The sequence below is a fragment of the Phyllobates terribilis genome, unplaced genomic scaffold (assembly GCF_046119375.1).
Source record: "Phyllobates terribilis strain yellow unplaced genomic scaffold, ASM4611937v1 Scaffold_1__5_contigs__length_1240528914, whole genome shotgun sequence".
Classification (NCBI taxonomy): domain Eukaryota; kingdom Metazoa; phylum Chordata; class Amphibia; order Anura; family Dendrobatidae; genus Phyllobates; species Phyllobates terribilis.
In genome coordinates this window covers 1,232,546,719-1,232,690,017 of record NW_027362761.1, presented here as the reverse complement: position 1 = coordinate 1,232,690,017, position 143,299 = coordinate 1,232,546,719, and the positions used below count along the sequence as shown (strand labels likewise).

At 54.8% G+C, this 143,299-nt stretch overlaps 4 protein-coding genes across 9 annotated transcripts in view; 2 read left to right on the top strand and 2 right to left on the bottom strand.

Moving 5' to 3' along the window:
• MOGS (mannosyl-oligosaccharide glucosidase) overlaps positions 1 to 18,248 on the bottom strand; it is a 19,343-nt gene extending 1,095 nt beyond the window's left edge. Inside the window, exons 1-5 of one of the 2 annotated variants that reach the window (XM_073650153.1) lie at positions 18,100 to 18,248; positions 17,537 to 17,856; positions 10,686 to 10,903; positions 10,390 to 10,574; positions 1 to 968 (exon numbers count right to left, since the gene is read on the bottom strand). The exon at positions 1 to 968 is cut by the window's left edge and continues 1,095 nt beyond it. In XM_073650153.1, the coding sequence (XP_073506254.1) occupies positions 1 to 968; positions 10,390 to 10,574; positions 10,686 to 10,903; positions 17,537 to 17,856; positions 18,100 to 18,146 (1,738 nt within the window). In that variant the 5' untranslated portion in view covers positions 18,147 to 18,248. Of the gene's footprint in view, positions 969 to 10,389; positions 10,575 to 10,685; positions 10,904 to 17,536; positions 17,857 to 17,972 lie in introns of both variants that reach the window. The other variant, XM_073650160.1, reaches the window with a different exon arrangement.
• Positions 18,249 to 25,195: 6,947 nt separating this feature from the next.
• Positions 25,196 to 51,758, bottom strand: LOC141164648 (programmed cell death protein 4-like). Of its 2 annotated transcripts, none has more exons than XM_073650140.1 (11): positions 51,684 to 51,758; positions 31,647 to 31,944; positions 29,318 to 29,415; positions 28,734 to 28,847; positions 28,434 to 28,652; positions 28,199 to 28,296; positions 26,052 to 26,166; positions 25,874 to 25,981; positions 25,660 to 25,770; positions 25,447 to 25,586; positions 25,196 to 25,347 (listed from the first exon to the last, which is right to left on the bottom strand). In XM_073650140.1, the coding sequence occupies exons 2-11, from the start codon at positions 31,906 to 31,908 to the stop codon at positions 25,296 to 25,298; spliced, it is 1,317 nt and encodes a 438-aa protein (XP_073506241.1). In that variant the 5' UTR covers positions 31,909 to 31,944; positions 51,684 to 51,758; the 3' UTR covers positions 25,196 to 25,295. The 2 variants fall into 2 exon arrangements, with proteins under 2 accessions (XP_073506241.1, XP_073506234.1); XM_073650133.1 differs by lacking the exon at positions 51,684 to 51,758 and adding an exon at positions 35,569 to 35,726.
• A 39,283-nt stretch (positions 51,759 to 91,041) lies between these two features.
• Positions 91,042 to 108,816, top strand: CCDC142 (coiled-coil domain containing 142). 4 transcript variants are annotated; one of them, XM_073650107.1, is made up of 11 exons: positions 91,046 to 91,328; positions 96,618 to 96,727; positions 99,928 to 100,860; positions 101,079 to 101,225; positions 105,293 to 105,433; positions 105,505 to 105,650; positions 106,139 to 106,252; positions 106,976 to 107,090; positions 107,172 to 107,349; positions 107,624 to 107,829; positions 108,539 to 108,816. In XM_073650107.1, exons 2-11 carry the CDS (start codon positions 96,676 to 96,678, stop codon positions 108,730 to 108,732), a joined length of 2,226 nt encoding a protein of 741 aa, XP_073506208.1. In that variant the 5' UTR covers positions 91,046 to 91,328; positions 96,618 to 96,675; the 3' UTR covers positions 108,733 to 108,816. The 4 variants fall into 4 exon arrangements, with proteins under 4 accessions (XP_073506216.1, XP_073506208.1, XP_073506200.1 ...); XM_073650099.1 differs by having other exon boundaries at positions 91,047 to 91,298; XM_073650122.1 differs by lacking the exon at positions 108,539 to 108,816 and adding an exon at positions 107,965 to 108,474 and having other exon boundaries at positions 91,048 to 91,298.
• A 5,263-nt stretch (positions 108,817 to 114,079) lies between these two features.
• TTC31 (tetratricopeptide repeat domain 31) lies at positions 114,080 to 130,956 on the top strand. The gene is made up of 15 exons (XM_073650084.1): positions 114,080 to 114,231; positions 123,228 to 123,403; positions 125,364 to 125,447; positions 126,411 to 126,476; positions 126,926 to 127,000; positions 127,076 to 127,273; positions 128,265 to 128,313; positions 128,395 to 128,485; positions 129,684 to 129,825; positions 129,911 to 130,012; positions 130,085 to 130,154; positions 130,236 to 130,371; positions 130,447 to 130,521; positions 130,596 to 130,698; positions 130,787 to 130,956. The coding sequence occupies exons 1-15, from the start codon at positions 114,222 to 114,224 to the stop codon at positions 130,886 to 130,888; spliced, it is 1,479 nt and encodes a 492-aa protein (XP_073506185.1). The 5' UTR covers positions 114,080 to 114,221; the 3' UTR covers positions 130,889 to 130,956.
• The last annotated feature ends 12,343 nt before the right edge of the window (positions 130,957 to 143,299 follow it).

Sequence of the window (143,299 nt, the reverse complement as noted above, 5' to 3'; positions counted from 1 at the left end):
CTGATGGGTGTGATGATCGAGGGTAGTCGTCCAAGCCGGATGTCAGCGTCTTTGGGTTCAAGAAGCGTAGCGTGTCCCTGTCTCGTCCGCGCCAGCGATATGTATATGGGAGAGGGCCGCTTTGCGTGCCATTGAACCATTCGTACCATGTCTGCAAGCGAGGAAAGGCCCTGCGAAGAAACTGCAGACCCTCAGTCGACACCGACCTATCCGCCAGCAGCTGTCGCAAGGCCAGGAACAGAGTAGGAGGGTTGGCGTTCACGTCCCACTGAACTACAAACTCAGCAGGCACTTTACTGCGAGCCTCAGCTCCCAGGATCTGCTCGCGGGGGATCCAGCCATCTGCATTCATCAAGTCCAGCCAGTGTGCCAGGGACTGCCAGGCCAACGTAGGGCTCCACCGGGCAATGAGCAGTAAATGGAAGCCCTCATCCCACAGGAAGCCTCGGGGAAAGAAGGAGCGGGATGGGACGGCGGTATAGAGAGGAGCCGGAGGGTAGGACACAGGTTCTGGATTGTACTGTGACTGCACTAGGGAGCTTCCATAGAAGTAGCCCATGCCCCCCAGCATGTTGGAAAGTGCAGCATGAGCAAAGGACACCTGCTCCGGGATGAAGCCTTTTTCCTCTAGATGGAAGAGTTCCCGGAAGCGATACTCCATACGTCTCCTGTGCATCTCCAGCTCCATAGAGAAAGGTGTGCCAGAAAGAGATCCTGGCCGCTGGGTGAAGCTGTCCGACTCGAACAGGATCTCCACCTTAGCGGGAAGATACAAAGTGACCTGGTGAATGATGACGTGGGAGTGATCCGAGCCGGGATGAGGTGGTGGGTGATAGGTATCGAGGCCGAAGTAACGCCGCTTATTGCTGGGATCGGCACCAGGGTGAGTGAAGCCATCTCTCATACTACTCCGCACAACGTCCGTGAGGTGGTGGAGTCCAGGGCAAACCGTCACCAGGTGGTTATAACTGTGAAGAAAGGAGAGCGGGTCATCCCGGGAGCAAGAGGGAGAAGAGAGGAGCAGGGGATCACACCTGTGATGCTGCACATATATAGTGCTGTGAAAAAGGCTTTGCCTCCGTCCTGATTTGTTTGTCACACTTAAATGTTTCAGATCACAAAACAAATTTACACATTATTCAAAGATCATGTTTTTAAATGAAGCTTTTTATTATTAAGGAAAAAAAGAAATCCAAACCTACAGGGCCCTGTGTGAGAAGGAGATTGCACCCTAAACCTAATAACTGGTTGGGCCCTTAGCAGCAACAATTGCAATCAAGCGTTTGCGATAACTGGCAATGAGTCTTTACAATGCCCTGGAGGAATTTTGGCCACTTATCTTTGCAGAATTGTTGTAATTCTGCCACATTGGAGGGATTCCGAGCATGAACCGCCTTCTTAAGGTCCGGCCACAGCATCTCAATCGGATAAAGGTCAGGACTGTGACTAGGCTACTCCAAAGTCTTCATTTTGTTTTTCTTAAGCCTTCAGAGTTGGACTTGCTGGTGTGTTTTGGATCATTGTCCTGTTGCATAACCCAAGTGCACTTCAGCTTGAGGTCATGAACAGATGTCCGGACATTCTCCTTCAGGATTTTTTGGTAGACAGCAGAGTTCATGGTTCCATTTACCACAGCAAGTCTTCCAGGTCCTGAAGCTGCAAAACAGCCCCAGACCATCACACTACCACCATATTTTACTGTTGGTATGATGTTCCTTTTCTGAAATGCTGTGTTACATCTACGCCAGATGTAATGGGACATACACCTTCCAGAAAGTTCAACTTTTGTCTCATCAGTCCACCGAGTAGTCTCCCAAAAGTCTTGGTAATCATCAAGATGTTTTCTGGCAAAACAGACAAATCTTTTTATTCTTTTTGCTCAGCAGTGGTTTTTGTCTTTTAACTGCCATGCGTGCCATTTTTGCCTAGTCTCTTTCTTCTGGTGGAGTCATGAACACTGACCATAAAGGGGTTGTCCACTACTAGGACAACCACTTCTTGAACTAACTATTTGGCAACAATAAAATAAAAATCTATACTTACCTCCGATGCTGGCGCTGCTCCAGCGCTGTCAGCAATCGTGGTCACAGTGTTGTGATGCGGTGGAATGACGTGATTCTCATCGCGCCCAATCAGCACTGGTGTCACGGTTCCCGCCTTCGTACAAACTGAACAGGACGTGGAATTTCCGGGCCGCAGCTGATCTCCGATTTTCTTTTCATGTTTACTTCGACAGGATGCGGGGAAAGTGACGCCAGCACTGATTGGGGGCCGGGCACCACATATAGTTTCACCACATCACAGCACTGGGTCTGCGAGTGCTGACGCCGCTGGAATGGCGCCAGCACCGGAGGCGAGTATAGTTTTTTTTTATTTTATTGGGGCCGAACATTTAGTTTAAGAAGGGTTTGTCCTAGTAATGGACAACCCCTTTAACTGAGGCAAGTGCGGCCTGCAGTTCTTTGGATGTTGTGGGGTGTTTTGTGACCTCTTGGATGAGTCGTCTCTGCGCTCTTGGGGTAATTTTGGTCGGTCGGACACTCCTGGGAAGGTTCACCACTGTTCCATGTTTTCGCCATTTGTGGATAACGTCTCTCACTGTGGTCCGCTGGAGTCCCGAAGCTTTAGAAATGGCTTTATAACATTTTCCAGACAGATCTCACTTTGTTTCTCATTTGTTCCTGAATATCTTTGGATGATGTCTAGCTTTTGAGGATCTTTTGGTCTACTTCACTGTGTCAGGCAGGTCCTATTTAAGTGATTTGATTGATAACAGGTGTGGCAGTAATCAGGCCTGTGTGTGGCTGGAGAAATTGAACTCCCAAAGATGTGAAAAAAAAACAGTTAAAAGATAAATTAAGGAAAGGAGGGGCAATCACTTTCTCACACAGGGCCCTGGAGGTTTGGATTTCTTTATTATTAAGGGAAAAAGACCTTTATTTATAAACTGCACTTTGTCACTTAAATGTTTCAGATCACAAAACAAATGTAAATATTAGACAAAGATAACACAAGTAACCACAAACATGCAAAAGAATAAGAAATCAGGAAGGGGGCAAATACTTTTTCACACCACTGTACATGACCATATCACAGGTGAGGAGAAGAGAGCAGGGTATCCTGGAAGCAATAACACACACACACACACACACACACACACACACACACACACACACACACACACACACACACAGCCCTATAGATGTGAGAAGAGAGGGGGTCATCCCAGGAGCAATACTGCACACACACAACCCTATAGAGGAGAGAAGAGAGCCGGGTATCCCGGGACAGTAATACCACACATACTGTGTATACAAGACAATGTCATACATGACCCTATAGATGTGAGAAGACAGTGAGTCATCCCGGGAGCAATACTAAACATACATAGAGAACAACAAAGGGTATATATAAAAAGTCTACGCCCCTGATGAAATACCATGTTTCCATCATATATAATAAGAAAAACTACAATAATGTGGTTGCATAAGTGTGCACACCCTCCTATAACTGGGGCTGTGGTGGTGTTTAGAATTAGCCGATCACATTCCCCCATGTTACACAGTAGTCCGCGCTCGGCCGCCGTCATCTACAGCGATTCTGATTAACTCCAGAGAAAGTGTCGCTACTCTAGGAGGATTTTTCCTGACATTTTCTGGTCAGTAAACAGCTGACAACACAGCAAAGGATCTCATTGTGGAAAGTTGTCAGTGAGGAGACGGGACAAAATCACTTCTCAGGAATTAGGTCTACCATGGACACTGCAAAGACGTCATCAAGGGTCTGAAATCTGGCAAGATCACCATCCCCACAGTGAGGCGTGGTGGGGTCAGCATTGTGCTCTGGGGATGCTTTTCGGTAGCTGGAACTGGGGTTTAGACAAGGGGGAGGGGATTATAAACAAACATCAAACAAGTTTTGATCAGAACCTTACGGCCTAAAAAGCTGATGAGGAGGAGGAATTTCACCTTTCAAAGTCAACAATCCTAAGTGTCCTCCAAAATCACCAAGAGAACGACTTCAACAGAAGAAGATGGAAGTTCTGGAATTACCGAGCCCAGACCTGAACCCAAGTGACAATCTGTGGTGATCTGAAGAGGGCGCTGTACACAGGAGATGCCCCCACAATCTGACAGATGTGGAGCTGCTGCAGGGAGGAGCCGGCGAAGATCCCCAATTCTAGATGTGCCGAGTGATAGACCCCGACCCAAAAAAGACTGAACGCTGCCAGAAACTCACAGGGGACTGCAACAAAGTATTAGTGTAAGGGTGTGCAGATTTATGCAAACACATTAATACACTTCTGTATTTTATTTTATTTTTTCACCAAATTCTTAATGGATTTGAACAGATTATGGGCAACAACGTCCTGAAATTATTCTTCTACATGGAAAACCCCAGGGATTTTATAGGGGTGTGTAGACTTTTTATATGCAGAGTAGAGCAGGTTATCTCAGGCCAGTGTCATACTGCACATACTGTGTATACAGGGCCATATATCATCCAGGACCCTATAGATGAGAGGAGGGGAGCGGGGCATCCGCAGCGGTGTAGGACCGCACACACATGCAGGGCTATATATCATACAGGACCCTATAGATGAGAGGAGGGGCGCGGGGCATCCGGGGCGGTGTAGGACAGCACAAACACATACAGGTCCATATATCATACAGGACCCTATAGATGAGAGGAGGAGAGCGGGGCATCCGGGGCGGTGCAGGACAGCACACACACACATACAGGACCATATATCATACAGGACCCTATAGATGAGAGGAGGGGAGAGGGGCATCCGGGGCGGTGTAGGACAGCACAAACACATACAGGGCCATATATCATACAGGACCCTATAGATGAGAGGAGGGGAGCGGGGCATCCGGGGCGGTGTAGGACAGCACACACACACACACACATACAGGGCCATATATCATACAGGACCCTATAGATGAGAGGAGGAGAGCGGGGCATCCGGGGCAGTGTAGGACCGCACACACATACAGGGCTATATATCATCCAGGACCCTATAGATGAGAGGAGGAGAGCGGGGCATGTGGGGCGGTGTAGGACCGCACACACACATTCAGGGCCATATATCATACAGGAACCTATAGATGAGAGAAGCAGAGCGGGGCATCCGGGGCAGTGTAGGACAGCACACACACATGCAGGGCCATATATCATACAGGATCCTATGAGAGGAGGAGAGCGGGGCATCCGCAGCGGTGCAGGACCGCACACACATACAGGGCCATATATCATACAGGACCCTATAGATGACAGGAGGAGAGCGGGGCATCCGGGGCGGTGTAGGACCACACACACATACAGGGCTATATATCATCCAGGACCCTATAGATGAAAGGAGGAGAGCGGGGCATCTGGGGCGGTGTAGGACCGCACACACACATGCAGGGCCATATATCATACAGGACCCTATAGATAAGACAAGGAGAGCGGGGCATCCGGGGCAGTGTAGGACCGCACACACAGGGCTATATATCATCCAGGACCCCATAGATGAGAGGAGGAGAGCGGAGCATCCGGGGCGGTGTAGGACCGCACACACATGCAGGGCCATATATCATACAGGACCCTATAGATGAGAGGAGGAGAGTGGGGCATCCGGGGCGGTGTAGGACCGCACACACACATGCAGGGCCATATATCATACAGGACCCTATAGATATGAGGAGGAGAGCGGGGCATCCGGGGCGGTGCAGGACCGCACACACACATGCAGGGCCATATATCATACAGGACCCTATAGATGAGAGGAGCAGAGCGGGGCATCCGGGGCGGTGTAGGACCGCACACACATACAGAGCCATGTATCATACAGGACCCTATAGATTAGAGGAGGAGAGCGGGGCATCCGGGGCGGTGTAGGACCGCACACACATACAGGGCCATATATCATACAGGACCCTATAGATGAGAGGAGGAGAGCGGGGCATCCGGGGCGGTGTAGGACCGCACACACATGCAGGGCTATATATTATACAGGACCCTATAGATGAGAGGAGCAGAGCGGGGCATCCGGGGCGGTGTAGGACCGCACACACATGCAGGGCCATACATCATACAGGAACCTATAGATGAGAGGAGGAGAGCGGGGCATCCGGGGCGGTGTAGGACCGCACACACATGCAGGGCTATATATTATACAGGACCCTATAGATGAGAGGAGGAGAGCGGGGCATCCGGGGCGGTGTAGGACCGCACACACATGCAGGGCTATATATCATACAGGACCATATAGATGAGAGGAGGGGAGCGGGGCATCCGGGGCGGTGTAGGACAGCACAAACACATACAGGGCCATATATCATACAGGACCCTATAGATGAGAGGAGAGGAGTGGGGCATCCGCAGCAGTGCAGGACTGCACACACATTCAGGGCTATATATCATACAGGACCATATAGATGAGAGGAGGGGAGCGGGGCATCCGCAGCAGTGCAGGACTGCACACACATTCAGGGCTATATATCATACAGGACCATATAGATGAGAGGAGGGGAGCGGGGCATCCGGGGCGGTGTAGGACAGCACAAACACATACAGGGCCATATATCATACAGGACCCTATAGATGAGAGGAGGGGAGTGGGGCATCCGCAGCAGTGCAGGACTGCACACACATGCAGGGCTATATATCATACAGGACCCTATAGATGAGAGGAGGGGAGCGGGGCATCCGGGGCGGTGTAGGACAGCACAAACACATACAGGGCCATATATCATACAGGACCCTATAGATGAGAGGAGGGGAGCGGGGCATCCGCAGCGGTGTAGGACTGCACACACATGCAGGGCTATATATCATACAGGACCCCATAGATGAGAGGAGGAGAGCGGGGCATCCGGGGCAGTGTAGGACCGCACACACAGGGCTATATATCATCCAGGACCCCATAGATGAGAGGAGGAGAGCGGGGCATCCGGGGCAGTGCAGCACACACACACATACAGGGCCATATATCATACAGGACCCTATAGATGAGAGGAGGAGAGCGGGGCATCCGGGGAAGTGTAGGACCGCACACACATACAAGGCTATATATCATCCAGGACCCTATAGATGAGAGGAGGGGAGCGGGGCATCCGGGGAGGTGTAGGACCGCACACACACATGCAGGGCCATATATCATACAGGACCCTATAGATGAGAGGAGAGCGGGGCATCCGGGGCGGTGCAGGACCGCACACACACATGCAGGGCCATATATCATATAGGACCCTATAGATGAGAGGAGGAGAGCGGGGCATCCGGGGCGGTGTAGGACCGCACACACATACAGGGCCATGTATCATACAGGACCCTATAGATGAGAGGAGCAGAGCGGGGCATCCGGGGCGGTGTAGGACCGCACACACATGCAGGGCTATATATTATACAGGACCCTATAGATGAGAGGAGCAGAGCGGGGCATCCGGGGCAGTGTAGGACCGCACACACATGCAGGGCTATATATCATACAGGACCCCATAGATGAGAGGAGAGTGGGGCATCCGGGGCGGTGTAGGACCGCGCACACATGCAGGGCCATATATCATACAGGACCCCATAGATGAGGGGAGCGGGGCATCCGGGGCGGTGCAGGACCGCACACACACACATACAGGACCATATATCATACAGGACCCTATAGATGAGAGGAGGGGAGCGGGGCATCCGCAGCGGTGCAGGACCGCACACACATGCAGGGCTATATATCATACAGGACCCCATAGATGAGAGGAGGGGAGCGAGGCATCCGGGGCGGTGTAGGACCGCACACACATGCAGGGCTATACATCATACAGGACCCCATAGATGAGAGGAGGGGAGCGGGGCATCCGGGGCGGTGTAGGACCGCACACACATGCAGGGCTATACATCATACAGGACCCTATAGATGAGAGGAGGGGAGCGGTGCATCCGCAGCGGTGCAGGACCGCATACACATGCAAGGCCATATATCATACAGGACCCTATAGATGAGAGGAGGGGAGCGGGGCATCCGGGGCGGTGCAGGACCGCACACACACATGCAGGGCCATATATCATACAGGACCCTATAGATGAGAGGAGGAGAGTGGGGCATCCGGAGCGGTGCAGGACCGCACACACATGCAGGGCCATATATCATACAGGACCCTATAGATGAGAGGAGGAGAGCGGGCCATCCGGGGCCGTGCAGGACTGCACACACATGCAGGGCCATATATCATACAGGACCCTATAGATGAGAGGAGGAGAGCGAGGCATCCGGGGCGGTGCAGGACCGCACACACATGCAGGGCTATATATCATACAGGACCCTATAGATGAGAGGAGGAGAGCGGGGCATCCGGGGCGGTGCAGGACTGCACACACATGCAGGGCCATATATCATACAGGACCCTATAGATGAGAGGAGGAGAGCGGGCCATCCGGGGCGGTGCAGGACCGCACACACATGCAGGGCTATATATCATACAGGATCCTATAGATGAGAGGAGGAGAGCGGGGCATCCGGGGCGGTGCAGGACCGCACACACATGCAGGGCTATATATCATACAGGACCCTATAGATGAGAGGAGGGGAGCGGGGCATCCGGGGCGGTGCAGGACCGCACACACATGCAGGGCCATATATCATACAGGACCCTATAGATGAGAGGAGGGGAGCGGGGCATCCGGGGCGGTGCAGGACCGCGCACACATGCAGGGCCATATATCATACAGTACCCTATAGATGAGAGGAGGGGAGCGGGGCATCCGGGGCGGTGCAGGACTGCACACACATGCAGGGCCATATATCATACAGTACCCTATAGATGAGAGGAGGGGAGCGGGGCATCCGGGGCGGTGCAGGACTGCACACACATGCAGGGCCATATATCATACAGTACCCTATAGATGAGAGGAGGGGAGCGGGGCATCCGGGGCGGTGCAGGACCGCACACACATACAGGGCCATATATCATACAGGACCCTATAGATGAGAGGAGGGGAGCGGGGCATCCGGGGCGGTGCAGGACCGCACACACACATGCAGGGCCATATATCATACAGGACCCTATGAGAGGAGGAGAGCGGGGCATCCGGGGCGGTGCAGGACCGCACACACACATGCAGGGCCATATATCATACAGGACCCTATGAGAGGAGGGGAGCAGGGCATCCGGGGCGGTGCGGGACCGCACACACATGCAGGGCTATATATCATACAGGACCCTATAGATGAGAGGAGGGGAGCGGGGCATCCGGGGCGGTGCAGGACCGCACACACATGCAGGGCCATATATCATACAGGACCCTATAGATGAGAGGAGCAGAGCAGGGCATCCGGGGCGGTGCAGGACCGCACACACATGCAGGGCCATATATCATACAGGACCCTATAGATGAGAGGAGCAGAGCGGGGCATCCGGGGCGGTGCAGGACCGCACACACATGCAGGGCTATATATCATACAGTACCCTATAGATGAGAGGAGGGGAGCGGGGCATCCGGGGCAGTGTAGGACCGCACACACATGCAGGGCTATATATCATACAGGACCCTACAGACGAAAGTGGGGCATTCGGGGCGGTATAGGACCGCACACACATACAGGGCCATATATCATACAGGACCCTATAGATGAGAGGAGGGGAGCGGGGCATCCGCAGCGGTGCAGGACTGCACACACATGCAGGGCTATATATCATACAGGACCCTACAGACGAAAGTGGGGCATCTGGGGCGGTGTAGGACCGCACACACATGCAGGGCTATATATCATACAGGACCCTATAGATGAGAGGAGGGGAGCGGGGCATCCGCAGCGGTGTAGGACCGCACACACATGCAGGGCTATATATCATACAGGACCCTATAGATGAGAGGAGAGCGGGGCATCCGCAGCGGTGCAGGACTGCACACACATGCAGGGCCATATATCATACAGGACCCTATAGATGAGAGGAGGAGAGCGGGCATCCGGGGCAGTGTAGGATGACACACATACATACAGGGCCATATATCATACAGGACCCTATAGATGAGAGGAGGGGAGCGGGGCATCCGGGGCGGTGTAGGATGACACACATACATACAGGGCTATATATCATACAGGACCCTATAGATGACAGGAGGAGAGCGGGGCATCCACAGCGGTGTAGGACCGCACACACATGCAGGGCCATATATCATACAGGACCCTATAGATGAGAGGAGGGGAGCGGGGCATCCGGGGCGGTGTAGGACCGCACACACATACAGGGCCATATAGATGAAAGGAGGAAAGCGGGGCATCTGGGGCGGTGTAGGACAGCACAAACACATACAGGACTATATATCATCCAGGACCCTATAGCTGAGAGGAGGGGAGCGGGGCATCCGGGGCGGCGTAGGACCGCACACACATACAGAACCATTCACCTGATCAGTCCACCGGCGCCGCCTTCTGGTTTGGGAAGGTGGATGTGGAAACTCCCCAGTTCCTCCGATGTTCCCGTCACCATGTTCAAACGATCTCGACCGTCCATGTGCGGTGTCAGCGAGCCCTGACCGTCTGTGGCCACATAGAACAGGATGGATACCAGCCGTACGGGGGACGACACATCCTGGTGGGGAAGGAGGAGGTCAGCGACTAGTGTCACCTGAAGAGTGCAGTCCCCGGCTCCCCCGCACAGGATCCGTCACCCCCATTGTCACCAGGGTAATGGTTTTCTCACATCGGGGGTCCCCACTATCCTCCAGCTCCAGTCTCCGCCATGTTGCCCTCCAGGTCTCTTCACAACCTCCGTCCGCAGGGTGAACCCCGAGTCTTTAATCTCCTGGATGCCAAAGTTGAGTCCATCGTGCATCAGCCACCCGTACCGTGTCAGACCATCGCCCTGCTCACATGTGTGGCGGAGAGATGGGGCCCCCGACTGCGAGAGCCACATGAGGCCTACAACAAGCACAAGAGACATTATACAGGGGAGGCTGAAATGGAGGAGGGGTGGAGTACTATTATACGGGAGGGGGGCAGTACACTGTACAGAGGGAGGCAGTATATTATACAGACGGGGGAATGGTATATTACGCACACACACAAGGAGGAGCGGTATATTATACACACAATGGGGGCAGTACATTATATACGGGGCGGGGTCGGTATATTATATAGAGGGTGGTGGAATATTATATATGGAGGTGGGTGGTATATTATATATGGGGTGGGAGGTATATTATATACAGGGGGTATTGTCATGGGTGTGTCAGAAGTGACAGTCGCCCTGCAGTTGGTTGCAGGAGATCTCTACGTTTGGCTTTACAGACTTCTTCTTAGAGCCAGGCTGTCTCTAAGACCCAGCTACCTCCCTCTGGCTAATTAACACCCTGCCTGGTTGTATAAATACCTGGTGTGTTCTAGAGGGAGGTGCCGGCGTTATTCATTACTACTTGTGAAGGCTTTAAGAAGAGCAGTACTTTGTCTTCTCTGGAGCTTGAGGCCGTATGCACATTTGTCTGGAGTCATCTAAAGCTAAGCAATTTCCCCGTTTGTGTACCCTTGTTGTCTATAGAGTTTAGTGGAGATCGACTGGTGCTCATATCCTTCCTTCCCTAGCCATACGCCAGGGAAGAGCCAGTATAGGGACGGTAGTTGAGACAAAGTGACACTACACCAGTCTAGGAGGTCTCCACTCCCCCCTTTCCCCTCTTCCCTTTGTGTTGCACAAAGTCTTTCCCACACCTTGCGTGACATTATCGCCAGCCGAGCACATTTTGAAAAGGAGAAAAAGAAAATAAAACTGACACTGTTTTTTTTCTTCTCCCCTCTGTGTGTTTTGGGCGTGGACTTTTTTTTCCCCTTGGTATGGGTACTGTTGCAGAGCAGTTCCGACGTCAGTCTCTGGAGGTGAATGACCTCCGTTGTGAGGTTCAGCAGCAGCAGCTACAGGTCGCCAATGTGGGGGTCTCTGCAGGTTTTCAGGAGATAGGGACAAGCTTTTTGTATTCAAGGAGGCCTGCAAATTGTATTTTAAACTCCGTCCTTACTCCTCCGGTAATATGGAGCAACGGGTTGGTATTGTGATCTCACTGCTGCAGGGAGATCCTCAGTCGTGGGCGTTTTCGTTACCGCAGGACTCTGTCTCCAGTCTGTGGAGGGGTTTTTCAGGGCTCTGGCCCTTATCTATGATGACCCTGACCGAGTCGCCTTGGCTGAGTCTAGGCTACGCCGCCTTCAGCAGGGGAATCGGTCAGTGGAAACGTACAGTTCGGAATTCCGTAGATGGCGACGGATTCTAAATGGAAGGACTCAGCCCTTAGAAGTCAATTTTGTGAGGGTCTTACTGAAAGGTTGAAAGATGCCTTGGCTGTATATGAAACCCCTCAGTCCTTGGAGGGTGCCAGGTCATTGGCCATATGTCTTGATAAATGCCATCTGGATAGACAGGTGGGACCACCTTCTCTGGGGCCTTCTTGTCGGTGTTGTGTACCTCAGCCAGGGGAGCAGTCTGGGGGTGAACCAGTACTGGGGGAGGTGGAGGAACCCATGCAGTTAGGGGGGTCTCTCTACATCATACATCTCACCGGAGATTCGCAGGAAAAAAGGTGTATGTTTTTTTTGTGGGAAAAAGGGACATTTTGTTGGGACCTGTCCTGCAATTCCTAAACAAAAGGAGTCTCGATTAACTCTTGGTAGTCTGGAGTTGGATAAACAAGCAGTTCCCGCTTTGTCCTGACAGCAGAGGTGGTGCTAGAGAGCAAAACCGAGAACATTTCTGTGTTTGGTGACAGTGGAGCCGGAGTCAGCGTGGTTGATGCTGAGTTTGTGAAAACTCATGGTCTTGCTTGCTGTGCTTTAGCTGAACCTATTTCCATCTTTGCCATTGACTCGGCGCCACTTGTACAGAAAGCATTTACTCAGCTTGTACATAATGTAAAACTGAGGGTGGGGTCAGTTCATTGTGAAATCATCCCTTGCTATGTTCTGGACAATCTTCCCACACCGATTGTCTTGGGTATACCTTGGCTTGTTAAACATAATCCGTTGGTGGATTGGCAAACCGGGGAGATTACTGAATGGGGAGATTACTGCCATGAGAACTGTCTAGATATTTCCATTGCTACAGTCTCTACTGAAATATTACCTACTTTTATGTCTGCTTTTCAGGACGTTTTTTCTGAGAGGGGGTGTCAGGATTTGCCTCCTCATCGTGCATATGACTGTCCTATTAACCTGACCCCCCGAGCTAAGCTACCGAAGTCCAGATTGTATAATCTTTCTGGCCCTGAGAGACAAGCCATGAAGGATTTCATTGCGGAAAGTCTGGAGAAGGGACATATCAGACCCTCATCTTCGCCCGTGGCGGCAGGGTTCTTCTTCGTGAAGAAAAAGATGGCGGTCTACGTCCCCGTTTAGATTAACGGGAATTAAATCAAATTACCATCCGGGATCCATACCCTCTTCTTCTGATTCCTGATCTGTTCAGCCCGGTTGTGGGAGCTAAGGTGTTCTCCAAGTTGGATTTTAGAGGAGCCTACAATCTGGTGAGAATCAGAGAAGGGGATGAATGGAAGACGGCGTTCAATACCCCAGAAGGTCATTTCGAGAGTCTGGTTTTGCCTTTTGGTTTGACCAATGCTCCTGCGGTATTCCAGCATTTCATACATTATATTTTCCATTATTTGGTGGGGAGGTTTGTGGTGGTCTGTCTGGACGATATTTTGGTTTATTCACCTGACTTTGAGACTCATAGGGGGCTTGTTAAGCAGATGCTTCTGATATTAAGGGATAACAAACTATATGCCAAACTAGAAAAGTATGTTTTCGCCGTCCAGGAGGTGCAGTTTTTGGGGTACCTGTTGTCATCGGGTTTTCTGATGGATCCGGAGAAGATCCGTGCAGTCCTTGATTGGGAACGTCACGAGAACCTGAAGGCTCTACAACATTTTCTGGGCTTTACTAATTTTTACCGGAAATTCATCCAAAATTACTCTTGTTATAGTGAAAGCCCTCACTGACATGACTAAGAAGGGGTCTGATTTTTTCAAATGGTCGGATGCTTCCCTCCAGGCTTTTTCTTCCTTAAAGAATCATTTTGCCCCTGCACCTATTCTCAGTCAACCTGATGTTTCCCAGCCCTTTATTGTGGAGGTCGATTCTTCGGATGTCGGGGTTGGGGCTGTGTTGTCTCAGAGTTCGTCCCCTGGTAAATGGCGTCCATGCGCCTTCTTTTCTAGAAAATTGTCTTCGGCTGAGAGAAATTATCACGTGGGTAATAGGGAGCTTTTGGAGATCAAATTGGTGTTCGAGGAATGGCGACATTGGTTGGAGGGGGCTGTCCATCCTATTACTGTTATTACTGACCATAAGAACCTGTCATATCTCCAGTCAGCTAAACGTCTCAACCCTAGGCAAGCCAGATGGTCCCTGTTTTTTACTAGGTTCAATTTTGTTGTCACTTTTCATCCAGGGGTCAAAAATATCAAGGCTGATGCTTTGTCCCGAAGCTTCCCTGGTGGTGGTGACCATGAGAACCCTGCTCCGATATTATAGAAATGGGTAGTTATTTCGGCTCTTTTTCCTGAACTGGAGGGTGAGGTGTTGGAGGCTCAGGGAGACGCCCCTGCCTCCTGCCCTTCAGGAAAGTTATTTGTACCATCTGATCTGCGTCATAAAGTAATCAAGGAACATCATAACTCTGTGCTTGCTGGGCATCCGGGTGGTAAGATAACCACGGACCTCCTCTATTTCATTTTTAGTGCCCGGTGTTGCATCGGGATGTGATTGAACACGTAGCTGCTTGTAGTATTTGCGCACGTTCTAAAGTATCGCACACCCGTCCGTCTGGTCCTCTTCTTCCGCTACCTATCCCTAGTAGGGCATGGACACACTTGTTCATGGATTTTATTACTGACCTACCGGTTTCTGCAGGCAAAACGGTGGTTTTGGTAGTAGTAGATAGGTTCAGTAAAATGGTTCACTTCGTTGCATTATTGGCACTTCCAAATGCCAAGACACTTGCTCAGGTCTTCATAAATGAGATCGTGAAGCTTCACGGGGTTCCCTCCGATGTGGTGTCACATCGGGGGACCCAGTTTGTTTCCAAGTTCTGGAAGGCATTCTGTTCTCGACTGGGGGTGCAGCTGTCCTTTTCCTCTGCCTTCCACCCTCAGTAGAATGGACAGACCGAGCATGTCAATCAGAATTTGGAGACCTACCTCAGGTGTTTCATCTCTGAAAATCAGGAGGATTGGGCATCCTACTTACCGCTGGCAGAATTTGCCATTAATAATCATTGTCAGGAATCCACTGTCAGGTCATCGTTCTTCGGCGCATACAGTTATCATCCGCAGTTTGGTACCTTTAGTGGGGGAGAAGCTTCACGAGTTCCTGAGGAGGAATGTTTTGCTTCGCCGCTCTCCTCGGTATGGCAGGGTGTTCTGTGTAATTTAAAGATCATGGGAGACAGGTATAAACGTATGGCTGACAGAAAACGCTTGCCAGATCCGGACCTGAATGTGAATGACTTTGTGTGGTTGTCTACCAGGAATATCAAGTTGAAGGTTCCTTCCTGGAAGCTGGGACCTAGGTTTATTGGTCCCTATAAAATAACCGCCGTCATTAACCCAGCAGCGTTTCGTCTTGAGCTTCCTCAGGCCCTTAAGATCCACAATGTGTGCCACAGGTCTCTGCTCAAGAAATATGTGGAACCTCTTGAGTCCTCTCCACTACTGCAGCCCCCAGTAATGGTTGATGGTAATCTGGAGTTTCAGAATTCGAGGATTGTAGATTCTCATCGCCAACGTCGTTCCCTACAATACTTGGTGCACTGGAAGGGTTATGGTCCAGAGGAGAGGATGTGGGTTTCAGCATCAGAGGTGAACGCTCCCAGGTTGTTTCATTCAATCCACACCTCTTATCCTGAGAAACCCGGTCCTGAGTGTTCGGAGGCCACTCAGAGGGGGGTTACTGTCACGGGTGTGTCAGAGGTGACATTCACCCTGCAGTTGGTTGCAGGAGATCTCTACGCTTGGCATTACAGACATGTTCTTAGAGGCTGTCTCCAGGACCCAGCGGCTACCTTCCTCTGGCTAATTAACACCCTGCCTGGGTGTATAAATACCTGGTGTGTCAGAGGGAGGTACCAGCGATATTCATTACTGCTTGTGAAGGCTTTAGCAAGAGCAGTACTTCTTCCTTTCTGGAGCTTGAGGACGTGTGCGCATTTGTCTGGCGTCGTCTAAAGCCAAGCAATTTACCCCTGTTTGTTCTCCCTTGTTGTCTTTAGTGTTCAGTGGGGATTGACTAGTGCTCACCTCCTCCCTTCCCTAGCCTTAGCCAAATGAAAGGGAAAGACAGGCCGAGGCATGTGGCGATTGGTGAAGAGCCAATACAGGGACGTTAGGGGGGGCTGTATATTATATGTAGAGGTGGGTGGTATATTATGTACGTGGCAGGGGGCAGCATATTATATAGAGGGTGGCGGTATATTATATAGAGGGTGGCGGCATATTATATAGAGGGTGGGCGGTATATTATATATGGGGTGGGCGGTAAATTCTATATAGAGGTGGGCGGTAAATTATGTAAGTGGCAGGGGGCGACATATTATATACGGGCTGGGCAGTATATTACATATAGAGTTGGGCGGTATATTATATATAGAGTTGGGCGGTATATTATATATGGGGCTGTGGTGGTATATTAAATAGAGGGGTGGGCGGTATATATTATAAAGAGGGGTGGGCGGTATATTATATAGAGCGTGGGCGGTATATTTTATATAGAGGGTGGGCGGTATATTTTATATAGAGGGTGGGCGGTATATTTTATATAGAGGGTGGGCGGTATATTTTATATAGAGGGGTAGGCGGTATATTTTATATAGAGGGGTAGGCGGTATATTTTATATAGAGGGTGGGCGGTATATTTTATATAGAGGGGTAGGCAGTATATTTTATATAGAGGGGTAGGCAGTATATTTTATATAGAGGGGTAGGCAGTATATATTATATAGAGGGGTAGGCAGTATATATTATATAGAGGGGTAGGCGGTATATTTTATATAGAGGGGTAGGCGGTATATTTTATATAGAGGGGTAGGCGGTATATTTTATATAGAGGGGTAGGCGGTATATTTTATATAGAGGGGTAGGCGGTATATATTATATAGAGGGGTAGGCGGTATATATTATATAGAGGGGTAGGCGGTATATATTATATAGAGGGTGGGTGGTATATTTTATAGAGAGGGGTAGGCGGTATATATTATATAGAGGGGTAGGCGGTATATTTTATATAGAGGGGTAGGCGGTATATATTATATAGAGGGTGGGTGGTATATTTTATATAGAGGGGTAGGCGGTATATATTATATAGAGGGGTAGGCGGTATATTTTATATAGAGGGTGGGTGGTATATTTTATATAGAGGGGTAGGCAGTATATATTATATAGAGGGGTAGGCGGTATATTTTATATAGAGGGGTAGGCGGTATATTTTATATAGAGGGTGGCGGTATACAGTATATTATAGACGGGGGTCTGTATTGTATACGGGGGGGGGGGGCAGTACACTGCACTTTATCACCTGTGACCACCCCCCGCCGGCTCCGCGTCTTCATCCCCAGATAGACCTGCGGCCGGTACGTTCCCCAGTAGAGCGCGGTGTCGGTGGAGCGGTCGGTGTCGGGGCTCAGGATGCGCGGGGCGGGGTGCAGGGTCGCCACCTTCTCCTCCAGGCTCCACCTCCGGTACCGGCTGTACCCGAACGCCCCGATGGCGAGCAGTGCGGACAGGACGGCCAGCGGCAGGACACGGCTCTGCTCCGGGGGTCTCGGCACTCGTCTGGGGGGCGGGGGGCGACCCTCACTGCCGCCATGACGCCTCCGATCCCGGCTCATCCTGGACCTGGGGGAAAGCAGAACCGTGAGAATCCCCCCCGTGGAGGACTACAACCACCAGCAGACCATACTCCTGATAGTCACGTGATCTACCGCACACCGCCAGGAGACATCTACACCAACCTGAGAGCTGCGCTCGGTCGTTCCCCATCGGCCGATCCTCTCGTCTAGAGATCGGACCAGACACAATGGTGAGCGATCCCAGTGACCGGGGCTGTTGCCAGGTAACGAGCGCTCAGCGGTAACTTACCGGCTGCCGCGCTTCCTGATTGGCTGAGCGGAAGTCGGAAGTGACATGTGACACGTGGAGAAATGACCGGAAGCGAGCAGGTGCTGGACGCCATCTTTGTACTCCCGGAAGTCGGCCGTGAAGACGCTCTACGTGCTGCGCGCTCTCCACCGTGCGTGACTCCGTCTGCTGCTCTTGCACATGCGCACAAGTGTTCGCCTTTTCCTTATGGCCAAATGGAGAAATGACCAATAGTTCAGCGGCCGAGGAGGAGCCTGGGGGCTGTGACATCATGTGACACGTGTCCGAGGTTGAGCACGAGGTCCGGGGCGGCGGAGGGTGAGGGGCTCCAGGGGGACACAGCACATGGATTGGGACAATGGAGGACGCCGTGCTCAGTCCAAGATGGCGGCGGGTCCGGGGTCTCCCTTCAGGCCACTCTGTCTCTGGTGGTCCCTGTTGCTCGGTGCTTTACATCTGTCTCTACAGTGACATGTAAAAGTTTGTGCACCCCTGGTCAGATTCCTGCTATAGTGAACAGTTCAGCAAGTTCAGGCTGAAATTATGAAGATTTTCCTCTTTTACATTTTAGAAATTACAAAAAGTAAAATGGGCCGATGCAGAAGTCTGTGCACCCGTGGAGATCTGTGCTCAGGTAACTTTGACCAAGGTGTCAGAGGTTAATTAGCCTGTTAGGGTTCTGGCTTGTTCACTATCATCGTTAGATAAGGCCGGTGATGCACAATAACCAGCTTTATAGAAACCTCCTCTAACCTTCTGCCAAAACTAGCAGCCATGGGGTCTTCTAAGCAGCCGCCGAGCTCTGAGAATGGTGGAGGCCACAAAGCAGGAGAAGCTATAAGAAGATAGCAAAGCGTTTACAAGTTGCCCTTTTCTCAGTTCAAAATGTAATTAAGAAATGGCAGATACCAGGAACAGTGGAGGTCAAGATAAGGTCTGGAAGACCAAGCAACATTTCAGTGAGAGCTGCTCGTAGGATTGCTAGAGAGGCAAATCAGAACTAGTGTTGAGCGAATTTGTTTGGCATTTCAAATTCGTGTTCATGGTTCCGGCTTGTTCGTGCCCAAAAATCAGCTCCACCTACGAGCATCCCTGATTTGCCACGCTGTCACACAGATAATATGTTCGTGGGCGGAGCCGATTTTTTGGGCGCTAACAAGCCGGAACCCTGAACACGAATTTGAAATGCCAAACAAATTCGCTCAACACTAATCAGAAACCCGGCTTGACTGCAAAAGACCTTCAGAGCAGACTCTGGAGTTGTGGTACATTGTTCTGCTGTTCAGAGAGACCTGCACAAATATGGCCTTCATGGAAGAGTCATCAGAAGAAAACCTCTCCTGCATCCTCACCATAAAATTCAGTGTCAGAAGTGCAAAAGAACATTTAATCATGCCTGGTGCATTGTGGAAACAAGTCCTGCGACCGATGAGGTAAAATAAAACTCTGTGGCCACAATGATCACAGGTATGTGTGGAGAAAAAGGGCACAGAATGTCATAGAAAATATTCAGAATCCCCCCTCCCCTATAGTATTTGTCACAGGAGAAGAGCTAGCAATCTAGACAGCTGCCTTTATGCAAATGGCAGGGGACAAAAGAGGTGGCAAACTCAATTGTCCAGGCTAATTAGCATACGAATGTAACTCCTAGTAGCAGAGACCTGTGAGAAATAGACACCTCAACATAGGGGCCAGAGATTAAAAGAAAGGAAACAGCTCGTTTAAGCTTCAAAGAAATTCTATCACACTCTGTGCAATAACAGGGTCATCCTCATTTGCAAACTCCTTTTGCTCACCAGACTCGTAGGCACCAACACGAAATATGGAATATCGGAAGTTCTATAATTCTGATCATGATGGGACCCACATTTTTACCAGAGGTGCTAGCTAAGGAACAATACAAATGCTTTTCCTTATCTGAGAGCCCTACGGATGAGCTGTAACACCAGAGGGCAGAGATAACCAATGGCAGTTATGTCTAGTCTCTAAAGAAATGTAAATTCGTAATAAAAAAAATTATGGTGTCACTTGCGAACTTCTGCAATCAACCAGTGAGACGTTATTGCAAAAATTAGAGATTTTAATAAAACCATGAAGGGTGGACATGAGCCCATGTGAGGTCATCCAGGGGAGAGGGTGGGCAGGGCCCCACTTTGGCATAAAAGATCCATCTGAGCCTGGATCTATACTCATGCCAGGAGATACACATTTTTGTGTAAGCAGGGGTCCCGTTCCATAACAGCCATAAGTGGAGTGCTTCCCTCCAGCTAAACTGAATCGTCTCTGCGATCGGTTAGTAATTCTCTTTTGTTAATCCATTTTTATTTTGTGTAACTGTATATGCTGTATTGTCTTGTCCCCCTTTGTAAAATCCTTGTATATTTTTCATAAACACTGCCTCCCTTTTGGATTAAATATAAAATGTAATAGTCCTGTTTCTTTTGCTCTGTAATCGTTCCTCCCCCGAAGCCATATATGCTACCAGAACGCAGGCGTCGGACCAGGCCTGTATTATATTTTCAAACTGATCGGTGGTGGCAGTGAATAATCGTAATTGGGCTATCGTGAAGCTGGCAGCGATCGTACGGAAGCATATACATATATTCCATGCGTTGGAATTCGGAGGTGTATACGCCGTACGCTCACTGCTCGCTTGCCGATAGCTACATAGTGAGTAATCAGAATCGTATGTGCACGAATCCCTGACAGTTCTCCACAATGCCGCACCTTTTACATGACTGCTCTTCTCTCCGCTCAGTTAATCACCTACAACTCTCATCCTCACCTTCATATCAAGAAAGGAATAGGACTTCTCTTATGCTGCACATGTTTTGTGAACTGTGTGACAATACAGTTTATAATCTTAATCAGCCAGATGATTAGATTTGTTAAGCCAAGAGAAATGCACTATTGTGTTTCTGTTGACTTGTGAATGTATATGTATTTCTGTGGCTGGTCAAGAAGGACAGACCAGTATTTGTATAACTCTGATTGCTGTCTCCTCTTAGGTCTGTGAACAATGATGTTTGTTAATATGCTAGTTACATATTATACTAAGCTAGCTAGTTTATTTACAAGAACCCCTGCTATAGCAAGTATGTAGATTGATTAAATGCACAAACAATGAGACCTGAGCGCTGTTGAATAATATCACCCATAACCTGTGACTGATGACCATAGCCACGTATGTAAATATAAAAAAGAGTTTTTCTATCCTGCTGCAAAGAGATTTGAAATAGAGATTGGAAAGAGACCATCAGCTTGAAAGCATGGCTTTAACCAAAGAGACACAGATTTGGATTCTACATGATTTCCGCCTAAGGGTATATGGCCCTGATTGGAAAGATATGGATCTGCTCCATTGACCATCAGAGAGCCCATGGATACATTTAGGGAGATCAGGTTTGGATGATGAAGTCACCTGGCCCCAAGGATATGTTTGGGGTTGCCAGGTGGGACCCACCAGTCGCCTGGAACCCATGGAGACATTCGGAGAAGCCAGATTGGGATCAGTCGGTAATCTGGCCCCATGGAAACTCTCGGAGAGGCCAGGGTGGGACCCTCGTGTCTCCTGGCCTTGTACCTCGATGGACTACCTTCTCTCCATGGGGCCCGCCAGAAGCGGGGGGCCACTGGTTGAGGTAGTTAGCCTGGAAGTCCCAGAGTCGCAGCTGTTCTATCCCAGGCGGGCAGAGAAGGAAGGGTGAGACTGTGTAATGTTCCACCATCTTGGGGACCTGCTGGGACTGTTCTATGTGTTTATTGTCCGCTTTGTGGTTCAATAAAGTATTGCCACGCTGTTACCCTCACTTGCCCTACTATTTTAGACTTGTGTGAAAGCGTTTCTTCTTGGGAGACTGCACTTTCACATCTGGTGGTTTGGAATTTGACTGAACCAACTTAACGAACAAAGGTCTTACGTTATCAGCTGTTATGAGCACTTATACCGATGACGCTCTCTCTATTCCAAGCGCTCATGCGAATGCTACAGTTCTCTCTCCAGCACTCATACAAATGCTTGTGCTCATACCAACGCTCTCTATTCAGCGCTCATACTGCTGATGCTGTAAGTCCCATTCCTATGCTCCCACTCTGTCCAGCTCTCATATTGATGACGCCGTTCTGTTCAGCGCTCATACCGACTCCCCTCTGTCCTGCGTTCATACTGACGCCACCTCTCTGCTCAGTGCTCATACTGACAACATACTTGTGCTTGTACCATCACCGTTGTTCTCTAGCGCTCATACCAATGACATGCTCTATCGAATGCTAATAACTACAACCCTCTGTTCAGTGCTCATACCGACACCACCTCTCTGCCCAGTGCTTGTACCATCACCACTCCACCCAGCACTCATACCATCACCACTCCACCCAGCACGCATACCATCACCACTATCCAGCACTCATACCATCACCACTCCACCCAGCACGCATACCATCACCACTATCCAGCACTCATACCATCACCACTCCACCCAGCACGCATACCATCACCACTCCACCCAGCACGCATACCATTACCACTCCACCCAGCACGCATACCATTACCACTCCACCCAGCACTCGTACCATCACCACTCCACCCAGCACTCGTACCATCACCACTCCACCCAGCACTCATACCACTTCACCCAGCACTCATACCATCACCACTCCACCCAGCACTCATACCATCACCACTCCACCCAGCACTCATACCATCACCACCCAGCACTCATACCATCACCACTCCACCCAGCACTCATACCATCACCACTCCACTCCACCCAGCACTCATACCACTCCACCCAGCACTCATACCACTCCACCCAGCACTCATACCATCACCACTCCACCCAGCACTCGTACCATCACCACCCAGCACTCATACCATCACCACTCCACCCAGCACTCATACCACTCCACCCGGCACTCATACCACTCCACCCAGCACTCATACCATCACCACTCCACCCAGCACTCATACCATCACCACCCAGCACTCATACCATCACCACTCCACCCAGCACTCATACCATCACCACTCCACCCAGCACTCGTACCATCACCACCCAGCACTCATACCATCACCACTCCACCCAGCACTCATACCACTCCACCCAGCACTCATACCATCACCACTCCACCCAGCACTCATACCACTCCACCCAGCACTCATACCATCACCACTCCACCCAGCACTCATACCACTCCACCCAGCACTCATACCATCACCACTCCACCCAGCACTCGTACCATCACCACCCAGCACTCATACCATCACCACTCCACCCAGCACTCATACCACTCCACCCAGCACTCATACCATCACCACTCCACTCCACCCAGCACTCATACCACTCCACCCAGCACTCATACCACTCCACCCAGCACTCATACCATCACCACTCCACCCAGCACTCGTACCATCACCACTCCACCCAGCACTCGTACCATCACCACTCCACCCAGCACTCGTACCATCACCACTCCACCCAGCACTCGTACCGATGCTGCCGCTCCCCAGTGCTCATACCATCACCACTCCACCCAGCACTCATACCACTCCACCCAGCACTCGTACCACTCCACCCAGCACTCGTACCACTCCACCCAGCACTCGTACCACTCCACCCAGCACTCGTACCATCACCACTCCACCCAGCACTCGTACCATCACCACTCCACCCAGCACTCGTACCATCACCACTCCACCCAGCACTCGTACCGATGCTGCCGCTCCCCAGTGCTCATACCAATGACATACTCTATCGAATGCTAATAATTACGACCCTCCAACGCTCATAACAATGGTGATGCTTTGTCTATCGCTCATACCGGAGCCGCTGCTTTCTGTCCAGGGCTCATACGGACGTTGGTGCTCTCTGTTGTCAGTCACACAGGTGTCATGTTCCTCTATAATTGTCTTCATGACCGTCCCACTTGTCTACAAAGTTCTCCACAATGCCGCACCTTTGCACACTGCTGCTCCCTCGATCCCCCATGCTTGAAGTCTGCTCAGTTAATGATCTACAATCCTCATCCTCCCCCCTCCTATCGAGAAAGGAGTAGGACTTCTCTCATGCTGCACACGTGTTGTGAACCTCACTGTCTCGGATAAGACTTGCCCTACTATTCTAGGCTTGGGTGTAGGTTTCTTCTGGGAGGACCATGTTTGCACATCTGGTGATTTGGAATTTCACAGACCCAACCTAAGAACAAAGGTCTATTGTTATCAGCTGTTATCACAATGCAGGCAGCTAGAGAACCTACTAATGAAAGCGGTATCTGGAGACATCTTGGTTCCAATGATCCAGTTGACACAAGGCAAGTTATGTGAAGTGATGTGCAGATAACCTTGTTCATTTCTGATCTGCCTCCTTAGGTGTTTGGTCGTACAGAGGAATCTAAAGGGTCCAAGCGCTTTGGTGCTTCCTCCAGACTTGAGGAATGGAACATATAAAGGACAGGTCCCTCAGTTTCTGCACCTTTTCATTATTTTCTGCAGGCCATTAGGAATTATTATTAGGAATTCCCACTTTATTCGCATTGCACAAAGTAGGACGTTCAATGGATAAAAGCTGAACACCTCCCTTAAAACGTATCTGTCACTAGATCCCATATAACCATGACCGGTTCAGAAAATGCAACTCGCAGAACTTGTTGGAGGTTTCTAGACTTTCTGACCTGTTTAAATTAGTTTATTCTTGTAATACGTGTATGAAACTAGTGGTGATTCAACCCATCAATATTCAGTTTAATGTCCTCCCTGCCACAAGCGGCAGAGTAATTGACAAGCAAGCCCTTCCCCAGGTCTGGAGAAATCCACCGTGTGCTACCATAGATATAATGTACACATATCCGGGTTACACTTGCAGAAAATGGGGTTAGAAACTGTGATTGCACAGTGGATGTGTTGCCAGAAGACCGGCTGGCCGGTCCTTACTCTAGTGATCTGCCGACTGTAGTGTCTAATGAGCACGTGCAAGATCTCAGCAGCCACTTTGCGCAGAGCTTGCAGTGATCTTTCATTTATAAGATCGTAAACTTGACTTCAGGTGCCCCAACACTTCCATAATATCTCTATACAATCAGAAACACCAGGCGGCCATACTCAGCTTTCCATTCTTTATTTTTGGATAAACTGATCGTCATGACATGTTTCCCGGAGAGCCCCCCGATCCTGGGGAACCATCAGTTACTACAGGGTGAAGTCACTGTTTGATAAGCCCTCCATCGCCCTCACTCACAAAGCGTTTGCGGCCCCTGTAAAAGACGAGTGAAGAAAAGAAGGGTTAATGTGTTGTCTACTCTAATTTTACTAGAAAGCACAACGGTCAGCTCTAAAGTAAGAGGATCACTTACCTGGAGGGACACTGGTCCAGCAGCTGTTGGGTAATCACTCCCTCCTTGTAACACAGATCTACTAACTTCTCCATGACGTTGTGGGCTAACGGGACATCTAGGGTGAGGTCCGGCAGCTCTGAGTACACACGCTGGAAGCCCTAGACGACATTGGACAGTGAGAATGGCGCCAAAATATGGTACATACACACATATAAGTGACCAGAGCGGTACCCGGTTCATCTGGTCCAGGGTGATCAGGCCGCTCTCCCATAAAGCTTTCAGCAGCTTCACCGCCTTCAGGACATGGCCTTCAGCAGAGCCTTCCAACACCATAACCACAGCCTGTAAATAAAGAGACACCAGGATGAGGAAAGTAAGAGGAATATCACCTCTTCCCCAGACCCTCACCATATCAGATCTTCTGAGTAACGTCCGATATCAATACCTCATAGACAAGCTCATGGTGGAAATGTGGCACCTCCAACTCCCGCAGGCATCGCTCCGCCTCAGACACTTGTCCAGAAACCAAAAACTCCTGTAGGATCAAGTTCATCTGAAAGAAGACACATCAGTGACATCTCAGGACCTACCAGGAAGAGGGAGCCCCCAACCATCGCTCTTACCTCCTTAATAAGGTGTTTAACGGGTCTCTGTCCACCACCGACGCCCCACACATTGTCTAACCGGATAATTTCCCTCTTGATTCTTAATAACACTGCGGCACGGTCCAAAGCTGCCCTGCAAGGAGGAATCACAAGTGACAGCATGAGATTACATCAGAAAACCCAACGAGAGGAGATGGAAGAAGGAGAAGGGATGGAAGGGCTGAGGAGCTGAGACAGGACGATGGGAACGGAACACAAGATAGGTATCATCAACATGGAGGGTCAGCGTGAGATATCAGAAAACCCAACAAGAGGAGTGGGAAGAAGGAGAAGGGATGGAAGGGCTGAGGAGCTGAGACAGGACGATGGGGACGGAACACAAGATAGGTATCATCAACATGGAGGGTCAGCGTGAGATATCAGAAAACCCAACAAGAGGAGTGGGAAGAAGGAGAAGGGATGGAAGGGCTGAGGAGCTGAGACAGGACGATGCGAACGGAACACAAGATAGGTATCATCAACATGGAGGGTCAGCGTGAGATATCAGAAAACCCAACAAGAGGAGTGGGAAGAAGGAGAAGGGATGGAAGGGCAGAGGAGCTGAGACAGGACGATGGGAAAGGAACACAAGATAGATATCATCAGCATGGAGGGTCAGCGTGAGATATCAGAAAACCCAACAAGAGTAGTGGGAAGAGGGAGAAGGGATGGAAGGGCAGAGGAGCTGAGACAGGACGATGGGAAAGGAACACAAGATAGGTATCATCAACATGGAGGGTCAGCGTGAGATATCAGAAAACCCAACAAGAGGAGTGGGAAGAAGGAGAAGGGATGGAAGGGCTGAGGAGCTGAGACAGGACGATGGGAACGGAACACAAGATAGGTATCATCAACATGGAGGGTCAGCGTGAGATATCAGAAAACCCAACAAGAGGAGTGGGAAGAGGGAGAAGGGATGGAAGGGCAGAGGAGCTGAGACAGGACGATGGGAAAGGAACACAAGATAGGTATCATCAGCATGGAGGGTCAGCGTGAGATATCAGAAAACCCAACAAGAGGAGTGGGAAGAGGGAGAAGGGATGGAAGGGCTGAGGAGTTGAGACAGGACGAGGGGAGCAGAACATAAGATAGGTATCATCAGCATGGCGGGTCAGCGTGAGATATCAGAAAACCCAACAAGAGGAGATGGAAGAAGGAGAAGGGATGGAAGGGCTGAGGAGCTGAGACAGGATGAGGGGAGCAGAGCACAAGATAGATATCATCAGCATGGAGGGTCAGCGTGAGATATCAGAAAACCCAACAAGAGGAGTGGGAAGAGGAGAAGGGATGGAAGGGCAGAGGAGCTGAGACAGGACAAGGGGAGCAGAGCACAAGATAGATAACATCAGCATGGAGGGTCAACATGAGATAACATCATAAAACCCAACCAGAAGAGGGAGAAGAAGCAGGGATGGAAGGGATGAGCTGAGACAGGATGAGAAGAGCAGAAAGGAACAGAACACAGGATGGAAATCATCAGCATGGAGGGACAGCATGAGCTAACATCAGAAAACCAAAAGAGAGGAGCAGGGATGGAAGGAATGAGGAGCTGAGACAGGACTAGAACAGCAGAAAGGGGAGCAGAACACAGTATGGATATCATCAGAGGGACAGATGGAGCGACAACGTGAGATAACCTGAGAAAACCCAACCATAGAAGAGGGAAGAGGGTGAAGAAGCTGGGATGGAAGGGATGAGGAGTAGAGTTGAGCGAGTAGGTTTCATTAGGTGCTCGCCGAGTATTTTGGCGTGTTCGGCATTTCTTTTACTGTCGTCGCGGCTGCTGTTCAACAGGCAATCTCTGCATGTGTCACAGCAGTCTAACAGCAGTGGAAAGAGGGAGGAGAAGGAGCAGGGATGTGAGGTGGCCATAGAGAGTCACTGAGACGAGGTGGTGAGGCACAAACCCCCAACTTAACTCCAGGTCATTGGGTGGACTATATTTCCTACATAGGTGGCAGAAAAAGCAATGGCATTACAAGTAAATGCCTCTGACAGCGTAATGATAAGCCATTCAGTAAAAGGAGAGGAGACATATGGTTTAGTGAGAGGACCTGCCGTGCCGTGAGATGACCCCCCACCTGCTGACATGCATCATTCCCAGCATTCACCACCAGCCCTCTCACCGCGCTTGCTCACAGTCAACTCGTCCCTTGTAGCGATCCAGAAAATCTAATGGCAAAGCGTGATCCGCAACCGCACGGGCAATAAACTGGCCCAGCATCTGCAAGACAGCACAAAGCATCAGATACGGCCCGCTGCAATGTGAACATCCTGCCAGTGCACAAACAACGAGCAGAAGAGGGTGCGACCAACATGGCCGTATGATGCGCACATTGGCACCCGACATATTGTCATTACCTGTGGAGCCTCAGGAGTGTCCAGAATGAGGTCAGGGAGGTCAATCAGCAATCTGTCAAAGGCCTGGGACATGTTCTCTTCAGACAAGACTTTACACAGGTCACACAAGAGGCGAGAAGTTAGCTCACGGTGGCTAGCTTTTCCTTCCAGGGACAGAGAAACTGCAAGACGGGGAACCCCAGACCTCTGACTCCCCAAATTCAGCTCTCGCAGAAGAGCCTGCAATCACAAATAGAACTTCAGTTGTGACTCTACTTGCTACAGACAAGGCCACCACATCATACATGACCAGATACTTACTAGAACCTCCCCGGTGTCTCCGTGCTCAAAGTATTCCTGCACCATGGGCTGCACCGTCTTCTGCATTCCACTCTCATCCAGCTCCGGGATCACCTTCTGATATACCGTGTCCCCCTGTTAAGAGAGCCTAGTGACCGACGGACACACGAATGTCTCATTATACACATACCAACAAAATAGTATGTTCTTTCGGGAGATCTGCTGTCTTCTCATGATCCCACTGCGCCTTATAAGCCTCACATGGTGGACACAGTCCAGACGTACAATGCTTTGTTCTCGCTTCCATCATTAGATATCAATAACCCGCTGGTACCCATTACTAGGCAATGACCCTGGTAAACCATAGAATGAAGGCATCGTCACCCTCTTCTTATGTGCCCCCTCCAGCAATGTGACTATCCTCTTTCCTTCTGTACATTGGGAGACCACACAACCTACAATCCTGAATAAAGCCCCTTGATCTCCTCTGACCACGCTGTAATCTATGAAGAGCTCTACCTGTTCTGCACCATCCCGATCATCTTCAGTGTCAGCCTGTCCTCCCCCATCTCCCTGTTTTCTAGTCATCCGCACAATGCTATTACCTGAGCCGCTTCATCATAATTGGGGTCTCGAGCGTCAGGTTCCTGGTAGGTGTAGACCTGTCCTGGAGCTCCCCAGACACCTTTTCCACCAGCACCTCCTACAGAAACATCCACATTATAATGTCCTTCATGCCGATCGCCGTCCCCCAGTATCCTTCTAGACCCTAAATACATTCCATAACCAAAGAACATTGACCATGACTGTTCTTCTAACCCAGGGTTCACTTCTACTCCACCAAGACATCCAATCCTGGACCCAGACTATTTCTACTCCATCACAGCATCTGATCCTGGACACTGACAACTTCTACTGCACCAAAGCATTCGATCCTGGACACTGACTTCCTCTACTGCATTAAAGCATCCGATCCTGGACCCTGACCGCTTCTACTCCATCACGTCATCTGATCCTGGACCCTGACCGCTTCTACTCCACCACGTCATCTGATCCTGGACACTAACCACTTCTACTCCATCATGGCATCTGATCCTGGACCCTGACCACTTCTACTCCATCATGGCATGTAATCCTGGACACTGACCACTTCTACTCCATCAAGGCATCCGATCCTGGACACTAACCACTTCTACTCCATCAAGGCATCCGATCCTGGACACTGACTTCCTCTACTGCATTAAAGCATCTGATCCTGGACCCTGACCGCTTCTACTCCACCACGTCATCTGATCCTGGACACTGACCACTTCTACTCCACCAAAGCATCCGATCCTGGACCCTGACCACTTCTACTCCATCAAGGCATCCGATCCTGGACACTGACCACTTCTACTCCATCACGTCATCTGATCCTGGACCCTGACCACTTCTACTCCAGCATGGCATCAGATCCTGGACACTAACCACTTCTACTCCATCATGGCATCTGATCCTGGACACTGACCGCTTCTACTCCATCACGTCATCTGATCCTGGACCCTGACCACTTCTACTCCTGCATGGCATCCGATCCTGGACACTAACCACTTCTACTACATCATAGCATCCGATCCTGGACACTGACTTCTTCTACTGCATTAAAGCATCCGATCCTGGACCCTGACCGCTTCTACTCCACCACGTCATCTGATCCTGAACACTGACCACTTCTACTCCATCATGGCATCTAATCCTGGACACTAACCACTTCTACTCCATCATGGCATCTGATCCTGGACACTAACCACTTCTACTCCATCATGGCATCTAATCCTGGACACTAACCACTTCTACTCTAGCATGGCATCTGATTCTGGACACTGCCCACTTCTACTCCACCACAGCATCCGATCCTGGACCCTGACCACTTCTACTCCATCATGGCATCTAATTCTGAACACTGACCACTTCTACTTCAGCATGGCATCTGATCCTGGACACTAACCACTTCCACTCCATCATGGCATCTGATCTTGGACACTAACCACTTCTACTCCATCATGGCATCTGATCCTGGACACTGACCACTTCTACTCCATCATGGCATCTGATCCTGGACACTAACCACTTCTACTCCATCATGGCATCTGATCTTGGACACTGACCACTTCTACTCCATCATGGCATCCGATCCTGGACACTAACCACTTCTACTCCATCATGGCATCCGATCCTGGACACTAACCACTTCCACTCCATCAAGGCATCCGATCCTGGACACTGACCACTTCTACTCCATCATGGCATCCGATCCTGGACACTAACCACTTCTACTCCATCATGGCATCCGATCCTGGACACTAACCATTTCCACTCCATCAAGGCATCCGATCCTGGACTCTAACCACTTCTACTCCATCATGGCATCTGATCCTGGACACTGACCACTTCTACTCCATCAAGGCATCCGATCCTGGACACTGACCACTTCTACTCCATCACGGCATCTGATCCTGGAAACTGACCACTTCTACTGCAGCAAAGAATCCGATCCTGGACACTAACCACTTCTACTCCATCACGGCATCTGATCCTGGAAACTGACCACTTCTACTGCAGCAAAGCATCCGATCCTGGACAGTGACCATTTCTATTCTACTGAAGCATCTGATCCTGGATACGGAGCACTGCTACTCCACCAAAGCAGCCGATGCTGGACACTGACCACTACTACTACACCCTAGCAGCCGATACAGGACACTGACCACTTCTACTCCATCCTAGCAGCCGATACAGGACACTGACCACTTCTACTCCACCACACCATCTGGTCCTCGACATTGACCACTTCTACTTGTGGCATCTGCTCACCATCGCCAATAGCCACTTCCACATCTACTGTCCTGGCCCTTTCCATCATTCCTCATCCGCCACAAGCATCCCCCTTTGTACCTTTCTTGGGGAGTCCTCGCCCTTTGCCCATCCGTGACTTTCTGTCATTGCCCTTCTCTCGAGGGCTGATGGGCTCTGCTTGGACGTCTGCGCTCTCAGATTCCCTGGTGGAATCACGGGATGATGTCCGGCGGATGCGACGCTTAGCCTTCGCCTTCACTTTGGCATCATGTAGAGCTTTTTCTTGGGGAGTCCAGTTACGAGCCCCCTCCTCATCACTCAGATCCTGTCCCTCCAAAACTTCATCCTCCCCGGGACCCATCCCAGCAGAAGATGATGCCCCGAATGACCAGGTGTTCTGGAGAGCAAATGAGAGTGAGTACCCCAAAAATAAGGGCCCCCCTCCACTGGCGCAGGGTGGACATCACAAAACTGTTCACCACGTGCACCCCAAGAATGAGCGTGTCACTGTCCTGCCCCCACCCCCTGTTGTCAGGGTGTCACTGTCCTGCCCCCCCCCCAGTTGTCAGGGTGTCATTGTCCTGCCCCCCAGTTGTCACGGTGTCATTGCCCTGCCCCCCCCCCCCTTGTTGTCAGGGTGTCATTGTCCGGCCCCCCCCCTCCCCGTTGTCAGGGTGTCATTGTCCTGCCCCCCCCCCCCTGTTGTCAGGGTGTCATTGTCCTGACCCCCCCCCCCCGTTGTCAGGGTGTCATTGTCCTGACCCCCCCCCCCGTTGTCAGGGTGTCATTGTCCTGCCCCCCCGTTGTCAGGGTGTCATTGTCCTGCGCCCCCCCCCGTTGTCAGGGTGTCATTGTCCTGCGCCCCCCCGTTGTCAGGGTGTCATTGTCCTGCGCCCCCCCCGTTGTCAGTGTCCTGCCCACTCCCCCCTTTGTCAGTTTCCTGCCCCCCCCAGTTGTCAGTGTCCTGCCCACCCCCCATCCCAGTTGTCAGTGTCCCGCCCACCCCCCAGTTGTCAGTGTCCCGCCCACCCCCCATCCCAGTTGTCAGTGTCCCGCCCCCCCATCCCAGTTGTCAGTGACCCGCCCACCTCCCAGTTGTCAGTGTCCTGCCCCCTCGTTGTCAGTGTCCTGCCCACCCCCCATCCCAGTTGTCAGTGTCCTGCCCCCCACAGTTGTCAGTGTAGAGCCCACCCCCCATCCCAGTTGTCAGTGTCGAGCCCACCCCCCATCCCAGTTGTCAGTATCCTGCCCCCCACAGTTGTCAGTGTAGAGCCCACCCCCCATCCCAGTTGTCAGTGTCGAGCCCACCCCCCATCCCAGTTGTCAGTGTCCTGCACCCCCCATCCCAGTTGTCAGTGTTCTGCACCCCCCATCACAGTTGTCAGTGTTCTGCACCCCCCATCACAGTTGTCAGTGTTCTGCACCCCCCATCACAGTTGTCAGTGTCCAGCCCACCCCCCATCCCAGTTGTCAGTGTCCTACACCCCCCATCCCAGTTGTCAGTGTCCCGCCCCCCCAGTTGTCAGTGTCCTGCACCCCCCATCCCAATTGTCAGTGTCCTGCCCCCCCAGTTGTCAGTGTCCTGCCCCCCCCACAGTTGTCAGTCTCCTGCCCACCCCCATCCCAGTTGTCAGTGTCCTGCCCCCCCCCACAGTTGTCAGTGTCCTGCCCCCCCCCACAGTTGTCAGTGTCCTGCCCACCCCCATCCCAGTTGTCAGTGTCCTGCCCCCCCCACAGTTGTCAGTGTCCTGCCTCCCCCCCCACAGTTGTCAGTGTCCTGCCCCCCCCCCCACAGTTATCAGTGTCCTGCCCCCCCCCCACAGTTGTCAGTGTCCTGCCCCCCCCCCCCACAGTTGTTAGTGTCCTGCCCCCCCCCAGTTGTCAGTGTGTCCCCCCCCACAGTTGTCAGGGTAGAGCCCACCCCCCATCCCAGTTGTCAGTGTCCTGCACCCCCCATCCCAATTGTCAGTGTCCTGCCCCCCCCCCACAGTTGTCAGTGTCCCCCACAGTTGTCAGTGTCCTGCCCACCCCCATCCCAGTTGTCAGTGTCCTGCCCCCCCCACAGTTGTCAGTGTCCTGCCCCCCCCCACAGTTGTTAGTGTTCTGCCCCCCCCCCCAAAGTTGTCAGTGTCCTGCCCCCCCCCACAGTTGTCAGTGTCCTACCCCCCCCACAGTTGTCAGTGTCCTACCCCCCCCACAGTTGTCAGTGTCCTACCCCCCCCCACAGTTGTCAGTGTCCTACCCCCCCCCACAGTTGTCAGTGTCCTACCCCCCCCACAGTTGTCAGTGTCCTACCCCCCCCCCACAGTTGTCAGTGTCCTACCCCCCCCCACAGTTGTCAGTGTCCTACCCCCCCCCACAGTTGTCAGTGTCCTGCCCCCCCCACAGTTGTCAGTGTCCTACCCCCCCACAGTTGTCAGTGTCCCCCCCCACAGTTGTCAGTGTCCTGCCCCCCCCACAGTTGTCAGTGTCCTACCCCCCCCACAGTTGTCAGTGTCCCGCCCCACAGTTGTCAGTGTCCCCCCCCACAGTTGTCAGTGTCCTGCCCCCCCCACAGTTGTCAGTGTCCTGCCCCCCCCACAGTTGTCAGTGTCCTACCCCCCCCCACAGTTGTCAGTGTCCTACCCCCCCACAGTTGTCAGTGTCCTACCCCCCCCACAGTTGTCAGTGTCCCCCCCCACAGTTGTCAGTGTCCTGCCCCCCCCACAGTTGTCAGTGTCCTGCCCCCCCCACAGTTGTCAGTGTCCTGCCCCCCCCACAGTTGTCAGTGTCCTGCCCCCCCCACAGTTGTTAGTGTCCTGCCCCCCCCCACAGTTGTCAGTGTCCTGCCCCCCCCACAGTTGTCAGTGTCCTGCCCCCCCCACAGTTGTCAGTGTCCTGCCCCCCCCACAGTTGTCAGTGTCCTACCCCCCCACAGTTGTCAGTGTCCTACCCCCCCCACAGTTGTCAGTGTCCCCCCCCACAGTTGTCAGTGTCCTGCCCCCCCCACAGTTGTCAGTGTCCTACCCCCCCCACAGTTGTCAGTGTCCTACCCCCCCCCACAGTTGTCAGTGTCCTACCCCCCCACAGTTGTCAGTGTCCTACCCCCCCCACAGTTGTCAGTGTCCCCCCCCACAGTTGTCAGTGTCCTGCCCCCCCCACAGTTGTCAGTGTCCTGCCCCCCCCACAGTTGTCAGTGTCCTGCCCCCCCCACAGTTGTCAGTGTCCTGCCCCCCCCACAGTTGTCAGTGTCCTGCCCCCCCCACAGTTGTTAGTGTCCTGCCCCCCCCCACAGTTGTCAGTGTCCTGCCCCCCCCACAGTTGTCAGTGTCCTGCCCCCCCCACAGTTGTCAGTGTCCTACCCCCCCACAGTTGTCAGTGTCCTACCCCCCCCACAGTTGTCAGTGTCCCCCCCCACAGTTGTCAGTGTCCTGCCCCCCCCACAGTTGTCAGTGTCCTACCCCCCCCACAGTTGTCAGTGTCCTACCCCCCCCCACAGTTGTCAGTGTCCTGCCCCCCCCACAGTTGTCAGTGTCCTACCCCCCCCCACAGTTGTCAGTGTCCTGCCCCCCCCACAGTTGTCAGTGTCCTGCCCCCCCCCACAGTTGTTAGTGTCCTGCCCCCCCCCACAGTTGTTAGTGTCCTGCCTCTGGCTGAGGATCTGTCACTGTTCACACCACACCTAACATTTTTCTGCTATTATGATGTAAGTGGAACATAAAGAGACAGTGAAAGGGTTAATGCTACTGGAACAGCGTGCACAGAAGGAGTTAATGTCACCAGAGATTTGTGTAGAGAGATATGCAAAGAAAGGGTTAATGCTGCTGGAAATAGACTAAAGCTGCAGCAAAGAGAGGGTTAATGCTGGAACAAGATGCAGCAGGGAAGGAGTTAAAGTTGCAGGGGGAGGGGTGGGGGTCCATGTGTTCCATATGTTTACTACACGTGCTGCAGCCTGAAGCCCCGGGTCATCCCCCACAACCCGGGTCACCCCCTGCTGCCCCGGCCACAAGTGACGTCACCGTGCATATAATGATCTCACCTCCAGTCCTCCACACACCCCAATACTGAGCCTCAGCCTGCAGCCTCCAAGTCTCCGCACAGCCTCCCTCTGCCTGCCCAGGAAGTGATGTGGGAAGTCTGCTGCCTCCGATCCCTCCCCGACCTCATACCTCCTCCCAGTCCTGCCTCCTGCAGAGGGCGGCCTGCCCAAAGCCAGGACCCGCACCCCAACAGCCTCATCCCTTCAGCCCTGCCCCTCCTATCCCCAGCCCTGCCCCACCAACCTCATCCCTCCAACCCTACCCCAACTACCCCCAGCCCTGCCCCACCAACCTCATCCCTCCAACCCTGCCCCACCAACCTCATCCCTCCAACCCTGCCCCAACTACCCCCAGCCCTGCCCCACCAACCTCATCCCTCCAATGCTGCCCCACCAACCTCATCCCTCCAACCCTGCCCCACCAACCTCATCCCTCCAGCCCCGAGCCCTGCCCCACCACCCTCATCCCTCCAGCCCTGCCCCACCACCTTCATCCTCCAGCCCTGCCCCACCACTCTCATCACTCCAGCCCTGCCCCTCCTACCCCCAAACCTGCCCCACCACCCTCATCCCTCCAGCCCTGCCCCTCCTACCCCCAGCCTTGCCCCACCAACCTCATCCGCCCTGCCCCACCAACCTCATCCCTCCAGCCGTGCCCCACCAACCTCATCCCTCCAACCCCCAGCCCTGCCCCACCAATTTCTTCCCTCCAGACCTAACCCACCTACTCCCAGCCCTGCCCCACCACCCTCATCCCTCCAGCCCTGCCCCACCAACCTTATCCCTCCAGCCCCGCCCCTCCTACCCCCAAACCTGCCCCACCACCCTCATCCCTCCAGCCCTGCCTCACCAACCTCATCCGCCCTGCCCCAGCAACCTCATCCCTCCAGCCCTGCCCCAGCAACCTCATCCCTCCAACCCCCAGCCCTGCCCCACCAACTTCAACCCTCCAGACCTAACCCAACTACCCCCAGCCCTGCCCCACCACCCTCATCCTTCCAGCCCTAACCCAACTACCCCTAGCCCTGCCCCACCAACCTCATCCCTCCAAACCTGCCCCACCAACCTCATCCCTCCAGCCCTGCCCCTCCTACCCCCAGCCTTGCCCCACCAACCTCATCCGCCCTGCCCCACCAACCTCATCCCTCCAACCCCCAGCCCTGCCCCACCAATTTCTTCCCTCCAGACCTAACCCACCTACTCCCAGCCCTGCCCCACCACCCTCCAGCCCTGCCCCACCAACCTTATCCCTCCAGCCCCGCCCCTCCTACCCCCAAACCTGCCCCACCACCCTCATCCCTCCAGCCCTGCCTCACCAACCTCATCCGCCCTGCCCCAGCAACCTCATCCCTCCAGCCCTGCCCCAGCAACCTCATCCCTCCAACCCCCAGCCCTGCCCCACCAACTTCAACCCTCCAGACCTAACCCAACTACCCCCAGCCCTGCCCCACCAACCTCATCCCTCCAACGCTGCCCGTCCAACCTCATCCCTCCAACCCTGCCCCACGAACCTCAACCCTGCCCCACCAACCTCATCCCTCCAACCCTGCCCACCAACCTCATCCCTCCAACCCTGCCCCAACTACCCCCAGCCCTGCCCCACCAACCTCATCCCTCCAACGCTGCCTCACCAACCTCATCCCTCCAACCCTGCCCCACCAACCTCATCCCTCCAGCCCCGAGCCCTGCCCCACCAACCTCATCCCTCCAGCCTGCCCCACCAACCTCATCTCTCCAGCCCCGAGCCCTGCCCCACCACCCTCATCCCTCCAGCCCTGCCTCACCACCCTCATCCCTCCTGACCTGCCCCACCACCTTCATCCTCCAGCCCTGCCCCACCACTCTCATCCCTCCAGCCCTGCCCCTCCTACCCCCAAACCTGCCCCACCACCCTCATCCTTCCAGCCCTAATCCAACTACCCCTAGCCCTGCCCCATCAACCTCATCCCTCCGAACCTGCCCCATCAACCTCATCCCTCCAGCCCTGCCCCACCAACCTCATCCGCCCTGCCCCACCAACCTCATCCCTCCAGTCCTGCCCCACCAACCTCATCCCTCCAACCCCCAGCCCTGCCCCACCAATTTCTTCCCTCCAGACCTAACCCAACTACTCCCAGCCCTGCACCACCACCCTCATCCCTCCAGCCCTGCCCCACCAACCTTATCCCTCCAGCCCCGCCCCTCCTACCCCCAAACCTGCCCCACCACCCTCATCCCTCCAGCCCTGCCTCACCAACCTCATTCGCCCTGCCCCAGCAACCTCATCCCTCCAGCCCTGCCCCAGCAACCTCATCCCTCCAGCCCTGCCCCACCAACCTCATCCCTCCAGCCCTGCCCCACCAACCTCATCCCTCCAGCCCTGCCCCACCAACCTCATCCCTCCAGCCCTGCCCCAACTACCTCATCCCTCCAGCCCTGCCCCAACTACCTCATCCCTCCAGCCCTGCCCCAACTACCTCATCCCTCCAGCCCTGCCCCAACTACCTCATCCCTCCAGCCCTGCCCCAACTACCTCATCCCTCCAGCCCTGCCCCAACTACCTCATCCCTCCAGCCCTGCCCCAACTACCTCATCCCTCCAGCCCTGCCCCAACTACCTCATCCCTCCAGCCCTGCCCCAACTACCTCATCCCTCCAGCCCTGCCCCAACTACCTCATCCCTCCAGCCCTGCCCCAACTACCTCATCCCTCCAGCCCTGCCCCAACTACCTCATCCCTCCAGCCCTGCCCCAACTACCTCATCCCTCCAGCCCTGCCCCAACTACCTCATCCCTCCAGCCCTGCCCCAACTACCTCATCCCTCCAGCCCTGCCCCAACTACCTCATCCCTCCAGCCCTGCCCCAACTACCTCATCCCTCCAGCCCTGCCCCAACTACCTCATCCCTCCAGCCCTGCCCCAACTACCTCATCCCTCCAGCCCTGCCCCAACTACCTCATCCCTCCAGCCCTGCCCCAACTACCTCATCCCTCCAGCCCTGCCCCAACTACCTCATCCCTCCAGCCCTGCCCCAACTACCTCATCCCTCCAGCCCTGCCCCAACTACCTCATCCCTCCAGCCCTGCCCCAACTACCTCATCCCTCCAGCCCTGCCCCAACTACCTCATCCCTCCAGCCCTGCCCCAACTACCTCATCCCTCCAGCCCTGCCCCAACTACCTCATCCCTCCAGCCCTGCCCCAACTACCTCATCCCTCCAGCCCTGCCCCAACTACCTCATCCCTCCAGCCCTGCCCCAACTACCTCATCCCTCCAGCCCTGCCCCAACTACCTCATCCCTCCAGCCCTGCCCCAACTACCTCATCCCTCCAGCCCTGCCCCAACTACCTCATCCCTCCAGCCCTGCCCCAACTACCTCATCCCTCCAGCCCTGCCCCAACTACCTCATCCCTCCAGCCCTGCCCCAACTACCTCATCCCTCCAGCCCTGCCCCAACTACCTCATCCCTCCAGCCCTGCCCCAACTACCTCATCCCTCCAGCCCTGCCCCAACTACCTCATCCCTCCAGCCCTGCCCCAACTACCTCATCCCTCCAGCCCTGCCCCAACTACCTCATCCCTCCAGCCCTGCCCCAACTACCTCATCCCTCCAGCCCTGCCCCAACTACCTCATCCCTCCAGCCCTGCCCCAACTACCTCATCCCTCCAGCCCTGCCCCAACTACCTCATCCCTCCAGCCCTGCCCCAACTACCTCATCCCTCCAGCCCTGCCCCAACTACCTCATCCCTCCAGCCCTGCCCCAACTACCTCATCCCTCCAGCCCTGCCCCAACTACCTCATCCCTCCAGCCCTGCCCCAACTACCTCATCCCTCCAGCCCTGCCCCAACTACCTCATCCCTCCAGCCCTGCCCCAACTACCTCATCCCTCCAGCCCTGCCCCAACTACCTCATCCCTCCAGCCCTGCCCCAACTACCTCATCCCTCCAGCCCTGCCCCAACTACCTCATCCCTCCAGCCCTGCCCCAACTACCTCATCCCTCCAGCCCTGCCCCAACTACCTCATCCCTCCAGCCCTGCCCCAACTACCTCATCCCTCCAGCCCTGCCCCAACTACCTCATCCCTCCAGCCCTGCCCCAACTACCTCATCCCTCCAGCCCTGCCCCAACTACCTCATCCCTCCAGCCCTGCCCCAACTACCTCATCCCTCCAGCCCTGCCCCAACTACCTCATCCCTCCAGCCCTGCCCCAACTACCTCATCCCTCCAGCCCTGCCCCAACTACCTCATCCCTCCAGCCCTGCCCCAACTACCTCATCCCTCCAGCCCTGCCCCAACTACCTCATCCCTCCAGCCCTGCCCCAACTACCTCATCCCTCCAGCCCTGCCCCAACTACCTCATCCCTCCAGCCCTGCCCCAACTACCTCATCCCTCCAGCCCTGCCCCAACTACCTCATCCCTCCAGCCCTGCCCCAACTACCTCATCCCTCCAGCCCTGCCCCAACTACCTCATCCCTCCAGCCCTGCCCCAACTACCTCATCCCTCCAGCCCTGCCCCACCACCCTCATCCCTCCAGCCCTGTCCCACCACCCTCATCCCTCCAGCCCTGTCCCACCACCCTCATCCCTCCAGCCCTGTCCCACCACCTTCATCCCTCCAGCCCTGTCCCACCACCCTCATCCCTCCAGCCCTGTCCCACCACCCTCATCCCTCCAGCCCTGCCCCACCACCCTCATCCCTCCATCCCAGCCCCACCCAACCTCATCCCTCCAGCCCTGCCCCACCAACCTCATCCCTCCAGCCCTGCCCCACCAACCTCATCCCTCCAGACCTGCCCCACCAACCTCATCCCTCCAGCCCTGCCCCTCATCCTTACAGCCCTGGCTTCACCACCCTCATACCTCCAGCCCTGCCCCACCACCCTCATCCCTCCAGCCCTGTCCCACCAACCTCATCCCTCCAGCCCTGCCCCACCAACCTCATCCCTCCAGACCTGCCCCACCAACCTCATCCCTCCAGCCCTGCCCCTCATCCTTACAGCCCTGGCTTCACCACCCTCATACCTCCAGCCCTGCCCCACCACCCTCATCCCTCCAGCCCTGTCCCACCAACCTCATCCCTCCAGCCCTGCCCCACCAACCTCATCCCTCCAGACCTGCCCCACCAACCTCATCCCTCCAGCCCTGCCCCTCATCCTTACAGCCCTGGCTTCACCACCCTCATACCTCCAGCCCTGCCCCACCACCCTCATCCCTCCAGCCCTGTCCCACCAACCTCATCCCTCCAGCCCTGTCCCACCCACCTTATCCCTCCAGCCCTGCCCCTCCTACCCCCAAACCTGCCCCACCACCCTCATCCCTCCAGCCCTAACCCAACTACCCCTAGCCCTGCCTCACCAACCTCATCCGCCCTGCCCCACCAACCTCATCCCTCCAAACCTGCCCCACCAACCTCATCCTTCCAGCCCTGCCCCTCCTACCCCCAGCCCTGCCCCACCAACCTTATCCCTCCAGCCCTGCCCCTCCTACCCCCAAACCTGCCCCACCACCCTCATCCCTCTAACCCAACTACCCCCAGGCCTGCCCCACCACCCTCATACCTCCAGCCCTGCCCCACCACCCTCATACCTCCAGCCCTGCCCCACCAACCTCATACCTCCAGCCCTGCCTCACCACCATCATATCTCTAGCCCCCAGTCCTGCCCCACCACCCTCATACCTCCAGCCCCCTGCCCCACCACAATCATCCCTCCAGCCCTGCCCCTCATCCTTCCAGCCCTACCCCACCACCCTCATCCCTCCAGCCCTGCCCCACCACCCTCATCACTCCAGCCCTACCCCACCAACCTCATCCCTCCAGCCTTGTCCCACCAACCACATCCCTCCAGTCCTGCTCCACCAACCTTATCCATCCAGCCCTGCCCCACCAACTTCATACCTCCAACCCTGCCCCACCAACCTTAACCCTCCAGCCCTGCCCCACCAACCTTATCCATCCAGCCCTGCCCCACCAACTTCATACCTCCAACCCTGCCCCACCAACCTCATCCCTCCAGCCCTGCCCCACCAACCTCATCCCTCCAGCCCTGCCCCACCAACCTCATCCCTCCAGCCCCCTGCCCCACCACCCATACCTCCAGCCCTGCCCCACCAACCTCATCCCTCCAGCCCTAACCCACCAACCTTATCCATCCAGCCCTGCCCCACCAACTTCATACCTCCAGCCCTGCCCCACCAACCTTAACCCTCCAGCCCTGCCCCACCAACCTCATCCCTCCAGCCCCCTGCCCCACCACACTCATCCCTCCAGCCCTGCCCCTCATCCTTACAGCCCTGCCTCACCAAACTCATACCTCCAACCCTGCCCCACCAACTTCGTACCTCCAACCCTGCCCCACCAACCTCATACTCCAAATCCCCAGCCCTGCCCCACCAACCTCATTCCTCCAGCCCTGCCCCAGCAACCTCATACCTCTTCTCCAGCCCTGCCCCAGCAACCTCATACCTCTTCTCCAGCCCTGCCCCACCAACCTCATCCCTCCAGCCCTGCCCCACCAACCTCATCCCTCCAGTCCTGCCCCACCAACATCATCCTTCCAGCCCTGCCCCACCAACCTTATCCCTCCAACCCCCAGCCCTGCCCCACCAACTTCATCCCTCCAGCCCTGTCCCAGCAACCTGCAGCCCTGCCCCACTGCCCTCACATGCCCTGCCCCACCACCCTCCAGCCCTCAGCCCTGCCCCACCACCCTCGAGCCCTGCCCCACCAACCTCATACCTCCAACCCCGAGCCGTGCCCCACCAACCTCATACCTCCAACCCCCAGCCCTGCCCCACCAACCTCATCCCTCCAGCCCTGCCCACCACCCTCATACCTTTAACCCTGCCCCACCTCCCTAATCCCCCCAGCCCTGCCCCACCAACCTCATCCCTCCAGCCCTGCCCCACAACCTTCATCCCTCCAGCCCTGCCCCACCGACCTCATCCCTCCAGCCCTGCCCCACCACCCATACCTCCAGCCCCCAGCCCTGCCCCACCAACCTCATCCCTCCAGCCCTGCCCCACCACCCTTATACCTCCAGCCCTGCCCCACCAACCTCATACCTACACCTCAGCCCCTAGTTCTGCCCCACCAACCTCATCCCTCTTCTCCAGCCCTGCCCCACCACCCTCATCCCTCCAGCCCTGCCCCAGCAGCCTCATCCCTCCAGCCCTGCCCCAGCAGCCTCATCTCTCCAGCCCTGCCCCACCACCCTCATCTCTCCAGCCCTGCCCCACCAACTCCATCCCTCCAACCCTGCCCCACCACCCTCATCTCTCCAGCCCTGCCCCACCACCCTCATCTCTCCAGCCCTGCCCCACCAACCCCATCCCTCCAACCCTGCCCCACCACACTCATACCTCCAGCCCTGCCCCTCATACCTCCAGCCTTGCTCCACCACCCTCATGCCTCCAGCCTTGCCCCACCAACCTCATACTTCCAGCCACTTGCCCCACCACACTCATCCCTCCAGCCCTGCCCCTCATCCCTCCAGCCCTGCCCCTCATCCCTCCAGCCCTGTCGCACCAACCTCATCCCTCCAGCCCTGTCGCACCAACCTCATCCCTCCAGCCCTGTCGCACCAACCTCATCCCTCCAGCCCTGTCGCACCAACCTCATCCCTCCAGCCCTGTCGCACCAACCTCATCCCTCCAGCCCTGTCGCACCAACCTCATCCCTCCAGCCCTGTCGCACCAACCTCATCCCTCCAGCCCTGTCGCACCAACCTCATCCCTCCAGCCCTGTCGCACCAACCTCATATCTCTAGCCCCCAGTCCTGCCCCACCACCCTCATCCCTCCAGCCCTACCCCACCACCCTCATACCTCCAGCCCCCTGCCCCACCACACTCATCCCTCCAACCCTGGCCCTCATCCCTCCAGTCCTGTCCCACCAACCTCATCCCTCCAGTCCTGCCCCACCAACCTCATCCCTTCAGCCATACCCCACAAACCTCATCCCTCCAGACCTGCCCCACCAACCTCTTCCCTCCAGCCCTGCCCCACCACGCTCATACCTCCAACCCCCACCCCTGCCCCACCACCCTCATCTCTCCACCCCTGCCCCACCACCCTCATCCCTCCAGCCCTGCCCCACCACCCTCATACCTCCAGCCCCCTGCCCCACCACACTCATCCCTCCAACCCTGGCCCTCATCCCTCCAGTCCTGTCCCACCAACCTCATCCCTCCAGTCCTGTCCCACCAACCTCATCCCTCCAGTCCTGTCCCACCAACCTCATCCCTCCAGTCCTGCCCCACCACCCTCATCCATCCAGCCCTGCCCCACCAACCTCATCCCTCCAACCCTGCCCCACCAACCTCATACCTCCATCCCTGCCCCTCATCCCTCCAGCCCTGCCCCACCACCCTCATACCCCCAGCCTTGCCCCAAAAACCCCATCCCTCCAACCCTGCCCCACCACCCTCATACCTCCAGCCCTAGCCCACCATCACATCCCTCCAACCCTGATCCACCAATCTCATCCCTCCAATCCTGCCCCACCACCCTTATCCCTCCAAACCTGCCCCACCACCCTCATACCTCCAGCCCTGCCCCACCAACCTCCACCCTCATACCTCCATCCCTGCCCCTCATATCTCCAGCCCTGCCCCACCACCCTCATATCTCCAGCCCTGCCCCACCGACCTCATCCCTCCAGCCCTGCTCCACCGACCTCATCCCTCCAGCCCTGCTCCACCGACCTCATCCCTCCAGCCCTGCTCCACCGACCTCATCCCTCCAGCCCTGCTCCACCGACCTCATCCCTCCAGCCCTGCTCCACCGACCTCATCCCTCCAGCCCTGCTCCACCGACCTCATCCCTCCAGCCCTGCTCCACCGACCTCATCCCTCCAACCCTGCCCCACTAACCTCATCCCTCCAGCTATGCCCCACCACCCTCATCCCTCCAGCTCTGCTCCACCAACCTCCAACCCCCAGCCGTGCCTCGCCACCCTCATCCGTCCAACCCTGCCCCAGCAACCTCATCCTTCCCCTCAGTCCTGCCCCACCACCCTCATACCTCCTGTCCTGCCCCACCACCCTCATACCTCCTGTCCTGCCCCACCACCCTCATACCTCCTGTCCTGCCCCACCACCCTCATACCTCCTGTCCTGCCCCACCACCCTCATACCTCCTGTCCTGCCCCACCACCCTCATACCTCCTGTCCTGCCCCACCACCCTCATACCTCCTGTCCTGCCCCACCACCCTCATACCTCCTGTCCTGCCCCACCACCCTCATACCTCCTGTCCTGCCCCACCACCCTCCTAAATCCAGCCCTGCCCCACCAACCTCATCCCTCCAGCCCTGCCCCACCAACCTCATCCCTCCAACCCTGCCCCACCAACCTCATACCTCCATCCCTGCCCCTCATCCCTCCAGCCCTGCCCCACCACCCTCATACCTCCAGCCCTAGCCCACCATCACATCCCTCCAACCCTGATCCACCAATCTCATCCCTCCAATCCTGCCCCACCACCCTTATCCCTCCAAACCTGCCCCACCACCCTCATACCTCCAGCCCTGCCCCACCAACCTCCACCCTCATACCTCCATCCCTGCCCCTCATATCTCCAGCCCTGCCCCACCACCCTCATATCTCCAGCCCTGCCCCACCGACCTCATCCCTCCAGCCCTGCTCCACCGACCTCATCCCTCCAGCCCTGCTCCACCGACCTCATCCCTCCAGCCCTGCTCCACCGACCTCATCCCTCCAGCCCTGCTCCACCGACCTCATCCCTCCAACCCTGCCCCACTAACCTCATCCCTCCAGCTATGCCCCACCACCCTCATCCCTCCAGCTCTGCTCCACCAACCTCCAACCCCCAGCCGTGCCTCGCCACCCTCATCCGTCCAACCCTGCCCCAGCAACCTCATCCTTCCCCTCAGTCCTGCCCCACCACCCTCATACCTCCTGTCCTGCCCCACCACCCTCATACCTCCTGTCCTGCCCCACCACCCTCATACCTCCTGTCCTGCCCCACCACCCTCATACCTCCTGTCCTGCCCCACCACCCTCATACCTCCTGTCCTGCCCCACCACCCTCATACCTCCTGTCCTGCCCCACCACCCTCATACCTCCTGTCCTGCCCCACCACCCTCCTAAATCCAGCCCTGCCCCACCAACCTCATCCCTCCAGCCCTGCCCCACCAACCTCATCCCTCCAACCCTGCCCCACCAACCTCATACCTCCATCCCTGCCCCTCATCCCTCCAGCCCTGCCCCACCACCCTCATACCTCCAGCCCTAGCCCACCATCACATCCCTCCAACCCTGATCCACCAATCTCATCCCTCCAATCCTGCCCCACCACCCTTATCCCTCCAAACCTGCCCCACCACCCTCATACCTCCAGCCCTGCCCCACCAACCTCCACCCTCATACCTCCATCCCTGCCCCTCATATCTCCAGCCCTGCCCCACCGACCTCATCCCTCCAGCCCTGCCCCACCGACCTCATCCCTCCAGCCCTGCCCCACCGACCTCATCCCTCCAGCCCTGCTCCACCGACCTCATCCCTCCAGCCCTGCTCCACCGACCTCATCCCTCCAGCCCTGCTCCACCGACCTCATCCCTCCAACCCTGCCCCACTAACCTCATCCCTCCAGCTATGCCCCACCACCCTCATCCCTCCAGCTCTGCTCCACCAACCTCCAACCCCCAGCCGTGCCTCGCCACCCTCATCCGTCCAACCCTGCCCCAGCAACCTCATCCTTCCCCTCAGTCCTGCCCCACCACCCTCATACCTCCTGTCCTGCCCCACCACCCTCATACCTCCTGTCCTGCCCCACTACCCTCATACCTCCTGTCCTGCCCCACCACCCTCCTAAATCCAGCCCTGCCCCACCAACCTCATCCCTCCAGCCCTGCCCCACCAACTTCGTACCTCCAACCCGGCCCCACCAACCTCATACTCCAAATCCCCAGGCCTGCCCCACCAACCTCATTCCTCCAGCCCTGCCCCAGCAACCTCATACCACTTCTCCAGCCCTGCCCCACCAACCTTATCCCTCCAACCCCCAGCCCTGCCCCACCAACTTCATCCCTCCAGCCCTGTCCCAGCAACCTGCAGCCCTGCCCCACCGCCCTCACATGCCCTGCCCCACCAACCTCATACCTCCAACCCCGAGCCGTGCCCCACCAACCTCATACCTCCAACCCCCAGCCCTGCCCCACCAACCTCATCCCTCCAGCCCTGCCCCACCAACCTCATCCCTCCAGCCCTGCCCCACCAACCTCATCCCTCCAGCCCCCACCCCTGCCCCACAACCTTCATCCCTCCACCCCTGCCCCACAACCTTCATCCCTCCAGCCCTGCCCCACCGACCTCATCCCTCCAGCCCTGCCCCACCGACCTCATCCCTCCAGCCCTGCCCCACCGACCTCATCCCTCCAGCCCTGCCCCACCACCCATACCTCCAGCCCCCAGCCCTGCCCCACCAACCTCATCCTTCCAGCCCTGCCCCACCACCCTTATACCTCCAGCCCTGCCCCACCAACCTCATACCTCCACCTCAGCCCCTAGTCCTGCCCCACCAACCTCATCCCTCTTCTCCAGCCCTGCCCCAACAACCTCATCCCTCATCCCTCCAGCCCTGCCCCAACAACCTGTAGTGCCGGCGTCCCTGCCCTCTGCTAGGCAGGGACGCTGTTCCCCTCACCGCTCTGCTCCGTGCCCGGCGTCCCTCTCCCGCTCTGCTGGCAGCACGCGCTCCTTCCCGGCCACTGTGCTTAGGGAGCGCGCGCCCTCCTTCCCTCTTAAAGGGGCCGCGCGCGCCGTCCTAAGGAGTCCCCGGCCAATGGCCGGAGGACTTTACCATATATAAGGCACCTCCTCCAAAATGGAGGTGCCCGAGCAATGTTGTTGCACCGTTCTACTCTGCTTCAGCCCTCAGGTCCCGTTGCCAGTTACCTGCCAGATTCCTGCCCTAATCCTGCCTGATTTCCTGTTACCTGCCTGCCTGCCTGAGGTCCGACGGTCTGCCTTACAACTCCTGTCAGTCTGTCTAAGGACCAACTTGCCCGCTCACCTGGGAGCGCACATCAGCTACCTGCCTGCTTGCCTGAGGTCCGACGGTCTGCCTTACAACTCCGGTCAGTCTGTCTATGGACCAGCTTGCCCGCTCACCTGGGAGCGCTTCTCCGCTACCTGCCTGCTTGCCTGTCCGGAGGCTCCGCTGTCACGTGCTGTGACCACCAGCTATTCCAGACTCTTGCCCGCTCACCTGGGAGCGCTTCTCCGCTACCTGCCTGCTTGCCTACCTGGAGGCTCCGCCGTCACGTGCTGTGACCACCTGCTATTCCAGAGACTCTCGCTTGCTCACCTGGGAGCACACATCCTCCATCTGCCTTGCTAGCCTACCTGGAGGTTCAGCCATCACAGGTCGTACCTACCCTTTACCTAGAGACTGCCCCGGTCACTTGCCGTGACCTCCAGCCCGTTCTTCCAGAGACTGCCCCGGTCACTTGCCGTGACCTCCAGCCCGTTCTTCCAGAGACTGTCCCGGTCACCTGCTGTGACTGCCTGCCTGGTCGCCACCCGCTCCCTTACAAGGACCGCTCCCTTGTATAGTAGCCCAGAGGTTCCACCTCCCAGACCCGTTACAGTTTGCTCGGGCCATGGAACCCGGTGGCACCCAAGCTCCCTCGCTCTCGGACCTGTGTCATGAACTGTCCCGTCAAAGGTCCCAACAGGAGTCCATCCTGGGTCACCTGCGGAATGTCAATACTCGCCTGGACACTCTGACTGCTCCACCAACAACCTCCGCCAGTGCCATGTCTCGCAATCCGGCAGCTCCGCTGTCCACTAACACCATGATATCCTACCCCGGACCTCGGCTTTCTGCACCTCCTCGCTTCGGAGGCGACTCAGCCCAGGCTCGGGGCTTCATAAATCAGTGCACCCTGCACTTTGAACTATTGTCCCACCAGTTTAACTCCGACCGAGCCAAAATTGCATTCATCATGTCCCATCTCACCGGGGAGGCCCTGGCCTGGCTAAATCCTCTATGGGAGAGAGGAGACCCCCTGGTGTCCAACTTGCCTGCTTTTCTCACGGCTTTCCGGAAAGTCTTCGACGAACCCGGACGGAAGACCTCATCCGCATCATCGTTGCTACGCCTCCGTCAGGAAAGTCTCACCGTGGGCCAATATGCCATACGGTTCCGTACCCTTGCCTCGGAGCTGGCCTGGGATAACGACGCTCTGGTTTCCGTCTTCTGGGAGGGTCTGTCCGGCCGTATTAAAGATGAACTTGCCGGTCGGGACATTCCTACCACTCTCGATGACTTAATAACTCTTGCCACCCGGATTGACCTACGGTTCCAGGAGCGTGCCTGAGAGGTCACCCGTGAGAGGAGGTTACCACGTCTAGCTCCTACTTTTCAGAAACCAGTCACTCCTTCTGTCTCTAACCAGGTACACCCTCCTGAGCCTATGCAGGTCGACCAGACCAAGATGGTCAAGACCCGTCAGGACTTACGCCGTGCCGAGGGGACCTGCTTCTACTGTGGCAGTAAGGAGCACCGGATCCGTGCCTGCCCGGAGAGGTCGGGAAACGCCTGTGTCTAGGTTCGCTCAGAGAGGTCCACCTAGACAAGAATAAATCCTCTCCATCCCTGCTGTTGTCAGTTTCAATCGTCTACGGGGAGAACCGTTATTTCGAACTAGCCCAACTGGACTCTGGAGCAGCTGGGAATCTTATTTCACAGTCCCTGGTAGAGAAATACCGCATCCCCACCAAACCTCTGGCTGTACCCTTGTCTGTTGCTGCCGTGGATGGGGGGCTCTTACCACGCCCCATCCAACTCATCACCGAATCCATTACTCTGCAGGTGGGAATGCTGCATTCTGAGAGTATCTCCTTTCATGTTCTGCCTGGACTCTCACGCCCTCTTGCTAGGCCTACCTTGGCTCCAGAAACATGCACCCGTTCTTGACTGGCAGACCGGAGAAGTCCTTTGCTGGGGACAGGGCTGCCATAAGACCTGTCTGGTTCCCGTTCATCCCGTCCGGCCTTCTCCTACCCCAGCTAATCTACCTGGACTTCTTATTCCTTATTGGTCTTATGCTGATGTCTTTAATAAAAAGGAGGCAGAGACACTACCCCCTCATAGACCATACGACTGCCCTATCGACCTGTTACCTGGTACTTCTCCTCCCCGTGGGCGTATTTATCCATTATCCGCTGCTGAGACCCGGTCGATGTCCGAATATATTGAGGAGAATCTGGCCAGGGGATTCATCTGGAAATCTACCTCCCCGGCGGGAGCAGGCTTCTTTTTCGTCAAAAAGAAGGATGGCTCTCTCCGTCCCTGTATAGACTATAGAGGCCTTAACCAGATCACGGTGAAGAATAAGTACCCCCTTCCGCTCATTCCGGAGTTATTTGATCGTCTGATGGGGGCTAGAATCTTCACGGCATTTATGCATATAGCATTTATGCATACTTTATCGAAGTGCCATAATTTAGCAAAGTGCCCTGGCAGTTAGAAAATGGCATTGCTAATATTCATCTTTCTTCTCTTCTTACAGGTATATATTTTTCACTGCTTGTGTGATCTGTCCTGAAAACTGCATTATATCTCCATGCAATGCTCTGCAGCCTATCAATTTCTGGTATATATTTTTCACTGCTTGTGTGATCTGTCCTGAAAACTGCATTATATCTCCATGCAATGCTCTGCAGCCTATCAATTTCTGGTATATATTTTTTCACTCCTCTAGCTTTTTTATTCCATGATACTTAAAGGTCATCACACTTACTTTAAGAGGTTATGATCCATGCCGAGTTTACTAGTCTGTTTTTTTTTTTTTTTTCCCTGCACTTTATGGTCTCCTGTTGTCTTTTAAGCTAGTGATTGATTGTTAATGAGTTAAATCTGTGCAGATCTAAGCAGATACGTCCCTATATATTGAGACTTAGTTAAGGGGCAGCATTTATGCGGGGGCATTTATGCATACTTTATCGAAGTGCCATAATTTAGCAAAGTGCCCTGGCAGTTAGAAAATGGCATTGCTAATATTCATCTTTCTTCTCTTCTTACAGGTATATATTTTTCACTGCTTGTGTGATCTGTCCTGAAAACTGCATTATATCTCCATGCAATGCTCTGCAGCCTATCAATTTCTGGTATATATTTTTCCCCTTCTCCCATGACAGCACCACCTGAGAGAGGGTATCCGCCCACCAAGGACAGGAACCTACTGAATAAAAAGGCGGTACCTCTCCTCCGCATCAGTTTTTGGTTCCTGTCCCTGATGGGAGCCTCACCAGGTGGTACCTCACGTACCTGGATTATGGACGGTGCGGCCTGGAGGCCGTGGAAGCAGCAGATGGTCCCTGTTCCCAGCCCGTCTGGCTGCTGCCCGGGTCTGCGTGTGGGGAGGAGGTGCTGTTTTCCTTCGGATGCCTCCCCGCGTGCGCCGGGGCCTGCGGCCGGGTCTGCGCCTCGCAAAGATGAACTGAGCGCGCCGGCCGGCAGGTCTTCCGGGCTGCGCACGTGGGGGTCGCGTCGCACCCTCTGACGGAGCGCGCCGGAAGTCCGGGCTGCGCACGCGCGGGGTGCTGACGCGCCCTATCACGGAGTGCGCCGGAAACCGGGTCTGCGCATGCGCGGGTGGGAAGCTGTCATCCCGCTGCAAGCGCGCCGGGTGCCGCTGGGCTGCGCACGCGAAGAGGCAGGTGGATCTGCGGGTAGCGCGCCAGCTGGCTAAAATTAAAAAAAAAAAAAAGGAAAAAGAGAGATGAGCACGCTGCTGGAAGGGGAGGAGCCTAAAGGAGGTGGAGCCCTACTGCTTTTAAGGATGGGGAGCAATCAGGATGGCGGTGTCTGCATCCCCGCCATGATGAATGAGGAACCGCAGTCACCTGGGCAGCAGCTGTCACCGCCACAGGAAGTACAGCAGCAGCCACAGCCATCAAAGCAGCGCAAGCAGCTCAAACAAATGGAACGGGAATCTTCCCATCGACAAAGTCACAGCAGTGAGGGGCGTACGAGTTCCGGCAAGACTGGTCAGAAAAGACTTCGTCAGTCCACCTCCGCCAGATGGGAGCCCTCATGTGAACGGCAACCACCGCCTCCGGTACCCTAGTCTGAACGGCAGTGTGGTGAGTGATCTTCGTGAAAGTCTCACCTTGAATAATGTGCTCTTCTCTCTCTCTCTCTTTTCCTCCTTCTTCTCCTTTTATTTCTTGGGGCAGGAGGCGAAGAAGTGTAGTGCTAAAAATAAAAACAGGGAGTGTGCTTTATGCAAAATCGGTCTTCCCACCTCCTATGCCAAAAACCTATGCTCAGACTGTATTCAGAAAACCATTGCAGAGGAGTCCCCCAGGTTTTCTTTAGAATTAAAGGATCTAATCCAGACAGAGGTCAGAGAGTCTTTAAGAGGCTTAACCTCACTCAAAAAGAAGAAGCGAAAACTAGTTTCTTCAGAATCAGAGGAATCAGTGGAGTCCCTTTTTACGAGAGAACTGCCTTCCTCCTCTAATCACTCCTCATCGTCATCGGAGTCTTCGGATGATAATGGGGGGGGCAGACCTTGTTTTTCGGTTGATAATACTGAGAGACTAGTTAAAGCCGTCAGAGGGACTATGGGTATTACCGATACCAAAGTGCCCAGAACAGTCCAGGATGTTATGTTCGGGGGCTTAGACCAAAGGAGGAGACGCTCATTCCCGGTCAATGACAGGATTAAATCTCTGATAGAAAGGGAATGGAAGAAACCGGAGAGGAAGGGTCAGCTGCCGTCATCCTCCAAGCGGAGGTACCCCTTTTGAGGATGAGGATGCGGCTAAATGGGACAAAACCCCTAAGATTGACGTGGCCATTTCAAAATCTTCAAAAAAATCCACTCTGCCCTTTGAGGATTTAGGAGCCCTAAAAGACCCGCTGGATAAAAAAGCGGAGTCCTTCCTTAAGCAAACCTGGGAGTCGTCAGCAGGGGCCCTTAAACCGGCAGTAGCAGCGACCTGCACTGCTAGATCTATGATGATCTGGCTTCAACAATTGGAAGACCAGATCAGGGGGAATGTGTCCAGGGAGAAAATTCTATCAGACCTTCCTCTTATGCAGGGAGCGGCTGCATTCCTGGCAGATGCATCGGCAGATTCAGTTAGGCTGGCTGCCCGGTCTGCAAACCTCTCTAATGCAGCCCGTAGGGCGCTATGGCTCAAGAGCTGGCCAGGAGATGTGCAGTCAAAGTCTAAACTGTGCTCAATCCCTTGTGAGGGGGACTTCTTGTTCGGCAAAGGTCTAGATGACATCCTAGATAAAGCCGCAGACAAAAAAACATGGATTTCCCATGGTGTCTGGTTCCCGATTTAACAGTTCCTTTCGGAAGAGAAAATACAGCCACAGTAAAGCTCCCAGAGACCAAGGTAGCTGGAAAGACCAAAAGCCGTATAGCAGAGGCTTCATGTTTGGGGGTCCCTCCTCCGAGAATAAGAAAGCCCCTAAGTGACAGTTCCCCCCAGGTGGGAGGAAGATTGTCCCACTTCCTGCCTGCCTGGAAGAAAATTTCATCCAATTCTTGGATCTTAGGGATAATCAGGAGGGGGCTCACACTAGAGTTCAAGAGCAGGCCCAAGAACACTGTCAAAATATCAGCCCCCAGAGGTTTAGTGGAACAGATAGCCTTACAGCAGGAAGTTCTCTCTCTGCTCAGGAAAGGAGTTCTGGTGGAAACACCTGCACCCGAGCAAGGAAGAGGATTCTATTCGACCCTCTTCCTAATAAAGAAGCCGGACGGCTCCTTCAGGACCATTGCGAACTTAAAGAGACTGAACGACCATTTAATCTACAGGCCTTTCAAGATGGAAACAATAAAATCAGCCATAAAGATGTTATTTCCGGACTGTTTTATGTGCGTCCTCGATCTGAAGGACGCCTACTACCACGTCCCGATTTTGCCAGATCATCAACAGTTTCTAAGAGTAGCTGTACAATTCGGCAGGCACGTAAGGCATTTTCAGTTCGCAGCTCTTCCCTTTGGCATTTCCATGGCGCCGAGAGTCTTCACAAAAATCATTCTGGAGGTCACAGCGCACTTGAGGGAAAGAGATATTTTAGTCATCCCTTATCTGGACGATTTCTTAGTAGTGGGCAGATCAAGTCAACTCTGTGCTCTTGCCCTGGCGGATGTCATGGTCAGTCTAAGACGCCTAGGTTGGCTGTTAAATCTGGAGAAGTCAAGGCTGGAACCAAAGAGGGTTCAGTCTTTCCTGGGTCTCATTCTGGACTCGGAAAACCAAACCTGTCTTCTGCCAGAGGAAAAGAAACTGAAGATCAGATCCCTAACATCTCAGATTGTCAGCAATCCGACCATCACCCTGAGGAGTGCAATGTCTCTGTTGGGTACAATGACGTCTTGCATTCCGGCGGTTCAGTGGGCCCAGCACCATTCCAGATGTCTTCAACAGGAGATTCTGGCAGCGGACAGGCGGCTCAAAGGTCGCCTGAATGGGAAAATATCTCTTCCAGATGTTGTGATCAACTCCCTGGACTGGTGGACATCTCCGGTCAACCTATCTTTGGGGGTTCCTTGGACCTTCCAGGTGTCGGATACAATTACAACAGACGCAAGTGCGGAAGGTTGGGGAGCTCACCTAAGGGATCGTTCTGTACAAGGCCTCTGGTCGGACAGCGAGACAAGCCTCTCTTCCAACATGAAAGAGCTGTTGGCAGCCAGAAATGCGCTAAAAGAATTCAGTTCTGTTCTTCAGGGTCCTCACGTCAGGATAATGTCAGACAACAGATCAACAGTCGCCTACATCAATCATCAGGGGGGTACCAGGTCTCTCCCTCTGATGTTAATAGCGGATCAGATCTTCAGGTTTGCCGAGAGTCGGCTGGTTACGCTCTCGGCACTGCATATAAAAGGGGAAGAGAACATAAAGGCCGATTTCTTGAGTTGTCACATCTTGAAACAAGGAGAGTGGGAGTTGAATCCAGCCGTTTTTCAGCAGATTGTGGATCGGTGGGGACAGCCCCAGATAGATCTGTTTGCAAACAGACACAATCGGAAGACCGAAACCTTTTGCTCCCTGAATCCAAAAGAGGGGGCGTTTGCGGTGGACGCGCTGCAGATTCAGTGGGATTTCACTCTAGCTTATGCCTTTCCCCCTTTAGTACTGATCCCTACTATCCTGAGGAAGATCCGAGAGGAACGGGCGAGGGTTATATTGATCGCCCCGTTCTGGCCCAAGAGACCATGGTTCACTTGGATGAAGAGAATGTCCCAAGCAGATCCATGGGTTCTTCCGGACATCCCGGATCTCCTCAGGCAGGGCCCAGTCTGTCATCCCCAAAGAGCGGGCCTGCATTTGACGGCTTGGATTTTGAGAGGTCGCTATTGACGCAAAGGGGGTTTTCTCCAGATCTTGTTACTACCCTTCTAGCAAGTAGAAAGCCGATAACAACTAGAATCTATGGTAGAACCTGGGCTAAGTTCTTGTCTACCTCGGGTCAGTCTGCCAAAGGGAGGGTTCCTATTGAGGCCATACTAGAATTCCTCCAGAAGGGGTTAAACATGGGACTAGCTACCAGTACTCTTAAGGTACAGGTATCTGCTCTGGGGGCACTGTATAATTATGACTTGGCAGCAAATAGATGGATCATTAGATTTATTAAAGCCTGTCATAGATCCAGACCTATTCCTGTTCCAAGAATGCCTCATTGGGACCTTAATTTAGTTCTGGAAGCATTAACCAAACCTCCCTTCGAGCCCTTAGAGAAGGTTTCAGAAAAAATCTTAACCTTAAAGACTGCGCTATTGGTGGCCCTGACATCAGCTCGTAGAGTCAGTGACTTACACGCACTATCCATTAACCATCCATTCACTCAAGTATGTATGGATAGAGTAATCTTAAGACCAGACCCGGCCTATCTTCCAAAGGTAGCCTCCAAGTTCCATAGGACGCAAGTAATCACTCTCCCTTCCTTCTATCCTAATCCTAGGGATTCTGAGGAATATAAGCTTCACACCTTAGATGTTAGGAGGGTGTTAGTCCAGTATTTGGAAGTGACAAAAGCCTGGAGAAAGAGTGACGCTTTATTTATATCCTTTCAGGGGGCTAGGAAAGGACTTAAGGTTACAAGGGGGACCATAGCTAGATGGGTCAGGGATACTATTACCTTAGCCTACTCTTCTAGCAATCTGCCGGTTCCTGAGAACCTGAAGGCCCATTCCACCAGAGCGGTAGCTGCTTCCTGGGCTGAGAAGGCGGATGTGCCCATCGACATTATATGTAAGGCGGCAACTTGGTCATCCCCTGCTACATTTTACAAACATTACCGTCTTGACCTTTCCTCTTCTACTGATCTGTCCTTTGGTAGAAGGGTGTTGCAAGCGGTGATCCCTCCCTCTGGTATTTAATCTCTATAAATCTCTCAGGTGGTGCTGTCATGGGAGAAGGGGAAAAGATCCTAGTTACTTACCGGTAACGGGATTTTACAGAGCCCATGACAGCACCCTATTAATTCCCTCCCCTTTATCACTGTGGTGTGCACTTTTTTTAAGGTGTTTAGTACATATGCTGAGGTGGTGGTTATGTATTAACCTGTCTTCGGAGGCCCTCTCATGCTCTGAAACAAAAAACTGATGCGGAGGAGAGGTACCGCCTTTTTATTCAGTAGGTTCCTGTCCTTGGTGGGCGGATACCCTCTCTCAGGTGGTGCTGTCATGGGCTCTGTAAAATCCCGTTACCGGTAAGTAACTAGGATCTTTTTCACTCCTCTAGCTTTTTTATTCCATGATACTTAAAGGTCATCACACTTACTTTAAGAGTTTATGATCCATGCCGAGTTTACTAGTCTGTTTTTTTTTTTTTTCCCTGCACTTTATGGTCTCCTGTTGTCTTTTAAGCTAGTGATTGATTGTTAATGAGTTAAATCTGTGCAGATCTAAGCAGATACGTCCCTATATATTGAGACTTAGTTAAGGGGCAGCATTTATGCGGGGGCATTTATGCATATAGCATTTATGCATACTTTATCGAAGTGCCATAATTTAGCAAAGTGCCCTGGCAGTTAGAAAATGGCATTGCTAATATTCATCTTTCTTCTCTTCTTACAGGTATATATTTTTCACTGCTTGTGTGATCTGTCCTGAAAACTGCATTATATCTCCATGCAATGCTCTGCAGCCTATCAATTTCTGGTATATATTTTTCACTGCTTGTGTGATCTGTCCTGAAAACTGCATTATATCTCCATGCAATGCTCTGCAGCCTATCAATTTCTGGTATATATTTTTTCACTCCTCTAGCTTTTTTATTCCATGATACTTAAAGGTCATCACACTTACTTTAAGAGTTTATGATCCATGCCGAGTTTACTAGTCTGTTTTTTTTTTTTTTTCCCTGCACTTTATGGTCTCCTGTTGTCTTTTAAGCTAGTGATTGATTGTTAATGAGTTAAATCTGTGCAGATCTAAGCAGATACGTCCCTATATATTGAGACTTAGTTAAGGGGCAGCATTTATGCGGGGGCATTTATGCATACTTTATCGAAGTGCCATAATTTAGCAAAGTGCCCTGGCAGTTAGAAAATGGCATTGCTAATATTCATCTTTCTTCTCTTCTTACAGGTATATATTTTTCACTGCTTGTGTGATCTGTCCTGAAAACTGCATTATATCTCCATGCAATGCTCTGCAGCCTATCAATTTCTGGTATATATTTTTCACTGCTTGTGTGATCTGTCCTGAAAACTGCATTATATCTCCATGCAATGCTCTGCAGCCTATCAATTTCTGGTATATATTTTTTCACTCCTCTAGCTTTTTTATTCCATGATACTTAAAGATCATCACACTTACTTTAAGAGTTTATGATCCATGCCGAGTTTACTAGTCTGTTTTGTTTTTTTTTCCCTGCACTTTATGGTCTCCTGTTGTCTTTTAAGCTAGTGATTGATTGTTAATGAGTTAAATCTGTGCAGATCTAAGCAGATACGTCCCTATATATTGAGACTTAGTTAAGGGGCAGCATTTATGCGGGGGCATTTAGGCATACTTTATCGAAGTGCCATAATTTAGCAAAGTGCCCTGGCAGTTAGAAAATGGCATTGCTAATATTCATCTTTCTTCTCTTCTTACAGGTATATATTTTTCACTGCTTGTGTGATCTGTCCTGAAAACTGCATTATATCTCCATGCAATGCTCTGCAGCCTATCAATTTCTGGTATATATTTTTCACTGCTTGTGTGATCTGTCCTGAAAACTGCATTATATCTCCATGCAATGCTCTGCAGCCTATCAATTTCTGGTATATATTTTTCACTGCTTGTGTGATCTGTCCTGAAAACTGCATTATATCTCCATGCAATGCTCTGCAGCCTATCAATTTCTGGTATATATTTTTCACTGCTTGTGTGATCTGTCCTGAAAACTGCATTATATCTCCATGCAATGCTCTGCAGCCTATCAATTTCTGGTATATATTTTTCACTGCTTGTGTGATCTGTCCTGAAAACTGCATTATATCTCCATGCAATGCTCTGCAGCCTATCAATTTCTGGTATATATTTTTCACTGCTTGTGTGATCTGTCCTGAAAACTGCATTATATCTCCATGCAATGCTCTGCAGCCTATCAATTTCTGGTATATATTTTTCACTGCTTGTGTGATCTGTCCTGAAAACTGCATTATATCTCCATGCAATGCTCTGCAGCCTATCAATTTCTGGTATATATTTTTCACTGCTTGTGTGATCTGTCCTGAAAACTGCATTATATCTCCATGCAATGCTCTGCAGCCTATCAATTTCTGGTATATATTTTTTCACTCCTCTAGCTTTTTTATTCCATGATACTTAAAGGTCATCACACTTACTTTAAGAGTTTATGATCCATGCCGAGTTTACTAGTCTGTTTTTTTTTTTTTTCCCTGCACTTTATGGTCTCCTGTTGTCTTTTAAGCTAGTGATTGATTGTTAATGAGTTAAATCTGTGCAGATCTAAGCAGATACGTCCCTATATATTGAGACTTAGTTAAGGGGCAGCATTTATGCGGGGGCATTTATGCATATAGCATTTATGCATACTTTATCGAAGTGCCATAATTTAGCAAAGTGCCCTGGCAGTTAGAAAATGGCATTGCTAATATTCATCTTTCTTCTCTTCTTACAGGTATATATTTTTCACTGCTTGTGTGATCTGTCCTGAAAACTGCATTATATCTCCATGCAATGCTCTGCAGCCTATCAATTTCTGGTATATATTTTTCACTGCTTGTGTGATCTGTCCTGAAAACTGCATTATATCTCCATGCAATGCTCTGCAGCCTATCAATTTCTGGTATATATTTTTTCACTCCTCTAGCTTTTTTATTCCATGATACTTAAAGGTCATCACACTTACTTTAAGAGTTTATGATCCATGCCGAGTTTACTAGTCTGTTTTTTTTTTTTTTTCCCTGCACTTTATGGTCTCCTGTTGTCTTTTAAGCTAGTGATTGATTGTTAATGAGTTAAATCTGTGCAGATCTAAGCAGATACGTCCCTATATATTGAGACTTAGTTAAGGGGCAGCATTTATGCGGGGGCATTTATGCATATAGCATTTATGCATACTTTATCGAAGTGCCATAATTTAGCAAAGTGCCCTGGCAGTTAGAAAATGGCATTGCTAATATTCATCTTTCTTCTCTTCTTACAGGTATATATTTTTCACTGCTTGTGTGATCTGTCCTGAAAACTGCATTATATCTCCATGCAATGCTCTGCAGCCTATCAATTTCTGGTATATATTTTTCACTGCTTGTGTGATCTGTCCTGAAAACTGCATTATATCTCCATGCAATGCTCTGCAGCCTATCAATTTCTGGTATATATTTTTCACTGCTTGTGTGATCTGTCCTGAAAACTGCATTATATCTCCATGCAATGCTCTGCAGCCTATCAATTTCTAGTATATATTTTTTCACTCCTCTAGCTTTTTTATTCCATGATACTTAAAGGTCATCACACTTACTTTAAGAGTTTATGATCCATGCCGAGTTTACTAGTCTGTTTTTTTTTTTTTTCCCTGCACTTTATGGTCTCCTGTTGTCTTTTAAGCTAGTGATTGATTGTTAATGAGTTAAATCTGTGCAGATCTAAGCAGATACGTCCCTATATATTGAGACTTAGTTAAGGGGCAGCATTTATGCGGGGGCATTTATGCATATAGCATTTATGCATACTTTATCGAAGTGCCATAATTTAGCAAAGTGCCCTGGCAGTTAGAAAATGGCATTGCTAATATTCATCTTTCTTCTCTTCTTACAGGTATATATTTTTCACTGCTTGTGTGATCTGTCCTGAAAACTGCATTATATCTCCATGCAATGCTCTGCAGCCTATCAATTTCTGGTATATATTTTTTCACTCCTCTAGCTTTTTTATTCCATGATACTTAAAGGTCATCACACTTACTTTAAGAGTTTATGATCCATGCCGAGTTTACTAGTCTGTTTTTTTTTTTTTTCCCTGCACTTTATGGTCTCCTGTTGTCTTTTAAGCTAGTGATTGATTGTTAATGAGTTAAATCTGTGCAGATCTAAGCAGATACGTCCCTATATATTGAGACTTAGTTAAGGGGCAGCATTTATGCGGGGGCATTTATGCATATAGCATTTATGCATGCTTTATCGAAGTGCCATAATTTAGCAAAGTGCCCTGGCAGTTAGAAAATGGCATTGCTAATATTCATCTTTCTTCTCTTCTTACAGGTATATATTTTTCACTGCTTGTGTGATCTGTCCTGAAAACTGCATTATATCTCCATGCAATGCTCTGCAGCCTATCAATTTCTGGTATATATTTTTCACTGCTTGTGTGATCTGTCCTGAAAACTGCATTATATCTCCATGCAATGCTCTGCAGCCTATCAATTTCTGGTATATATTTTTTCACTCCTCTAGCTTTTTTATTCCATGATACTTAAAGGTCATCACACTTACTTTAAGAGTTTATGATCCATGCCGAGTTTACTAGTCTGTTTTTTTTTTTTTTCCCTGCACTTTATGGTCTCCTGTTGTCTTTTAAGCTAGTGATTGATTGTTAATGAGTTAAATCTGTGCAGATCTAAGCAGATACGTCCCTATATATTGAGACTTAGTTAAGGGGCAGCATTTATGCGGGGGCATTTATGCATACTTTATCGAAGTGCCATAATTTAGCAAAGTGCCCTGGCAGTTAGAAAATGGCATTGCTAATATTCATCTTTCTTCTCTTCTTACAGGTATATATTTTTCACTGCTTGTGTGATCTGTCCTGAAAACTGCATTATATCTCCATGCAATGCTCTGCAGCCTATCAATTTCTGGTATATATTTTTCACTGCTTGTGTGATCTGTCCTGAAAACTGCATTATATCTCCATGCAATGCTCTGCAGCCTATCAATTTCTGGTATATATTTTTCACTGCTTGTGTGATCTGTCCTGAAAACTGCATTATATCTCCATGCAATGCTCTGCAGCCTATCAATTTCTGGTATATATTTTTCACTGCTTGTGTGATCTGTCCTGAAAACTGCATTATATCTCCATGCAATGCTCTGCAGCCTATCAATTTCTGGTATATATTTTTTCACTCCTCTAGCTTTTTTATTCCATGATACTTAAAGGTCATCACACTTACTTTAAGAGTTTATGATCCATGCCGAGTTTACTAGTCTGTTTTTTTTTTTTTTCCCTGCACTTTATGGTCTCCTGTTGTCTTTTAAGCTAGTGATTGATTGTTAATGAGTTAAATCTGTGCAGATCTAAGCAGATACGTCCCTATATATTGAGACTTAGTTAAGGGGCAGCATTTATGCGGGGGCATTTATGCATACTTTATCGAAGTGCCATAATTTAGCAAAGTGCCCTGGCAGTTAGAAAATGGCATTGCTAATATTCATCTTTCTTCTCTTCTTACAGGTATATATTTTTCACTGCTTGTGTGATCTGTCCTGAAAACTGCATTATATCTCCATGCAATGCTCTGCAGCCTATCAATTTCTGGTATATATTTTTCACTGCTTGTGTGATCTGTCCTGAAAACTGCATTATATCTCCATGCAATGCTCTGCAGCCTATCAATTTCTGGTATATATTTTTTCACTCCTCTAGCTTTTTTATTCCATGATACTTAAAGGTCATCACACTTACTTTAAGAGTTTATGATCCATGCCGAGTTTACTAGTCTGTTTTTTTTTTTTTTTCCCTGCACTTTATGGTCTCCTGTTGTCTTTTAAGCTAGTGATTGATTGTTAATGAGTTAAATCTGTGCAGATCTAAGCAGATACGTCCCTATATATTGAGACTTAGTTAAGGGGCAGCATTTATGCGGGGGCATTTATGCATATAGCATTTATGCATACTTTATCGAAGTGCCATAATTTAGCAAAGTGCCCTGGCAGTTAGAAAATGGCATTGCTAATATTCATCTTTCTTCTCTTCTTACAGGTATATATTTTTCACTGCTTGTGTGATCTGTCCTGAAAACTGCATTATATCTCCATGCAATGCTCTGCAGCCTATCAATTTCTGGTATATATTTTTTCACTCCTCTAGCTTTTTTATTCCATGATACTTAAAGGTCATCACACTTACTTTAAGAGTTTATGATCCATGCCGAGTTTACTAGTCTGTTTTTTTTTTTTTCCCCTGCACTTTATGGTCTCCTGTTGTCTTTTAAGCTAGTGATTGATTGTTAATGAGTTAAATCTGTGCAGATCTAAGCAGATACGTCCCTATATATTGAGACTTAGTTAAGGGGCAGCATTTATGCGGGGGCATTTATGCTTACTTTATCGAAGTGCCATAATTTAGCAAAGTGCCCTGGCAGTTAGAAAATGGCATTGCTAATATTCATCTTTCTTCTCTTCTTACAGGTATATATTTTTCACTGCTTGTGTGATCTGTCCTGAAAACTGCATTATATCTCCATGCAATGCTCTGCAGCCTATCAATTTCTGGTATATATTTTTCACTGCTTGTGTGATCTGTCCTGAAAACTGCATTATATCTCCATGCAATGCTCTTCAGCCTATCAATTTCTGGTATATATTTTTTCACTCCTCTAGCTTTTTTATTCCATGATACTTAAAGGTCATCACACTTACTTTAAGAGTTTATGATCCATGCCGAGTTTACTAGTCTGTTTTTTTTTTTTTTCCCTGCACTTTATGGTCTCCTGTTGTCTTTTAAGCTAGTGATTGATTGTTAATGAGTTAAATCTGTGCAGATCTAAGCAGATACGTCCCTATATATTGAGACTTAGTTAAGGGGCAGCATTTATGCGGGGGCATTTATGCATATAGCATTTATGCATACTTTATCGAAGTGCCATAATTTAGCAAAGTGCCCTGGCAGTTAGAAAATGGCATTGCTAATATTCATCTTTCTTCTCTTCTTACAGGTATATATTTTTCACTGCTTGTGTGATCTGTCCTGAAAACTGCATTATATCTCCATGCAATGCTCTGCAGCCTATCAATTTCTGGTATATATTTTTTCACTCCTCTAGCTTTTTTATTCCATGATACTTAAAGGTCATCACACTTACTTTAAGAGTTGATGATCCATGCCGAGTTTACTAGTCTGTTTTTTTTTTTTTTCCCTGCACTTTATGGTCTCCTGTTGTCTTTTAAGCTAGTGATTGATTGTTAATGAGTTAAATCTGTGCAGATCTAAGCAGATACGTCCCTATATATTGAGACTTAGTTAAGGGGCAGCATTTATGCGGGGGCATTTATGCATACTTTATCGAAGTGCCATAATTTAGCAAAGTGCCCTGGCAGTTAGAAAATGGCATTGCTAATATTCATCTTTCTTCTCTTCTTACAGGTATATATTTTTCACTGCTTGTGTGATCTGTCCTGAAAACTGCATTATATCTCCATGCAATGCTCTGCAGCCTATCAATTTCTGGTATATATTTTTCACTGCTTGTGTGATCTGTCCTGAAAACTGCATTGTATCTCCATGCAATGCTCTGCAGCCTATCAATTTCTGGTATATATTTTTTCACTCCTCTAGCTTTTTTATTCCATGATACTTAAAGATCATCACACTTACTTTAAGAGTTTATGATCCATGCCGAGTTTACTAGTCTGTTTTTTTTTTTTTTCCCTGCACTTTATGGTCTCCTGTTGTCTTTTAAGCTAGTGATTGATTGTTAATGAGTTAAATCTGTGCAGATCTAAGCAGATACGTCCCTATATATTGAGACTTAGTTAAGGGGCAGCATTTATGCGGGGGCATTTATGCATATAGCATTTATGCATAATTTAGCAAAGTGCCCTGGCAGTTAGAAAATGGCAGTTGGACAGGGCAGGAGACAGGTAAGACATGCAAGACAAACCAACAAACTTGCTTACAGGTCATCTTTTTGGCAAACAGTATTCACCATTTGTATCTGTGCCATTTATTTTCTGGTTGCTACAATCATCCACATTCACCGTTCTCCCACAAATGCGGCACACTTCATCCATATTAATCCCTCACTCCTCTCTTCTCCTATGTACAGTTGTCATGCTCTCTTCACAATGTTATACCACGCAGATCCATTCATTCCCACCATACAACGCAGGAAACGCTCTCACAAATCACTCAATCATCTGCTCACTCTCTGTATCTTCCTTCTATTAGTCGCAGGTGATATTTCTCCCAACCCAGGACCCTCCAGTAATAATAACACTAAGTCTTTCCCTGTTACATTCAGAAACCCTGCTAATCTCATTAATATTCCCTGCATATCTTCTGTCTCATTCAACTGTGCCCTTTGGAATGCACGCTCAGCTTGTAATAAACTCTCTTACATCCATGACTTTTTCCTCTCTAATTCCCTCAACCTTCTGGCTCTCACTGAAACCTGGATCCAGCAGTCGGACACCACCGCCGCTGCAGCTCTCTCCTATGGTGGCCTACATTTCTCTCATACCCCGCGACCTGACAACAGATCAGGTGGAGGTGTTGGTCTGCTTCTTTCAACAAAATGTACTTTTCAGGTTATCCCCCCTGTACCCTCCCTTATCTTCCCGTCCTTTGAGGCCCACACAGTCAGACTCTACCGGCCCTTCTCCCTGCGAGTGGCGGTTGTCTATCGCCCCCCAGGTCCCCCCCGTCAATTCCTGGATCACTTTGCTGCCTGGCTTACAAATTTTCTATCCTGCGACATCCCCACGATAATCATGGGAGACTTTAACATCCCAATTGGCGATCCTCTTTCCCCATCTGCCACGCATCTTTTATCATTAACCTCCTCCTTCGGCCTTTCACAGCTGCTAATTCTCCTACACATGAGGACGGGAACACATTGGACCTGATCTTCTCCCGGCTTTGCTCAGTACATGACTTTACTAACTCTCCCCTTCCACTCTCTGACCATAATCTTCTTTCATTCTCTGTCAAGAACTGTGACTCTACTCAAGACACTCCCCCCGTCCACACTTATAGAAATTTACGCGCCATTAACACCCAGAAATTTATAAAAAGGTTGCAATCATCATTGGCCCCAATCTCCTCCCTCTCATGTCCCGACTCTGCATTGAAGCATTATAACAAAATAATGCTATGCGCCCTGGATGAAGCTGCACCTCCTACACAAAGAACAATTCGGCATAGACGGCGACAACCCTGGCACACGCCTCAAACACGTCTTCTCCAGAGGTACTCCAGGTGCGCTGAACGGCTGTGGAGAAAATCTAATCTGCCCGAAGATTTCCTCCACTATAAATTTATGCTGAAATCATATAACTCTGCCCTTCACCTCTCCAAACAAACCTACTTTAACAACCTCATCATCTCACTTTCCAATAATCCTAAACGACTCTTTGACACGTTTCATTCTCTTCTCAATCAAACAGCACAGGCCCCGACCACCGACCTCAGCGCTGACGATCTGGCTAACTATTTCAAAGAAAAAATTGACCATATCCGACAGGAAATTTTCTCCCAATCCCCAAATGTTATGCATGCTCCCCCCCGCCACATTGTATCTTGCTCATTTTCTGACTTCGAACCAGTCACGGAAGATGAAGTGATCAGGCTCCTTGCATCTTCTCGCCCTACCACCTGCACCAGCAACCCTATTCCCTCACATCTCCTTCAGTCCCTTGCTCTAGCTGTCACCTCTCACCTAACTAAAATTTTCAACCTTTCCCTCTCATCTGGTATCTTTCCCTCTTCTTTTAAACACGCCAGCATACAACCATTACTTAAAAAACCATCCCTCGACCAGAACTGCACGGCCAACTACAGACCTGTTTCCAATCTTCCCTTTATCTCTAAACTCCTGGAACGCCTGGTCCACTCCCGTCTAATCCGCTATCTCTCAGACAACTCTCTTCTTGACCCTTTACAATCTGGTTTCCGCTCTTTACATTCTACTGAAACTGCCCTCACTAAAGTCTCTAATGATCTACTAACAGCTAAATCTAATGGTCACTACTCCCTGCTGATTCTCCTGGATCTCTCTGCAGCATTCGACACTGTGGATCATCAGCTCCTCCTCACTATGCTCCGCACTATTGGCCTCAAGGACACGGTTCTCTCCTGGTTCTCCTCTTATCTCTCTGACCGCTCCTTCTCTGTGTCTTTTGCCGGCTCCTCCTCCTCCCTACTTCCTCTTACTGTCGGGGTTCCTCAAGGATCAGTCCTAGGCCCCCTTCTTTTCTCCTTATACACCGCTCCCATTGGACAAACAATCAGTAGATTCGGTTTTCAGTACCATCTCTATGCTGATGACACCCAATTATACACCTCTGCTCCGGACATCACCCCTGCATTACTACAAAAGACCAGTGATTGTCTTTCTGCTGTGTCTAACATTATGTCCTCCCTCTACCTAAAACTGAATCTGTCAAAAACTGAACTACTCGTCTTTCCTCCCTCCATTAATCTACCTGTGCCCGATATTGCCATCTCCGTTTGTGGCTCAACCATTACTCCCCAGCTACAAGCCCGCTGTCTTGGGGTCATTTTTGATTCAGATCTTTCTTTCACTCCTCACATCAAATCACTCGCTCGTTCATGTCATCTACACCTCAAAAACATCTCAAGAATCAGGACTTTTCTCACCTTTGACTCGGCAAAAACTCTTACTGTTGCTCTTATTCATTCTCGTCTTGACTATTGCAACGCTCTACTAATCGGTCTCCCTCTTACTAAACTCTCCCCTCTCCAATCCGTCCTGAACGCAGCAGCCAGGATCATATTCCTCGCCAACCGCTACTCAGATGCCTCTTCCCTGTGCCAGTCATTGCATTGGTTGCCCATCCAATATAGAGTTCGTTTTAAACTTATCACGCTTACCCACAAAGCGCTCCATGCTTCAGTACCCCCCTACATCTCCTCCCTTGTCTCAGTCTACCACCCTACACGTGCCCTCCGTTCTGCAAATGACTTGAAACTAAAATCCTCCATAATCCGAACTTCCCACTCCCGTCTCCAAGATTTCTCGCGTGCTGCACCAATTCTCTGGAATGCACTACCCAGGACAGTTCGATTAATTCCCAATACCCACAGTTTCAAGCGAACCCTAAAAACACATTTCTTTAGACTGGCGTATCACCTAAACACACTCTGTCCATCCCAGCTTTCCCCCATATTAAAATCTTCTTCAACTTCGGGTTCAAACCAACCATGCACTCAATAGCCTCTGTCAGGACTGCACACATACTGGCTGGCGACCAGTCCATGTATTATTATTTATCCTATTCAGTATATCAAGGCTGCATTATACAATATATGTACTTTTTACCTTTTGTGTCTCCCCCACTTCCTCATAGACTGTAAGCTCGCGAGCAGGGCCCTCACTCCGTTCGATATGAGATATGCTTATTCTGTATTGTCTGTATAAGTCCCCCCTAAAATTTGTAAAGTGCTGCGGAATATGTTGGCGCTATAAAAATAAACTATTATTATTATTATTATTATTATTATTATTATTATTATTATTATTATTCACCAAACTGGACCTCCGTGGGGCGTACAACCTGGTTCGTATCCGTCAGGGGGATGAATGGAAGACGGCATTCAACACCCGGGACGGCCACTATGAATATCTGGTAATGCCCTTTGGCCTCTGTAACGCTCCTGCCGTCTTTCAAGAGTTGGTCAATGACATCTTCCGGGACCTTCTCTACTCCTGCGTAGTGGTGTACCTGGACGACATCTTGGTCTTCTCTCCGGATCTCCAGACTCAACGGAGGGATGTTCGTCAGGTCCTGCTCAGGCTCAGGCAGAACCATCTCTACGCTAAATATGAGAAGTGCCTCTTTGAGCAGACCTCGCTTCCGTTTCTGGGCTACATTATCTCTCAGACCGGCCTACAAATGGATCCTGAGAAACTGTCTGCCATCGAGAAATGGCCCCGACCAGAGGGGTTGAAGGCTATTCAACGGTTCCTGGGCTTCGCCAACTATTACCGCCTCTTCATCCCGCACTTCTCTTCCCGGACTGCCCCAATTTCCGCGCTCACCCGTAAGGGTACTAATCCCAAAGAGTGGCCGCCCGAAGCAGAGGAGGCCTTTCTTTCCCTAAAACAGGCCTTCTCTTCCGCCCCGGTGCTGCATCGCCCGGACGGTAACAAGCAGTTCTTCCTGGAAGTTGACGCCTCCTCCTCTGGAGCCGGAGCGGTACTTACTCAAAAATCATCTTCCGGGAGAATGGTAACTTGTGGCTTCTTCTCCAAACTCTTCTCCTCTTCTGAGCGCAACTATTCCATAGGAGACCGAGAGTTATTGGCCATCAAGCTGGCGTTGGAGGAGTGGCGTTACCTACTCGAGGGGGCTCTTCATCCGGTAATAATTTACACTGACCACAAGAACTTGGCTTACCTCCAGCATGCCCGGAGACTTAACCCGCGCCAAGCCCGGTGGTCCTTGTTTTTTGCTCGCTTTGATTTTGTTCTTCATTTTCGCCCGGCAGACAAAAACGTCAAAGCAGACGCCTTGTCCCGATCCTTTCTGGTGTCCGATCTCGAGGAAGAACCTAAACATATCATCGATCCCGCCAGAGTAATGCAGGTGGCTCCCGTGAGTCTAAATCGTCTCCCTCCCGGTAAGACGTTTGTTTCAGTACCTGATCGGGAGAAGATCCTACACTGGGGCCATTCGTCTAAACTAGCTGGCCACGCCGGTCAGAAAAAGACCCTCCAGCTTATTGCCCGGCACTATTGGTGGCCTACCCTGCACAAGGACATAATAGACTTTGTTTCTGCCTGTGTGTCCTGCGCCCGCAACAAAGTCCCAAGACATCTGCCAGCCGGATGCCTCCTTCCGCTTCCTGTACCTGCTGCCCCCTGGCAGCATATAGCAATGGACTTTATAACTGATCTCCCCGTCTCTGCCGGTTGTACGGTCATTTGGGTGGTCGCTGACCGCTTTTCCAAGATGGCTCACTTTATTCCCCTGCCAGGCCTTCCGTCTGCACCCGAGCTGGCTAAAGACTTTATCCGCCACATCTTCCGTCTTCATGGCCTGCCCCTCCACATCGTGTCTGATCGTGGGGTACAGTTCACCTCACGTTTCTGGAGAGCCACTTGTAAACTACTAGACGTCACCCTGGACTTCTCTTCCGCTTACCACCCACAGTCCAATGGTCAAGTGGAGCGGATCAATCAGAACCTGACCAGTTACCTCCGGCACTTCGTTAATGCCCACCATTCTGACTGGGTGGATCTCCTACCATGGGCCGAGTTCTCTTATAATAATCACGAGAGCGAATCCTCCTCCAAATCCCCGTTTTTTGTAGTCTTTGGTCAGCATCCTCGGATTCCTTTTCCTGTCTCCACCTCTGTGGACAACCCGGCTGCGGAATCTCTCGTTAGCAAATTTTCCTCCATATGGGAGAGTACCCGGTCCGCACTCCTTCTGTCATCCGAGCGTATGAAAAGACACGCTGACAAAAAACGCCTGGATCCTCCACAATTTCGTCCAGGAGATAAAGTCTGGCTCTCATCTAAATATGTTCGACTCAAGATACCTTCTTACAAGTTAGGGCCTCTGTTCATCGGCCCTCTGGAGGTCATCAGTCAGATCAACCCGGTGGCCTATAAATTGAAACTCCCGGCCAACTTACGGATCCCTAACTCCTTCCATGTATCTCTCCTCAAACCCGTGGTGCTGAACTCTTTTTCCAAGTCTACAGGTACGCCTCCTGCTCCGGTTTCTGCTGAGGACGAGTTTGAGGTAGAGAACATTCTTGCCACCAAAAGGGTAAGAGGAAAGACCTTTTTTCTGGTAGATTGGAAGGGGTTTGGTCCTGAGGAGAGAACGTGGGAGCCCCGGGAGAACATCCATGCCCCTCTCATCCTAGCTAAATTTCTATCTGGCCTAAAAAAGGGGGGGCCTAAAGGGGGGGGTACTGTAGTGCCGGCGTCCCTGCCCTCTGCTAGGCAGGGACGCTGTTCCCCTCACCGCTCTGCTCCGTGCCCGGCGTCCCTCTCCCGCTCTGCTGGCAGCGCGCGCTCCTTCCCGGCCACTGTGCTTAGGGCGCGCGCGCGCGCGCGCGCCCTCCCTCCCTCTTAAAGGGGCCGCGCTCGCCGTCCTAAGGAGTCCCCGGCCAATGGCCGGAGGACTTTACCATATATAAGGCACCTCCTCCAAAATGGAGGTGCCCGAGCAATGTTGTTGCACCGTTCTACTCTGCTTCAGCCCTCAGGTCCCGTTGCCAGTTACTTGCCAGTTACCTGCCAGATTCCTGCCAGCTTGCTGTCCTAATCCTGCCTGATTTCCTGTTACCTGCCTGAGGTCCGACGGTCTGCCTTACAACTCCGGTCAGTCTGTCTATGGACCAGCTTGCCCGCTCACCTGGGAGCGCTTCTCCGCTACCTGCCTGCTTGCCTGTCCGGAGGCTCCGCTGTCACGTGCTGTGACCACCAGCTATTCCAGACTCTTGCCCGCTCACCTGGGAGCGCTTCTCCGCTACCTGCCTGCTTGCCTACCTGGAGGCTCCGCCGTCACGTGCTGTGACCACCTGCTATTCCAGAGACTCTCGCTTGCTCACCTGGGAGCACACATCCTCCATCTGCCTTGCTAGCCTACCTGGAGGTTCAGCCATCACAGGTCGTACCTACCCTTTACCTAGAGACTGCCCCGGTCACTTGCCGTGACCTCCAGCCCGTTCTTCCAGAGACTGCCCCGGTCACTTGCCGTGACCTCCAGCCCGTTCTTCCAGAGACTGCCCTGATCACTTGCCGTGACCTCCTGCCCGTACACCCAGAGACTGTCCCGGTCACCTGCTGTGACTGCCTGCCTGGTCGCCACCCGCTCCCTTACAAGGACCGCTCCCTTGTATAGTAGCCCAGAGGTTCCGCCTCCCAGACCCGTTACACAGCCTCATCCCTCCAGCCCTGCCCCAGCAGCCTCATCCCTCCAGCCCTGCCCCAGCAGCCTCATCCCTCCAGCCCTGCCCCAGCAGCCTCATCCCTCCAGCCCTGCCCCAGCAGCCTCATCCCTCCAGCCCTGCCCCAGCAGCCTCATCCCTCCAGCCCTGCCCCAGCAGCCTCATCCCTCCAGCCCTGCCCCAGCAGCCTCATCCCTCCAGCCCTGCCCCAGCAGCCTCATCCCTCCAGCCCTGCCCCAGCAGCCTCATCCCTCCAGCCCTGCCCCTGCAGCCTCATCCCTCCAGCCCTGCCCCAGCAGCCTCATCCCTCTAGCCCTACTCCAGCAACCTCATCCCTCCAGTTCTGCCCCACCAACATCATCCCTCGGCCCCCAGCCCTGCCCCACCAACTTCATCCCTCCAACCCCCAGCCCTGCCCCACCAACTTTGGCCCCAAGCCCTGCCCCACCACCCTCATCCCTCTTCTCCAGCCCTGCCCCACCAACCCCATCCCTCCAACCCTGCCCCACCACCCTCATACCTCCAGCCCTGCCCCTCATACCTCCAGCCTTGCCCCTCATACCTCCAGCCTTGCCCCACCACCCTCATACCTCCAGCCTTGCCCCACCACCCTCATCCCTCCAGCCCTGTCGCACCAACCTCATCCCTCCAGCCCTGTCGCACCAACCTCATCCCTCCAGCCCTGTCGCACCAACCTCATCCCTCCAGCCCTGTCGCACCAACCTCATCCCTCCAGCCCTGTCGCACCAACCTCATCCCTCCAGCCCTGTCGCACCAACCTCATCCCTCCAGCCCTGTCGCACCAACCTCATCCCTCCAGCCCTGTCGCACCAACCTCATCCCTCCAGCCCTGTCGCACCAACCTCATCCCTCCAGCCCTGTCGCACCAACCTCATCCCTCCAGCCCTGTCGCACCAACCTCATATCTCTAGCCCCCAGTCCTGCCCCACCACCCTCATACCTCCAGCCCCCTGCCCCACCACCCTCATACCTCCAGTCCTGTCCCACCAACCTAATCCCTCCATTCCTGTCCCACCAACCTAATCCCTCCATTCCTGTCCCACCAACCTCATCCCTCCAGTCCTGCCCCACCAACCTCATCCCTTCAGCCATGCCCCACCAACCTCATCCCTTCAGCCATGCATCACCAACCTCATCCCTCCAGACCTGCCCCACCAACCTCTTCCCTCCAGCCCTGCCCCACCAACCTCATCCCTCCAACCCCCACCCCTGCCCCACCAACCTCATCCCTCCAGCCCTGCCCCACCAACCTCATCCCTCCAGCCCTGCCCCACCAACCTCATCCCTCCAACCCCCACCCCTGCCCCACCAACCTCTTCCCTCCAGCCCTGCCCCACCAACCTCATCCCTCCAGCCCTGCCCCACCAAACCCATACCCCCAGCCCTGCCCCAAAAACCCCATCCCTCCAACCCTACCCCACCACCCTCATACCTCCAGCCCTAGCCCACCATCACATCCCTCCAACCCTGATCCACCAATCTCATCCCTCCAATCCTGCCCCACCACCCTCATCCATCCAACCCTGCCCCACCAACCTCCACCCTCATACCTCCATCCCTGCCCCTCATTCCTCCAGCCCTGCCCCACCACCCTCATATCTCCAGCCCTGCCCCACCGACCTCATCCCTCCAGCCCTGCCCCACCGACCTCATCCCTCCAGCCCTGCCCCACCGACCTCATCCCTCCAGCCCTGCCCCACCGACCTCATCCCTCCAGCCCTGCCCCACCGACCTCATCCCTCCAGCCCTGCCCCACCGACCTCATCCCTCCAGCCCTGCCCCACCGACCTCATCCCTCCAGCCCTGCCCCACCGACCTCATCCCTCCAGCCCTGCCCCACCGACCTCATCCCTCCAGCCCTGCCCCACCGACCTCATCCCTCCAGCCCTGCTCCACCGACCTCATCCCTCCAGCCCTGCTCCACCGACCTCATCCCTCCAACCCTGCCCCACCGACCTCATCCCTCCAACCCTGCCCCACTAACCTCATACCCCAAACCCCCTGCCCTGCCCCACCACCCTTATCCCTCCAGCTATGCCCCACCACCCTCATCCCTCCAGCTCTGCTCCACCAACCTCCAACCCCCAGCCGTGCCTCGCCACCCTCATCCGTCCAACCCTGCCCCAGCAACCTCATCCTTCCCCTCAGTCCTGCCCCACCACCCTCATACCTCCTGTCCTGCCCCACCACCCTCATACCTCCTGTCCTGCCCCACCACCCTCATACCTCCTGTCCTGCCCCACCACCCTCATACCTCCTGTCCTGCCCCACCACCCTCCTAAATCCAGCCCTGCCCCACCACCCTCCTAAATCCAGCCCTGCCCCACCACCCTCCTAAATCCAGCCCTGCCCCACCAACCTCCTACCTCCAGCCCTGCCCCACCAACCTCCTACCTCCAGCCTTATACACTCAGACCTGCCCTACCACCCTCATCCCTCCAGCCGTGCCCTACCACCCTCATCCCTCCAGCCGTGCCCTACCACCCTCATCCCTCCAGCCGTGCCCTACCACCCTCATCCCTCCAGCCGTGCCCTACCACCCTCATCCCTCCAGCCGTGCCCTACCACCCTCATCCCTCCAGCCGTGCCCTACCACCCTCATCTCTCCAGCCGTGCCCTACCACCCTCATCTCTCCAGCCGTGCCCTACCACCCTCATCTCTCCAGCCGTGCCCTACCACCCTCATCTCTCCAGCCGTGCCCTACCACCCTCATCTCTCCAGCCGTGCCCTACCACCCTCATCTCTCCAGCCGTGCCCTACCACCCTCATCTCTCCAGCCGTGCCCTACCACCCTCATCTCTCCAGCCGTGCCCTACCACCCTCATCTCTCCAGCCGTGCCCTACCACCCTCGGCCCCCAGCCCTGCTCCACCACCTTCATCCCTCCAGCCCTGCCTCACCAAACTCATTCCTCCAACCCCCATCCCTGCCGCACCAACTTCATCCCTCCAGCCCTGTCCCATCAACCTCATTCCTCCAACCCCCATCCCTGCCCCACCAACTTCATCCCTCCAGCCCTGTCCCAGCAACCTCGGCCCCCAGCCATGCCCCACCACCCTCATACCTCCAGCCCTGCCCCACCGCCCTCACGAGCACTGCCCCAGCAACCTCATACCTCCAACCCCCAGCCCTGCCCCAGCAAGCTCCTCCCTCCAGCCCTGCCCCACCACCCATACCTCCAGCCCCCAGCTCTGCCCCACCACCTTCATCCATCCAGCCCTGCCCCACCACCTTCATCCCTCCAGCCCTGCCTCACCAAACTCATACCTCCAACCCTGCCCCACCAACTTCCTACCTCCAACCCTGCCCCACCAACCTCATACCCCAAATCTCCAGCCCTGCCCCACCAACCTCATTCCTCCAGCCCTGCCCCACCAACCTCATACCTCCAGCCCTGCCTCACACCCTCATATCTCTAGCCCCCTTTCCTGCCCCACCACCCTCATCCCTCCAGCCCAGCCCCACCAACCTCACACCTCCAGCCCTGCCCCACCGACCTCATCCCTCCAGCCCAGCCCCACCAACCTCACCCCTCCAGCCCCCAGCCCTGCCCCAGCAACATCATCCCTCCAAACCTCCCCCACCAATCTCATACCTCCAGCCCCGCCCCTCATACCTCCAGCCCTGCCCCTTATCCCTCCAGCCCTGCCCCACCAACCTTATACCTCCAGCCCCTTGCCCCACCACCCTCATCCCTCCAGCCCCCTGCCCCACTACCCTCATCCCTCCAGCCCTGTCCCACCAACCTCATCCCTCCAGCCCTGTCCCACCAACCTCATCCCTCCAGCCCTGTCCCACCAACCTCATCCCTCCAGCCCTGCCCCACCAACCTCATCCCTCCAGCCCTGCCCCACCAACCTCATCCCTCCAGCCCAGCCCCACCAACCTCATCCCTCCAGCCCAGCCCCACCAACCTCATCCCTCCAGCCCAGCCCCACCAACCTCATCCCTCCAGCCCAGCCCCACCAACCTCATCCCTCCAGCCCAGCCCCACCAACCTCAGCCCTGCCCCACCAACCTCATCCCTCCAGCCCTGCCCCACCAACCTCATCCCTCCAGCCCCTTGCCCCACCACCCTCATCCCTCCAGCCCCCTGCCCCGCTACCCTCATCCCTCCAACCCTGTCCCACCAACCTCATCCCTCCAGCCCTGTCCCACCAACCTCATCCCTCCAGCCCTGTCCCACCAACCTCATCTCTCCAGCCCAGCCCCACCAACCTCATCCCTCCAGCCCTGCCCCACCAACCTCATCCTTCCAGCCCTGCCCCACCAACCTCATCCCTCCAGCCCTGCCCCACCAACCTCATCTCTCCAGCCCTGTCCCACCAACCTCATCTCTCCAGCCCAGCCCCACCAACCTCATCCCTCCAGCCCTGCCCCACCAACCTCATCCCTCCAGCCCTGCCCCACCAACCTCATCCCTCCAGCCCTGCCCCACCATGTCATCCCTCCAACCCTGCCCTACCACCCTCATCCCTCCAGCCCTGCCCCACCATCCTCCTACCTCCAGGCATGCCCCACCAACCTCCTAGCTCCAGCCCTGCTCCACCAACCTCATCCCTCCAACCTTATACACCCAGCTCTCAAACCTTCCCCACCAACCTCATCCCTCCAGCCCTGCCTCAGCAACCTCATATCCTCATCCCTGCCCTACCACCCTCATCCCTCCAGCCCTGCCCCACCGACCTCCTAATCCCAACCCTGCTCCAACTTCATCCCTCCAGCCCTGCCCCAGCAACCTCATCCATCCAGCCCTGCCCCACCACCCTCATCCCTCCAGCCCTGCCCCACCAACATCATCCCTCCAAACCTCCCCCACCACCCTCATACCTCCAGCCCTAGCCCACCATCACATCCCTCCAACTCTGACCCACCAATCTCATCCCTCCAATCCTGGCCCACCACCCTCATCCATCCAATCCTGCCCCAACACCCTCATCCATCCAATCCTGCCCCAACACCCTCATCCCTCCAGCCCTGCCCCTCATCCCTCCAGCCCTGCCCCTCATCCCTCCAGCCCTGCCCCACCAACCTCATACCTTCAGCCCTTCCCCACCACCCTCATATCTCTAACCCCCAGCCCTGCCCCACCACACTAATCCCTCCAGCCCTGCCCCACCACCCTCATACCTCCAGCCCTGCCCCACCACCCTCATACCTCCAGCCCTGCCCCACCACCCTCATCCCTCCAGCCCTGTCCCACCACCCTCATCCCTCCAGCCCTGCCCCACCACCCTCATACCTCCAGCCCTGCCCCACCAACCTCATCCCTCCAGCCCAGCCCCACCAACCTCATCACTCCAGCCCTGCCCCACCAACCTCATCACTCCAGCCCTGCCCCACCATGTCATCCCTCCAACCCTGCCCCACTAACCTCATCCCTCCAGCCCTGCCCCACTACCCTCATCCCTCCAGCCTTGCCCAACCATCCTCCAACCCCCAGCCATGCCCCGCCACCCTCATCCCTCCAGCCCTGCCCCAGAAACCTCATCCTTCTAGCCCTCAGTCCTGCCCCTCCACCCTCATACCTCCAGTCCTGCCCCATCACCCTCATCTCTCCAGCCCTGCCCCACCAACTTCATCCCTCCAGCCCTGCATCACCAACTTCATCCCTCCAGCCCTGCCTCACCACCCTCATACCTCCAGCCCTGCCCCACCATGTCATCCCTCCAACCCTGCCCCACTAACCTCATCCCTCCAGCCCTGCCCCACCACCCTCATCCCTCCAGCCTTGCCCCACCATCCTCCAACCCCCAGCCATGCCCCGCCACCCTCATCCCTCCAGCCCTGCCCCAGAAACCTCATCCTTCTAGCCCTCAGTCCTGCCCCTCCACCCTCATACCTCCAGTCCTGCCCCATCACCCTCATCTCTCCAGCCCTGCCCCACCAACTTCATCCCTCTAGCCCTGCATCACCAACTTCATCCCTCCAGCCCTGCCCCACCACCCTCATACCTCCAGCCCTGCCTCACCATCTCATCCCTCCAACCCTGCCCCACTAACCTCATCTCTCCAGCCCTGCCCCACCACCCTCATCCCTCCAGCCTTGCCCCACCATCCTCCAACCCCCAGCCATGCCCCACCACCCTCATCCCTCCAGCCCTGCCCCAGAAACCTCATCCTTCTAGCCTTCAGTCCTGCCCCACCACCCTCATCCCTCCAGCCCTGCCCCACCAACTTCATCCCTCCAGCCCTGCCCCACCAACTTCATCCCTCCAGCCCTGCCCCACCAACTTCATCCCTCCAGCCCTGCCCCACCAACGTCATCCCTCCAGCCCTGCCTCACCAACGTCATACCTCCAGCCCTGCCCCACCAACCTCATACCTCCACCTCAGCCCCCAGTCCTGCCCCACCAACCTCATCCCTCTTCTCCAGCACTGTCCCAGCATCCTCAACCCTCGACCCCAGCCCTTGTCCACCAACCTCATGCCTTATCCCTCCAGCCCTGCCCCAGCAACCTCATCCCTCCAGCCCTGCCCCACCAACCTCATCCCTCCAGCTTCCAGCCTTGCCCCACCAACTTCAGCCCTGTCCCAGCAACGTCATCCCTCCAGTCCAGCCCCACCAACCCCATCCCTCCAGCCCTGCCCCACCAACTTCCTACCTCCAGCCCTGCCCCTCCACCCTCATCCCTCCAGCCCTGCCCCTCCACCCTCATCCCTCCAACCCTGCCCCACCACCCTCATCCCTCCAGCCCTGCCCCACCACCCTCATTCCTCCAGCCCTGCCTCACCAAACTCATACCTCCAACCCTGCCCCACCAACCTCATACCCCAAATCCCCAGTCCTGCCCCACCAACCTCATCCCTTTTCTCTAGCCCTGCCCCACCAACCTCATCCCTCCAGCCCCACCACCCTCATACCTCCAGCCCTGCCTCACCATCTCATCCCTCCAACCCTGCCCCACTAACCTCATACCGCAAACCCCCAGCCTTGCCCCACCACCCTCATCCCTCCAGCCATGCCCCACCACCCTCATACCTCCAGCCCTGCCCCTCCTACCCCCAGCCCTGCCCCACCAATCTCATCCCTCCAGCCCTGCCCCACCAACCCCATCCCTCCAACCCTGCCCTGCCCCTCATCCATCCAGCCCTGCCCCACCACCCTCATATCTCTAGCCCCCTTTTCTGCCCCACCACCCTCATCCCTCTAGCCCTGCCCCACCACACTCATCCCTCCAGCCCTGCCCCATCGACCTCATACCTCCAACCCTGCCCCACCACCCTCATCCCTCCAGCCCTGCCCCACCAACCTTATCCCTCCAACCCTGGCCCAGCAACCTCATCCTTCCAGCCCTCAGTCCTGGCCCACCACCCTCATACCTCCAGCCCTGCCCTACCTACCTCCAGCCCTGCCCCACCAACCTCATCCCTCCAACCTTATACACCCAGCTCTGACCTGCCCCACCAACCTCATCCCTCCAGCACTGCGCCAGCAACCTCATACCCTCATCCCTCCAGCACTGCGCCAGCAACCTCATACCCTCATCCCTCCAGCCCTGCCCTACCACCCTCATCTCTCCAGCCCTGCCCTACCACCCTCATCTCTCCAGCACTGCCCCACCAACTTCATCCCTCCAGCCCTGCCTCACCAACTTCATCCCTCCAGCCCTGCCTCACCAACCTCATACCTCCACCTCAGCCCCCAGTACTGCCACACCAACCTCATCCCTCTTCTCCAGCACTGCCCCAGCAACCTCAACCCTCGACCCCCAGCCCTTGTCCACCAACCTCCATGCCTCATCCCTCCAGCCCTGCCCCAGCAACCTCATCCCTGCAGCCCTGCCCCACCAACCTCATCCCTCCAGCCCTGCCCCACCAACTTCAGCCCTGTCCCAGCAACCTCGGCCCCCAGCCCTGACCCACCACCCTCATCCCTCCAGCCCTGTCCCAGCAACGTCATCCCTCATCCCTCCAGCCCTGCCCCTCCACACTCATCCCTCCAGCCCTGCCCCTCCACACTCATCCCTCCAACCCTGCCCCACCACCCTCATCCCTCCAGCCCTGCCTCACCAACCTCATACCCCAAATCCCCAGCCCTACCCCACAACCTCATTCCTCCAGCCCTGCCCCACCACCCTCATACCTCCACCTCAGCCCCCAGTCCTGCCCCACCAACCTCATCCCTTTTCTCCAGCCCTGCCCCACCAACCTCATCCCTCCAACCCCACCACCCTCATACCTCCAGCCTTGCCCCACCACCCTCATCCCTCCAGCCATGCCCCACCACCCTCATCCCTCCAGCCCTGCCCCACCACCCTCATCCCTCCAGCACTGCCCCACCACCCTCATCCCTCCAGCCCCACCACACTCATCCCTGCAGCCCTGCCCCACCGACCTCATCCCTCCAGCCCTGCTCCACTAACCTCATCCCTCCAACCCTGGCCCAGCAACCTCATCCTTCCAGCCCTCAGTGCTGCCCCACCACCCTCATACCTCTTGTCCTGGCCCACCACCCTCATACCTCCAGCCCTGCCCTACCTACCTCCAGCCCTGCCCCAACAACCTCATCCCTCCAACCTTATACACCCAGCTCTCAGACCTGCCCCACCAACCTAATCCCTCCAGCACTGCGCCAGCAACCTCATACCCTCATCTCTCCAGCCCTGCCCTACCACCCTCATCCCTCCAGCCCTGCCCCACCAACCTCATCCCTCCAGCCCTGCCCCACCAACCTCATCCCTCCAGCCCTGCCTCACCCACCTCATCCCTCCAGCCCTGCCTCACCCACCTCATCCCTCCAGCCCTGCCTCACCCACCTCCTACCTCCAACCCTGCCCCACCAACTTCCTACCTCTAACCCTGCCCCACCAACTTCCTACCTCTAACCCTGCCCCACCAACTTCCTACCTCTAACCCTGCCCCACCAACTTCCTACCTCTAACCCTGCCCCACCAACTTCCTACCTCCAACCCTGCCCCACCAACTTCCTACCTCCAACCCTGCCCCACCAACTTCCTACCTCCAACCCTGCCCCACCAACTTCCTACCTCCAACCCTGCCCCACCTTCTTCCTACCTCCAACCCTGCCCCACCAACTTCCTACCTCCAACCCTGCCCCACCAACCTCCTACCTCCAACCCTGCCCCACCAACATCATTCCTCCAGCCCTGCCCCACCAACCTCATACTTCCACCTCAGAACCCAGTCCTGCCCCACCAACCTCATCCCTCTTCTCCAGCCCTGCCCCAGCAACCTCATCCCTCCAGCCCTGCCCCAGCAGCCTCATCCCTCAAGCCCTGCCCCAGCAGCCTCATCCCTCTAGTTCTGTCCCACCAACATCATCCCTCGGCCCCAAACTCTGTCCCCCCAACCTCATCCCTCCAACCCCAAGCCCTGCCCCACCAACTTCATCCCTCCAGCCCTGTCCCAGCAACCTCGGCCTCCAGCCCTGTCCCAGCAACCTCATCCCCCAAGCCCTGTCCCAGCAACCTCATCCCTCGGCCCCCAGCCATGCCCCACCACCCTCATACCTCCAGCCCTGCCCCACCGCCCTCACACGCCCTGCTATCCAACCTCCAGCCCTGCCCCACCGCCCTCACACGCCCTGCTATCCACCCTCCAGCCCTCAGCCCCGCCCCACCACCCTAATGCCTCCAGCCCTGCCCCACCAACCTCATACCTCCAACCCCAGCCCTGCCCCAGCAACCTCATCTCTCCAACCCTGCCCCACCAACCTCATACCTCCAGCCCCAGCCCTGCCCCAGCAACCTCATCTCTCCATCCCTGCCCCACCACCCTCAAACCTCCAGCCCTGCCCCACAAACCTCATACCTCCAGCCCCGAAGCTCTCCAGCCCTGCCTCACCAACATCATTCCTCCAGCCCTGCCCCACCAATCTCATACCTCCACCTCATCCTCAAGTCCTGCCCCTCCTACCCACAGCCCTGCACCTCCTCATCTCTCCAGCCGTGCCCTACCACCCTCCTCTCTCCAGCCGTGCCCTACCACCCTCCTCTCTCCAGCCGTGCCCTACCACCCTCCTCTCTCCAGCCGTGCCCTACCACCCTCCTCTCTCCAGCCGTGCCCTACCACCCTCCTCTCTCCAGCCGTGCCCTACCACCCTCCTCTCTCCAGCCGTGCCCTACCACCCTCCTCTCTCCAGCCGTGCCCTACCACCCTCCTCTCTCCAGCCGTGCCCTACCACCCTCCTCTCTCCAGCCGTGCCCTACCACCCTCCTCTCTCCAGCCGTGCCCTACCACCCTCCTCTCTCCAGCCGTGCCCTACCACCCTCCTCTCTCCAGCCGTGCCCTACCACCCTCCTCTCTCCAGCCGTGCCCTACCACCCTCCTCTCTCCAGCCGTGCCCTACCACCCTCCTCTCTCCAGCCGTGCCCTACCACCCTCCTCTCTCCAGCCGTGCCCTACCACCCTCCTCTCTCCAGCCGTGCCTCACCAACCTCATACCTCTAGCCCTGCCTCACCAACCTCATACCTCCAGTCCTGCCCCACCAACCCCATCCCTCCAGCCCTGCCCCACCACCCTCATACCCCAAATCCCCAGCCCTACCCCACCACCCTCATACCTCCAGCCCTGCCCCACCAATCTCATCCCTCCAGCCCTGCCCCAGCACCCTCATACCCCAAATCCCCAGCCCTACCCCACCACCCTCATACCTCCAGCCCTGCCCCACCAATCTCATCCCTCCAGCCCTGCCCCAGCACCCTCATCCCTCCAGCCCTACCCCACCACCCTCATCCCTCCAGCCCTGCCCCACCAACCCCATCCCTCCAAACCTGCCACACCACCCTCATACCTCCAGCCCTGCCCCTCATCCAGCCCTGCTCCACCAACCTCATACCTCCAGCACTGCCCCACCACCCTCATATCTCTAGCCCTCTTTTCTGCCCCACCACCCTCATCCCTCTAGCCCTGCCCCACCACCCTCATCCCTCCAGCCCCCTGCCCCACCACACTCATCCCTCCAGCCCTGCCCCACCACACTCATCCCTCCAGCCCTGCCCCACCACACTCATCCCTCCAGCCCAGCCCCATCAACCTCATCCCTCCAGCCCTGCCCCACCGACCTCATCCCTCCAGCCCTGCCCCACCGACCTCATCCCTCCAGTCCTGCTCCACCGACCTCATCCCTCCAGTCCTGCTCCACTAACCTCATCCCTCCAACCCCCAGCCCTGCACCCACCATCTCATACCTCCAGCCCTGCCTCACCAACCTCATACCTCCAACCCTGCCCCACCAACCTCATACCTCCAACCCTGCCCCACCAACCTCATACCTCCAACCCTGCCCCACCAACATCATTCCTCCAGCCCTGCCCTACCACCCTCATCTCTCCAGCCGTGCCCTACCACCCTCATCTCTCCAGCCCTGCCCCACCAACCTCATCCCACCAACCTCATCCCTCCAGCCCTGCCTCACCAAACTCATACCTCCAACCCTGCCCCACCAACTTCCTACCTTCAACCCTGCCCCACCAACCTCATACCCCAAATCCCCAGCCCTGCCCCACCAACCTCATTCCTCCAGCCCTGCCCCACCAACCTCATACCTCCACCTCAGCCCCTAGTCCTGCCCCACCAACCTCATACCTCCACCTCAGCCCCTAGTCCTGCCCCACCAACCTCATCCCTCTTCTCCAGCCCTGCCCCAGCAACCTCATACCTCCAGCCCTACCCCAGCAACCTCATCCCTCCAGTTCTGCCCCACCAACATCATCCCTCCAACCCCCAGCCCTGCCCCACCAACTTCATCCCTCCAGCCCTGTCCCAGCAACCTCGGCCGCCAGCCCTGCCCCACCACTCTCATCCCTCCAGCCCTGTCCCAGCAACCTCATCCCTCGGCCCTCAGCCCTGCCCCACCACCCTCATACCGCCAGCCCTGCGCCACCACCCTCATCCCTCTTCTCCAGCCCTGCCCCACCGCCCTCACACGCCCTACCCCACCACCCTCATGCCTCGAGTCCTGACCCACCAACCTCATACCTCCAACCCCCAGCCCTGCCCCAGCAAACTCACCCCCCCAGCCCTGCCCCAGCACCCTCATACCCCCAGCCCTGCCCCACCAACCTCATAGCTCTACCCAACCAACCTCATCCCTCCAGCCCTACCGCACCACCCTCGGCCCCCAGCCCTGCTCCACCACCTTCATCCCTCCAGCCCTGCCTCACCGCCCTCACGAGCACTGCCCCAGCAACCTCATACCTCCAAACCCCAGCCCTGCCCCAGCAAGCTCATCCCCCCAGCCCTGCCCCACCACCCTCATCCCTCAACCCTCCAGCCCTGCCCCACCATCTTCATCCCTCCAGCCCTGCCCCACCACCTTCTTCCCTCCAGCCCTGCCCCACCACCTTCATCCCTCCAGCCCTGCCTCACCAAACTCATCCCTCCAATCCTGCCCCATCGACCTCATACTCCAAATCCCCAGCCCTGCCCCACCACCCTCATTCCTCCAGCCCTGCCCCACCACCCTCATTCCTCCAGCCCTGCCCCACCACCCTCATTCCTCCAGCCCTGCCCCACCACCCTCATTCCTCTAGCCCTGCCCCACCACCCTCATTCCTCTAGCCCTGCCCCCCCACCCTCATTCCTCTAGCCCTGCCTCCCCACCCTCATCCCTCCAACCCTGCCTCCCCACCCTCATCCCTCCCACCCTGCCCCACCACCTTCATACCTCCAGCTCTGCCCCACCACCCTCATCCCTCCAGCCCTGCCCCTCATCCTTCCAGCTCTGCCCCACCACCCCCATCCCTCCAGCCCTGCCCCACCGACCCCATCCCTCCAGCCCTGCCCCACCGACCCCATCCCTCCAGCCCTGCCCCACCGACCTCATCCCTCCAGCCCTGCCCCACCACCCTCATCCCTCTTCTCCAGCCCTGCCCCACCGCCCTCACACGCCCTGCCCCACCATCCTCATACCTCCAAACCCCAGCCCTGCCCCAGCAAACTCATCCCTCCAGCCCTGCCCCAGCACCCTCATACTCCCAACCCTGCCCCACCAACCTCATAGCTCCAGCCCTGCCCCACCACCCATACCTCCAGCCCCCAGCTCTACCCCACCAACCTCATGCCCCCAGCCCTGCTCCACCACCTTCATCCCTCCAGCCCTGCCTCACCAAACTCATTCCTCCAACCCCCATCCCTGCCCCACCAACTTCATCCCTCCAGCCCTGTCCCAGCAACCTCGTTTCTCCAGCCCTGCCCCATCAACCTCATTCCACCAACTTCATCCCTCCAGCCCTGTCCCAGCAACCTCTGCCCCACCACCCTCATCCCTCCAGCCCTGTCCCAGCAACCTCATCCCTCGGCCCCAGCCATGCCCCACCACCCTCATACCTCCAGCCCTGCCCCACCGTCCTCACGAGCACTGCCCCAGCAACCTCATACCTCCAACCCCCAGCCCTGCACCAGCAAGCTCATACTTCCAACCTCCAGCCCTGCCCCAGCAACCTCATCCCTCCAGCCCTGCCCCACCACCCATACCCCCAGCCCCCAGCTCTGCCCCACCAACCTCATCCCTCCAACCCTACCCCACCACCCTCACCCCCCCCCAGCCCTACCCAACACCCTCAACCCTCCAGCCCTGCCCCACCAAACTCATACCTCCAACCCTGCCCCACAAACTTCCTACCTCCAGCCCTGCCCCACCAACCTCATTCCTCCAGCCCTGCCCCACCAACCTCATACCTCCACCTCAGCCCCCAGTCCTGCCCCACCAACCTCATCCCTCCAACCCTGCCCCACTAACCTCATACCCCAAACCCTCATCCCTCCAGCCCTGCCCCACCACCTTCATACCTCCAGCCCTGCCTCTCATCCCTCCAGCCCTGCCCCAACCTCATACCTCCAGCACTGCCCCACCACCCTCATATCTCTAGCCCCTTTCCTGCCCCACCACCCTCATCCCTCCAGCCCCCTGCCCCACCACACTCATCCCTCCAGCCCTGCCCCTCATCCTTCCAGCCCTGCCTCACCAACCTCATCCCTCCAGCCCAGCCCCACCAACCTCATCCCTCCAGCCCTGCCCCACCGACCTCATCCCTCTTCTCCAGCCCTGCCCCACCAACCTCATACCTCCAACCCCCAGCCCTGCCCCACCAACCTCATCCCTCTTCTCCAGCCATGCCCCACCACCCTCATACCTCCAGCCCTGCCCCACCGTCCTCACGAGCACTGCCCCAGCAACCTCATACCTCCAACCCCCAGCCCTGCACCAGCAAGCTCATACTTCCAACCTCCAGCCCTGCCCCAGCAACCTCATCCCTCCAGCCCTGCCCCACCACCCATACCCCCAGCTCTGCCCCACCAACCTCATCCCTCCAACCCTACCCCATCACCCTCATCCCCCCCCCAGCCCTACCCAACACCCTCAACCCTCCAGCCCTGCCCCACCAAACTCATACCTCCAACCCTGCCCCACAAACTTCCTACCTCCAGCCCTGCCCCACCAACCTCATTCCTCCAGCCCTGCCCCACCAACCTCATACCTCCACCTCAGCCCCCAGTCCTGCCCCACCAACCTCATCCCTCCAACCCTGCCCCACTAACCTCATACCCCAAACCCTCATCCCTCCAGCCCTGCCCCACCACCTTCATACCTCCAGCCCTGCCTCTCATCCCTCCAGCCCTGCCTCTCATCCCTCCAGCCCTGCCCCAACCTCATACCTCCAGCACTGCCCCACCACCCTCATATCTCTAGCCCCTTTCCTGCCCCACCACCCTCATCCCTCCAGCCCCCTGCCCCACCACACTCATCCCTCCAGCCCTGCCCCTCATCCTTCCAGCCCTGCCTCACCAACCTCATCCCTCCAGCCCAGCCCCACCAACCTCATCCCTCCAGCCCTGCCCCAACGACCTCATCCCTGTTCTCCAGCCCTGCCCCACCAACCTCATACCTCCAACCCCCAGCCCTGCCCCACCAACCTCATCCCTCTTCTCCAGCCCTGCCCCACCAACCTCATACCTCCAACCCCCAGCCCTGCCCCACCAACCTCATACCTCCAACCCCCAGCCCTGCCCCACCAACCTCATACCGCCAACCCCCAGCCCTGCCCCACCAACCTCATCCCTCCAGCCCTGCCCCACCTCCCTAATCCCCCCCCCTGCCCTGCCCCACCAACCTCATAGCTCCAGCCCTGCCCCACCACCCATACCTCCAGCTCTACCCCACCAAACTCATCCCTCCAGCCCTACCGCACCACCCTCATGCCCCCAGTCCTGCCCCACCACCTTCATCCCTCCAGCCCTGCCCCACCACCCTCATGCCCCCAGCCCTGCCCCACCACCCTCATCCCTCGGCTTCCAGCCCTGCTCCACCACCTTCATCCCTCCAGCCCTGCCTCACCAAACCCATTCCTCCAACCCCCATCCCTGCCCCACCAACTTCATCCCTCCAGCCCTGTCCCAGCAACCTCGGCTCCCAGCCCTGCCCCACCACCCTCATCCCTCCAGCCTTGTCCCAGCAACCTCATCCCTCGGCCCCCAGCCATGCCCCACCACCCTCATACCTCCAGCCCTGCCCCACCGTCCTCACAAGCACTGCCCCAGCAACCTCATCCCTCCAACCCTGCACCAGCAAGCTCATACTTCCAACCTCCAGCCCTGCCCCAGCAACCTCATCCCTCCAGCCCTGCCCCACCACCCATACCTCCAGCTCCCAGCTCTGCCCCACCAACCTAATCTCTCCAACCCTACCCCACCACCCTCATACCTCCAGCCCTGCCCCACCACCCTCATCCCTCCAGCCCTGCCTCACCAACTTCCTACCTCCAACCCTGCCCCACCAACCTCATACCTCCAACCGTGCCCCACCATCATTCCTCCACCTCAGAACCCAGTCCTGCCCCACCAACCTCATCCCTCTTCTCCAGTTCTGCCCCAGCAGCCTCATACCTCCATCCCTGCCCCACTACCCTAATGCCTCAAGCCCTCCCCCACCAACCTCTACCTCCAACCCCCAGCCCTGTCCCACCACCCTCAAACCTCCAACGCCAGCCCTGCCCCAGCAACCTCATACCTCCAACCCTGCCCCACCAACCTCATACCTCCACCCCCAGCCCTGCCCCAGCAACCTCATCTCTCCATCCCTGCCCTACCACCCTCATACCTCCAGCCCTGCCCCACCAACCTCATACCTCCACCCCCAGCCCTGCCCCAGCAACCTCATCCCTCCAGCCCCTAGGCTCTGCCCCACCAACCTCATCCCCCCAGCCCTGCCCCTCCACACTCATCCCTCCAGCCCTGCCTCACCAAACTCATACCTCCAGCCCTGCCCCACCAACCTCATACCCCAAATCCCCAGCCCTGCCCCACCAACCTCATTCCTCCAGCCCTGCCCCACCAATCTCATACCTCCACCTCATCCTCCAGCCCTGCCCCACCAACCTCATCCCTCCAGCCCTGCCCCACCACCCTCATCCCTCCAGCCCTGCCCCTCATCCCTCCAGCCCTGCCCCACCAACCTCCTACCTCCAGCCCTGCCCTACCTCCAGCCCTGCCCCACCAACCTCCTACCTCCAGCCCTGCGCCAGCAACCTCATACCCTCAGACCTCCATCCCTGCCCTACCAACATCATTCCTCCAGCCCTGCCCCACCAACCTCATACCTCCACCTCAGCCCCCAGTCCTGCCCCACCAACCTCATCCCTCTTCTCCAGTCCTGCCCCAGCAAACTCGTACCTCCAGCCCTGCCACACCACCCTCATCCCTCCAGTTCTGCCCCACCAACCTCATCCCTCCAACCCCCAGCTCTGCCCCACCAACTTCATCCCTCCAGCCCTGTCCCAGCAACCTCGGCCCCCAGCCCTACCCCACCACCCTCATCCCTCCAGCCCTGCCCCACCACCCTCATACCTCCAGCCCTGCCCCACCACCCTCATCCCTTCAGCCCTGCCCCACCTCCCTCACACGCCCTGCTATCCACCCTCCAGCCCTCAGCCCTGCCCCACCACCCTCATACCTCCAGCCCTGCCCCACCACCTTCATATCTCTAGCCCCCAGTCCTGCCCCACCACCCTCATACCTCCAGCCCCCTGCCCCTCCACACTCATCCCTACCCCACCACCCTCATACCTCCAGCCCTGCCCCACCACCCTCATCCCTCCAGCCCTACCCCACCAACCTCATCCCTCCAGCCTTGTCCCACCACCCTCATACCTCCAGCCCTGCCCCACCACCCTCATCCCTCCAGCCCTGCCCCACCTCCCTCACACGCCCTGCTATCCACCCTCCAGCCCTGCCCCACCAACCTCATACCTGTAACCCCCAGCCCTGCCCCACCACCCTTATACCTCCAACCCCAGCCCTGCCCCAGCAACCTCATCCCTCCATCCCTGCCCCACCACCCTCATACCTCCAACCCTGACACACCTCCCTCATATCCCCAGCCCTGCCCCACCAACCTCATTCCTCCAGCCCTGCCCCACCAATCTCATACCTCCACCACGCTCATCCCTCCAGCCCTGCCCCACCGACCTCCTATCTCCAGCCCCCAGTCCTGCCACACCTCCAGCCCTGCCACACCACCTTCATCCCTCGGCCCCCAGCACTGCCCCAGCAACTTCATCCCTCCAACCCCAAGTCTTCCCCCACCAACCTCATACCTCCAGCCCTCAGTCCTGTCTCACCCTCACCAACCTCATACCTCTACCCAGCCCCCAATCCTGCCCCATCAACCTCACACCTCCACCCTTAAACCTCTAACACAGCACCCAGTCCTGCTTGACCAATCCCATACCTACACTCCAACACCAGTCGTGCCCTACCAACTGATACCTCTACCCCAGCCCCCAGTCCTACCCACCAACCTCATTCCTCATCCCCATTCTTGCTCCATCAACCTCATACCGCCAGTTCCCAGTCTAGCTTCACAAACCTCATATGTCCACCCCAGCTCCCATTCCTTCACCACCAAGTTCATTCCTCCAGCCTCCAGTCCTGCCCCACGAACCTCATACCTCTACACCAGCACCTAGTACTGCCCCACAAACCCTATATCTACATCTTAACCCCAGTCCTGCCCCATCAATCTCATACCTACAACCCAGTCCCCGGTCCTGCTCCTCCAATCTCATACTGCCACCCCAGCCCCCAGTTTTGCCCCACCAACCTCATACCTTCTACACAGTCCTACTCCTCCAACCCAGTCTAGCTCCACCAACACCCCAACACCCAGTCCTACCCTACCAACCTCATACCTTCACCCCAGACCCCAGTCCTGCTTCACCAACCTCATATATCTCCAGCCCCAGTCCTGCCTCTTGCAAAGTGATTCTTGCCCAAACCCAATACCAGCCCCACCAACCTCCTACCTCTAAACTAGCCTCTAGTTCTGCCCCACCAACTTCCTCCAATCCAACTCCAGTCTTGCCCCAGTAACCTTATATCCCAACCCCATTCCTGCCACACCAACCACATACCTACACCCCAGTCCTGCCTCACCAACCTCCAGCCCCCAGTCCTGCCTTACCAACCTCCTTCCTCCTATCCAACCCCAATCTTGCCCCAGTAACCTCATATCCGAACCCCAGTCCTGCCTCATCCAACCTCATACCTACACCCCAGTCCTACCCCACTAACTCATACCTCCAAACCAGCTCGTCTTGCCCCATTAAAATCATACCTCTACTTCAAACCCACTCCTGCCCGACCAACCTCAAACCTCTAATACAGCCCCCACTCCTGCACCACAAACCTCATACCTCCACCCCAGGCCTCAGTCCTGCCCCACTATCTCATACCTCCAGCCCCCAGTCCTGCCTGTCCAATCTCATATGGGGGCACATTGCTCTGTGCAGATGATAGGAATATCAAGGATGTGACCACTAGAGGGCACAATGCTTTCCACAGATGATGGGAATATTCAGGATGTGACCGCTAGGGGGCACAATGCTCGCCGCAGATGATGGGAATATCCATGATGTGACCACTAAGGGGCACAATGCTCCCTGCAGATGATGGGAATATCCAGGATGTGACCACTAGAGGGCATAATGCTCCCCGCAGATGAAGGGAATATCCAGGATGTGACCACTAGGGGGCACATTGCTCTGTGCAGATGATTGGAATATCCAGGATGTGACCACTAGGGGGCACAATGCTCCCCGCAGATGAAGGGAATATCCAGGATGTGACCACTAGAGGGCACAATGCTTTCCACAGATGATGGGAATATTCAGGATGTGACCGCTAGGGGGCACAATGCCCCCTGCATATGATGGGAATATCCAGGATGTGACCACTAGGGGGCACAATGCTCCCCGCAGATGATGGGAATATCCATGATGTGACCACTAAGGGGCACAATGCTCCCTGCAGATGATGGAAATATCCAGGATGTGACCGCTAGAGGGCACAATGCTCCCCGCAGATGATGGAAATATCCAGGATGTGACCGCTAGAGGGCACAATGCTCCCCGCAGATGATGGGAATATCCAGGATGTGACCGCTAGAGGGCACAATGCCCCCCGCAGATGATGGAAATATCCAGGATGTGACCACTAGAGGGCACAATGCCCCCCGCAGATGATGGGAATATCCAGGATGTGACCACTAGAGGGCACAATGCTCCCCGCAGATGATGGGAATATCCAGGATGTGACCGCTAGAGGGCACATTGCTCTGTGCAGATGATGGGAATATCCAGGATGTGACCACTAGAGGACACAATGCTCCCCGCAGATGATGGGAATATCCAGGATGTGACCACTAGAGGGCACAATGCTCCCCGCAGATGATGGGAATATCCAGGATGTGACCACTAGAGGGCACAATGCTCCCCGCAGATGATAGGAATATCCAGGATGTGACCACTAGAGGGCACAATGCTCCCTGCAGATGATGGGAATATCCAGGATGTGACCACTAGAGGGCACAATGCTCCCCGCAGATGATGGAAATATCCAGGATGTGACCACTAGAGGGCACAATGCTCCCCGCAGATGATGGGAATATCCAGGATGTGACCACTAGAGGGCACAATGCTCCCCGCAGATGATAGGAATATCCAGGATGTGACCACTAGAGGGCACAATGCTCCCTGCAGATGATGGGAATATCCAGGATGTGACCACTAGAGGGCACAATGCTCCCCGGAGATGATGGGAATATCCAGGATGTGACCACTAGAGGGCACAATGCTCCCTGCAGATGATGGGAATATCCAGGATGTGACCACTAGAGGGCACAATGCCCCCCGCAGATGATGGGAATATCCAGGATGTGACCACTAGAGGGCACAATGCTCCCCGGAGATGATGGGATATTTCATGGTCGCTCTTTCTTCTCTGCATTTCCTCCTGTTCTCTGATCATGTGACTTATTCTAAGCCCCGCCTACTGCACCTCTATCAGTCCCGGCATGCTTTACTTCTTAGCTCGTCAGTTAGTAAACTACAGCTCCCAGAATGCAGCGCGGCCACTTCCGGTGCGGATTGTTGTGGAGACGAGACGAGAAAGGTGAGAAATAACAACAGATTAATGTATAATGTAAGTACACCCCCTATTATTATATACTGCCCCCCCATCAGTGTATACTGCCCCCCCATCAGTGTATACTGCCCCTCATCAATGTATACTGCCCCCCCATCACTGTATACTGCCCCCCCATCAGTGTATACTGCCCCTCATCAATGTATACTGCCCCCCATCACTGTATACTGCCCCCCCATCAGTGTATACTGCCCCCCCATCAGTGTATACTGCCCCTCATCAATGTATACTGCCCCCCATCACTGTATACTGCCCCCCCATCACTGTATACTGCCCCCCCATCAGTGTATACTGCCCCCCATCACTGTATACTGCCCCCCATCAGTGTATACTGCCCCCCATCACTGTATACTGCCCCCCATCAGTGTATACTGCCCCTCATCACTGTATACTGCCCCCCATCAGTGTTTACTGCCCCCCATCAGTGTATACTGCCCCCCCATCACTGTATACTGCCCCCCATCACTGTATACTGCCCCCCCATCACTGTATACTGCCCCTATCACTGTATACTGCCCCCCCGTCACTGTGTACTGCCCCCCCGTCACTGTGTACTGCCCCCCCATCACTGTATACTGCCCCCCCATCACTGTATACTGCTCCCCCCCCCCCCCCGGTCACTGTGTACTGCTCCCCCCCCGGTCACTGTGTACTGCTCCCCCCCCCCCCCCGGTCACTGTGTACTGCTCCCCCCCCCCCCCCGGTCACTGTGTACTGCTCCCCCCCCCCCGGTCACTGTGTACTGCTCCCCCCCCCCGGTCACTGTGTACTGCTCCCCCCCCCCCCGGTCACTGTGTACTGCTCCCCCCCCCCCGGTCACTGTGTACTGCTCCCCCCCCCCCCGGTCACTGTGTACTGCTCCCCCCCCCCCGGTCACTGTGTACTGCTCCCCCCCCCCCCGGTCACTGTGTACTGCTCCCCCCCCCCGGTCACTGTGTACTGCTCCCCCCCCCCCCGGTCACTGTGTACTGCTCTCCCCCCCCCCCGGTCACTGTGTACTGCTCCCCCCCCCCCCGGTCACTGTGTACTGCTCCCCCCCCCCCCCCCGGTCACTGTGTACTGCTCCCCCCCCCCCGGTCACTGTGTACTGCTCCCCCCCCCCCCCCCCCGGTCACTGTGTACTGCTCCCCCCCCCCCCGGTCACTGTGTACTGTTCCCCCCCCCCCCCCCGGTCACTGTGTACTGTCCCCCCCCGGTCACTGTGCTGTGTACTGCTCCCCCCCCCCCCCGGTCACTGTGTACTGCTCCCCCCCCCCCCCCGGTCACTGTGTACTGCTCCCCCCCCCCCCCGGTCACTGTGTACTGCTCCCCCCCCCCCGGTCACTGTGTACTGCTCCCCCCCCCCCCCCGGTCACTGTGTACTGCTCCCCCCCCGGTCACTGTGTACTGCTCCCCCCCCGGTCACTGTGTACTGCTCCCCCCCCCCCCCCCCCCGGTCACTGTACACTGCTCCCCCCCCCCCCCCCCCCCCCCGGTCACTGTGTACTGCCCCCCCCCCCCCCCGGTCACTGTGTACTGCTCCCCCCCGGTCACTGTGTACTGCTCCCCCCCCCCCCCCCCGGTCACTGTGTACTGCTCCCCCCCCCCGGTCACTGTGCACTGCTCCCCCCCCCCCCCCGGTCACTGTGTACTGCTCCCCCCCCCCCCCCGGTCACTGTGCACTGCTCCCCCCCCCGGTCACTGTGCACTGCTCCCCCCCCCCCCCCCGGTCACTGTGCACTGCTTCCCCCCCCCGGTCACTGTGCACTGCTCCCCCCCCCCCCTGGTTACTGTGTACTGCTCCCCCTCCCCCGGTCACTGTGCACTGCTCCCCGGTCACTGTGCACTGCTCCCCCTCCCCCCCCCCCGGTCACTGTGTACTGCTCCCCCCCCCCCCGGTCACTGTGTACTGCTCCGCTCCCCCCCCCCCTGGTCACTGTGCACTGCTCCCCCTCCCCCCCCCCCCCCCGGTCACTGTGCACTGCTCCCCCTCCCCCCCCCCCCCGGTCACTGTGCAGTGCTCCCCCTCCCCCCCCCCCCGGTCACTGTGCACTGCTCCCCCTCCCCCCCCCCCGGTCACTGTGTACTGCTCCCCCCCCCCCCCCCCCCGGTCACTGTGCACTGCTCCCCCTCCCCCAGTCACTGTGTACTGCTTCCCCCCCCCCCCCCCGGTCACTGTGTACTGCTCCCACCCCCCCCGGTCACTGTATACTGCCCCCCTATCACTGTATACTGCCCTCTTATATAATATCACTGTATACTGCCTGTCAGGGCGACAGCGGCAGGATCATACAATATCCCGCCGCTGCCGTCACTTTGTCAGGGATTTTCGCACACACGATCCCGATTACTCACTAAGTAGCTATCAGCAAGAGAGCAGTGACAATTACAGGACGAAAGAAACAACATTCAATTTTATATTTAATTCAAAAGAGAGGCAGTGTTTAGGAAAAATATATACAAGGATGTTACAAATGGGGATGAAATGGTACTGAATATACAGTTACACAAAATAAATGGGATTAATAGAAGACATACTAGACCTAGACGATTCAGTTTAGCTGGAGGTGAGGCGCTCCAATGGGCCGTTATCGAGCGTGACCCCTGCTTATAAAATATATAACTATATAACTCCCGGCATGAGTATAGATCCAGGCTCAGCTGGACCTTTTATGCCGAAGGGGGGCCCTACCCACACACTCCCCTGTGATGACCTCACTTGGGTTGGTCTCCGCCCTTCATGGTTTTTATTAAATCTCTAACTTCTGCGATAACTTCTCGCTGGTTGATTGCAGAGGTTAGCAAGTGACACCATATTTTTTATTGCAAATTTACCTTTCTTTAGCGACCAGACATGACCTGGCTGCTGTCCGTTATTTTTGTACTTTTGCGTTATAGGTCACCAGCAGGGCGTACAGATATGGAAAAATATGCTTATTGCTCCTTAGCTAACCCTGCCGCTAAAAATATGGGTCCCATCGCAATCAGAATTATAGAACTTCCGATATTCCATATTTCATGTCGGTGCCTATGAGACTGCAGATTCCACACATGTGCAAATGAAAATAATCTTGGCTATTGTGCGGGGTGAGGTAGATTTCCTTTGATTCTTAACGAGCGGTTTACTATTTAGCCAGGTGTCTACTCATCACAGGTCTCTTCTACTAGGGGCTACATTCGTATGGTAATTAGCCTGGATAATTGAGTTTGCCACCTCTTGTGTGTACTGCCATTTGCATAGAAGCAACTGGTTAGAGTGTGAGCTCTGTCTCCTTTGGCAAATAGCAGAGGGGAGGGGGGAAGAGGGGTTTGGAGGGGGAGAGAGAATTTTACTATTTTCTGACACTACCCCTTTATATAATATCACTGTATACTGCCCCCTTGTATAATATCACTGTATACTGCCCCCACCACTGTATACTGCCCCCTTATATAATATCACTGTATACTGCCCCCACCACTGTATACTGCCCCCTTATTTAATATCGCTATATACTGCCCCTCCCTATTATATAGTATTGATGGATTTTTATACCCCCCCTTCACCCCCATTATATAGTATTAGATGATTGTTATACTGCCCCTCCTCCTCCCCATTACAATGCATTACTGTGTCATGTAAAAGTTTGTGCACCCCCTGGTCATAATTCCTATTAGTGTGAACAGTTAAGCAAGTTGAAGATGAAATGATCTAAAAGGTCTAAAGTTACAGGTGACACATTTCCTCTGTATTTTAGACAAAAAATATATATTGTCATGTTTTACATTTTAGAAATTACAAAAAGGAAAATGGGCTGATGCAAAAGTTTGTGCACCCTTCATGGTTAGTACCTAGTAGCGCCCCCATTCGAAAGTATCACAGCTTGATAACACTTTTTGTAGCCAGGAAAGAGTCTTTCAATTTTCATCCATTCTTCCTTGGAGAATTCTTCCAGTTCTGTGAGATTCCTGGGGCGTCTTGCATCCGCTGCTATTTTGAGGCCACAGATTTTCAATGATGTTCAGATCAGAGGACTGTGAGGGCCATTGTAAAACCTTCAGCTTGAGGTCGTCTATTGTGGGTTGTGACGTGTGTTTAGGATCATTATCCATTTGTAGAATCCTCCTCTTTTCATCTTCAGCTTTTTTACAGATGGTGTTATGTTTGTATCAAGAATTTCTTGAAATTTCATTGAATCCATTCTTCCCTCTACTGTGAAATATTCCTCGTGCCATTGGCTGCAACACAACCCCAAAGCATGATTGACCCTCCCCCATGCTTAGTGGTTGGCGGGATGTTCTTCTCCTTACATTCTGTGCCCTTTTTCTCCACACATACATTTGATCATTGTGGCCACAGAGTTCTATTTTACCTCATCGGTCCACAGGACTTGTTTCCACAATGCATCCGGCTTGTCTAGATGTTCTTTTGCACTTCTGACTTTGAATTTTATGGTACGATCTCAGGAGAGGTTTTCTTCTGATGACTCTTCCATGAAGGCCATATTTGTGTTGGTTTCTCTGAACAGTAGAACAATGTACCACAAATCCAGAGTCTGCTACATCTTTCTGAAGGTCTTTTGAAGTCAAGCAGGGGTTCTGATTTGCCTCTCTAGCAATCCTAGAAGCAGCTCTCACTGAAATTTTGCTTGGTCTTCCAGACCTTATCTTGACCTCCACTGTTCCTGGTATCTGCCATTTCTTAATTACATTTTGAACTGAGAAAAGGGCAACTTGTAAACGCTTTGCTATCTTCTTATAGCTTCTCCTGCTTTGTGGCCTCCACCATTGTCAGAGCTCGGCGGCTGCTTAGAAGACCCCATGGCTGCTAGTTTTGGCAGAAGGTTAGAGGAGGTTTCTATAAAGCTGGTTATTGTGCATCACCGGCCTTATCTAACGATGATAGTGAACAAGCCAGAACCCTAACAGGCTAATTAACCTCTGACACCTTGGTCAAATTTATCTGAGCACAAATCTCCAAGGGTGCACAAACTTTTGCATCGGCCCATTTTCCTTTTTGTAATTTTTAAATAGTGAAGAATGACAATATTTTTTTTGTCTAAAATACAAAGGAAATGTGTGATCTCTAACTTTAGGCCTTTTAGAGATTATTTCATCTTCATCTTGCTGAACTGTTCACAATAACAGTAATTTTGACCAGGGGTGCACAAACTTTTACATGCCACTATATATAGTATTGGCGGATTATTATACTCCCCCCTATTATTTAGTATTAGCAGATTACCCTTGTGGGTATAACACATATGGTGACCAGTTAGTCTCTGTCTCCTCCCACATGTCATGTCTATCCTGCTGTCCTTTTCTCAGATGACGATGACTGAGCGGCTGCAGTGGAGGAGCGGGGTCTTCTTATCACCGTGAGCCCATGAGCAGACGCGCCGCTCCCTGGTCTGATCACAGACATGGCCCCCGGCAAGGTGATTAACAATTCCCAATCCTGGCTCCTCGCCTCTCTGTACAGGAGGTGGCGTCGCTCTCTACTCTCTATGGGGGAGGTGGCTCCTCTTCTCTCTGTACAGGGGGTGGCATCGCCCTCTGCTCCCTCTCTGGGGGAGGTGGCTCCTCGCCTCTCTGTACAGGAGGTGGCGTCGCCCTCTGCTCCCTCTCTGGGGGAGGTGGCTCCTCGCCTCTCTGTACAGGAGGTGGCGTCGCCCTCTGCTCCCTCTCTGGGGGAGGTGGCTCCTCGCCTCTCTGTACAGGAGGTGGCGTCGCCCTCTGCTCCCTCTCTGGGGGAGGTGGCTCCTCTCCTCTCTGTACAGGGGGTGGCGTCGCCCTCTGCTCCCTCTCTGGGGGAGGTGGCTCCTCGCCTCTCTGTACAGGAGGTGGCGTCGCCCTCTGCTCCCTCTCTGGGGGAGATGGCTCCTCGCCTCTCTGTACAGGAGGTGGCGTCGCCCTCTGCTCCCTCTCTGGGGGAGGTGGCTCCTCGCCTCTCTGTACAGGAGGTGGCGTCGCCCTCTGCTCCCTCTCTGGGGGAGGTGGCTCCTCGCCTCTCTGTACAGGAGGTGGCGTCGCCCTCTGCTCCCTCTCTGGGGGAGGTGGCTCCTCGCCTCTCTGTACAGGAGGTGGCGTCGCCCTCTGCTCCCTCTCTGGGGGAGGTGGCTCCTCGCCTCTCTTTACAGGAGGTGGCGTCGCCCTCTGCTCCCTCTCTGGGGGAGGTGGCTCCTCGCCTCTCTGTACAGGAGGTGGCGTCGCCCTCTGCTCCCTCTCTGGGGGAGGTGGCTCCTCGCCTCTATGTACAGGAGGTGGCGTCGCCCTCTGCTCCCTCTCTGGGGGAGGTGGCTCCTCGCCTCTCTGTACAGGAGGTGGCGTCGCCCTCTGCTCTCTCTGGGGGAGGTGGCTCCTCGCCTCTGTCCAGAAGGTGGAGTCGCCCTCTGCTCCCTCTCTGGGGGAGGTGGCTCCTCGCCTCTGTCCAGAAAGTGGAGTCGCCCTCTGCTCCCTCTCTGGGGGAGGTGGCTCCTCGCCTCTCTGTACAGGGGGTTCGCCCTCTGCTCCCTCTCTGGGGGAGATGGCTCCTCGTCTCTCTGTACAGGAGGTGACGTCGCCCTCTGCTCCCTCTCTGGGGGAGGTGGCTCCTCGCCTCTCTGTACAGGAGGTGGCGTCGTCCTCTGCTCCCTCTCTGGGGGAGATGGCTCCTCGCCTCTCTGTACAGGAGGTGGCGTCGCCCTCTGCTCCCTCTCTGGGGGAGGTGGCTCCTCGCCTCTCTGTACAGGAGGTGGCGTCGCCCTCTGCTCCCTCTCTGGGGGAGGTGGCTCCTCTCCTCTCTGTACAGGAGGTGGCGTCGCCCTCTGCTCCCTCTCTGGGGGAGGTGGCTCCTCGCCTCTCTGTACAGGGGGTGGCGTCGCCCTCTGCTCCCTCTCTGGGGGAGGTGGCTCCTCGCCTCTCTGTACAGGAGGTGACGTCGCCCTCTGCTCCCTCTCTGGGGGAGGTGGCTCCTCGCCTCTCTGTACAGGAGGTGGCGTCGTCCTCTGCTCTCTCTGGGGGAGGTGGCTCCTCGCCTCTCTGTACAGGAGGTGGCGTCGCCCTCTGCTCCCTCTCTGGGGGAGGTGGCTCCTCGCCTCTCTGTACAGGGGGTTCGCCCTCTGCTCCCTCTCTGGGGGAGATGGCTCCTCGCCTCTCTGTACAGGAGGTGACGTCGCCCTCTGCTCCCTCTCTGGGGGAGGTGGCTCCTCGCCTCTCTGTACAGGAGGTGGCGTCGTCCTCTGCTCTCTCTGGGGGAGGTGGCTCCTCGCCTCTCTGTACAGGAGGTGGCGTCGCCCTCTGCTCCCTCTCTGGGGGAGGTGGCTCCTCGCCTCTCTGTACAGGGGGTTCGCCCTCTGCTCCCTCTCTGGGGGAGATGGCTCCTCGCCTCTCTGTACAGGAGGTGACGTCGCCCTCTGCTCCCTCTCTGGGGGAGGTGGCTCCTCGCCTCTCTGTACAGGAGGTGGCGTCGTCCTCTGCTCTCTCTGGGGGAGGTGGCTCCTCGCCTCTCTGTACAGGAGGTGGCGTCGCCCTCTGCTCCCTCTCTGGGGGAGATGGCTCCTGACCTCTCTGTACAGGAGGTGACGTCGCCCTCTGCTCCCTCTCTGGGGGAGATGGCTCATCGCCTCTCTGTACAGGTGGTGACGTCGCCCTCTGCTCCCTCTCTGGGGGAGGTGGCTCCTCGCCTCTCTGTACAGGAGGTGGCGTCGCCCTCTGCTCCCTCTCTGGGGGAGGTGGCTCCTCGCCTCTCTGTACAGGAGGTGGCGTCGTCCTCTGCTCTCTCTGGGGGAGGTGGCTCCTCGCCTCTCTGTACAGGAGGTGGCGTCGCCCTCTGCTCCCTCTCTGGGGGAGGTGGCTCCTCGCCTCTCTGTACAGGACTTGGTGTCGCCCTCTGCTCCCTCTCTGGGGGAGGTGGCTCCTCTTCTCTCTGTACAGGACTTGGTGTCGCCCTCTGCTCCCTCTCTGGGGGAGGTGGCTCCTCGCCTCTCTGTACAGGAGTTGGTGTCGCCCTCTGCTCCCTCTCTGGGGGAGGTGGCTCCTCTTCTCTCTGTACAGGAGGTGGCGTCGCCCTCTGCTCCCTCTCTGGGGGAGGTGGCTCCTCGCCTCTCTGTACAGGAGTTGGTGTCGCCCTCTGCTCCCTCTCTGGGGGAGGTGGCTCCTCGCCTCTCTGTACAGGAGTTGGTGTCGCCCTCTGCTCCCTCTCTGGGGGAGGTGGCTCCTCTTCTCTCTGTACAGGAGGTGGCGTCGCCCTCTGCTCCCTCTCTGGGGGAGGTGGCTCCTCGCCTCTCTGTACAGGGGGTTCGCCCTCTGCTCCCTCTCTGGGGGAGGTGGCTCCTCGCCTCTCTGTACAGGAGTTGGTGTCGCCCTCTGCTCTCTTTGGGGGAGATGGCTCCTCCCTGTCGCAGTGTCGGTGGGTCTTCGATGTAGGAGGTGTTGGTGTGGCACTGTGCTCTTTCAGGTTTTCCCCTTGTTCTCTTGGGGGGAGTGGTGGATGAGGTCTCCTCTGTTCTCGAGGTGGGGGGGGGATTGTGGATCCTGTTATTTCCTCGGGGGCGGTGCTTGGCTCTACAGAAGGGCGGTCTTCTGATGTCCATCGGCAGTTCTGCTCTTTAGCGGCCCTTTGTTTTCTCCGTTAACTGTTTACCTCCTGTCTCTTTAGGCTCCGCCTCCTCGCCCCTTTCTCCAGTCCTGTTTCGGTGTGATGTCATTGGTGAAGGGGAGGAGCTGACACCCATCATTGCCGGGAGAGACTATGCATCACTGCAGCTCCTCCGCCAGCAGCGGCGCCTGCTCACTTTGTCGCGTGAGTTTGTGGTCCATCAGATGCGAGTACTGGAGTATTATCAGATGGTGGCGTGGAGGCCGCTCTCTGGACTGGAGGCCGCTTGTCTCAGGCTGCAGGAACTTTGTCATGACGGTGCAATGCTGCAGAGGAAGGTCCGAGCGAGTCAGCTGCTGTGCCCGCTCTCCGCTCCTGTACACCGGGCCCTCCGGACCATGCACAGGACGCTGCAGCTCATGTCTGTGAAGGCCACCATTGTGGCGGGGCAGCTGGTGCTTCGTGTAGTGCGATGCACGGCCCGTCTGCCAGAGGAGGTCCCCGGGGGTCTGTCCCGCGCTCTGACCCTCTACAACAAGGTTATAGCGGATGTGTCGACATGGGCCGCGTCGGGGACAGACATGCTGCCGATGTCAGTCACTAGATCCCTGGAGATTGTGGCGGAGGAGCGCGCGTGGCTGCTGGCTGGACGCTTCTCCCAGGCTGGCCTGCGGCAGCGGCTGGAGGACGTCGTGAGGGGAGAGGCGGAGTCTCCAGAGGTGGGCGGAGCTCTCTTCTCATGCCTGGAGACCCTCATCAGGGAAGATCGGGGTCAGGTCGCCCCTCTGCTGGAGATGCTGGCCGGTGCGGACCACGTGGTGCGGAGCCTCTTGTATGAGGAGTACTGCAGCCCCCTGTGGCCCCTACTCTGTACCCATCTGTACCAGGCCTTGTACCCAGGTAGACGAGGAGTCCATGCCCTGCCTGCCCTGGCGCCATGTACGGAGGGGGTGAGAACCATCATCCAACCACTCCTCCGCCTGCTGACATCCGGTAGGTGATGCCCCAGGAGGATTCACAGGGCTCCTGGATATGATGGGGCCCTCATCGTGTTTGACTGGTCAGGGGCCCCTCTCTATAGCTGTCCTGGGGGCCCTCTTCTCACTATTGTCGGCCCCTCCCCGGGGGGGCTCCTCTCATTGTGCCGTCCCTGGGCAGTAGGATACCTCCCGTTGTCTTGTGATTTGTGTCTTGTCTGGTGATTATCACAGACGCTGTCCTGGAGCAGAGCCGAGAGCGGGGCCACGAGCGGAGCCACGAGCGGAGCTACGAGCGGGGCCACGAGCGGAGCCACGAGCGGGGCCACGTCCTGTGTCATCAGCTACTCTGTACCACTGCCCTTGTCTCCTGGGACAGAGGTAAGGGGGGCGTGCAGCACCTGGTGAGATGTGTGTGCGGGAGGATAGCATGCGGTGAGATGTGTGTGTGGGGGGGATAGCATGCGGTGAGATGTGTGTGTGGGGGGGATAGCATGCGGTGAGATGTGTGTGTGGGGGGGATAGCATGCTGTGAGATGTGTGTGTGGGGAGGATAGCATGCGGTGAGATGTGTGTGCGGGGGGGATAGCATGCGGTGAGATGTGTGTGTGTGGGGGGGAGTGGAGGATGCACAGCATGCGGTGAGATCTGTGTGTGGGGGGGAGTGGAGGATGCACAGCATGCGGTGAGATCTGTGTGTGGGGGGGATAGCATGCGGTGAGATGTGTGTGGGGGGGATAGCATGCGGTGAGATCTGTGGGAGGGGGGATAGCATGCGGTGAGATCTGTGTGTGGGGGGGAGTGGAGGATGCACAGCATGCGGTGAGATCTGTGTGTGGGGGGGATAGCATGCGGTGAGATGTGTGTGGGGGGGATAGCATGCGGTGAGATCTGTGTGTGGGGGGGATAGCATGCGGTGAGATTCTGTGTGTGGGGGGGATAGCATGCGGTGAGATCTGTGTGTGGGGGGGATAGCATGCGGTGAGATGTGTGTGTGGGGGGGATAGCATGCGGTGAGATGTGTGTGTGGGGGGGATAGCATGCGGTGAGATCTGAGTGCGGGGGGAGTGGAGGATGCACAGCATGCGGTGAGATCTGTGTGTGTGGGGGGTAGCATGCGGTGAGATCTGTGTGTGTGGGGGAGTGGAGGATGCACAGCATGCGGTGAGATCTGTGTGTGGGGGGGATAGCATGCGGTGAGATCTGTGTGTGTGGGGGAGTGGAGGATGCACAGCATGCGGTGAGATCTGTGTGCGGGGGGGGTAGCATGCGGTGAGATCTGTGTGTGTGGGGGAGTGGAGGATGCACAGCATGCGGTGAGATTGTGTGTGGGGGATAGCATGCGGTGAGATCTGTGTGTGTGGGGGAGTGGAGGATGCACAGCATGCGGTGAGATCTGTGTGTGGGGGGGAGTGGAGGATGCACAGCATGCGGTGAGATCTGTGTGTGGGGGGGATAGCATGCGGTGAAATCTGTGTGTGGGGGGGATAGCATGCGGTGAGATCTGTGGGAGGGGGGATAGCATGCGGTGAGATCTGTGTGTGGGGGGGAGTGGAGGATGCACAGCATGCGGTGAGATCTGTGTGTGGGGGGGATAGCATGCGGTGAGATGTGTGTGGGGGGGATAGCATGCGGTGAGATGTGTGTGGGGGGGATAGCATGCGGTGAGATCTGTGTGTGGGGGGGATAGCATGCGGTGAGATTCTGTGTGTGGGGGGGATAGCATGCGGTGAGATGTGTGTGTGGGGGGGATAGCATGCGGTGAGATGTGTGTGTGGGGGGGATAGCATGCGGTGAGATCTGTGTGCGGGGGGAGTGGAGGATGCACAGCATGCGGTGAGATCTGTGTGTGTGGGGGGTAGCATGCGGTGAGATCTGTGTGTGTGGGGGAGTGGAGGATGCACAGCATGCGGTGAGATCTGTGTGTGGGGGGGATAGCATGCGGTGAGATCTGTGTGTGTGGGGGAGTGGAGGATGCACAGCATGCGGTGAGATCTGTGTGTGTGGGGGGTAGCATGCGGTGAGATCTGTGTGTGTGGGGGAGTGGAGGATGCACAGCATGCGGTGAGATCTGTGTGCGGGGGGAGTGGAGGATGCACAGCATGCGGTGAGATCTGTGTGCGGGGGGGGTAGCATGCGGTGAGATCTGTGTGTGTGGGGGAGTGGAGGATGCACAGCATGCGGTGAGATTGTGTGTGGGGGATAGCATGCGGTGAGATCTGTGTGTGTGGGGGAGTGGAGGATGCACAGCATGCGGTGAGATCTGTGTGTGGGGGGTAGCATGCGGTGAGATCTGTGTGTGGGGGGGATAGCATGCGGTGAGATCTGTGTGTGGGGGGAGTGGAGGATGCACAGCATGCGGTGAGATCTGTGGGAGGGGGGATAGCATGCGGTGAGATCTGTGTGCGGGTGGAGTGGAGGATGCACAGCATGCGGTGAGATCTGTGTGTGTGGGGGGTAGCATGCGGTGAGATCTGTGTGCGGGGGGGATAGCATGTGGTGAGATCTGTGTGTGGGGGGGAGTGGAGGATGCACAGCATGCGGTGAGATGTGTGTGCGGGGGGGATAGCATGCTGTGAGATGTGTGTGGGGGGGGGATAGCATGCGGTGAGATCTGTGTGTGGGGAGGATAGCATGCGGTGAGATGTGTGTGTGTGTGTGTGGGGGAGTGGAGGATGCACAGCATGCGGTGAGATCTGTGTGTGGGGGGGATAGCATGCGGTGAGATGTGTGTGTGTGTGTGGGGGGGATAGCATGCGGTGAGATCTGTGTGCGGGGGGGATAGCATGCGGTGAGATTGTGTGTGTGTGGGGGAGTGGAGGATGCACAGCATGCGGTGAGATCTGTGTGTGGGGGGGATAGCATGCGGTGAGATCTGTGTGTGGGGGGGGATAGCATGCGGTGAGATCTGTGTGTGGGGGGGATAGCATGCGGTGAGATCTGTGTGTGGGGGGGATAGCATGCGGTGAGATCTGTGTGTGGGGGGGAGTGGAGGATGCACAGCATGCGGTGAGATCTGTGTGCGGGGGGGATAGCATGTGGTGAGATCTGTGTATGGGGGGGAGTGGAAGATGCACAGCATGCGGTGAGATCTGTGTGCAGGGGGATAGCATGCGGTGAGATTTGTGTGCGGGGGGGATAGCATGCGGTGAGATCTGTGTGCGGGGGGGATAGCATGCTGTGAGATCTGTGTGTGTTGGGGGGTGGAGGATGCACAGCATGCGGTGAGATCTGTGGGAGGGGGGAGTGGAGGATGCACAGCATGCGGTGAGATCTGTGGGAGGGGGGAGTGGAGGATGCACAACATGCGGTGAGATCTGTGGGAGGGGGGATAGCATGCGGTGAGATCTGTGGGAGGGGGGGTGGAGGATGCACAGCATGCGGTGAGATCTGTGTGTGTGGGGGGGTGGAGGATGCACAGCATGCGGTGAGATCTGTGGGAGGGGGGAGTGGAGGATGCACAGCATGCGGTGAGATCTGTGTGGGGGAGTGGAGGATGCACAGCATGCGGTGAGATCTGTGTGTGGGGGGGAGTGGAGGATGCACAGCATGCGGTGAGATCTGTGGGAGGGGGGATAGCATGTGGTGAGATCTGTGTGTGTGTGGGGGAGTGGAGGATGCACAGCATGCGGTGAGATCTGTGGGAGGGGGGATAGCATGCGGTGAGATCTGTGTGTGTGTGTGGGGGAGTGGAGGATGCACAGCATGCGGTGAGATCTGTGGGAGGGGGGATAGCATGCGGTGAGATCTGTGTGTGTGTGGGGGAGTGGAGGATGCACAGCATGCGGTGAGATCTGTGGGAGGGGGGATAGCATGTGGTGAGATCTGTGTGTGTGGGGGAGTGGAGGATGCACAGCATGCGGTGAGATCTGTGGGAGGGGGGATAGCATGCGGTGAGATCTGTGTGCGGGGGGGGGTGGAGGATGCACAGCATGCGGTGAGATCTGTGGGAGGGGGGATAGCATGCGGTGAGATCTGTGGGAGGGGGGATAGCATGTGGTGAGATCTGTGTGTGTGTGGGGGAGTGGAGGATGCACAGCATGCGGTGAGATCTGTGGGAGGGGGGATAGCATGCGGTGAGATCTGTGGGAGGGGGGATAGCATGTGGTGAGATCTGTGTGTGTGTGGGGGAGTGGAGGATGCACAGCATGCGGTGAGATCTGTGGGAGGGGGGATAGCATGTGGTGAGATCTGTGTGTGTGTGGGGGAGTGGAGGATGCACAGCATGCGGTGAGATCTGTGGGAGGGGGGATAGCATGTGGTGAGATCTGTGTGTGTGGGGGGGGGGGGAGTGGAGGATGCACAGTATGCGGTGAGATCTGTGTGTGTGTGTGGGGGAGTGGAGGATGCACAGCATGCGGTTAGATCGAGGGGGGTGCAGGACATCGTGAGACCTGTAGGGGACAGTGTTGCATGTGGCTGCCCTGACTGACCTTTCTCCTCCGCAGGGATGTGTCGGGCGTTGGGCTTGGCTCTTACAGATAAATGTGTGATGGATGATGGAGACCGCAGAAAGCACAGCAGAACCTCTGCAGCTCTCGTCACAGTGTGTCAGGAGGTGTCGGTGCTGCTGCGTGCTCTGAGCTACGGTAAGATGCCACCATTGCTAGGTCTGTGCCTGTGTCACCTGAAGCCTCTGAGCTCATCGTTTCTGTGGCAGGTGATGTATCCGGTCATCATGGTGTCCTCAGCCGCTCTGTGACGTCTCTGCAGCTCTGCGATCTGTGGCTGAGGAGCCGCTCTCAGATGTACGTGAGCTCCGGCTCTGTCCGTCACCTGCTGATTATCAGTCATGGGGATGTGCCGGTAAGGAGCCTGGGGAGGTGGTGCTACTCGGGCGCTTGAAGAGGTGGTGCCGGTCAGGATCCTGGGGAGACAGTGCCGGTTGGGCACCCGGGGAAATGGTGTCGGTCGGGCACCCGGGGAGGAGGTACCAGTCGGGCGCCCTGGGAGGTGGTGCCGGTGAGGAGCCCTGGGAGGTGGTGCCGGTGAGGAGCCCTGGGAGGTGGTGCCGGTGAGGAGCCCTGGGAGGTGGTGCCGGTGAGGAGCCCTGGGAGGTGGTGCCGGTGAGGAGCCCTGGGAGGTGGTGCCGGGGAGGTGGTGCCGGTGAGGAGCCCGGGGAGGTGGCGCCGGTGATGAGCCCGGGGAGGTGGCGCCGGTGACGAGCCCGGGGAGGTGGCGACGGTCGGGCGCCCGGGGAGGTGGCGACGGTGAGGAGCCCGGGGAGGTGGTGCTGCAGCTTCCTGCGGGGGCCTGATGTTTGTTGTGATCTTGTGGTACTGATGTAACCTCAGGTGATAAAGGAGCAGCTGCGCAGAGTGACCGCTGCTGCCGGTCACAGCATGGATTGGTCGTCTGCGTGTCAACGACTGTGCGTGAAGCTGCAGAACGTGGCCGAGAGCCTGGAGGTGAGTGACCGACCTCTGCTGCGCTCGTTCCTCTCATTACCTTGCCTCTAAGATAAGTGACAACCAGACTAGAAGAAAAGCTGCTTTCTGCATTATGGCCAGACGTCTGTGCGCCCCCTCCTGCAGCCGTTCTGCATTATGGCCAGACGTCTGTGCGCCCCTCCTGCAGCCGTTCTGCATTATGGCCAGACGTCTGTGCGCCCCTTCCTGCAGCCGTTCTGCATTATGGCCAGACGTCTGTGCGCCCCCTCCTGCAGCCGTTCTGCATTATGGCCAGACGTCTGTGCGCCCCTCCTGCAGCCGTTCTGCATTATGGCCAGACGTCTGTGCGCCCCTTCCTGCAGCCGTTCTGCATTATGGCCAGACGTCTGTGCGCCCCCTCCTGCAGCCGTTCTGCATTATGGCCAGACGTCTGTGCGCCCCCTCCTGCAGCCGTTCTGCATTATGGCCAGACGTCTGTGCGCCCCCTCCTGCAGCCGTTCTGCATTATGGCCAGACGTCTGTGCGCCCCCTCCTGCAGCCGTTCTGCATTATGGCCAGACGTCTGTGCGCCCCCTCCTGCAGCCGTTCTGCATTATGGCCAGACGTCTGTGCGCCCCCTCCTGCAGCCGTTCTGCATTATGGCCAGACGTCTGTGCGCAATGGACGGCCAACATTGGCTCTTATGAGCAGGCAGAGACCACCTATAGTGATGTAAGGCCACTTATGTCACCTCCTTTGTAGGGTGTGGCCTTGAGTTTGCCCGACCTTCTGGACTCTGTGTGCGCTCATCAAGCTCAGGATGTTTTCCAGCACATGATGCCGGTCGGACGTCACTGGAGGGGGAAGGTTACGCGTGGTAAGTGTCATGGAAATGAGTGGTGGTAGCATCTGTGAGATGAGACTGGCTGACCTCTTCCTCCTGTGTTTTCCCTCTTAGCTCCTGACTTGGTTCCCAGTGAGTATGCTGAAGCCGCCATTAGTGCTGTGCTGGTGCCGGTTCTAGAAGAGGTCCATAAACTCACACCGGAGGAGCAAATGTCTGCGGTGTCTGGTGCTGTCGGGGCCTTTATGGACGCCTGGCTGGGACATATTCTGCAAGAGAGGATGAGATTCAGGTATGTAATGAGGAGTGGGAGCGTCATGTCCCGAGACCCTGGAAATACCAGGAATCTGTCCCCTGTCATATGAAGAGCAGCTATATCCTGTGTCGCCTGGCTCTTGTCCTGAAGAAGGCTTGTTGTGTTCGGGGGTCTGCCGGTCCTGGGGGAGGGAGGCTCGCCGACTCTGGGGGAGGCTCGTCGCGCTCTGCGTCTGCCGACTCTTGGGGAGAATGTCTGCTGTCTCTTCACCTTACAAGTTGTGCTCTCAGTTGCTCATCCCGTCTCTCAGTTTGCAGGGGGCGCTCCAGCTTCGGTGTGACTTTGAGCGGGTGCGCGAGCGGCTGAAGTCTCCGGCGTCGGGGATGTCTCCGGAGGTGGTGCAGGCTGCACTGTCTCTCCCGGTTTTCCAGCAGGCAGATAACGCCATTGTGTGCCTCCTGCAGCAGCCGTCTCGTAAGGCGTACCTGCAGTCTCACGGCTGCTCGGTCTTCTGTTGTGAGTAGACGCTCATCGCCTTTGTGCCTCTCATGTCGTTTTCTTGTTAACCCTTAAACGATTGTCTGATTTTAATATTTCTGTTACTGGCGCCGTACAAGGACTTGTTTTGTGGCACACGTTTTTCCCATTCAGTGTCCTGGAAAACGAGACATGAGGATGGGGGCCTTCCACATCCGGACCAGGACCAGAACCGTCATGCTGAACTTGGGGTGTGGTGTTTGTTTTTTCCCAGTCTTAAAAAAGAAGTCTCCATTTTCTGAGACCTGAAACCTGCCCATTTCGTGCCGTTGGAGTTGCGTGGGGCCCAGAGATGACATCATAATACCATTTTGGGTCCGACATTTTATTTGAACCTATTTTTTTTCTACATATATTTGTAAGGCTCTTTTTTAACATATAGTAAAAAAATCCTAGTCCTGTAAAGGTTTAGCCTCTGGCTGGACTTCATAGGAGGCCACCAGCAGAGCAGCCACAGGACTTTCCCGGCTGCCATGTCAACCCATCGGCACGCCGTGACTTTGTGGAGCCGCTCTTGCCCCTCCGGACCTCACACATTAAATGCCACTGTCAGATTGCCGCGGCACTGATGGGTGTTACCGGCAGATCTGGCTAGGCTAACACGTCACAGCCGTTTTCTCCCAGGTATGATGGAGGCTCAGCTCCGGCCACCATTGAAGGTGCTCATCTCTGGCTTTCCCCTGCTTAGGTCCTCCCCTGTGTCGCACCGCCGTGGAGAGCGTATCTGACAGCCTGCAAAGCCTGGACAGCCTGGGCCGCCGAGTGTGGAGCCATAATTACCCAGCACAGCGGCCGCGGCACAGCCATGACTCCTACCTCCCGCACAACCAGCGCCAGTGGCTCTCGCTGCGCCTCCACAAGAGCTGGGCCGGGCTGGGCTGAGGGGCCGCCGACGCAGCAGACCATCGCCTGTAATAACTTATTTTATACACAAAGTCTATTTTATTAAATATTTCTGATAACCATCGTTGTCGTCACTATCATCTCATCCCCCGAGGATGGCCGTCGCTGACCAAAAGGTGCGAGGAGGGTCCGCGGGGCGTATGGTGATGGCGGGGGGCTTCCCATGGGCAATGACGAGTCACATAAGATGTTCACGTGAGGGCAGTCAGTCCCCGATGGCTCAATATGGTCGTGTGCAGACTGCGTCGTTGTGGTCAACATCGTAAGAAACAAGCCAATGTCCCTTGTTGTGTAATCTGCACCCGGTCACCCGTCTACTCACGTCACTCCGTATTCATCAGATGGCCACGTTAAAGGGATCGTCCACTGTCTGTCTGCAGCTTCTTTCACCCACTGACGCATGCTCTCGTCTGAACAACGGCCGCTGCTGGAGGAGCATGTGACCAGACCGGCCGTCAGCGGCCACTGCATGGACAGAAGTGCTGCTCAGTCTTAGGGAAGCTGCCCCATTAGAAAGTGGACTGTCCCTTTAATGATGCGTCTGGTGCAGGGTCCAGCACTGCAGCTTATAAAGCCCCCAAAAACTTTCCAATGTATAAAAATGGCAACTGCGCCTCTTCTTCTAGGTGTTTAATGACTGCGCATGAATGTTTGTCCAACGCTCGGACCTGGGTAGAAAGTGACTACACGCATAAAGTGTATAGTTAGGGCTCAGCATATATAAGTACACCCCACAGAATTGTCAGAAAACCTTGTAGTTTCCTTTCAGAATCCACATCTTCCATGGATGAGCTGATATAACACATTGTAACAGCCCCCTCCATCAATGAGAAGACCCCCACATTGTAACTGAGCCCCGCACAGTGTAACTGAGCCGCCTCCATGTATGAGAAGCCCCCGCACATTGTGAGTGACCCCCTCTATGGATGAGAAGCCTCCACACATTGTGAGTGATCCCCTCCATGGATGAGAAGCCCCCGCACATTGTGAGTGACCCCCTCTATGGATGAGAAGCCCCCACACATTGTGAGTGACCCCCTCCATGGATGAGAAGCCCCCACACATTGTGAGTGACCCCCTCTATGGATGAGAAGCCTCCACACATTGTGAGTGACCCCCTCTATGGATGAGAAGCCCCCACACATTGTGAGTGACCCCCTCCATGGATGAGAAGCCCCCCGCACATTGTGAGTGACCCCCCCACATTGTAACTGAGCCTCCTCCATGTATGAGAAGCCCCCACACATTGTGAGTGATCCCCTCCATGGATGAGAAGCCCCCGCACATTGTGAGTGACCCCCTCTATGGATGAGAAGCCTCCACACATTGTGAGTGACCCCCTCTATGGATGAGAAGCTCCCCACATTGTGAGTGACCCCCCCCACATTGTAACTGAGCCGCCTCCATGTATGAGAAGCCCCCGCACATTGTGAGTGATCTCCTCTATGGATGAGAAGCCTCCACACATTGTGAGTGACCCCCTCTATGGATGAGAAGCCCCCCACATTGAGTGACCCCCTCTATGGATGAGAAGCCCCCCACATTGTGAGTGACCCCCCCCACATTGTAACTGAGCCGCCTCCATGTATGAGAAGCCCCCGCACATTGTGAGTGATCTCCATGGATGAGAAGCCCCCCCACATTGTGAGTGACCCCCCTCTATGGATGAGAAGCCTCCACACATTGTGATTGACCCCCTCTATGGTTGAGAAGCCCCCCACATTGTGAGTGACCCCCCCACATTGTAACTGAGCCGCCTCCATGTATGAGAAGCCCCCGCACATTGTGAGTGATCTCCTCCATGGATGAGAAGCCCCCGCACATTGTGAGTGACCCCCTCTATGGATGAGAAGCCTCCACACATTGTGAGTGACCCCCTCTATGGATGAGAAGCCCCCCTCATTGGGAGTGACCCCCCCCACATTGTAACTGAGCCGCCTCCATGTATGAGAAGCCCCCGCACATTGTGAGTGATCCCCTCCATGGATGAGAAGCCCCCGCACATTGTGAGTGACCCCCTCTATGGATGAGAAGCCTCCACACATTGTGAGTGACCCCCTCCATGGATGAGAAGCCCCCCACATTGTGAGTGACCCCCCCCCCACATTGTAACTGAGCCGCCTCCATGTATGAGAAGCCCCCGCACATTGTGAGTGATCTCCTCCATGGATGAGAAGCCCCCACACAGTGAGTGACCCCCTCCATGGATGAGAAGCCCCCTCACATTGTGAGTGACCCCCTCCATGGATGAGAAGACCCCGCACATTGTGAGTGATCCCCCTCCATGGATGAGAAGCCCCCACACATTGTGAGTGATCCCCTCCATGGATGAGAAGCCCCCGCACATTGTGAGTGACCCCCTGCATGGATGAGAAGCCCCCGCACATTGTGAGTGATCCCCTCCATGGATGAGAAGCCCCCGCACATTGTGAGTGATCCCCTCCATGGATGAAAAGCCTCCACACATTATGAGTGACCCCCTCCATGGATGAGAAGACCCCGCACATTGTGAGTGAGCCCCCACATTGTGAGTGACCCCCCTCTATGAAGAAGCCCCCACACATTGTGAGTGATCCCCTCCATGGATGAGAAGCCCCCGCACATTGTGAGTGACCCCCTCCATGGATGAGAAGCCCCCGCACATTGTGAGTGACCCCCTCTATGAAGAAGCCCCCACACATTGTGAGTGATCCCCTCCATGGATGAGAAGCCTCCACACATTGTGAGTGACCCCCTCCATGGATGAGAAGACCCCGCACATTGTGAGTGAGCCCCCACATTGTGAGTGACCCCCCTCTATGAAGAAGCCCCCACACATTGTGAGTGATCCCCTCCATGGATGAGAAGCCTCCACACATTGTGAGTGACCCCCTCCATGGATGAGAAGACCCCGCACATTGTGAGTGAGCCCCCACATTGTGAGTGACCCCCCTCTATGAAGAAGCCCCCACACATTGTGAGTGATCCCCTCCATGGATGAGAAGCCCCCGCACATTGTGAGTGACCCCCTCCATGGATGAGAAGCCCCCGCACATTGTGAGTGACCCCCTCTATGAAGAAGCCCCCGCACATTGTGAGTGACCCCCTCTATGAAGAAGCCCCCACACATTGTGAGTGATCCCCCTCCATGGATGAGAAGCCCCCACACATTGTGAGTGACCCCCTCTATGAAGGAGAAGCCCCACACACAATCTTTCCATGAAGGGTGGGCTGTAAACCTCATGTATTCCGTATATCTCCGGCCTGGGGGGACGTGTTCTGTATGATGAGAGCGAGGGGGGACTTTGTGGCCATAATTCCAGAATGTAAAGCTGACACCCAGGGCCGGCGTCAGCACCCGGCGCACCCGGGCAAATGCCGGGGCCCTGAGCAGGCAGAGGGGCCCACTGGCGGTCGCGCACCCCGCTGGGCTATGGGCGGAGGAGATTGGTGTCAGCGCCCGCCCTTCTCCGCCGCTTGCTCAGGGCCCCGGCAGCCGGATACTTACCTCTCCCCGTGCCTCCGCAGATCAGCTGTCTTCCTGCTCTGCGCTCCCTGTGACGTCTCAGGTCAGAGGGCGCGGTGACGTCTTTACACCGCGCCCTCCCCTGAGCCGTCACAGGGAGCACAGAGCGGGAAGATACCGGCGTCGCTGGAGTCCAGACCAGAGCAGCGGCAGCAGGTGAGGAGAAGGAAGGTGAGTATTTGATTTTTTTTTTTTAATGTATGGAGGCATGGGGCAGTATAAAGAGGGGAGGGGGGGGGGCATCCTGCATGGAGCATTATAAAGAGAGGGGGGACTGGACATCCTGCATGGGGCATTATAAAGAAGGGGGGGGGGGTGACATCCTGTATGGGGCATTATAAGGTGGGGAACAGCCTGCATAGTGCATTATGTGGGGGGGGAACAGCCTGCATGGAGCATTATAAGGGGGGGCAGCCTGTATGGGGCATTATGTGGGGGGTAAGAGCCTGCATGGAGCATTAAAAGGGGGGGGGCTGTATGGGGCATTATGTTGGGGGTAACAGCCTGCATGGAGCATTATAAGGGGGGACAGCCTGTATGGGGCATTATGTGGGGGGTAACAGCCTGCATGCAGCATTATATGGGGGCCAGTATCCTGTATGGAGCGTTATAAGGGGACCGGTATCCTGTATGGAGAGTTATATGGGGGCCAGTATCCTGTATGGAGTTTTATAAGGGGACCAGTATTCTGTATGGAGCGTTATATGGGGGCCAGTATTCTGTATGGAGCCTTATATGGGGGCCAGTATTCCGTATGGAGCCTTATATGGGGGCCAGTATTCCATATGGGGCCTTATATGGGGGCCAGTATTCCGTATGGAGCCTTATATGGGGGCCAGTATTCCGTATGGAGCCTTATATGGGGGCCAGTATTCCGTATGGAGCCTTATATGGGGGCCAGTATTCCGTATGGAGCCTTATATGGGGGCCAGTATTCCGTATGGAGCCTTATATGGGGGCCAGTATTCCGTATGGAGCCTTATATGGGGGCCAGTATTCCGTATGGAGCCTTATATGGGGGCCAGTATTCCGTATGGAGCCTTATATGGGGGCCAGTATTCCGTATGGAGCCTTATATGGGGGCCAGTATTCCGTATGAAGCGTTATATGGGGGCCAGTATTCTGTGTGGAGCGATTCACCGGTTTCTGAGCTATTGTGGAATTTACAGTAGATATCACTCATGTAATGTAAGAAGTGACATCTTTGCATTGTACTATATATATATATATATTTCTCTGCGGTATCTGTGCATCATGAATCGTGGTATGTGTTAAAGGGGCCACTGAGACTCTTTCGCCCGGGGCCCAGAAAAACCTGAAGCCGGCCCTGCTGACACCGGACATCAGCAGAAGATCACCATCCCCACAGTGAGGCATGGTGGGGGCAGCATTGTGCTCTGGGGCTGTTGTTCAGTAACTGGCACTGTGGTTTTAGCCAAGGGGGAGGGGATTATCAACAGACCAGATCGCAGACAATTTTACATCAGAACATTCTGCTAAAAAGCTGAAAATGAGAAATTTCACCTTTCAGTGTCAGCGACCTCCAAATGACTGAAAGAACGGCCTCTCCAGCCGAGCCCAGACCTGAACCCAAGGGGCAATCTGTGGTGACCTGAGGAGGGCGCTGTACACAGGAGATGCCCCCACTATAAGTCAGACAGCTGTGGAGACCCCTACACGTGTGCTTTAGGTCAGACACGCCCCTCCTGTTCACAGCCCCGCCCCTCCCCACTTATGCTCCGCCTTCTGCTCACTTCCCGCCTTTCCTCGCTGTGACGCCTGACGCCACGCCCACATGACCGCACGTCCTGCTCTGGGCGGGGCTCAGCAGGCTTTTCCGTATATGGCGGCGTATGTCGCATTTGTCATCGACCATGACGACAACCAATCATATGGCGAGGGCCGGGATATCCGGAAGGGGCGGGCCTAGTAAAGTATGGAGACCGCGGCGTGAGCCGGCGACATGGAGGAGGGTGAGTGCCGCGTATGCCGGTGTGGTGCGCAGAGAGGCCGCGGCAGGCAGCGGAGCAGGCGTCCATGTGCGCCCCGCGCCCGCCCGGGAGGACTGCCCTGCTCCCACGGCCTGGCTCTAAGTACAAGTAGTTCTTATTGGATGCGGCTGATCACGTGACCAGATGATTGTCCCGCCCACTCCCCCCATGTACATAAAAGCCCACGGGTCCTGAGAGAAAAGGCAATTTTCACTCTGTCCTGCGGTAGGACTTGTCCTAAACCCCATATATAAGGGCTTGTGAGGGGGAGACGCGGAGGGTGCGATACTGCGACGTGTGAGGGGGAGACGCGGAGGGCGCGATACTGCGACGCGTGAGGGGGAGACGCGGAGGGCGCGATACTGCGACGCGTGAGGGGGAGACGCGGAGGGCGCGATACTGCGACGCGTGAGGGGGAGACGCGGAGGGCGCGATACTGCGACGCGTGAGGGGGAGACGCGGAGGGCGCGATACTGCGACGCGTGAGGGGGAGACGCGGAGGGCGCGATACTGCGACGCGTGAGGGGGAGACGCGGAGGGCGCGATACTGCGACGCGTGAGGGGGAGGCGCGGACGGTGCGATACTGCGACGCGTGAGGGGGAGACGCGGACGGTGCGATACTGCGACGCGTGAGGGGGAGACGCGGACGGTGCGATACTGCGATGGGGGAGACGCGGACGGTGCGATACTGCGATGGGGGAGACGCGGACGGTGCGATACTGCGATGGGGGAGACGCGGACGGTGCGATACTGCGATGGGGGAGACGCGGACGGTGCGATACTGCGATGGGGGAGACGCGGACGGTGCGATACTGCGATGGGGGAGACGCGGACGGTGCGATACTGCGAGGGGGGAGATGCTTGCGGTGCGATACTGCGAAGGGGAGACACGGACGGTGCAAATCTGGGACGTGTGAGGGGGAGACGTGGCCGGTGCGATACTGCAAAGTTGCGAGGGGGGAGACGCCGCCGGTGCGATACTGCAACGTGCGAGGGGGGGAGACGCGGAGGGTACGATGGTGCGATACTGCGATGGGGAGACGCGGAGGGTGCGATACTGCGACGTGCGAGGGGGGGTACGGAGCGAATCTGGGACGTGTGAGGGGGAGGCACGGGCGGTGAAATACTGCAAAGTTGCGAGGGGGAGGCGCGTGCGGCGCGGTGCTATAATAATGTAATTTTTATAGTGCCAACATATTCCGCAGCACTTTACAGTTGTAGGGGGGCTTGAACAGACAAAAAGACGTTACAGAATAAGCATAACTCAGATATTAAAAGGAGTGAGGGTCCGGCTGCTCACAAGCTTACAGTCTATCAGGAAATAGAGGGGGTGACACGGAAGGTAAAATGTACATATATTGTATAATACAGCCATAATATGCTAAATAGGGTAAGTACATAACACTACATGAACTGGTCACCAGCCAGTATGTGTACAGTACAGACAGAGGATAGTCACTGCATGGATGGGATGAACAGGATTGTGAAGAAAATTTTGATATGGGCCAAACTGGGACGGACAGATAGTGTGTTAAGGCAATAGGTCAGTCTAAATGGGTTTTTAGGGCACGTTTAAAGCTGTGGGTATTGGGAATTAATCAAATTGACCTGGGTAGTGCTTTCCAAAGAATTGGCGCAGCACGCGAGAAATCTTGGAGACGGAAGTGTGATGTTCGGATTATGGAGAATTTTAGTTTTAAGTTATTAGCAGAATGGAGGGCGCGGGTAGGGTGGTAGACTGAGACGAGGGAGGAGATGTAGAGTGGTGCTGAATCGTGGAGAGCTTTGTGAGTGAGAGTGATGCGTTTATATTGAACTCTCTATTAGATGGGTAACCGGTGTAATGACTGGCACAGGATGGAGGCATCGGTGTAGCGGTTGGAGAGGAATATGATCCTGGCTGCTGCGTTAAGGACGGATTGGAGAGGGGAGAGTTTAGTAAGAGGGAGACTCATTAGTAAAGAGTTGCAATAGTCCAGGCGAGAGTGAATAAGAGCGACAGTAAGAGTTTTCGCCGAGTCAAAGGTGAGAAAAGATCTGATTCTAGAGATGTTTTTGAGGTGTAGATGACACGAGCGAGTGATTTCATGTGAGGAGTGAAGGAAAGATCTGAATAGAGTATGACCCCAAGACAGCGGGCTTGTTGCTGGGGAGTAATGGTGGAGCCACAAACGGGAATGGCAATATCGGGGACAGGTAGGTTAGTGGAGGGAGGAAAGACGAGTAGTTCAGTTTTTGACAGATTCAGTTTTAGACAGAGGGAGGACATAATGTTAGAGACAGCAGAAAGACAATCACTGGTCTTTTGTAGTAATGCAGGGGTGATGTCCGGAGCAGAGGTGTATAATTGGATGTCATCAGCATAGAGATGACACTGGAACCCAAATCTGCTAATTGTCCAATAGGAGCGGTGTATAAGGCGAAAAGAAGGGGGGACCTAGGACTGATCCTTGAGGAACCCCGACAGTAAGGGGAGAGGAAGAGGAGCCGCCAAAAGATACAGTGAAGGAGCGGTCAGAGAGATAGGAGAACCAGGAGAGAACAGTGTCCTTGAGGCCGATAGAGCGGAGCATAGTGAGGAGGAGCTGGTGATCCACAGTGTCGAATGCTGCAGAGAGATCCAGGAGATCAGCAGGGAGCAGTGACCATTAGATTTAGCTGTTAGTAGATCATTACAGACTTTAGTGAGGGCAGTTTCAGTAGAATGTAAAGAGTGGAAACCAGATTGTAAAGGGTCAAGAAGAGAGTTATCTGAGAGATAGCGGATTAGACGGGAGTGGACCAGGCGTTCCAGGAGTTTAGAGATAAAGGGAAGATTGGGAACAGGTCTGTAGTTGGCCGTGCAGTTCTGGTCAAGGGATGTTTTTTATAAGTAATGGATGTATGCTGGCGTGTGTAAAAGAAGAGGGAAAGATACCAGATGAGAGGGAAAGGTTGAATATTTTAGTTGAGTGGTGACAGCTGGAGAAAGAGACAGAAGGAGATGTGAGGGAATAGGGTCACTGGTGCAGGTGGTAGAGCGAGAGGAAGCAAGGAGACTAGTCACTTCTTCTTCCATGACTGGTTCGAAATCAGAAAGTGAGCAAGATGCAATGTGGTGGGGGGGAGCATGCATAACACTTGGGGATTGGGAGAAAATTTCCTGTCGGATATGGTCAATTTTTTTCTTTAAAATAATTGGCCAGATCGTCAGCGCTGAGGTCGGTGGTCGGGGCCTGTGCTGTTTGATTGAGGAGAGAATGAAACGTGTCAAAGAGGCATTTAGGATTATTGGACAGTGAGATGAGGTTGTTAAAGTAGGTTTGTTTGGAGAGGTGAAGGCCGGAGTTATAGGTTTTAAGCATAAATTTATAATGGAGGAAATCTTCGGCCAGATTAGATTTTCTTCACAGCCTTTGGGCACCTAGAGCACCTCTGGAGAAGACGTGTTTGAGGAGTGTGCCAGGGTTGTTGCCATCTGTGCCGAGTTGTTCTCTGTGTAGCAGTTGCGGCTTCATCCAGGGCGCATTGCAGTGTTTCATTGTAATGCTTCGGTGCTGAGTCAGGACATGAGAGGGAGGAGATCGGGGCCAATGATGACTGCAACTTTTTCATGAATTTCTGGGTGTTAATGGCGCGTATATTTCTATAAGTGTGGAAAGTGGGGGTGTCCTGAGCAGGGAGACAGTTCTTTACAGAGAATGAAGAAGGTTGTGGTCAGAGAGCGGAAGAGGAGAGTTAATAAGTAATGGTCATCGAAATTATTAAAAAATTCCTCTCTCCCTCTGAAATCCCTCTCACTCATCAACCGTCCCCTATCTCGCTCGCAGTGAGAAGAGCTGTCACTCTAACCAGTTGCAGGGCACAAAGAAGCCACAAACTCAGTTACCCAGGCTAATTAGCATACCAAATGAAGAGACCTGTGATGAGACACTTAAATAGGAAACCACTCATTAAGTCTTAAAGGAAATCTACCTCACCCCGCACAATGGCCAGGATGTCCCCATTTGCACATGTGTTGAATCTGCAGTATCGTAGGCACCGACATGAAATATGGAATATCGGAAGTTCTATAATTCCAATTGCTATTTTTAGCGGCAGGGTTAGGTAAGGAACAATACGGATATTTTTTCGTATCTGTGAGCCCTCCTGGTGAGCTATAATACAAAAGTACAAAAATAACGGACAGCAGCCAGGTCATGTCTGGTCTCTAAAGAAAGGTAAAGTCACAATAAAAAAATATGGCATCACTTGCTAACTTCTGCGGTCAACCAGCGAGAAGTTATCGCAGAAATTTAACATTTAATAAAACCATGAAGGATGGAGACTAGCCCACTTGAGGTCATCACAGGAAAGTGTGTGGGCAGGGCCCCCCTTCGGCATAAAAGATCCTGCTGAGCCTGGATCTATACTTATGCCGGGAGATGCATGTTTATGTGTAAGCAGGGGTCCCGTTCTATAACGGCCAAATCAATTGGTGTGCTTCCATCCAGCTAAACTGAATCGTCTCTGCGATAGGTCTAGTGTGTCTTCTATTAATCCCTTTTATTTCGTGGAACTGTGTACTCTGTATATTATCCCCCTTTGTAAAAATATTTTGTATATTTTTCATAAACACTGCCTTCCTTTTGGATTAAATATAAAATGTAATAGTTCTGTTTCTTTTGCTCTGTGCTCGTTCCTCCCCCAAAGCCATACGCTACCCATAAGGTGTCCAATCGGCCAGAACTGATTGGTGATGGCAGCGAATAATCTTAATTGGGTTATCGTGAATGTCAGGAATATTAGAAAATATTAAAATCAGGAAAATGTCCTTCCACCTGCGTGACACAGATGTTCACCCCCCTCCCTTATTCCCTTTCTGCTCAGCACAAAAGCCCCAATTAACGCACGACTGATAAAGTTATTCACACGGCCAGGGAAGAAGTGTGAAAACTTCGTTAGGAAGCAGGCCTCTTGTCCCTGAAAGACGCAGGAGGTACTTAAAATGCAGGCTTCCCTAATTTGTGTGTAACTGTGAAGGGTCTTCCCCGAGCTTCAAAGGGGAATTTGCAGACTCACTGACTCCGATATTAGTTATGAAATAATATGAGTTCCATAGGTCCGACAATAACGAGACCCAAATGGGTAGTGACCAAATCAGCCCCAGAATATGCAGGTATTTTTCCACGGCTGTAACCACAATCGGAGCTGTAGTGCAAGAACCCCGGAATAGCAGACTGCAGCGATGTGATGCGTGATGTCAAAATAAAGATAAAATCATGAGGGAAAATATGGCGTAGTTTGCGAGCTTCTGCGATTAACGAGCGATGAGTTATCGCAAAAGTCAGCATTTCTAATAAAAATCTACAGGCTGAAGACCGGCCCACATGATGTCACCGCAAGGGGCGTGTGGCCAGATCTCTCCTTAGGTATAAAGTAATCTAGGGGGAAGACAGAAGCACTCATTGCTGGGGGGAATACGAATTATAAGCAAAGGGTCCTGTTCAATAACAGCAATCTGGAGAACCCCCCCTCCCACTATATTGAATCGTCTCCGCGATCGTGTAGTGTAAGTAATTTTCACTCTTTACCCTGTTTATTTTATGTAACTGTTTATGTATTTTAATGCCCCCTTTGTAACATCCTTATGTATATATTTTTCCTAAACACTGCCTCCCTTTTGGATTAAATATAAAATTTAATAGTTCTGTTTCTTTTGTTCTGTAATCGTTCTCCTCCCCGAAGCCATAAACGCTACCGGGTTGGTTCCTGACCCGATACAAGTCCATTAATACCGGGCTGTATCAAACCAGAACTGGTGGCAGCATACCATCTGGGGGATTTGAGGAAGGCTGGCAGTGATGGTCGGAGGTGTGGATATATATTACTGGCGCAGCCAGGGAAATATATATATCCTGCCCTCACTGCAGAGGGCCTCAAATACCCAGTGGTCTACAGGACGGCCTCTCCGGCGACCACTCGCTCTAGGTGCAGTACCTTGACTGACCTGAGAGGCGAGGGGGCGCCAGAGAGTTGTGCCTGTATTGTGGCGTCACGGATTGGTGACGTGTAAGGGACAACACACCACCGTGTTTTCCCCCGCTGGTAGCAGCTTTCTGGCACTACTTACTCTAGGTGCAGTACCTTGACTGACCTGAGAGGCAAGGGGGCGCCAGAGAGCTGCACCCACCGGCCGGCATCTTCCTGACAAATTGGTGGCAGCGGTGGGATACTGTGTGATCCTGCCGGTGCCGTTCCTGACAGTGAAGCTGGCAGTGATCGTACGGGGGCATATACACACATTCCATGTATTGGAATCCAGAGGTGTGCTAACTGCTCGCAGGCCGATAGCTACGTAGTGAGTTATCGGGATCGTGCAGGAGCCGAATCCCTGACAAATTGGTGGCAGCAGTGGGAAATTGTATGATCCTGCTGGTGTCTTCCTGACAGTCCTCTATTGAACAGAGCCGGGCGAAGATCAGGTCAATAGTATTTCCATCGTCATGTGTAGGAGAACTAGTAAGCTATGAAAAACCGAAGGAGGAAGTTAGCGATAAAAGATGAGCGGCAGATGAGGAGAGGGGATCGCCAATTCTGATGTTAAAGTTCCCCATGATGAGAGTGAGGATGTCACAGGATAGAAAGTTTGGAAGCCAAGTGACAAAGTAATCCAGAAACTGACGGGAGGGGCACGGAGGACGATACACAAACGCCACTCGCAGGGAGAAGGGTCGGTAGAGTCTTACTGTGTGTGCCTCAACAGAAGGAAAGATGAGTGAGGGTACTGGGGGGATAACCTGAAAAGTACATTTTGTTGAAAGAAGCAGACCAACACCTCCACCTGATCTGTTGACAGGTCTCTGGGTATGAGAGAAGGGTAGGCCACCATATGAGAGAGCAGCAGCAGTGGTGGTGTCTGACTGCTGGATCCATGTTTCAGTGAGAGCCAGAAGGTTAAGGGAATTTGAGAGGAAGAAGTCATGAATGTAGGAGAGTTTGTTACATGCTGACCGCACATTCCAAAGGGCATAATTGAAAGAAACCGAAGGCATGCTGGGAATATTAATGAGATTAGCAGGGTGTCTGAATGTAGCAGGGAAAGATGAATGGCGGCAGAGCGATCCCGCAGAATCCCACTGCCCCCACCACTTGTGAAAGATCCACACCTCGCCACCCGCCTGACGTCACACATCAGACGGAACACATGATACGTATCTGCCCTTTGTACCAACTTGATGTTCCGCAGACCCTCGTAAGGTCAGATTGGTACAGTTTTTCACAGACACCCCTTGTCCACACTGGTACAGGAAGGCATCGGGAGTGAGAAGAGGTGGCCCACTATGTCACTGACGTGACACCACACTCGCTCACACCCCTAACAGGTTGAGAGGCTCCTTCACTAGCGATACTGCGATATGTGATGGGGAGAAACCGATGATGTGATACTACGGTGTGTGAGGAGGAGACACGGACGGTGCGATACTGTGAGGGGGAGACGCGGACGGTGCGATTCTGCGACGTGTGAGGGGGAGACGCGGACGGTGCGATTCTGCGACGTGTGAGGGGGAGACGCGGACGGTGCGATACTGCAACGTGTGAGGGGGAGACGCGGACGGTGCGATACTGCAACGTGTGAGGGGGACACGCGTACTGTGCGATACTGCGACGTGTGAGGGGGAGACACGGACGGTGCGATACTGCGACGTGTGAGGGGGAGACGCGGACGGTGCGATACTGCGACGTGTGAGGGGGAGACGCGGACGGTGCGACACTGCGACGTGTGAGGGGGAGACGCGGACGGTGCGACACTGCGACGTGTGAGGGGGAGACGCGGACGGTGCGACACTGCGACGTGTGAGGGGGAGACGCGGACGGTGCGACACTGCGACGTGTGAGGGGGAGACGCGGACGGTGCGACACTGCGACGTGTGAGGGGGAGACGCGGACGGTGCGACACTGCGACGTGTGAGGGGGAGACGCTCACGGTGCGACACTGCGACGTGTGAGGGGGAGACGCGGACGGTGCGACACTGCGACGTGTGAGGGGGAGACGCGGACGGTGCGACACTGCGACGTGTGAGGGGGAGACGCGGACGGTGCGACACTGCGACGTGTGAGGGGGAGACGCGGACGGTGCGACACTGCGACGTGTGAGGGGGAGACGCGGACGGTGCGACACTGCGACGTGTGAGGGGGAGACGCGGACGGTGCGACACTGCGACGTGTGAGGGGGAGACGCGGACGGTGCGACACTGCGACGTGTGAGGGGGTCACGCGGACGGTGCGACACTGCGACGTGTGAGGGGGTCACGCGGACGGTGCGACACTGCGACGTGTGAGGGGGTCACGCGGACGGTGCGACACTGCGACGTGTGAGGGGGTCACGCGGACGGTGCGACACTGCGACGTGTGAGGGGGACGGTGCGACACTGCGACGTGTGAGGGGGACGGTGCGACACTGCGACGTGTGAGGGGGACGGTGCGACACTGCGACGTGTGAGGGGGACGGTGCGACACTGCGACGTGTGAGGGGGACGGTGCGACACTGCGACGTGTGAGGGGGACGGTGCGACACTGCGACGTGTGAGGGGGACGGTGTGACACTGCGACGTGTGAGGGGGACGGTGCGACACTGCGACGTGTGAGGGGGACACGCGGACACTGCGACGTGTGAGGGGGACACGCGGACGGCGCGACACTGCGACTTGTGAGGGGGACACGCGGACGGCGCGACACTGCGACGTGTGAGGGGGAGAGGCGGACGGCGCGACGTGTGAGGGGGAGAGGCGGACGGCGCGACACTGCGACGTGTGAGGGGGAGAGGCTGACGGCGCGACACTGCGACGTGTGAGGGGGAGAGGCGGACGGCGCGACTCTGCGACGTGTGAGGGGGAGACGCGGACGGCGCGATACTGTGTCATTTAAGGGAATAAATAACTGCAATTGATCACGTCCTATCTTTATCAAGCAGCTTCTTACACCTCTCACCTTCCTGGCGTCTTTCTTTTCGCTCCAGATTCGGATGACAGTTATCCTGATGAATATTATTATTATAATGACGACGATGAGGATGATGAAGACTGTGGCTTCTGGGATGGGACCTCTACTCCAGGAACATATTGTGGCTTCCGTCCGTCGTTCCTTTATTCCCAAGATTATAACTTGCATACCAGTAATTATATAACTAGAGAGGTAAGAGGAGAGGCTGAGGCTAGGCTGCGGGAGGCTGATATCGAGGTGTGGTGGGCAGTATAGAAAGGAAGATGACGAACCGGTGGCTCAGTCTCTGTTGGGATGATGTCAGGGGGGACGGCTCAGCTGGGGTGATATTGGAGGGTGGACTACTCATATGGGGTAATAGTGGAGATCGGAGGGTGGACAGCTCAGCTGGGATGATATTGGAGATCTGAGGGGATGATATTTGAGATCGGCGGGTGGATGGCTCAAGTAGGGTCATATTGGAGATCGAAGGGTGGATCGCTCAGCTGGGATGATATTGGGGTGATATCAGGGGGTGGTTGGCTCAGCTAGGATAATGCTGGGGATCGGAGAATGGACGACTCCGGTAGGGTGATATTGGAGATCGGAGGGTGAACGACTGATGGGATGATATTTGGGTGATATCGGGGGGTAGATGGCTCAGCTGGGATGATATTGGGTGATATTAGGGGTGGGTGGCTCAGCTGGGGTGATATCGGGGTGTGGACGGCTCAGCTGGGATGATATTGGGTGATATTAGGGGTGGGTGGCTCAGCTGGGGTGATATCGGGGTGTGGACGGCTCAGCTGGGATGATATTGGGTGATATTAGGGGTGGGTGGCTCAGCTGGGGTGATATCGGGGTGTGGACGGCTCAGCTGGGATGATATTGGGTGATATTAGGGGTGGGTGGCTCAGCTGGGGTGATATCGGGGTGTGGACGGCTCAGCTGGGATGATATTGGGTGATATTAGGGGTGGGTGGCTCAGCTGGGGTGATATCGGGGTGTGGACGGCTCAGCTGGGATGATATTGGGTGATATTAGGGGTGGGTGGCTCAGCTGGGGTGATATCGGGGTGTGGACGGCTCAGCTGGGATGATATTGGGTGATATTAGGGGTGGGTGGCTCAGCTGGGGTGATATCGGGGTGTGGACGGCTCAGCTGGGATGACGCTGGGGTGATATCGGGGGATGGGTAGACTGCTCAGCTGGGATGATATGGAGGGGTGGATGGCTCAGCTGGGATGACGTGGACGGCTCAGCTGGGAAGACGTGGACGGCTCAGCTGGGAAGACGTGGACGGCTCAGCTGGGAAGACGTGGACGGCTCAGCTGGGAAGACGTGGACGGCTCAGCTGGGAAGACGTGGACGGCTCAGCTGGGAAGACGTGGACGGCTCAGCTGGGAAGACGTGGACGGCTCAGCTGGGAAGACGTGGACGGCTCAGCTGGGAAGACGTGGACGGCTCAGCTGGGAAGACGTGGACGGCTCAGCTGGGAAGACGTGGACGGCTCAGCTGGGAAGACGTGGACTGCTCATCTGGGATGACGTGGAGGGGTGGACTGCTCAGCTGGGATGACGTGGAGGCGTGGACTGCTCAGCTGGGATGACGTGGAGGCGTGGACTGCTCAGCTGGGATGACGTGGAGGGGTGGACTGCTCAGCTGGGATGACGTGGAGGGGTGGACTGCTCAGCTGGGATGACGTGGAGGGGTGGACGGCTCAGCTGGGATGACGTGGAGGGGTGGACTGCTCAGCTGGGATGACGTGGACGGCTCAGCTGGGATGACGTGGACGGCTCAGCTGGGATGACGTGGACGGGTGGACGGCTCAGCTGGGATGACGTGGACGGGTGGACGGCTCAGCTGGGATGACGTGGACGGGTGGTCGGCTCAGCTGGGATGACGTGGACGGGTGGTCGGCTCAGCTGGGATGACGTGGACGGGTGGACGGCTCAGCTGGGATGACGTGGACGGGTGGACGGCTCAGCTGGGATGACGTGGACGGCTCAGCTGGGATGACGTGGACGGCTCAGCTGGGATGACGTGGACGGCTCAGCTGGGATGACGTGGACGGCTCAGCTGGGATGACGTGGAGGGGTGGACGGCCCAGCTGGGATGACGTCAGGGATCGGGTACTTGCCTGAGTAATCAGTGTGACTTGCCTCTTGTTACAGCAGGCTGATAAAAATGCTGAAGAACTTCTAGAGGAGGAGAAAAGGGAAAAGGAGAAAGCGGATAAAAAGAGACTGAAGAAGAAGGTGATTATAGAAACCTTGGTGTCATTATTTCCTCCCCTGTCTCCTTTGCTTGCTCTGGCCTCTGTTATTACCTTTCTGTATCCTCCTCTTTCTTTGATGTATCTTCTCTTTGTACTTTCCATGTTCCTCTCATTGCTCCTCATCCCGTCTCTTTCCTTTTGTTGTTGGGCCTCTTCCTCTCCTCTGTTGTCAGGGACCCCACCTTCTTTTTCTTCTCTGGCATAGGGCCCCCTCTCATCTTTCAATCTCTCACCTCTGCCCTTGGAGACTCTGCCGTCTCCCCTTCTAACAGCATCAGGGACCACCTCCCCCGTCTTTCTCTCCTCTGGCGTCGGGGGGACCACCTCCCCGTCTTTCTCTCCTCTGGGTTCGGGGGGACCACCTCCCCTGTCTTTCTCTCCTCTGGGGTCGGGGAAGGCACCTCCCACGTCTTTCTCTCCTCTGGGGTCGGGGAAGGCACCTCCCACGTCTTTCTCTCCTCTGGGGTCGGGGAAGGCACCTCCCACGTCTTTCTCTCCTCTGGGGTCGGGGAAGGCACCTCCCACGTCTTTCTCTCCTCTGGGGTCGGGGAGGGCCACCTCCCGTCTTTCTCTCCTCTGGGGTCGGGGAGGGCCACCTCCCGTCTTTCTCTCCTCTGGGGTCGGGGAGGGCCACCTCCCGTCTTTCTCTCCTCTGGGGTCGGGGAGGGCCACCTCCCGTCTTTCTCTCCTCTGGGGTCGGGGAGGGCCACCTCCCGTCTTTCTCTCCTCTGGGGTCGGGGAGGGCCACCTCCCGTCTTTCTCTCCTCTGTTGTCGGGTGGGGTGGGCATTTCCCGTCTTTCTCTCGTCTGGGGTCGGGGAGGGCACCTCCCATCTTTCTCTCCTCTGGTGTCGGGGAGGGCCACCTCCCGTCTTTCTCTCCTCTGGTGTCGGGGGGTGGGGACCCTCCCGCCTGTGTCATTGAATCATTTTTAATTTTTTCAGAGACAGAAGGATCGTAAACGTCAGCAGAAACTGAAGGAGGAGGAGCAGCCGGCGGGGGAGAACCTGGTGAGTGGCTGCCCGGAGGGGCAGACTGCACTCTGGTCTGACACTGCGAGGGTCACTGCTGGCCCCAGTAAGAGTGAGAAGGTGTGAACTGGGGTTAATGATGTTTCTACCAAGGAAACTTAAAGGCAACCTTTATTCATGCCTCTGAAAGCACGGACAGCATGAGTTGCGGCCTGGCGGTCCCAGTGGCGGCCTGGCGGTCCCAGTCGCGGCCTGGCGTTTCATAGAGAATATGGTTATAGGACGCGGCTTTCCCCGACCAGCTTTTCCCAGCGCTGTTGGAGGTGATTGACAGCAGTGTCTCGGAGCGTAATGTACCTGTGATCGTGTCTCCAGGCTGCAGCTCATGCTGATTCAGGTGACGGGTTCCCCTTCTATGGGGTGTTTCTGATGTGGGTGGGGGGAAGCTGCCGTTTCTGCCACAGTTTGATCTCTTACGCTTGTCCCAGGCTCCAGTAGATGGTACCAGAGCTGCGCTCGATCCGGACGTTGCACAGGATGATATCGGAGAATTAGGAAATGAGGTGAGCGATGACGAGCTTTGTGCAGCCTGTGACTTGGCCGCAGCTGCCATGTCTGACCAGTGCTCTATCATTCAGGACAGTCTCGATCTTGGAAGCTCATTTGTACGTCAGGCACAAAAAAAGATGGAGAACAAACCAAAGCCAGAGAGGAAAGAGCGAAATAAGGAGGTTTTACGTGAAAGACAGCGAGACAAATCTCAGGACAGCGTGCAGGAGAACACGGACCTTCAGGTAGAGAAGGTGAAGACATCTCCACCAGCAGCACAAGGGAACGTAAGGACATGGCCTCCCGCCATCCTTCTCAGTCACTCCTCTCCTCTGTCCCTCTGCTCACTTTCATCCTCCGTGTGTCCCCCCTCTATGCTTGTCCCACGCTTTACCCCCCCCCCAATAAATTCTCCCTCTGATCCTTTGTTCTCTCTGCTCTTTTCGATCCCCCCCCTTCTCCCTTTTGATCCTCGCTCTTTCCCCACACACATACTGTACACTCTCTTGCTCCTCGTTATCCCCCCTTCAGTCTTTCCCTCTCTTCCTCCAGCTCTCCATTCTCTCTCTATCTCCCCATGGTCTCTTCTTCCTCCAGCCCCCCATAGTCTCTTCTCCCTACGCCCCCCCCCCCCCATTATCTCTTCTGCCTCAGGCCCTCTGTTCTCCCTCCATCTCATCATAGTGTGTTGTCCCTCAGTCCTTCTATAGTCTCTTCTCCCTTTGCCCCCTATAGTGTCTTTTCCCTCCGGCCCTCCATTCTCCCTCCGTCCCCCCTGTAGTCTCTTGTCCCTCTGGTCCCCCCTGTAGTCTCTTGTCCCTCTGGTCCCCCCTGTAGTCTCTTGTCCCTCTGGTCCCCCCTGTAGTCTCTGGTCCCCCCCCCGTAGTCTCTTGTCCCTCCGTCCCCCTGTAGTCTCTTGTCCCTCTGGTCCCCCCCGTAGTCTCTTGTCCCTCCGTACCCGTAGTCTCTTGTCCCCCCGTCCCCCGTAGTCTCTTGTCCCCCCTTCCCCCGTAGACTCTTGTCCCTCTGGTCCCCCCCGTAGTCTCTTGTCCCTCTGGTCCCCCCCGTAGTCTCTTGTCCCTCTGGCCGTTCCCCCGTAGGCTCTTGTCCCTCTGGTCCCCCCCGTAGTCTCTTGTCCCTCTGGTCCCCCCCCACCCCGTAGGCTCTTGTCCCTCTGGTCCCCACCCCGTAGTCTCTTGTCCCTCTGGTCCCCCCCCCGTAGTCTCTTGTCCCTGTGGCCCCCCGTGTCTCCTCACGCTCTGGTGCTCTTTCTTGCAGGGGCGAGCTATGGATCACTATAACGTACAGCAGAGTGTGGATTTAGCGAGTAAGTCGTCTTCCTTCCCCGTCTGTTGCAGCCATGTGTAACCCCCGTCCGGTACCTCCTAATGTTGGTTGTCCCCAATAGGTATTGGTAATAATTTGGCCTGCGGGAGGCGCTACCTGGAGGCGTTACATTATTATACTGAAGCTATTAGATTAAACCCCAGCGATTACAGGTGAGTATAGGTGCTCCTGTGAGGGGCGCTCTTTCGTGTAGACGTTCACCCGGTGAACACGGTTGGCGTCACCTCATTATCCTCGTGGGGTCACTGCGCTGTATACTGCTATCATAGTCCCTGCACGCACCGGGTGTAACCTGAGGATGGGTCTCCCACCATGCTGACAGTCTCCTGTACCGCTAGTGGCACTCCTTGCTGATCTTCCATAGTAGGGAGGATGGACAGTTGTGGGGGATCTTGAGTGGCTGGTGGTGACATGCGCCATTATTCACAGCTTGCGGGGTGCCAGCAGTGATACTAATGTTCTGTCTGGATTTTTTTATTAACCCTGATCATGCCCGGTGTGTGCCGCCCTCCTCCTGCCATATGTCTCCTGTCCGCTGCTCTTCCCTCCTCGGCGTCTGCCCCACCCCTTGACCTACGTCTGTCCTGTCCCTTGGCCTGTGCCTGCCCCATCTTTCCACTGGGCTTGCACCTGCTTATGCCACCCTATGGTCGGCGCCTGCCCCGCGCCTTGGTCGGCGCCTGCCCCGCGCCTTGGTCGGCGCCTGCCCCGCGCCTTGGTCGGCGCCTGCCCCGCGCCTTGGTCGGCGCCTGCCCCGCCCCTTGGTCGGCGCCTGCCCCGCCCCTTGGTCGGCGCCTGCCCCGCCCCTTGGTCGGCGCCTGCCCCGCCCCTTGGTCGGCGCCTGCCCCGCCCCTTGGTCGGCGCCTGCCCCGCCCCTTGGTCGGCGCCTGCCCCGCCCCTTGGTCGGCGCCTGCCCCGCCCCTTGACCTACGTCTGTCCTGTCCCTTGGCCTGTGCCTGCCCCATCTTTCCACTGGGCTTGCGCCTGCCCCGCGCCTTGGTGGGCGCCTGCCCCGCGCCTTGGTGGGCTCCTGCCCCGCGCCTTGGTGGGCTCCTGCCCCACTCCTTGGTGGGCGCCTGCCCCGCGCCTTGGTGGGCTCCTGCCCCGCGCCTTGGTGGGCTCCTGCCCCACTCCTTGGTGGGCTCCTGCCCCACTCCTTGGTGGGCTCCTGCCCCGCTCCTTGGTGGGCTCCTGCCCCGCGCCTTGGTGGGCTCCTGCCCCGCGCCTTGGTGGGCTCCTGCCCCGCACCTTGGTGGGCTCCTGCCCCGCGCCTTGGTCAGCGCCTGCCCCGCGCCTTGGTCAGCGCCTGCTTTCCATTTCCTTAGCTCTCGCTTACTCTCCGCCTTGCAGGTTCCTGGGGAATCGCTCGTACAGTTATGAGCGCGTCGGCCGCTATCAGGAAGCTCTGCAGGATGCTGAGAGATCACTGGAGTTACATCCGCATTTTATAAAGGGACATTTCCGAAAAGGCAAAGCCCTGAAGGGACTGAAGGTAAATGGGAGAGTGTGCACCCCTCACCTGCAGGGGGCCACCACACGAACCGTGTAACCTCAGAAGCGTCCATCTTTATCCACAGAGATATTCTGAGGCCATTATCGCCTTCCAGCAAGTCTTATCGTGTGACCTGAATCGTGCGGAGGCGGCCCAGGAGGTTGCGGACTGTCACCAGAAGCTGCAGGTGCCACCTACCCCAGTAAAGCCCAGCCCTCTCACCCCTGTTCTTATATTCACCCCTAATCTCCTCCTCTAGGAGCTGTCGATGGCAGCAAGGAAAATCCCCTTGAGTAATACCCCACTGGGCTTCCTGCCAACTCCACAGAGTAAGTGACGAGGGGGCGCCGGAGGGCACAGGGTTTGAAGCGTGGGGGACGGGCAGCATTTAATGCAACGCTCTCTTGCAGGTTTTGCAGGAGAAAATAATAGTAATAAAGTGTTTATCCCCCGTAATCTGGTGTATACAAGGTCCAATAAAGGACAATCTGTCCCCAAGACTGCAGCCCAAAACCCGCCCGCAGCCAAGCCAGTGCCGGCCAGCAGGTAGGGGCCCAAATCCCAGGGAGCCGGAGGGGTCTTCTGTAGTGACACTGGCTAATCATCTCCCCTTCTCTGCAGCACCTTGTACCCCGTCTGGGTCGGGAATATTACCAGCAAGATCACAGAGGACGTGTTAAGATCACAGTTTGCCGTGTGAGTGACGCGCGTTGGGGGTCTCTGCGATCCTGACGTCTGCGCTGCAGTTGCTTACTCTTCTCTACTTGCAGGTTTGGTGCCATTCATTCCCTCCGTATTCTGTACAGCAGGACCTGCGCCTTTATAAACTTCACCAGTAAAAATGCAGCGGAGGCCGCCTTCCGAGCCCTGCAGGTAACGGAGCTGACGGCCACTGCCCCCTTACTATATCCTCACTGCCCCCTGTCCTCCTTACAGTCTTCACTGATCTAATCTGTCTTAGGGACTGAACATTGAGGGGACCACGTTTCTTCTCCAACTGCGAAATCCAGAACACTCAAAACTGAATCTTGGAGGGTCCGCAGCCAACAATCCAGGGAAGTGAAGAGCAAGCGTGGATCTCGCATCATGGATGACCGGTCACTTTATAATAAAAGCATCTTTTGATACTAATGTGTTTTGAGTTTTAATGATGTTGGATTGTGTGAGTGACAACGCTGTCAGAAATGAAAACGGTTGACCTTAACTAATTTTGTGGTGGTGGAAACGACTCTGATCGGCTCTAGTTTTCCAGATCCAGAGGGGGTTGTAATTGCTTATGATACCTCTCATGCTGCTTACAGCATGCCAGGACATATTGCCATGTTTCTTTATTTTTTTTCAAATATGCCACATTCTTGCTTTAACAAAGCGCTTTGTTTTTGCTACATATGCGGACAAATCACTTTTGCATCACAAAGGCAAAACTTGGTACCAGGATAAGGAAAGCCTACAACCTGTATTTTGGCTACAGAATAGGAGATCTTGACGACAGTTGGGCTCCACACGTATTCGGAAATAGATGTGCATCACATCTTACCCAGTGGTTGCATAGGAAAAGACAGTTGTGGAGACTCGGGGTCTTCTGTGGGCGTAAAACTACTCAGACAACACAAGGTGAGGGTAAAACAGCGTGGCAATACTCTACTGACCCACAAAGCGGACAATAAACACATAGAACAGTCCCAGCTAATACCCAAGATGGTGCAAATTACACAGTCTCATCCTTCCGCTGACCCGTTTGGGATAGAACAGCTGTGACTTTGGAGAATTCCAGAGCCAACTCCCTCAACCAGTGGCCCCCCCCGCATCTGGCGGGCCCCGACAGAGAGAAGGTAACGACGAACTTAGGAAGCTAGCAGTCCAGTGAGGTACAAGATCAGGAGACCCGAGGGTCCAAATCTGGCCTCTCTGAGAGTTTCCATGGGGCCAGGCGACCGGTGGGTCCCTCCTGGCAATTCCAAATGTCTCCATGGGTTCTAGGCGACCGGTGGGTCCCTCCTAGCAACCCCAAAACAACATATCCATGGGGCCAGGTGACTTCTTCGTCCTCTCCTGGACTCCCCAAAATGTCATGTCTCTCTGATGGTTAATGGAGCAGATCCTAATCTTTCCAGTCAGGGCCGGTACCCTTAGACTTGAATCATCTAGAATACAAATCTGTGTCTCTTTAGATGCCATACAATCTATCTACTTTCTTGAAGGATGTCTCCCATTCTCCTTCCAAAGTCCTTCTGACTCTCTGTCCCAAGACTCCCCTCTGTCTCAGAAACACATCTCCTTTCTGCTTCTCTGGGCTCAAGTCTGACTCTTACAAAAACACATGTTCCTTCTGCTTCTCTGGGCTCAGCACCCTGAATGGCAGAACTGCTCTCACCCTCCTCCCCCAAAGCTTAGTGTGTATATCACATGTCAGAGGTAAAGGTGCAGGGCTCACCTATCATTGTTTGAGATAATCTATTTACATAGTTGGTATCACAGGGGCTCTTGTGAATACACATCATTGTTTCAGAATCAAAGAACAGATAACATTCAGGGTTATACAAATAGTAGTCTGTGTTAATCACTAAAGAAGAACAGAGATTAAAGAGTCAGCATAAAAATAAAGGTATGCTGCTCTTGCCATCAGAAAGTATGTCTGGCATAATTAAGATTTTACTCTGTATCGTCACAGGAATCTATGCCTTTTGCAGTCCCAATGAGCTGGAGAAAGCCAACTGATCAAACTACCAATTGCTATTTCTGTTTGGTGCCCCCCATTAGGAAAGGAGTTTCAAGGAAGAAGTGGACTTGACAGTATGCAAACTTTCCATCTGCAATATGCCCAGTGTGAAGATCTGAGGTTGTGGGTTCTAATAATCACCTTGGCAGGTTACTGATGCAACTATTTTTTTTATTCCTTATGTCCATGGTTTTATCATAACTCCGGGTAGATAGCCAAAATACATTGCCCCCAGTCCAGCAGATCCCCTCCCCGGGGCCGGTAGTCTGACTGCCCCTGTACCAGGCGATACTCACTGTCTCCCAAATTTTGGTTGGCTCACAGATTTCGTATCCCCTGCCAGTATAGTTTGTAGTCACAGTTCACACTCTTCCAGACAACAGATAACATGACTGAAGCATCAGCAACAGTCCTTAAGAAAGTTCCTCAAATCCAGACAACAAATAACACGACTGATCTCCAAACTCTATAGGCCACATCCATACATGGGCACCAGGACCTCAGCAATCGATCCTCGCCCCTCGACGTCACTCCACCAACTCCTCACTAAAACGTGTCTTATTGTCCGGCTTCCCTGAGATCAGCACCCTGAATGGGCAGAAGTGTTCACACCCGCCCCCAAAGCTAACTGTGCCTTGGTGGAGGCATTTTCCTCAGGCCGAATCCATCACATGGGACTGTATGTGAGAATTCCTATGGTGACAGCTCCACTGGGTCTACTATCCCCATCCATACAGTGGGACTAATGGCTGGGAGAACAATGGCTTGAGGTCCCTGAGACACTATCGAGATTAATGGAATGATTGCTTTCCTTGATTACTAATCTTGGGTCTGGCCGTACCTATTATTTATTATTATTATAGCGCCATTTATCTCAAGGTGCTTTACATGTGAAAAAGGGGTATACATAGTGAAAGCAATTACAATAATCTTAAACAAAACGTGACGGCAACTGGTACAGGAGGAGCGAGGAGCCTGCTCACAATCTACAAGGGATGGGTGAGGATACAGTAGGTGAGGGTAGGGCTGGTCATGGAGCGGTATGGTGGAGCGATGGTTAATGCAGGTTGTAGGCTTGTCGGAAGAGGTAGGTCTTCAGGTTCCTTTTGAAGGTTTCCACGGTAGGCGAGAGTCTGATACGTTGGGGTAGAGAGTTCCAGAGTAGGGGGGAAGCACGGGAGAAATCTTGTATGCGATTGTGGGAGGAGGAGATAAGAGGGAAGTAGAGAAGGAGATCTTGTGAGGATCGGAGGTTGCGTGCGGGTATGTAATGGGAGACTAGGTCACAGATGTATGGAGGAGACAGGTTGTGGATGGCTTTGTACGCCATGGTTAGGGTTTTGAACTGGAGTCTCTGAGCAATGAGGAGCCAGTGAAGGAATTGACAGAGAGGAGAGGTCGGGGAATAGCGTGGGGACAGGTGGATTAGTCGGGCAGCAGAATTTAGGATAGATTGGAGGGGTGCGAGAGTGTTGGAAGGGAGGCCACAGAGCAGGAGGTTGTAGTAGTCGAGGTGGGAGATGATGAGGGCGTGCACTAGTGTTTTTTCAGATTCTATACATAAGATCCAGCCTATACGTCTTTCTTTGCTTACTGTCACTGAATCGAAACATTGATACCTGAGACTGAACTGACGAGCAAGCAAATCTCTAATAAAACACAACAATAAGATTGACATAACCAGTGCTCCGTGTGGAAAAAGTCTGCATCCCTTGGAGCTGCGGATTCCGCTCTACGTGCAGTGGTTCAATAGTCTTTATAACAAGGTCATCTCTTCACACACAGTACCACACAGAAGAACTGCCGGTTCCAAAAGCACGAGAAATGTTTTCAGTCTCGTCAAGTGAGGAAGAAGGCGGCGTTTGGTGTCATGAAGCATCTTCCTCTCGTGACCCAGACTTTATTCTGTTAGCAGCTGCAAGTGAACCACACTTTATAACACAAAATGAACTGAGCCATCATGTTAGAAATTTGGATCCGCCCAAGAGTAAGGCTGAACTCTTAGGGTCCCGGCTACAGCAGTGGAATCTCCTAGTGGGCGATGTTTGGACTTTTGATCCGCAACTGTGAAAAAGATCTTGTCCAATACTTCTTCATGAAGGGTGATCTTGTGGCAACATCAATATTTTAATGGAAGCTTTGAAGATAAGTCATAATCTAGAGGAATAGCAGCTCTTCATCGATTCGTCCAAAACAAACCTAAAAGCAGTCTTGATGCATAATGGCAAAGCGCTATCTTAAATTGCAGGTTGGTTCTGCCGTCCACGTGAAAGAATCCTATGACAATATTACACAGCTGTTGAGGTGCCTGAACTATGACCACATTTGTGGGCCATCCGTGGTGACTTAAAGGTGGTTGTCCTTTTACGTGGTCTCCAGGGTGGATGCACAAAGTACCGCTGCATTCTGTGTGAGTGGCATAGTTGTGCAAGAGAATATCACTACAATAAGAGACCGGCCTCTCCGACATTCAATTCAGCCAGGAAAGAGTAAAAATGTCCTGCATCTAGCACTTGTTCACCTGCAGAAGATTCTGTTACCACCATTTCCTCTAAAAAGGTAGAGGAAGAGGGATGCCCCTGTTATATCAAGTTGGACCTAATGAAGAACTTTGTGAAGGCAAATGCAAAAGCATCAAGTATCTGATAAATTTCTAAAGTTGAGTGAAGCAAAAATAAAGGAAGGAGTCTTTATTGGACCTCAGATTCATAAGCTTCTTCAAGATGAGGAGTGTCTCCGTTTGTTGCAGGGCAAGGAAAACGCTGCGTGGGTCGCATTTACGTTAGTGGTAACTAATTGGGAAACTCAGGAGCAGATAATTATGAAGAGTTGGTGGAAAATCTCATCAAAACATATAAGGATCTTGGCTGTAACATAACTGTGAAGAATATTGAAAACATAATCCCACGTCAATCATTGTGCCCTGTTTGGCGGGGAATTATACAGATCACAGTGTACAGCTGGAACCGGACACTCTGCAAGGGAGGGGCTGCGAGGCAGGGAGTGACAAATACCTCACATCAGCAGTGAGCTGCCACAGGAAGGCCACCTGTGGCTTCCAAGCCCTGTGGCATGTTCTTTGTATCAGACAATTATAATTCAACACCGAGTTATGGGAATACGATGCATCCCAGTGATACACCAAATAGATTTTTGGAAACACGAACCGGATGAATGTCACCCTGGCTTTCGGCACAGTCCAGCGCATAGGGAAAAAAGAGATACACAGCACAGCCTTGCGGGAGCCCCTAGGGCCCCTGTGCTTGGTATCCACACGTAGCAGGGGCCCGGCTGCATCTGATGACACCAGAACCGGCTCCCTAGGACCCTCCATTAAGGAAGTATAACCCATTTTAATTTTTGGGTTTTTTAGCAAGCCTCCCATGTGGCAGCCCCTCCCCTGCAAGCCAGGCCTTTCATCTGACAGGTAATTGACTCTTAATAACTGCTTTATATCTTTTGCACCAATACTATTGTGTTTGTGTGGCACCCCAGGGGTCTGGTTTCCACAGTAATAGCAATATTACGTCTGAGAGCAGGTGGGAGGTCTCCCGGTCAGGAATCCTATGCATGCCACACCTCCTGCCCAGTCCTGGGAGGGGAAGAACTTCCCCTATATAAAACTGGGGCTGAGGCAGGGTTAGAGAGAAAGAGAAGAAGAGGAGTCCCAGACAGAGACATAGTCTGGTCTGGAGAGGAGCAGCTATAGGAAAGAAAGATCAGGAGCTCAGTGGGAGCAGTGCTAAAAGGAGTCAGGGGCTGGAAGCTGTAGAGCTCGCCCTGATTGAAGAGTTCTCACCGGACCCGGAGTCCGAGGCTGTGGGGACTAATCCTTACCCAGCAGCAGAAACCGACCGGCAGGGGATTTCAGGTCCTCTGGCCCAGAAACCCGAAGGCACGGTCACACGCAAGGGACCAGCACCGCCGTCGTGGAGCGGAAGCTACGAGAAGGCCCCGAGTCACCGGCCATACGGGTGAGCACCACACGGTACACTCAGGGACGTGGGCTACTTTTACCCGCCTCTAGCAAGGTAGCCAGAAGAGTACAATTAGTTGGGGAGGCCTACAACTCCGCCTGGCCAGGGGAGATCCTATCTGCTCACAGACTGACCAGGCCCCGATCGCTAGCCAGTACTCCGGGAGGGTCTACCTTTGCCACCAGTAAAGACCCTGAACTACACCGCACCGTCTCTGAGTGGTTCCTGGTGCCTGCGTGCAACTCTGCTAACCCCATCATTCACGTCGGCTGCCCTGAGGCCATACCCCTCCCGTTGGGGGTTATACCATCCACGCTGCACATCCGTACCACCGGCCTCAGCGGTCTACCCTGCAGCGGCGGCTTCATAGCCACATTCAACGGGTGGCGTAGTCGAACACTCTAACATCTACTGCTAAATACTGCCGCTCAGTTTGACTCCCTGGGCACGGACCGGGTCACCGCCACGAAACTACTACCCCTCTCAGATCCGGCTCCGGGTAGGCCCCCGCGTGCGCAACACTACTCAGCACAGGCCCAGGGGCGCGTCAACTTTGGCGTAGTCGGCAGGATTCCGTGCCCGCAACCACCGGGTGCTGCGTGCCTGAAAGAAGACTGTTAAACTTACCTGTGGTGAAGATTCCCGCCATCCGGCGCCATCTTCTGCCTTCTTCCCGCCATCCGTGAAGTTTTCCCGCCATCCGGCGCCATCTTCTGCCTTCTTCCCGCCATCCGTGGAGTTTTCCCGCCGTTGGACGCCATCTTGAAGACGCCGCGCGGGAAGAAGAGGGGCGTGGACTCCGAAAAGCCCGCGAGAACTGAAGCCCCGCCTCACGTCCGGATGTTGCGTAAGGTCCTGGAAGGAGCCCAGCAGACGCCGACGTCACAGGAGCGCGACGGAAGGTCCTCGACCCTGACGATCCACTGCGGAGCCGCGGCCTACGGAAGAGGATCATCGCAAGGTAGGCCACGGTCCACTAGGGGGGAGGAAGATGTCGGATACGGAGGAGAGCTTCACTGCCACAGCCACCACCAGCGCCGCCGCTGCTGCGGTCATGCCTTTCACCATGCCCTATATCCCGGGGGCAGCCTGGCTACCCCAGTACTCAGGGGAGTCACATACCCTGAATGACTTTAGAGAAAAGCTGGATAGCCTCTTCCAGGTGTACCCCCTCACAGAAGAGCAAAAAGTGAGCATCCTGGTGGCCCAACTAACCGGGGCAGCCCAAAGGGAGGTAAAGTCCTGGCCACCTGGGAGGAGGACTGTCGCAGGGATATTAACCCGGCTGAAGGACACCTTTGATACCCGCACCTCAGCCGAGATTAAGCTTAGATTCTACGGGTGCAAACAGCGAGCACATGAGAACATAAGGGACTATGCACTAAACCTACAAGAGGCCCTGAGAGCCATTAAGCAGACCGACCCTGACGGCGTGGGAAACGAGGACAGGCTGTTGACCGAACAATTTATAGAGGGACTATATTGCAATGCCCACCGAACCCAGTTGCGGGCAATGGCCTTACAGGATCCTCATCTGGACTTTGCACAGTTCAAGGACAGAGCCATCCGGGTGCTCCGAGAACCGGCACCGGGTGGCGTGGTGACCCACAGGCGCCCTACTACCGCTTACCACCAGGAGGCGGCGCCCTTGTCGGCAGGGCCTGTGGGAGCTGACGCGCAGGCTTTGAACAATGACCCGGCTCCAGACTTGCACCATCAGGTCCAAGAGCTAGCTAAAAGCGTTGCTGCGCTAACCCGAACTGTGCAGTCTTTACAGGTTTCTGCTCCAGGGAAGATCCAGCTGGCATCCGGACCGGAGGACATCCCGTGGCGTCGACCAAGGAGGACCCCACCGGCCAGAGGAAGACCCAGCGACCGATACAACGAGGACGGACAACCCATCTGCCGCCGCTGTAATCAACCCGGACATATGGCAAGGTACTGTCCTTTAAACTGGCACAACCTGGGGTAGAGGGCCAACCCCTAGGAATAAGATCACCAGGCCCATCGAACTGGCGTGACAAATATGTGGGAGGACGTCCAGTCTTGCCTGTGGTACTGGATGGCATTCCTATGAGTGCCCTACTTGACACCGGGTCACAGGTCACCACCATCCCGTACGTGCTCTTTAAGCAGTACTGGAATGACTCGGATATAACCCGCTACCCTGACGACGACTTGAGTATCATCGCCAGCAATGGTCAACCCGTGCCACAGATCGGATTCAAAGAGATGACCATTAAAGTCGGTAGAGTCGAACTGGCAGCACAGGGACTGATCATTGTAGACATTGACAAGCGCGAGAGTCACCCAAAGATAACTCTAGGAACTAATGTGATTGAAAATTGTCTTGCAGAGGTGATTTTCATTTTACAGCAGGTTGCCAAGAACGCCAGCTCCGGCCAGCAGCGAGTGCTCCAGAAAGAGATCCGGGCACTGATGCGGCGGCAACAGGTGGAACTCTCCGGTGGTGAGATAGGAAGCGTGAGAATGTGTGACCCTTTCCCTATTGCCATGCCCCCGAAAAGTGAAATGATGATCTGGTGCCGGGCAGCTATTGGTCTGAGAGGTAGAGATTACCAGGCAATGGTAGAACCAGTCTACTCAGACAGTAGGCCCACCATTTTGACGGCACGGGGGGTGGTTGATGTACGCCATGGGAGGGTGCCCGTTCGCATAATAAATATCGGGAAGAGGGAAGTATACCTGCCCCGGTATGCCACGCTAGCCAAATTGTATACCATCGACCAAAATTCTGTACAGTCAGTGGAACCCTTGCCTCCATCTCACCCAGAGGAAGGTAACGGCTCTAAGAAACCAATGGAGGACTGGTGTCAGCAACTACATTTGGGGACTGACTCCACTCCCTCACACCAGAAACAGGGAGTCTATCGGGTGGTTCAAGAGTACGAGAGAGTGTTTAGTAAACACCCGTTAGACTTCGGGCGAGTAAAGGGGGTAGAACACCACATCCCCACGGGAGACCATCCTCCCATAAAGGAGAGATACCGACCCGTACCCCCTGCACACTACCAACACGCCAAGGGGATGCTTAGAGACATGAAGGAGGCTGGAGTAATCAGGGATAGCTGTAGCCCCTGGGCAGCTCCACTAGTCTTAGTGAAAAAGAAAGACAACACCATGAGAATGTGTGTAGATTACCGGAAAATCAACCGTATCACACACAAAGATGCGTACCCCTTACCAAGGATAGAGGAGTCTTTGGCTGCTTTAAAATCTGCTAACTTCTTCTCTACTTTGGATCTCACTAGCGGGTACTGGCAGGTTCCTGTAGCAGAGGCGGACCGGGAGAAGACCGCATTCACCACCCCGATGGGACTTAGCGAGTTTACCTGCATGCCGTTCGGACTCTGCAACGCACCAGGAACCTTCCAACGATTAATGGAGTGCTGTCTGGGACACCGAAACTTCGAGACGGTCCTGTTATACCTGGACGATGTCATCGTCTACTCCAAGACCTACGAGGACCACCTGAAACACCTGGCAGAAGTGTTCGAAGCCCTGGCAAACTACGGCCTAAAGGTGAAACCCTCCAAGTGTCACCTCCTGAAACCAAAGGTGCAGTACCTGGGACACGTGGTGAGTGCTGACGGAGTGGCTCCCGACCCTGATAAGATCACCGCAATTAAGGAATGGCCAAGCCCCTCCAGCGTAAAGGAAGTGCGGCAGTTCCTCGGGTTGGTAGGCTACTACCGAAGATTCATTCCCGGTTTCACCAAAAAGGCAGCTCCTATGCAGGACCTCCTGATAGGCCAGTCCAGGAAGGCCAAGAACCAGAAGCCACCCTTCAGATGGGAGAAGCTGGAAGAAGAGTCCTTCCGCCAGCTGAAGATGGCCCTCACGGGGGATGAAATCCTGGCGTACCCTGATTACAGCCAGCCCTTTATCCTCTACACCGACGCAAGTAACATCGGGCTAGGAGCCGTACTGTCCCAGATCCAGCAGGGGAAAGAACGGGTAATTGCTTACGCCAGCCGAAAACTACGACCCACCGAAAGAAACCCTGAGAATTACAGCTCATTCAAGCTAGAGTTCCTGGCAGTGGTGTGGGCAGTCACCGAACGCTTTAGGCACTACCTCGCCTCTTCCCGGTTCACCGTGTACACGGATAACAACCCGTTGACACATCTGGACACTGCAAGACTCGGTGCCCTGGAGCAGAGATGGATGGCCCGCCTGTCCAACTATGAGTTCACGATCAAATACCAGGCAGAACGCTCCAATACCAACGCGGATGCCTTGTCCAGAATGCCAAACCTACCGGACGTAGGGGAAGATCCAGAGGAACTGGAAGAAGTTGAACTCCCCGCGTTCCACCGTCATGGGACTATCCAGTATTCCCACCGTGTAAGGGGTAAGCAATCTGCTACGTTCAACCCCTTACCTCATTACAATTGGGCAGAAACGCAAGACAGTGACCCCGCCGTCCGACTGGTGAAGGAGATGCTGACTCAGCCAGATGCCCGCCTTGACCCAGACGCTCCGGAGGAGGCCAAGCAACTGTGGGTTGAGAAGAGTCGACTGTTCCTTTACAAGGGGAAGTTGTGCCGCAGAATGGTTAACTCCCGGACGCATGAACTGATCTGGCAAGTAGTGGTGCCAAGAAGAGACGCGGCTATGGTACTGGAGGCATACCACGACGGAGCTGGGCACTTCGGATGGAAGAAGCTGGAGTTCCTGCTGCACGGGCGGTTCCACTGGGTAGGCATGAGAGGAACCATCGAGAGGTGGTGCAGAGACTGTGGACCGTGCCACCTAAGAAGGAAGGACCGTGCCAGCCAGAAGACTCCCTTGCAGCCCATCATCACCCGACAGCCACTGGAACTGGTAGCCCTGGACCATGTGAAACTGGCTCCAAGCAGATCTGGGTATGTCTACGCCCTCACAATCGTAGATCATTACTCCCGGTTCCTGGTGGTGGTCCCGGTCAAGGACTTAACGGCTCAAACAGCAGCTAGAGCCTTCCAGCAGCACTTCTGCCGTCCACACGGATACCCAGAGCAGGTGCTGACGGACCAAGGACCTGCCTTTGAAGCGGAAGTCTTCCAGGAGTTCTGCACTCTGTATGGCTGCCGGAAGATAAGAACAACACCCTATCATCCACAAACCAATGGACTCTGCGAGAAAATGAACCAGGTGGTGATAGACCTTTTGAAAACATTGCCCCTGGAAGAACGCAGTCTGTGGCCTGAGAAACTGCCTGATCTGGTGGACCTATACAACCACATCCCTGTAGGTTCTACCAACTGTACCCCGGCTTACCTAATGAGAGCAAGACCTGGTAAGCTGCCTGTTGACCTGGATATGGGAGTGCTGACACCCGAGGACACTTCACCAGAAGCAGACTGGGACACAGAGAGGCAGCAGCAGTACCGGAAAGTACAGGAGAGCGTGGAGCAAAGTCTCTGTCAAGCTAGAGAAAGACAGGAGAAGACTTACAACCAGTATGCTCCCGCTGTTCCCCTGGTACCTGGAGAGCAGGTCTTGAAGAGGAAGAGACGGCTCCACAAGTTGGACGACCAGTGGGAGAAGGACCCGTACACCGTACTGCCCTCAAGCCATGAGAACCCGAAAGTCTGCACAATCAGTAAGGATGGAGGAGAAACCACAGCCATTGTATCCCGAGATCACCTGAAGAAGTGTCCCGAACAGCTACGGAACCCTGAAGAAGAACAGGAAGACCCTCGACCCGCAGAGGAAAGGGAAGATATGGTCAGTACTGTGCTCGGAGACTTCCCTCGGTCTTGGACTCAAGTCAATGGCGCTGTTGTGGTACCCGTCCTCACATTCCTCCAACCAGCATCCCAAGTGCCTACGGAGAAACAGGTAGAGCTGGAAGAGCAGCCGGTCCAGGAGGCAGAAGACCCCACACAAGCAGACCAGGAGGATCAACCCTCTGCTTATAGTGAGCCTGCCATACCCCTAGTGAGCCAAAGAGCCCGTAGACAGCTGCCCAGTTTATCTTTGACAGCTCCTACACCCCGTAGCTCAGGACCAGTCAGTCAGCTCCGTAGGTCCACTAGAGCCACTAGAGGCCAGTTGCCCGTACGTTGGAGGATCTAAGTGTTTAGACTGCTTTATTTGTATTTACCTGTTTATTGTTGCCTGTAAATAATTGTGTATTTTTAGTTATTTTATAGGTGTCGTTTAGGGATTATCCGGAATCCTTTGTATATATGTTTGGAGCGTAACCCAGGAATGGACTAAAGACTGTTAAGGACTCGGGGCAGGACAGACCCCTACCTGGTTACGGCTCCCTGTTCCTTGGTGAAATGGACACCCTTGTTTTCTTCAAAAACTGCACCCGGTTGCGGACACCCCGTGACCATCCTAATGTGTTTTTCTTTATTATGCTGTTTCTGTTTATACTTGTTATGTTTACAAAAATATGTTTAGTCCCGGAGTACTAAATTTTACTAGGGGGGAATGTGGCACCCCAGGGGTCTGGTTTCCACAGTAATAGCAATATTACGTCTGAGAGCAGGTGGGAGGTCTCCCGGTCAGGAATCCTATGCATGCCACACCTCCTGCCCAGTCCTGGGAGGGGAAGAACTTCCCCTATATAAAACTGGGGCTGAGGCAGGGTTAGAGAGAAAGAGAAGAAGAGGAGTCCCAGACAGAGACATAGTCTGGTCTGGAGAGGAGCAGCTATAGGAAAGAAAGATCAGGAGCTCAGTGGGAGCAGTGCTAAAAGGAGTCAGGGGCTGGAAGCTGTAGAGCTCGCCCTGATTGAAGAGTTCTCACCGGACCCGGAGTC

Coding starts and splice junctions, on each gene's coding strand:
- LOC141164648 (XM_073650140.1), bottom strand. CDS start 31,908: ATGGGTCCCGGGGAGGATGAAGTTTTGGAGGGACAGGATCTGAGTGAT. Junction 26,167..28,198: donor GTTGACTGTGAGCAAGCGCG/GTGAGAGGGCTG, acceptor TCCTCCTTGCAG/GGCAGCTTTGGACCGTGCCG. Junction 25,771..25,873: donor ACCATGAGCTTGTCTATGAG/GTATTGATATCG, acceptor CTTTATTTACAG/GCTGTGGTTATGGTGTTGGA.
- CCDC142 (XM_073650115.1), top strand. CDS start 91,247: ATGCAGCGCGGCCACTTCCGGTGCGGATTGTTGTGGAGACGAGACGAG. Junction 91,299..99,927: donor GTGGAGACGAGACGAGAAAG/GTGAGAAATAAC, acceptor CTGTCTCTTTAG/GCTCCGCCTCCTCGCCCCTT. Junction 107,350..107,623: donor CAAGAGAGGATGAGATTCAG/GTATGTAATGAG, acceptor CCCGTCTCTCAG/TTTGCAGGGGGCGCTCCAGC.
- TTC31 (XM_073650084.1), top strand. Junction 130,372..130,446: donor AAGCCAGTGCCGGCCAGCAG/GTAGGGGCCCAA, acceptor CCTTCTCTGCAG/CACCTTGTACCCCGTCTGGG. Junction 130,522..130,595: donor TTAAGATCACAGTTTGCCGT/GTGAGTGACGCG, acceptor CTCTACTTGCAG/GTTTGGTGCCATTCATTCCC.